The 121896-nt window shown below is 41.8% G+C and overlaps 5 protein-coding genes across 9 annotated transcripts in view; 2 read left to right on the forward strand and 3 right to left on the reverse strand.

The window, feature by feature from the left end:
- RPL30 (ribosomal protein L30) overlaps window positions 1-163 on the reverse strand; it is a 3837-nt gene extending 3674 nt beyond the window's left edge. The window contains exon 1 of the mRNA XM_039706233.1: window positions 36-163. The gene's annotated coding sequence lies outside the window, so the exon portion shown is untranslated. The remainder of the gene's footprint in view (window positions 1-35) is intronic.
- Window positions 164-7543: 7380 nt separating this feature from the next.
- ERICH5 (glutamate rich 5) lies at window positions 7544-17417 on the forward strand. 4 transcript variants are annotated; one of them, XM_039706378.1, is made up of 4 exons: window positions 7544-9648; window positions 11202-11600; window positions 13563-13679; window positions 16951-17417. In XM_039706378.1, exons 1-4 carry the CDS (start codon window positions 9576-9578, stop codon window positions 16971-16973), a joined length of 612 nt encoding a protein of 203 aa, XP_039562312.1. In that variant the 5' UTR covers window positions 7544-9575; the 3' UTR covers window positions 16974-17417. The 4 variants fall into 4 exon arrangements, with proteins under 4 accessions (XP_039562312.1, XP_039562311.1, XP_039562309.1 ...); XM_039706377.1 differs by lacking the exon at window positions 16951-17417 and adding an exon at window positions 15320-15478; XM_039706375.1 differs by lacking the exon at window positions 16951-17417 and adding an exon at window positions 13779-14038 and having other exon boundaries at window positions 7544-11091.
- Window positions 17418-22371: 4954 nt separating this feature from the next.
- Window positions 22372-31261, reverse strand: RIDA (reactive intermediate imine deaminase A homolog). The gene is made up of 6 exons (XM_039706341.1): window positions 31182-31261; window positions 26735-26840; window positions 26135-26189; window positions 25228-25296; window positions 23604-23659; window positions 22372-23175 (listed from the first exon to the last, which is right to left on the reverse strand). Exons 1-6 carry the CDS (start codon window positions 31241-31243, stop codon window positions 23113-23115), a joined length of 411 nt encoding a protein of 136 aa, XP_039562275.1. The 5' UTR covers window positions 31244-31261; the 3' UTR covers window positions 22372-23112.
- Window positions 31262-31499: 238 nt separating this feature from the next.
- POP1 (POP1 homolog, ribonuclease P/MRP subunit) lies at window positions 31500-51435 on the forward strand. Of its 2 annotated transcripts, XM_039706256.1 has the most exons (16): window positions 31500-31686; window positions 34116-34289; window positions 35126-35301; window positions 37675-37923; window positions 38468-38555; window positions 38858-39033; window positions 39516-39763; window positions 39876-39969; window positions 40728-40839; window positions 41780-41899; window positions 44337-44452; window positions 45763-45954; window positions 46830-46984; window positions 47706-48047; window positions 48852-49331; window positions 50682-51435. In XM_039706256.1, exons 1-16 carry the CDS (start codon window positions 31566-31568, stop codon window positions 50689-50691), a joined length of 2853 nt encoding a protein of 950 aa, XP_039562190.1. In that variant the 5' UTR covers window positions 31500-31565; the 3' UTR covers window positions 50692-51435. The 2 variants fall into 2 exon arrangements, with proteins under 2 accessions (XP_039562190.1, XP_039562189.1); XM_039706255.1 differs by lacking the exon at window positions 50682-51435 and having other exon boundaries at window positions 48852-50602.
- Window positions 51436-71709: 20274 nt separating this feature from the next.
- NIPAL2 (NIPA like domain containing 2) lies at window positions 71710-121662 on the reverse strand. Its single transcript, XM_039706259.1, is given in 12 exon segments — window positions 71710-71850; window positions 72162-72256; window positions 73561-73624; window positions 75422-75510; window positions 77857-77992; window positions 82057-82153; window positions 88167-88288; window positions 90250-90309; window positions 99850-100021; window positions 104292-104360; window positions 121569-121643; window positions 121645-121662. Coding segments are annotated over 12 exon segments (1092 nt in total). The 3' UTR covers window positions 71710-71755.
- Between the last annotated feature and the right edge of the window lie 234 nt (window positions 121663-121896).

Here is a 121896-nt window from a genome sequence, read left to right on the forward strand (position 1 = left end):
AGCGGCCCCCGCGCCCCCGGCCCGGCCCCGCTCACCACAGACGCGCCGCCAAGATGGCCGGGCCGCCAGAAAGGAGCGAGCGCCCGGCGAGCACCGCGCGAAGCCCGCGGCAGCTCTCGCGAGAGCCGCGCACGCCCCGCCCCGCCCTGCGGCCGCCAGCGCGCCCGAACCGCGGGGGCGGAGCCTTGTCCGTAGGGGGCGGGGCCACAGCGAGTGGGGGCGGGCCATGGTTGGTGGGGGCGGGCCCGGCTGAGGGCCGGCCCGGGCGCGGCTGCTCCGTGAGGGCGCCGGCCGCCGCCCTTTGCCGTGCTGCCGCCCTTTGCCGTGCCGCCGCCGCCCTCGTTCCGCAGAGCGGCTTTAACGCGTGTTTCGCAGCACAGCCCCCGGAAGGCTTCAGGAGCTGATGCGGGAAGAGCCGCAGCGGCCTGAGCCTCCCATCAGGGAATCACAGAATGGCCTGGATTGCTGGAGCTTGGAGTGCCCTAGTTCCAGCCCCGCTGCCGTGCCATCTTCTGCTAAGCCACGATGCTCAGCGCCCCATCCCACCTGGCCTAGAATCCTCAGAGGGTTGTGGGACATCCATAGCACTTGTATCAGTGTCTTCACCACCCTCACAGTGAAGGGATTCTTCCCAATATCTAATGCAAACCTACTCTCTTTCTGTTTTGAGGCCATCCCTCTTTCTCCTGTCACTAGCATTACATGCTCTTGTAAAAAAAAAGTCCCTCTCCATTTTTCCTGTGGGTTCCCTTCAGGTGCTGGAAGGCCACAATCAGGTCATCCCAAAGCCTTCTCTTTTCCAGACTGAACAATCCCAATTCCCAGCCTTTCCTCGTAGCTCCCTCCCTCTGGGCTCGGTCCAGCAGGTCGATGTCCTTCCTGTGCTGGGGACTCCAGAGCTGAGCACGGTCCTCCAGGTGGGGTGTCACCAGAACAGTGTCCCTGGGGACTGTCGCTTCTGACACAGGGCTGGTGGGGAAAATGATGGGGTGGAGAAGATAAATCTCTTGGGCACCGCAGGGCACCAGCACAGGGCACACGCGGTGGCCTGCCCCTGTCCCTGCTGTCCGCGCTGTGCCTGCTGCCTCCCTACAGCAGCAGCGCCTGCCCTCTGCCCTGGCAGGCCCCAGTTCTGCATGAATGGCCTGTCCCCATGGGATACAGCCCCGGGACGGGCCCGAGCCCACAGACAGGTTTCTTGCATGAAACCAGCCACTGAGCTTGGGAATAGACTTGGGCCCGACACTGCCGACATTTGAGGTTCAGCTCTGGGCGCCCTCAGCGCAGCTCCTGGGTTTGCCGGGGCGATGGCTCTGCACTCCCACCAGCTGTGCAGTGTCTGTGCAGTGTCCCTAGCCCATCCCAAGCAGCTCAGCCCCTGGCTGTGCTGGACGGACAGCACAGGGAAACTTCCTCCTGCCCCTCGTGCACTCTGGAAACCACCAGCTTAAAAACTATCTCGCTGAGCACACACGCACAGCGTGGTTTGGGACCAGGGCCATGACATGAGGCTGCCGTTTTCAGGCCAGGACATTTGTTCTCGATCCCGCAGTGCTGTCCATGCTGGAAGAAGCAGGCCAGGCTGGCGCAGGGAGGAGCAGAGAGCAGGAGCAGCCCAGCTGGCGCCTGCAGGGATGAGCAGTGTGGATGCTTTCTGTGAGTTGCAGAGGTTGCCTGTGACATCCCCCTAGAGGATGCTCAGAGATCCAGCCTGGGGACAGGACAACGGGTTTGCTGCTGGTGTGACTTTTTGCCCTTAAGACCCTGCACCAGAAAGGCATCCCAGCATATACATTTCTTATGAAATTACAAAACTAGCATAGGAGCTTTGCTAGACTCACCCAGGTTAGCACAAGCATGGCAAAGTGCTGGGCTTGTTGGCCTTAGAAAGTGTGATGCATTTATCAATACGGAATATGGATCAAAAAACTAAAAAGCTGAGACAAAACATGTTGCATTCAGTTATTCTAGTATGCTTTTATTATTAGATATTATTTCAAATAAGGTAAATAATTTATAGGAATATACTGTATGTCCTTGTCCTGTTATGGCTACCTCCATGGTAACTTTTTCTGATGTATGATCACAGACCTAACAAAAAAATTTCCAACAGGATATCCTTCTCAGTGACAGGCAGTCTTTGGTCAAAATGCAAATCATGATCCCAATAATTTTTTTCTGGGTAACAGCCTTGAGTTTTGACAGATGAGTTTAAGCATCTAAATTTAGATCTAAAGTAACACTGAAACACCTTTGGTCAAAATGCAAATCATGATCCCAGTCATTTTTTTCTGGGTAACAGCCTTGAGTTTTGACAGATGAGTTTAAGCATCTAAATTCTAAAGTAACACTGAAACAAAGATAATTTGGAAAAAATGTTACCAAACTTAAATGGAGCTGAAATACCACAAGTGAAACTCTGACATTGGTCCATCTCTAAAGGTAAAGTTCTCCAGGAATAATGTGTCCCTTAAGCACATAAATGATAATATAAATATATTACATTTTGATGTGTTTCTATACTCCAATATCTTTTATTGAAAAAATATTTATATCCCTTTACAGAGTATGATTAAATCAATTGTGAAGTGTACTTCAAACTTTTCTTTGGCAACTGAAAAGTAAACTCCATTCCATATCTCCTTTTTTTCCTCTTCCTCTTTTCCCCTTGTCCCAGCCCTCAGGTGCATTGCTGTTATTCCCCATCAAACTGTGACTTTGCTTTTAACTCTTTATACTTTTACTCGGTTGATTATGATCTGGGGAAACATTCATCTTTCATCCTTGTTGAAATTCCTTGCAAATGAGTAATGGATGGCTCAGTGAGCCTTGTGGAGTCCTCGGTGCCATTCCTTTGGACTACTCCAGGTTCTATGTCACCTTGCAAGATGCGGGAGCCATGCATGGCTCCGGGAGAGGGAGCTGTTTCCAAGGATACCCTTGCAGCCTCCACTTACGTTAGGAGACAACATCTTTCCTTAGCCGCTTATAAAACTACTTCTTTCTAGTAATGTGCTTTAAAAAAAAATAAAATCTCTGCATTTCCAAAGGAACTTTCTGATAGACATTTTCAGCCATCCTTCAGGTGCCACAGGTCACATGCTAGGAGATTCAATTCAGAAAAGAAAACTGATCTTCTGATAAGCTAGGCTTATATCTTTATTTTACCAATATGAACATAACTCTTTTTTTAATAGGATGAAAATATGCAAAAAATGCAGTCCTGCTTTGATTTATAGTCTGGTCAAGTCTTTGCACAATTATACAACAATGCTGTGTGAACACCTGCAGCCATTGTTCTCTAGTTTTGCACATCAGAGCTATTAAAAGTGACAGATTGTGTTCTCTGATAATTATTACATTTACAGCAAATGCAAACATGTTCATGTGATTTTCACAGGGTTGTGCCCTGAGCTATGTCCTGTATTGTCAGGCAGACGAATGCAGCTCCTTGTTTCAGCTTACTGGGAATTTAGAATCCCACTAAGGCACAGGTCCACTAGATCTGAATGAAAACCTTTCTTCAGCCACCCTTGAAGCAGCTTTACTATGAGGAGGGAGGGAGGGAGGGAGGGAGGGAGGACCCTGGTGTGGCTGGACAGGGGTCACGGCACCTGGGTTGTCTGTGCCCCCTGTCCCAGCCCGGTCCCTGCGCTCTCCCTGTGCAGGAACGGTTACCAGAAGTTCTCCCAGGAGGAAGGAAGGAAGGAAGGAAGGAAGGAAGGAAGGAAGGAAGGAAGGAAGGAAGGAAGGAGGGTCAGGTGCAGAAAGGTTTTCACATCAGGGAACAGGGAAAACCTTGAGGTTAAATATGAGTTGGACCGGCGTGCCCTGCCTGGTCCAACTTCAGCCCTGGCTCTGTTATGTCCGGTCTTCCTGCACAAAAGATGCAACTCCTCCTTCATGCAGAAAGTGGGAAGACCATGACATTGTTAATTAGTGTTTGTGGGAGCCACCTGCCAAATGGCCCTTGGGCTCCCATTTCTATTTCTGTATCCTATCCAAGGCCTGTTTAAAGAACATGAAGTACAGAGCAGCCTGGTGAGCCCTGCTGCTGATACCCCCTGACCCGGGCTCCCTCTCTCTGGCCTTGTAAACCTTGAGTTCCTTCTCTGCTGCAGCTGCAGTAAGCTGCACGGTAGGTGCACTCTGCACACCCTCTGGTTAGGGAGGGAAGCAGGTACAAAGCTCTGCAGGCAAGAGAATGAACTGAATGTAGCCTTCCCTTTCTTATTTTCTCAGTGCCCAGTGTTTGATGAGCCTGTCCTGGTGGCCTGTCCTCTTTACTTTGTTCTGTGAAAGATCACAGAAGTCAGGTGGGATCTCAGGTATGTTTCCTGACATGTCAGGCTTCCTCAGCTTCAGAGTCCCAGACACTTCTATTTCCTACCTGTGGCAGCAGAGCAGTGGGATGGATGCCTGGGTGTCTTCTGTGCTGTTCAGGAAATCCTCACATGCTGTGTAGGGAACTGACCTCACTCCTACCACAGCAGTGTTGCCTTAAGATTAAGGCGTGACGACCTGGTTCAAAGGAATGCAGCACGATGACCCATTCCAACTTTTGGAGATCTGGTTTGATCGATTTAAGTGGACACCACCTGATTTCTCTTGTCTTTTTTGACTGCTGCGTACCCTCGTCCCACCCTTGGAGGGGTCACGTAGGAGCTTGTGATCCCTACTCCCAGGAATGTCACGCAGGGTCCCTTCTTGATCTTTGTGTTCGCGATCTCGAAACCGTTGGCTCGCAGGGTTTCTGTGATTGTGGACACCAGGTGATCCACCTGGCTTGTTGATGGAGCTGCGATCAGGATGTCGTCCATGTATACGGTTCTATGTGACCCTTTTGTAGCTTGCGATCGACCAATTCTAATAAGGCTGCTACCCAAGGCTCAGATAGGGGCCACTGCTCGACCCATATGGGGTCTGATGATTTCCAAGTCAATTTGATTGGCAGCACAGGGTGTATGGCAGTGGCCCTCATTATAAATTTGTGATCCTGACTCCTAACATAGCAAGGACGTCCCTTCCCAACAGGAGGCGGGCCGGGGCCGGGCGCACTCCGCGGGGGGTTCAAGGCATCCCGCAAGGTGCGCAAGGTGGGCTGCGGGGTCGGGGAGTCCCGCAGGCACTGCGGAGGGGTCGGGGGGGTCCCCCCGGGGCCCGGGTGGTCCCGACCCAGGCTCGCGTCCGCGCGCGGGTTCGGGCAGGGAACGCCCGCCTCCCACGCACTCCCGCCCCCCTCCGGGCTGTTTCCAGGGGCAGTTTGTGTCGCAGCCGCGCTCCCGATTTTTGGGGTTGCTAACAGCATGGTCTTCGCTGCTTCCCATGCCTCCTGCTGTTCTGAAGCCTTTTTTAAAGCTTCCTCTGCTTTAGCCCACGCCTTAAGGCATTTCCCACTGCCTGTAACCTTCAAATCCTCGGCTAAAGCGATCGTACATCTCTCCCACACCTCCAAATTTAATATGTCTATGGGACGATTTATCGTCCCTAGCTCTTGGAGCCTATTAATAGCAAGCTGAAAATGCTTGAAGTCACATCTAATACCCCACTGTAAATGAAAATAACTCACGACTCGGGCCACAGCTTCCATGAGGCTATGGCGGTCCCAGCACGACTCAGGCCACAACTTCTATGAGGCTGTGGCGGTCCCAGAGGCGTCCCTCCTCGCTTTGGTGGGGTCCAGGACCCCACGCAGCTGCTGGCCTTGTCCAGGAGACTCCCGATCCCAGGTTCTGTTTCTTCTCTTTTTTCCCTTTTTTCCTCCCGTTTTTTCCTCTTTTGTCCCGGGTTTTGGCACCACTTGTTGCCTTAAGATTAAGGCGTGACGACCTGGTTCCAAGGAAACGCAGCACGACGACCCAATGCTTTTTGGGCCGTTCGGGCTAAGGACACACAAACATCAATATGATAGACGGTCCAAGAGTCCTTTATTGGTTTTCTCCTCGGTATATATACCCTTGGTCCTCCTTCTACCTTCTGGGGTCTGACTTTTGCCTTATATGGTTAGTAAGGAAACTGGGTGGAGGCCGTGTTAGGAGGGGTTACATTCTTGGCCTCTTGTCCTGCGGCTATCCCTTATCTCTGGGAGTCAGGGGAGAGAGGCCCTATCAGGTTTCCGTGACAGCCCGAAATCTTCCGATCGCCTGTCCCTATTCTCTCTGCCACACAGCAGTCAGGATTTCACATCAGCAGCATGAATGTTAAATATTTCTGAAATTAATTTTTAAGTTGCTAAGCCCTTTGTTGCACATCTGCTTTTGTTGTCACAGAGCAACACGTTTTGCTAATTGTAAAGTTACCAGCATTTCAGTGTCTAGTGTTGCATATTAATCTTATATATAGCCACATAGAAATCTATAGAGCCTACAATGGATTTTTTAATGTTGTTTTTTAAAAGCATCCTGAAAATTAATTCAAACTGAGGAAGCCGAAACTGTTGCAGAAAATATTGGATTTATTGCTACTGCTCTACCTTGGCTGTGGAACATCACAAACCCTGGACAAATGTCTGAATACAATATGATTTGTCTGAATAAATTTCTGGGTGGATTTAAAAAGTTCATTTAGAAGAACACATGATTAGTCTAAATTTGACATGATAATCAAGTTATGTCTTGGGTGCAATAAATACATTATCTGCTTATGCAAGCAAATGTGTGGAAAAGATTTTTCATTCTTACACTCTGGGAAGTTTTTAGGCCACCTCAGCATTCCTGGACATCCGTTGATTTGCCTATATGCAAATATAAAAATATTAGTATTATTTTACCTTTCAGGCTGATGCTAAGGGTGTTGCAGGTGGCTGCTGAACCCAGAGGACTCTGCAAACCAGGGATTCCTTTTTGCTGAGACCGCAGGGGTCTGTCTGTCCCTCTCAGCCCCACGGGTGCATCCTGCAGCTGTTCCTGAGTGCAGGCAGGGCTGGCAGCGGGGCTGCGGCTCCTGTGTGGGTATGAGCACACCCCTGGGATGCCCCAACCACACAGCCAGTGCACATAACCCAGCCCTGCCGCTCCTCTCGCGGCTCCGGTCTGGGGTTCCCTACGGACACCCCACACCCCCAGTCTCAGCTTCGCATTCACGGACCGCCAAACATCGGTGTGGCCTCCAAGTCCGTCTGATCCCGCTGCCAGAGCTGGACCCTTCACCCGGGCTGCGGTCTCCTCTACTTGATGCTATCGTGGCTCAAAGCCTGTTAGAGGGGTTCGCGAGCGCACCCCGGGGTTAAACTCCGGGGCACACGGACCTGCAGCCCCTGCCCGCCGGCTGCCACTCACACCTTGCGGCACCCTGGACAGCGCAGGAATCCGCCCCGGGGCAGGAGCCAGGCCCGAGCGGCGGGGGAGGCTCCGTGGCCGGGGCCGCCCCCCCGGGCCCGCAGGTCGGTGCTGCCGGCGGCCCTGCTCCAGCAGCGCCCGCAGCCGGGCCCAGGAGCCGCCGCCGCTGCCGGGTGAGCGGGCGGGGGAGCCGGGCGGGGGGACCCGCAGAGCTCGTTGGGGTGCGGGGCCGCGCTGCTCTCAGGGCGGTCCTGTCCCGTCCGTCCCGTGGCGGGGAAGGCGCCGCGGGTGCGCGTCCCGCAGAAACCCCGCGGGGCCAGGAGCCCGTCGGGTTTGCCTCGGCTTTTAATCCTGCCCGCGCAGTGGAGGGAGCTGCGCCCGGTCAGTGATGGCTTCGAAACTGGTGCAACTTGTGAATGAATGCCTAAGTCCCTTCCGCTCCGCTGGCTTTTTTTTTTGTTTGTTTAATTTCCAGGTGCGTCCTGCTCTTGGTCTTTTTGTGTAGTACCTTGCCAGTCTAGTGCCCTTTCTTTCCTTCTTTAAAGAATAATGAATTAGCAATATTTGATCCTACTATCCTTCCTTTTTCTTACAAAATCCACCCCGACATAGTGTGCAGCATCGGCAATGTTCCTGTGGCTTTAATTGGCTCAAGTCACAGCAGACTAATTTTGTGAGCAAGCTATATTTGCAGGATGCCCCATAAGAATATCCTTGCTATTCAGTAGAACTAAAACTAAACTTTGTTTCCATATTCATCATATTTAGCTCTTTGCTCCAAGGAAGTTTTGGAAACTCTTCTGTAAGAACTTGAACGCTGCAGTTACAGGAATTGTCCTCTCCAGAAAGATCCATCTCAAAGGCAGATCCAAAAAAGTTGTTTGCATTTCATTTTACTGTATTTCTTTCCTATATTCTTGACTTACGGTCTGTTGTTGTTACTCTGCCTGCAGCATCCATGGGTTTTGCATGGGTTTATATTTTGTGTGCTGTCTTGTGGTGCTGTGGCTTGTGACTGCAGAGGGGAGAGCAGGTGTCTGTGCCACCACAGAGCCAGCACACATCTGCTGAGAGTATCAGGAGAAACCCCTTTATGCTGTACCTGCTGTCTCAGTCACCTGGTCAATGTACCAATTCCTCTGCCTTTCCATCCTCCACTAAATGATACCTGCACAGGAGCATGGAAGGGCTCAAAGAAACAGAAGAAGTAATTTATTCTGAGTATTTATTCTGTATAAAAGCATGTTCATGGCAGGACAGGTCATGAAATGTACTAAATACTTACATTAATGTCATGGTGAGGATGAAATGCAGTTTGTAATTACAGCTGAAAGATCTGCATTAATTTGGCAATCACTAACCAGATATGTTAATAATTTGCTAACTTACTTTAATAAGAAAAGATAATTTGAAAAAACCCAACTTCTCTAAGTAAGTTAATAGAGGGAAATGTATTTCATTTTCTTCCATTGATGTGTAAATCATAAAACTTTGAGGCTTTTCCAAAAGGAAAGAAGGCAAAGAGAAAATACTGTAGCTATGGCCCACATACATTCACTGTGTTTTTCTTTGTTTCTCTAGCTAAAAGAGTCTACAGCAGGGAAAAAAAAAAATTAAATTTAAAAATTAAAAAAAAACTAGAAGGAATCCTAGGAATGCTGACTGCCACACGATGTTCATTTTTCTTGGGGATAAAGGTATTGAACAGATTACTGAGAGGATTTATTTTTTCCATATTAGGGAATTCTTTGCATTTCAGATGAGAGCACAGGAATGCTTCCAAGGTTTCCAGCAGTGCAGATCTTGTGTTGCATGGCAGTATTTTATAATCCAATTTATATAAAACATTTTGATGTAGAGAGGGCTAGCTGGAAGTTATAGGACTGATGCTTATAGGAGCTGCAGGAGATTCTTAGTAACAATACATTTGAATTGTTTCTTCTACTGCTAACATGAATTAAAACTCTATATAAGATGCTAATTTTCATGGCTCATTGTTTCTGTCTGCAGGCTTTAAATGCTCTCTGTCCATCTGGCACTGAGCAAGGTGAAGGCATGGAAAGTGTCTAAAGGGACAAAAAATAAAAATGTGAAAACATTGAATTTCTGGTCTCTGAGCATACATTGCTTTTTAAATCACTGATTAGAGCAGCTTATGTTTAACATTTACTCACTGTTATTCTGCTTTGGTATCTGTTTCACCTTGAGCTTCATTTTAGGAAAAGGAGTGCTTGGAAGACAAGGTGTGATAGAGATCTAGAGAAAGCAACCAAGGAAGTATATCTGGTGTTTTTCATAATGCAAGAACTGCCACTTGATGAAATGACCAGCAGCAGGCTTAAAACCAGCCAAGATGTGTTTTACAGGGGATGTAAGTGGGCTGCAACCCTCATTCCCATTGGGTATAGTGGACACTGAGTGTAAACAGATTGGAAAGGGGCTTGAGCAGGTTGACAGAAGAATTCCACTGACAGACTGACACTCAGCCCATGGGTTGGGACCCTCTGCCCTTTCCCCTGCCCCTGGCAGCTGTCAGAGGCAGGTTCTTGCCCTGGGGGAGGGGTCTGTTGTCAGAGACCCGTAGCTGAGTTTGCCTTCTGTTGTTGGAGTTGCATTATACATTGCCTTTTCATTGTGGATTTGGAGGGGTTGGTTGGAACTTGGGTGGTTTGACAGTTCCTGGGACAAATGAGATTTTATCTGCCTCATAGTCAAAATTGCCTTCTGTCTGTCCCAACAGCCCAGATTCTCAGTTCTTGCTCTTCTTCTAGCTTAGCCATCCTTCCCTGGGTCTGTAGGCACATGCTGATGAGGTGACACTTGCTGGAGAGCTGTTTTGTTTGAATGTCTCAAAATAACTGTAAATTTACTTCAAGGGCAGCAGTATTGAAACAAATGTTTTAAGAGTAGGGTATACTACTTTTTCTCCTGCTCATCTATGTCTATATGAAATGTATAGATGTGTTCATCTGTGAACAGTATCATATGGTTCTGCTTACTGCCTGTGACACTGCAATCATAATTTTCTCAGAAAATACAGTTTTTCCAGTTTTGTAATTATTATATAAACAGATTTCATGCTTGAATTACCAGGGGTTTCATCCTGACATTCTTTAGGAAAAGGTTAAATAGAAGATCCTGTCAAACTGAATTTCATCAAAATGTTAGTAAGTCAGTCTGATAGGTAGGTATAGCTCATTTTGAGTCTTCAGCTTTTATCCTTAAATACCTGTCAAAGTAATTTTGTCAGTACTTTATTAATAAATTTTTTTCTGCCACAACCCATTGCTTTACTAGCCAATATGTTGATGAAAGATGAAAGAAGTGGAAGTTTTAATTTGTTTAGGCTTCCTGTTGTTGAATTTTTTATCAGACAAATCATGGTATGAATTGTGGTTTAGTACTGAAAAAGACAAAGTGGTTTTTGTTTTAAGAAGTGAGCACTGCTCATCCTCTGAGTTCTCAGGGGTTTTATTCAGTCCAACTGAAGGTACCACCAGAACTTCTCACACACAGCCCAGGACAGCAGCTCCCTCACATTCCCCCCATTGATGCTGTGCTTGGTTTGGGGCAGGAAAAGGTGCTTCCTTGCACTGTCCCATCGTTAACAAACCACCTGCACACTGCAGATTCAAAAGGGAAAATGTAATAGAACATTGACTTGCAAAAAAATCTGCTCTCTTCATATAACATGCATCAAATGAAAACTTAATTTTAGTATAAGAGCAGCATCATCTCTACTGGATATGTGTGGATATGTGCAGCAGACCTGTGAGGGAGTATTTTCCCCAGCCAGGAGGGAGCTCTTTGTCAGGTACTGCTTGTGTGGTTCACTGTGGGTTTAGTTGTAATCCAGCTTATGTGCCCATTCACCAATTATATGTAATTCTCTTTTTCCTTTCCTTGCCCTGCTGTAACTAAAAGCATCCTCAGGTGCAAACACCGTGACTGCAGATGACCATGGAACTGTGGCTGAGCACACACAGCGGGACCCAGCAGGGCGTGTGAGCGCTGCCTCTGAGCAGCTGCCGGGAGAGGAGGCTTCAGCCGCCGTCCTGAGCACGGAGGGCAAGGCCGAGTCGGTCAGTGAAAGGGAGGAGCCCGAGGGCACCGAGCCCCTGCCCGCAGGAGAGGAGGAGAGCTCTGAGCTGCCCTCTGTGTGGCGAGAGGAGAGCAGGGAGCCTTCACCGCCAGCGCCACGAGAAGATGCTGGGGCATCTCCAGGACCAGCAGAGGACAGTGGGCTGGTAGAGGGCAGTGACAGCTCTGTACTGGAAGCCGTTGAGAAAGTACATATTACTGAAGAGGAGCATCTCATTGAGGGTAATATTTGTGCTTTCATATATTCAGGAGACCAAAATTTGCCTCCAGGGACTTCTGTGTAGGTCCTTTTGGCTTTACAAAGAGTCTCAAATGAGCTCCTGGAGTCAAAATTTGGTCCAGGGAGTCTGTATGATGTAAGGCATAGAAGAATGTGGCTGGGGAAGCCTTGGATTTACAAATCCAAGCTGAAATAAATTTAATCAGCATTTCCACCTCTGCTATTTCATTTCACGTCCTTTATGTTCTTAGCAGGTAAAATGTCCCACCATACCCGTAATTTAAAACACTGTGTCTCTGGGTAGCTCAGACACATTCCTTAATATTTACACAGCCCAAAGGCTCAATTACTTAGTCACATGTACTGAATATTAAATTATAAATCACTAATTATTAATTATGTGTCAACTGTCCTTGCACACATAAAGCTGGATGTAGAAGAAAAAGCATCTCTTTGATGCACACTTGGCATCTCCAGTGTGTCCTAGAAGCTTGGCTACAAGACAAGCAGAATAGAAGTAGTAGTGGAGAGACACAGGGCTGTCTTTGCACCAATGCTTGGAGATGACTGGGTGGGGAGAGAGGCTGCATGAAGGAGAGGAAGCAGTGGTGTCTGAGGTGACAGGGATTTCCATGTGCTGTGAAGGGACCTTTAGCAGGAGGTGTGCTCCTTCCTGGAAATTGCAGGCTATGCTCCTCCTTGGGTTAGTGCCCAGAGGACGTGGACTGCACTTGCAGAAGATGAAAACTTCACAGGAGGAATCAGATTTCTCCTAAAAGGTACAAAGTAGCTCAGTAAGGAATCAGATGCATTCCTGAGGTAGCTCTTCTTCAGGGAATAAGCAGGTGGAGCATGTGAGGAGTATTTCTCTGCAGGGAGCCATCCTTACTCCACTTTGGCCTTGAAGAAGTGTGAGGTGCAGAAGGACTGATCCGTGTGAAGTCCAGAGCCAGTTACACACACTGCCACCACTCCTGTGGCTTTGTGCTGCTTGTCTCTGAACTGGCTCTATGGATCTCATTCTTTGCTCATCCTTTGTAGCTGAGCATGGTCCTTGGATTGCTTTGTCCTTTCCTGTGTCTCTTCGTGAAAGAATTTTGTCTTCTACATAATCATCTATCCTTTGGAATAAAGTTTTGTTTTATGTAAGCAGTAAATGACAGGTTGCTCACCTGTTAAGCACACATCCTGCCCAGCTGCAAACTCCAATTTCATTATTCACCATTTCTAAGCCTTAGGGCAGTGCCAGAGGCAGAGCAGCACACCCCGGACCTTGTGCTGTCACATCTCATCAGTGACAGCATGTTTACAGTTGTCTGTCTGTCTAAAGATGAGTTGTGGGGCTTCTAGCATCAAGTGATGTGTGCAGGGCGAGTGAATGAAGCTTTTGGGGAAAAAAAATTTGCTCCTATTATTTCCAAGGTAGAAGGAATACCTTAACTTGTGTGCATTCTCTTCCCAGAGGCATCTGATGAAGAAGGGATTTTCTATTTTAATGCTATGGTACATATGATACTTTGCTTTCCCTTTGTGCTTCCATAGCTATGGCAGGAAATTAGTTAGGCTGCAGCTTCCCTGGGAAAGCAAGGTTTCAGCCAGACTTGCCTGTTACCATGTTTTCTATTTCTGTTTTGTTCCAATTGCAAATAAAACTGCACATCTATGAAATAAAATTCAGGAAAAAATAATTTGTGTAGAAATAGCACTCATTATTTCCTTTGGATACAGCATCAAGGGGATTTTGTGAAAGCATTAGGAGAACTTCATGTGCATGAGGCAACCATATAGCTGGATGATGGAGTATTTGTTTTCCTGTTTGTTCTCTCTGGGTTCATTCAGGGGGTACCTTGATAATGGGCATTGGAGAGCTTGCAAAGCAAAATCAGGTTTACAGAAAGGAGCTGGGGCATTTGGTGTTTTTTTTTAGTGGATCCTAATTTGATCTCCATGGTTACCATTCCCAGGTGAGACGGGAGAACAGGTGGAAACTGAGCTGCTCAGTGAGACAGTAAGTGAAGGGCCTGAAACAAAAGAAGAAGAAACAGGAGAAGCTGTGGATAGTGCAGCAGCGACAGAGATAGGTATGTTGACAGAGGAGGGAAGGACCACATGGGTTATTGTTTAAGAGACAGCAAAGACTGTCCTGTCCTTATTGGGCATATCTTATTATTCCCCTGTAGGCATACAGCTGCTTTCTGCATTTTTACACAAGAGAGTCAAAAATACTTTACAGTAAAAGACATTTTTGGAAGCAACCAATTGGAAGTCATGCTTTTTACATGGGTCATCTTTATATAATACACAAGCCTTATCAGTGATAACTTTTCCCTCTTTGGGAAAAATGGTAGACTGTAACATGCAGTCTTGGAAAATAAAAAACCTTTGTTAAAGCCATGACTCTGCTCATTATTATTTGCAGGCTTGTCTTTGTAAGCTAAGCCTTAATGCTGCTTTGTGATTTCCATTCTATGCCAGTCATTTTAGATCCCCTTGTTCTCCTTATCAGCTGAAATCAGCAGTGTGGTGCTGTGATGAAAGCACATTACACAGCATATTCAGTCACATGGTGGGAAGGAAAGTCACAGGCCAAATAAAGTTCCTCTGGAAAACTGTCACACCAGTGAAGATAAAAATTCAAGGGGATAAGATTATCCCTCTAGCAGATAGAGATTATGGGAAAAATTCTGTCACCACAGTCTTGCTACAAAAGTTATTTCTTCTTCCTCCACATTCACTAAGAACCTCACACTTGAGTCTGTCATGTAAGGTGTTCACATGCCCAGAAGGCAGAATTAGAATCACAGAATCATTTAGGTTGGACAAGATCATTGAGTCCACCTGTTAGCTCAGCGCTGCCAGGTCCATCACTAAAGCTTGTCCCTAAGTGCTGCTTCCACAGTTTTTTTAAGACCTCCAGGGATGGTGATTCCACCACCACAGGTTACCCTATGATATTGCTGGAATGTGGAAAAGGATGAGCAGGCAATGCAGCTCCCCCTTTCCCCCAGCAAATGTTACTGCAATAGCTGGAATCACCCTCTCCCCTCCCTCCTAATCACTGGCGTATTTGGTCATGCTCAGAATCTCTCTGGGCTAGCGACTATTTCTGTAATTCACATGAGAACATCTTCAGCAGAAAGGGTGGCAGATACCTCACACCAGTGTCTTTCATGACTTCCAAAGGAGCCCCTTGCACTTGGGGTGAGCAGTCTTTGGTCCTTTCCCAGTGCTATGTGTCACAGCCTTAGGGTAAACCAGCATGTTGCACTGCTGCTTATGCTCCTGCCAGAGGGCTGAGGGAAATGGTTTTCAGCACAAGCACTGCAGCCTGTAAGACAAGTAGGGTGGTGGTCAAGCAGTTTGGTCAAGGCTTGTGTGCCTTTATGACATTGTGATTACCCAAGTAAAATTAGATCAGCAGTGATAAAAAAAAATAAGTGCTCACCTCCCTTTAATTTTCATGTTTGACGGTTGCTCATCTTTACAGATTTTACTTTTTAAGCTAGCCTATGAAGACAAGCAGTTCTTGGCCATTGACAACAGTTCTTTTGCAGGATCTTTAAATTTATGCCAGATAGCTTAGCCTATGAAGTAAAAACAAGTTTAATCAATCAAATTGTTCTTAATGTCTTAAAATAATGTCTTTTTTAAAAGCTCCTATGCTTTTGCAAAGAATCAACACTGTGCTGTGAATTCAGCAAAGCACTTAATTTGATTCTAGGAAACCTCAAAGAACATCTTCCTGCTCCTGAAGAGTAAGAGAATCATGGAAAGGCTTGGGTTTCAATGGACCTTAAAGATCACCTAGCTTCAACGCTCCTGCCATAGGCAGGGATGCCACCCATTAGATCAGGTTGGTCAGGGCGCCATCCAACTAGGCCTTGAACATTACCAGAAATTTCACCCAGTGATGATTACAGCTCTGTTGAAATTCTTCCTGCATTTGCCTGCTTTGACAGTATTTTCCCAATAGTTTTGTAAGGGAGCAGAAAGAGCAGCCTTGCTTCTGTCTGTAATGCATTTCAGATGATGGGAGTGCACTGACCCAGCTCAGAGAACAGCTGCAGGCAAGAGGAGCAAACAATGCTAAGAACAGAATAGTGACCATTTAAACCTGAGATTCTGTTGTGTAAGGGAGCAATTCTTCCATCTTGAAAGGATATTGGAGAAATAAAGCAAGATTCTGGGCAGGAAAGCAAGACTGCTTAAGGGAATGGAAAAATTCTTACTTTGAGAGACATCAAAAACATTCACAGCTTTGTCTCTAGGAGGGCATGACTAAGAGGATACAAGCTGATCCTAGTTAAAAAAAATCGGGCTCTAAAGGTAGCTGATGTCCACCTAAGAACAAGGGAATGCTCAGTAACATGCAAAGAGTGTTGAATTTGAAACCATTAAAGGGAGTTGGCTTTTTTCATGTTATATTAACAATCCTAGTTACAAAGAATCACTGCAGTTGGGTGGCTTTCATTGGTCACCTTCATTCCCATGCAAAATTTCCCACCTTTCCTGTGTTCCTTACCCACCCTCATGGAACACCACAACTCAGTGTGAGGAAGTCCCACGTTCTCATGTTCCCTACCCTTGCTGAGTCTTCTAGCTGGGAAAGGAGTACTTTGAGCTGGGATGGCCAGACACTGTGATTTCAGCCAGTCACCCCCTTGGGCAATGTCTTCTGGCTATCAAGTGAGCCCCAGAGCTTCTCAGCTGCTGATGGCCAACAGTAGCTTCAGGGGCTGGACACAGTTCCTCAGCCATACTCTGTCATGGAATAGGTATTCCCAGTATATACCTCTGGAGCTCAAGCAGGAACTGGTTGTCCTGCTGGGTTTTGAATCCCCAGGGGTGGAGACTCCATCAGCTGTGGGCAGCCTATTCCCACAACTTAACTGTCCTTATAGAAAAAGAAAAAAAAAATCTTGTATTTAAAGTTACACTGTACTTCAATTTGTGCCCTTTGTCTCTTGTCCTTGCTTAGGATTCACTGTCCATGAAATGCCTGCCTCTGTGTCAAATCTGACTGGAAGGATGTAGTGATTTCAAAAGTTGTTAAGAGAAAAGGCAGCAGGGTGAGGAGGAGCTCGAGACTGTAGCAGTGACTCACAGAGGTGATGCTAATGTCTGTGACAGAAACTGTGACTGGGTGTGAATGGGATGGGGGAAGAGGGAGCAGAACCAGTGCTTGCTTTTAGGTCTACACAGAACATTCCTACAGATTTGGGAGAAGAGCAGATATCCCCTTCATCCTGTGATACTTCCAGGGAACTTTCACTTGGAGTTCCTGTCAGGTTTAGTGCATATCAATTTATACCTTCAATTAATTGCTAAATTAATTTTTTCCATGTGTTTCAGAGACAGCTAATAACAAGGAATAGAAGTTATGTCTCAATGAATGTCCTCTTCTTTGGCCTGCTCTTCTGTTCACATGAATATTTTTAAATTTTATTGGGTTGGGAAAATATAAAGGCTTTTATGGATTGAACCACAAGCTACAGACACATAAATAGGAGGCATCAGAAAAAGTTTTATATAATACAGATTTTTTGAAGTCAAGCTGCCAAGACTTCAAGTGTTTGAAATACCCAAACTTTCATCTCCCTGCCACAGAGTGCCTTCTATACACACCAGCATAATTTTTCAACGGCAGTATGATCATTCCTTTTCCAATAAGGAGTTTTTCCCAGGTTCAGATTAACTGGCTTCAAATTGTACAAACCTTCAACCAACAATGTATAGCATGAAGAATAGAGTGTAGCTTTTTTCTTTTTAAATGACTGTATGTAGGCAGTTCCTCTGAGTGCCTGGACTACCAATGTAGGCAGCTGCTGAAGTGTACTGCATGTAGAGGACTGGGAGAGGAAATGTACCAAGCTCTAACGAAGTGCAGAGGGGAGTTTTCCTGAAAATAGAAAATAACAGAGTGCAATGTCCAGGACCCAGCTGTGTGCTGCTCACTCCCCATTTTTAAACTCAAATTTATTGAAGGGATTGTAGTGCAGTACAGGGGGAATTTTTAACTGAGTGGGTTGTTTTAGTTGTATAAATCCTCGAAGATAACTTCACAGTGTTAACATTCACGGCCAATAATAACCTGTCTTTAGCTGTGTAGCTCTCCTCATATGCATTTGTGGCTTCTAAAATGGACTTCTAAGAGAGAAAATACCAACCTGCCTAAGAAACAAATATAAATCTGTTCCCAAAGAAAAGGTTATCTATTGTATTCCCCTGGACTGCTGTCCTCCTGGAGAAATATGCTATCAGGGACTGTCTGGGTTCTTTTCCAAAATCAATTGCAGAGATGAAAATGGCAATACTTTCAAACAAATTTCCTGTGAAACAGGCCCTGGATAGGATTTGTGGTTTGGCTCAGATAAAGAATATAAATTTCTTCTGGTGGTGAATGTTGCAGGATCACAGAATCAATTCAGTTGGAAAACACTTCTAAATTACTTGAGTCAAAATGTTGACTGAAGACCACCTTGTCAACTAGACCATGGCAGTAAGTGCCACGTACAGTCATTTCTCATCCAGGGATGGTGACTCCACCACCTCCCTGGGCAGTCCATTCCAATGTTTGAAAACCCTTTTATGTGAAGAAATTCCTCCTGATGCTCAGCCTGAACCTCTGCTGGCACAGCTTGAGGCTCTGTCCTGTGCAAAGAGACTCCATATAATACATTGCTGGGGATTGTGTTTACAAGATCTCTGGTATAAGGATGAAATGGAGAAAAGATCAGTTACCTAAAAATGGCAAGCACAGTATTGCCCTTTTGTTAGCTTTATTGTATAAAAGGACTTAACAAAAATCCTACCTGTCACCAGCAAATTATACAAATCCCCTCTAAGAGATAATTTCATACTGCATGTACATGTCTGACTCCAGCTGACTCTGGTCTGTATGAAATAATCAAATTGATACCCTTGGCCTATTAACCTTTTGTATAAGCTGATAGCTCTTGGCTGTATCACTAAATCCAAGGTTTTCTGCTGAGCAACATTCTTATGAACTTGTCAGTTTCATTTAATGTCAACTTCCTGTAGGCAACAACACAAACATAAACTTTTAAGACCCAAATGCATACCATTTTTTTTTTAGGGAATTTTGCTAGATGGTTGTCACTTTATTTTTTAGTTTTTCTAGCCTTCTGTAATAGAGAAGCTAAAACGAGCTTCTAGTTCTATTAAAAAATCTATTGACATTAAAGTGAGCATCAAAAATTCAAACAGAAGTAGTCAAAGTTTTTATCCACATACTCAAACCATTCCATGAAAAGAAGCCATGAAAAACAACACCATGCACTTTCAAGAGCTGAGGAGTGGGAGAACAGGTACTGAACAGAAGGAGAACACCCCACAGTGACATGGAACTGGGCTGGGTGTACAGCTATGTTCCAGGATGCCCCAAGAACTTCCATCTTCAGCTGCATCTCATGCCTGATTTCTTCCTGTGAGCTGGGAATTCAGTTCAGCCACCAGCACATGTGCCAGCACAGCCCCACTCCAAAACACAGGAGATTAAATCGGCAGAGACAGGCTGCTACTGGCAAGATCATGAACTGCAGTCTGGCAAGCATTAAACTTTTTTAAAGCATAAACCAACAAGAGCTCTGTGACAGAGATCAGCAGTATTCATAGCAACAGAGGAGACTGCACTTGGAAATAAAATGTGAAGATACAAGGGAGTCAAAATGACCTGCCCACCTCGGAGTCACTCTTTCTACCACTGTTGTAACAAGGAAGAGAGTTAACTATGTATGTTCTTCCTCACTGTTCAGCTTCTTCAGGCCATTAAGCAGTGCAGATGAAAACAAGAGGAATATAAACCAGGCAGTAACTAAGGAGTAACAGTCTTTCTCAATCCTCTTCATCCTTACATAGTCTATAATCACAACAGGCGAATTCTCTTTTTCCTTTCCCAAAGAGGAAATACGCTTGATACTATCTATGTTAAACATGAAAAGTTAAATCACCTAAATTATCAAAATATGCTTGCTAGAAATATGCTGAACACTCCTGCCCTGAGAAATAAGACATCCCCACTAAGCAAATTTAATTGGTCTGTCAAAGAGTTTTCTCCTGTTAAAGGTTGGGAAAAGGAGGATATGCTGCAATATTTGTGTTTATAGGATACGTCTCCAAACCTTATCAACATAATTTTTTTTTTTAAATACAGTCAGGCATTTTTGATGATTGTTTTGCATTTTATCAAAAGCTAAACAATGTTCAGCCCTCAACTTCATCCAAGGTAGAAGTAACCATGCCTCACAGAAGGGAGTGCCGGGCAGTGCACTTGAAAGAACAAACTTAATTTCCAAGCTAACAAGAAAATTCTGGTAGAAATTTTTTTTTTTCAAATTACCAATAACCACAGCCCTAGAAGAGTTAAATTTGCACCCTGTCAGCTCTGTGCAGACACATACACACTCTGTAGGGCGTCAGAAGATCCCTGCCCATCTGGCTGGGGTTGGCTCTTTCACTCAATGAGGAACTGCTTTTAGGTAAACACTGCAGCAAGAGCAAGTGCTGGTAGAAGAAGATTGGGGCAGTTTATGTGGTTTAAGAGAACACAATTTCATTAAAACTAGGTACTGAAATTTATTTTTTGCATTGTTTAATCTGTAGAGAATATAATAATTTAAAGAAGAATTTTGCTAAAAGAAACACCTAGTAGAACATACACATTTCAGTACTTTATACATTGCCTTACTTTCACAGAAAGAGATGTTTTGCTGTGGTTTTTTAGTTACATGTGATAGAAACAGATTTTAAATGCTGAAATCAGGATGCCACAAGATGAATTGCAACTTGGTATTTTGCATGCAGCTCAGTCTAGCAAAGAAAAAAAAACATTTTTAACATACCTCTGTTTAAAACTGGATTTGTTAAATGTCTATGTACTTAGTTGTTTGCAAATTAAGACCTAGGAGATAGGCTTTTCATATTGGAGAATCATGGGTGTTGGCCTTTCTGTTTTAAAGAATAGACTCAAATAATATAACTCTGATTAAATAAAACAAATGTTTTACACTTCTCTGTGGAAGGCTGATTTTTTATTTTGAAAATGACTATGTTAGAGCTGTAAATAAGAGAGTTTATTTCAGTTATTCTAAACTTCCTGTAGCAGAAGGATACACATCAAGAAAATGTCTTGAATGGCTTTGATTTAAATATATAGTCTAAAACCTACATGTTTTACTACTATATATATATTTAGGCTATATATTTAAATATAAGCTAAAAGGGAATTTCTGTTCCTGAGTTTTTGCAGAATGGCACCTACTTACTGATAAAAACACGTAATGGAAGCAGTATGTTCTGCCTTGTTAGCTGCATCCAGCATGGAACTTTTTCCAGGTGCTTCATTTCATCATCTCAGTCTCAGCCCACCCCTTGCTGTGGACAGCAGTGGTGTGTTCACTCTCCCAGCACCGAAGTCTCAAGGAGTGCAATAATGGACTTTCACCGGCCAAGTACCCCTTGCTGTGGTGTATTCACTCTCCCAGCACCGAAAGTCTCAAGGAGTGCAATAATGGACTTTCACCGGCCAAGGCACAGAAATCCCGCAGCTGCCATCTAGTGTTGGGCTCGAGGAGGGCACAAAGGCTGCGGGACAGCTGGGAAGGCAGGGAGCAGCAAGAAGGGATAACCAATGTGGTTATGAAAGGCTGAACACAGCTCAGGTTCAAAACAATTGAAATCAGATGATTTACAGTGAACTTGAACGAAATCTCCTACAAATCGGTGAAATAGATCCCTACCAAATAATTACACCTGAACAAAGCTGTAACAGAGAAATCTAAATAGGAATTAAACTTGATTTAAAAATTTAAATATAACTCAAATTACATTATTTTAAATTATTATTAATTGACAAAATGCCTAAATATAAATTAGGAATTAAACCTGAATTAAAAGTTTAAATATAACTCAAATTACATTATTTTAAATTATTAATTGACAAAATGAAAGAACACCTGCTTTGTGTTTCCTAGAAAATCATTGCCATATTAGTTAGTACCAACTCCTTCCTAACACATCTGACCATGTTTTTTCTTAGGTGGGATTGCTTATGGAGTCAGAGGTATAGAGCATAGGTTGCCTTATTAGTACAGCTAAGAAGACAGAACAAGAACAGGAGCAAAAACTAATCACAGTTTATGTATAGGAAGTTTATTTAGAGATAAATCAGGCATTTTTCAAAGGCTGTTTGGAAGTTTGGTGTTTGAAATAACAAAGGCACTATCTTGCTTCTAATAAAAATAATTATCTCCCAGAGAAAGCAAGGTAATACTATAAAAATCCTTATATCTGCACATATTTGCTGTGACAACCTCATTAGGAATCTTTTTGCTATAATGGTACAACTTACAAGCTCAGTGAAAAGAAGGAATGGCTGTTTCACATCAAAGCTAGGACTGGTAAGTAGGGCTGACTGCTCTCACAGTGTCCATTTCTACTTGGCAGAAGATCAGTACAGAGGGATGGGATAAGTTACTAGCATCACCAGTTGGATTTCTCAATATTGCTTAATCACTGCATCAAACTGATGCTTCTGACCTTAATGGCAGAGGACAAAATTACAAGAACTATGATGATGGTAGCTGAAAGCTTCCTGTCCTGGAAAATTTGATCTTTAGCTATCAGGATGTAGATAAGCCTATTCTTTTGGTTCAAATTTGTTATTGGATAAGCAAGCTGGAGACTTTTTTTGTGATGGAGTATCAAACCACAATCAGGAAAAGAAAAGTTTGTTCCCATAAATAGACAAGCACATTTTTGCAGTTGCAATTGTATTTTATTCTCATTTAACATTTTTTAATTTTTATTGTTTTTTAAAATCAAAACAATCAAAGTTGAATTGCTATGAAAAAGATCACGAGAAAGGTTACATGTAGATATTAATTTTCATCTGATGTATAAAGGTACCACTTCAGAAAATCATAATTTTCTTCTTTCTGAAATTAATATTAACTTTGTTAAGCAGTTGCTTACATATGAAAAAATCTGAGTCCCAACAGTAATCTATTATGTAAAGAAAGAGGTTTAGAAAATTCAGAAGCAAATACAGTAAAATTCCTCAGAAGTGAAGATGTATGCTAAGCAATTCAAGTGCTCTGCTTTCTCATTTCTGTAATTTTCTTCTGATTTTAATTTTTTTACTAAAAACCTACTATTACAAATCAGTATAGTTTTCCATGTCCAGATCAGCCATAGTGTAACTCTAATACATTCACCCAGGTATGTACCCTAATACCTGGACATCCAGTCACTTCCACAAAGGGCAGGGTCTGTCCTGCAACGTGGCTCAGCTGATTTTAGCAGGACTCAGGCACTTTTCAGGGTTGGCCAGCAGAGAACTCACTGTAAGTCCTGAAAGAAGCACCTTTCCTCAGTAAGTTTACTGATTTCAACTGTGTGTAACTGCTGTAAGTCAGCTGTAGCAATCAGATATAAGGGAGAAGTATCAACTAAATCTACAACTGTCATTGTAAGATATCCAGTCTCCACTTATAGTCATGCTGAAGCATCTTGGAGAGGTCCCTTAATAGCAATAGCTTCAATCTCAACTCTGGCCCCCTGTGACAAAACAATGAAGAAACATATTAGGAATTTAATCTATCTATTTTATCAAGCAATTGGATGAACAACACAACTTCATAAAAAACAGTGACATTTGAGAGAGATTATATTTCTGACAGTTGTATTACTGATTTAGCAATGTTCAGTAATATTGTAAATTCAATTTATGCTTACTCAAGTATCATAACCCCTTATTTCTAAAGTTTTATCTCTTCCACCATGAAGAAATATGTATCTCTTATTCAGATCTCTGACAATGTGTGGGAATAACAATGGTATACTTAGAAAAGAAACTAATTAAGAGTCTTTATTAAAATAATTGCAATCAAAGCTCTTTCAGAATCAGAAAAGCTGTCAGAATGCTTCAGTAGTAAGGTATTCCAGAACATTTTGGGTTTTTTTGTAGATAGAAAAGTCACACTTACTCTGGGCAAAGCAGCAACTTGATAGGCTGCTCTGGCTGGGAAGTTTGCCTTGAAAACTGTAATTTAAACAGAAACACTCAGCAATCACTAACCTTGGCTTGATAAAAAGTTCAAAGTAATCTGTATAGAATGAAATCACTGGAACAGTTTCAGGTTCAAGGCTACAAGAGTTCTATGCCAGCTATCATTTTCCCCTTGTTTTTTTTTGCTTTGGTGACTGACTGCTCTCAATCTCAGCAAGCCAGCACTCACCCCCAAGCAGTGATATACAAGCCAGTGATAACTTGCATTCTGCTGACACTGCAGGGCCTTAACACCAACTTGGCTGAAAAAGGATGATGAAATCAGGATGGTGATCATCCAGTTTCAAACACCAGGGAGTGGGAGACGGCTTTTTCACAGAAAGAGCAGGAGAGAGAAACAGGCCCCTGGCAAGAGTCATGAGCAAAGATCCCAGATTCACATAAAGTCACCAGGAGTCCAACCTTACTCCTGTCAAAGGAAAAGAGAGGAAAAATAGACCCTTGATTTATTCCTCCATGCCCATTTAGACCTGACAACCACAGATATTAGAACAGGGGTAAGGCATGGGGAAGGGTAGTGGTAAAGATATAAGAGCTGAATTTATGGAATATTAGAATATTTCAGGTTGGAAGGAACCTTTAAAGATCACATAGTCCAATTCACCACCATGCCATGGCCAGGAACATCTTTCACTATATCAGACTGGTAAAAGTCCCATTCAACCTGACTGAACACTTCCAAGACATTTGCACATTGAAGTCAAAGTTTTACTAGTGACAATTATCACAAAACTGTTAATAATGGAAATGTTTGGGTCCTGAATTGAGATAATAACTCACAATGACAGAACAGCAGCAACTGTTTTCTCAAACTCCAGGCTGGAAGCAACAAGTAACCAAGCCTGCAGCTGGTCTGGTTTTACCCTGCTCAAGCACACACACCCCCCAGTACATTTTGACAACTAGGAGACTGTGTTACTTGCTTAGCAATGAGACTTCATTCAAGACCAGATGTTGCTATCTAATTAAAAACCATAGTTCTATCAATAAGGAGATCATGCAAATTGTCCCAAATTATTCTGCACATATCTTGTTGGAATCACCTATTTCAGTCTATTCACTTTTGTTGACCAAGCATTGTTCTCTTTTTTTCTTCAAGGGAAGCAGCATGGCTCATCCCTGTATAAAGAGCTCTGTCTCATAACAATGGCTCTCAAATTGTTCAAAGGTATAGACTTAAAAGAAATGGAGATATAAAATCTGAAATTCAGCATTTGAAGGCTGCTACAGTAGAATTATAGCCAGGACAGCAGAACAGCAAGCAAGGTAAGAGGCAAAGAAGATCAGCCTGCAGGGATAGCAGGAGCTGATCTTCACAGAACAGTGAGTTAGTTAGTGGAAAGGTAGAATAAAAAGCCACACGAAATTAGGCTCTGCTTGATCTGATACTTGAAAATGAAATTTGAAAACACATTTCTACAGGAATTTCAAAGAATATGGAACTACATCATCTGAGTCATTAGAACACTTTTGACTACCATGACTACCATAATTTGTTCCACAAGCCATAATAGTAAAACACAAGTAAAATATCTACTTACATTGTTTGTAAACATCGTTAATATCATTGTAGTCCTTCATGTCTGCCATCAAAACTGTAGTCTTCACAACTAGAAATTATGTAAGTGCAGTTATTTTAGACCTCTGACTTGCATAAAAAGAAAAACTTCAGTTCATTTCTTACTTTTATTTCATACATCTCTCTCAAGTATTCTAAACATTTTGAAAAGTTTTGCAGTTATTAACCATTAGAGCTGCAACCTAAGGAACCATGTAAAAAAATCTGAGCACCTAGTATGCAATAAAACTTTAAGGAATTAAGCCATTCCTGACTAGATCTGAAAAAGCCAAATTCTCCCAAGAGGCACTGAACTGATAAGCAGATCAATTAAAATAGCTGTTGTAAGCAAGCTGCTGGCAATAACTTACATATAATATCTGCTGCCAGAAAAAAAAAAGTTCATGGAAGGTCTGAAAATCTACTCTGTTCTAGAACTTTTTCCCAGGACTGCCTAACCCAGCATTAATCCTGGTGTGGCTTCACCAGTAGAATCCTCCACCCAAAAAGTATTGAGAGTGTCTAGAATACTGACAGCACAGATACAAACCTGCTTTCACTAGAGCAAAGCCTAGGATGCTTAAAATGTCTGTAGTCACTGCAACATTGTCTGTACCTGAGCTTCCTCAGTTGGAATTCAAATATCAGTACCATTGCCAGAAATTTTTGGTGAAAGACAGTGTTCCATTGATACCATTGCAAAGACTTCCATGTAGATTAATTTCTTTTATTTTTTAACCTAAATTCACAATTTCTTTTGTTTCTTTCAGCTGTTGGTAACAATTGAATGTTCAGCAAACAGCTTTTTTTTTTTAAGATCACTTGATTTTTTAATATTTTAATTCAGGTAAAAACAACCACCTGTTTGCCAGAGTGACAGCTGCACTTACCATTGCCATAGTCACAGTCTGCAGCTTTCAGGATTTCTCCCATGTTTTTGAGAGCCTAAAGAAAAATGAAACAAAAATCTTTTAGCTATCAGCTGGGTTATATTTATGTAACTATGTAACTATAACTTGTGACTTGGCCAAATCCATGTTTTACTGTTCAACCAGAAAAACCTCTGCTGTCAAAAAATGACTGACTTAAATAAAAATTAATAAGAGGGAGCATCTAATAAATGTTAAACCACCCATTCATTAGATGTAAATGCATGATACAGCTCCATCTCATCCTATTATCTCACCCCAGCTCTTTGCTGCTGGGGGAGTAAAACTTTCCCTGACTCAAATCAGGGTTTTTATTGGGGTGTGAACCTTTGCTTCAAACAGATTCTTTCATACTTTCCTATGTGAAACAGATTTCTAGCCCGACTTCCAAGTTTTCCAAGTTGTTGGAAAAATGACAGCATTAGTTAAAATGGAATTACTTCCATTTTCCCCATCTGGAGGATGTGACATGCTCTCTAGTCTCCTCAATTTCTCACAATTCCACCTTTAATTAGACACATGCCAACTCCATGACAAGCTCATTGCTGGAGCACTTCTTACCTGCTTGGCCTCCTCCTTTGCCCCTCCAGAGACAAGCTGCCCAGTGGAAGGCTCCAGCCCTATCTGCCCTGCAATGTACATCGTCCTGTCCACCAGCACGGCCTGGCTGAAAGCACAAGTGCCATTTTAGGTTTCCCCATGAAAACATTCCAAATTTCAAATCCAAAAGCACATTTCATAAATTTCTACAAACTTTATACAGCATCAGGAAGAAGACTGAGGTTATGCTCATGCAAGTCTGTACATGCAGTTATACATCAATCTGCTTATGCTTTTGAAGAGCTGGGATTACACCATCCAAGCTCTGCCCTTGAGGAGATAAACCCTGTTTCTTGCAAAGGCACAAGGCATGAATGCAGCAACACAGCACTAAACTGAGCTACAGGTTCCACACAGCAAATAACACAGAGGGAAGGCAGAGTAAATAAAAACATTTTTGCACCTGCCCAGATAAATTTTCCATCCCAGTTTGAGAAGCAGACAATACCTTTCCACTACATTTCAGCTGCAGAGCAAGGAAGGAAAAAAGAAAAAAAGAAAAGCCAAAAGAGATTTAACATTTTTCTTCTTAAACAGGCACTAAGATAATGAGTTACAGCGTGAGGTGAGATCCTGCACCCTGGTTCTCTGGCAGTATTCCTCCAGAGTAATGAATTTGGCCAGTCAGCAAAATGCCTTGATCACTCCATCCCCAGAACAATCACTCTCTTCTCACCAAATAACCTGAGTGACTTCTTTGCTGGGTTAATTCAGAGGAATGCAAAATTCAAGCTATTTGCAAAACGTTTATATAAAAATGTCAAGTGTGCTTTTGCTGAAATTGATTTGGCAATTATTAGTGTCTCTACTACAATGATGTTAAAAGTTGAAAACAAAGATTTAACTCTAGCAAACTTTATACAAGAGACACAATTTAATTATCTTCAAGCAATAATTAAAAATATTTTGCAAAGAAGTTATAGAAAGATTCTTTTGGAATTGCTTATTGTGTGTCAACACCATTTTTCATATCTCTTCTCATTCCACAAGAAAATGCATTGTTTTGACCATTCAACAACTCTCTCAAGCTACACAAACTAGAGTTAGGCACCTCCCTGAAGTATCTCGAACAGGAGGTTTGCTTCCCTTTGATGTTGATGGAAAAAGAGGAACATATTCAGAGAATATCTTCAGTGCATCTCTCAGCTGAGATTTGCTCAGTTGGGTTGTCTTAATCCATTCACCTCACAGGGGACCAACCTAATCTAGGGACTCAGTCAAATGATCAGTTTGAACAATGCCACCATTGCCATCTCTCCTTTTACACCTGGCATTTCATAAGGGGGAAAAATAGCCAGTAACTTTGTCAGATACAGTAAACTGTCTTACACAGGGATTATTTTTTCTGTCATCAACTAACAAAACTGGAGTAAATCACAAAAGTACTCCATACAAAGAAGAGAAACCAGTGAACAGTTTTTTTAGCTGACACAGTCTTGTGGATAGAAATGTGTGCATGTAGACAAAGCTTGTTTAATTTTCTTTCCTACCATGCCTGCTGTGGAGGGAGGCCCTCAGAGCACAAACTTCTGTTTGTGTATGAAGCACAGAGAACTGCACAACAAGAAAAAATGGGCTCTCCACTAAAAGAGATTGTCTTGTCCTGCTTATCACACAGCAAATGACAGTGAAATGTTTATCTCAGCACAGACCTTCTGAGAGTCCTAAATCATGAATAACTTGGGAAAGAACAAGCTGAAGCCTCCTGACACCTCTGCCAGATCAACATCTGCAGCAGCCTTACTGGGTCTGCTCAGCTTCCTCCTCTTGGTGTGCTCACCAATGGAATCCTGCATTCCCTGAGACCAGGAACAATGTACCAGCCAAGGAGTACACCTGCACTGCACTCAAATGCACGAGTGCAGCCGAGGGGAACTTCAACTCCACAGCCCCCAGTCATTCTTTAACTGCAGATGCACCTCACAGCCAGGGCCAGTCATAGCTACTCATTAATCAGCAGGGATGTGAATGTGTGTCTGAAGTCATTCAGGTTTCAGAGTGCCTGAATGCATAACTGGGCAGACACTGTGACCATAGAACAACGTTGTGTGTCAGAGAGATGGTGTTAGGAACCATGCTCTTTGTTAATTAGATCTTCTTTACACAGATGATTGTGGATTGATGGAAGAACAGTATCCTTTAAAAGGTTAGTAACATTAATGAGATATATAGACCCACACACAGATATGTGTCTTTTTATATATCTACCTACCTATCTCAAGGTACTGGCAAATGGATGCAGTAAAGGAAACAGAAAAATACAGTAAAAATAGGTCACCAAAAAGCATATTGAAGGGCTGCAGCAGAACATGAATGCAGCTCATTCATCCCAATCCTTCATTACATGAAACCCTCATTGCTGTGTAACCAAGCCCAGACCTCACAGCAGAGATGTGGAGTTATTTCTTGTGCAACTTCTGCTCTCTGGACTTTGACAAGTTTACTAAAATCTGATAAACTGAGTTAGTGATAAACTTATTGATGTTAGACCCGTAATACATTTAACAGGCTGCACAATAAGCAGTATTTCACCAAAACCTGCCAATAAGCACAACATTTTGGAGTTGAAGCCATGTTGAAGGCTGGGACGTGGTGTGTGCATTGTTGCCTTCCCGTGTCTTAGATGTTCTGATGCCAAGCAATGCCAGGCCCCTGGCTGCAATCCACCAACAGTTAGTGGTGTGTGCATTGTTGCCTTCCTGTGTCTTAGATGTTCTCCTGATGCCAAGCAATGCCAGGCCCCTGGCTGCAATCCACCAACAGTTATTGTTTACAGAAGTTAACCTTCATGTCATGTCTCTCTGCTTCTACACTTTGTATTTTTCCATCTTTATAAGGCCTATAAGAAACACAGTTTGAAGCTTAGAGAGCTCAGGACACAAAGTAACAGAGACAAAAATGTACCTGGAAGGCACAAAGATGCTATTGTGAACACAAAGCCTGAATATAGAATTAAAAATTCCTAGAAAATATCCTGGCAAAAATCCTTTAGGACTTTAGCTATGAGAATCTACTATACTGACTGAACATTTTTTCATATCCAAATTGCAAAGAGAAACCTTTCTCCAATTAAAACTGGGATTTTTCTTGATTTTAAGTATATGCAAAACTGCTACAGCAACATACTTGTGAAAATGTTGAACATCTTACATATTTTTCCAGCTGTTAAGCTTTCAGACTGAAAAACATTTATAACTATTCAAAATAAGAAAGAATTTTCAATTCCCAGGCATTGAATTCTGCATCTTATCCTGGATTGGGCTCAGCCTTCGTTCTGCATCACCTGCATAGTCAGCATCTCCAGCTTCCCTGCACAACATGCTTGTCTGTAGCCAAGCACCTTTCTCTGGAGAACAATCATTCTTCTTCCTTGTTTGTTTTTTGGGTTTTTTTTTTTCATTCAGTCCTTACCACTAATTCCAGAATTATTTTCCCAAACTAGCTTTTTGAACTATACCCCTCCCCCATCTGGCTGCATTTTCCGTGGCACCACAGCCCCACTGGTGCTTTGGGACTCCAGGTGTCCCTGGGGGTCACTGGGGCAGGGGGTACCAGGACTGGCCCCTGCTCAGGGGTCCTGCTCTCCCCTCAGCCCCAGGTCTGCCTGACAGAACCCCAGGACCTGCCAAAACCTGCCAGCAAAACCTGCTCTTGTGCCTCCCAAGAGACTTCCCGCTCCCAAAACCACAGAATTGTGAGGGTTGGAAGGGTCCCCTGGAGATCATCCAGTCCCACCCCCCTGCCAAGGCAGGGTCACCTGGAGCAGGTTACACAGAACACATCCAGCTGTCTCCAGAGAGGGACACTCTGCAGCCTCCCTGGGCAGCCTGTTCCAGTGCTCTGCCACTCTCAATATAAAGGTTACACAGAACACATCCAGCTGGGTTTGGAATGTCTCCAGAGAGGGACACTCTGCAGCCTCCCTGGGCAGCCTGTTCCAGTGCTCTGCCACTCTCAATATAAAGAAATTCTTCCTCATGTTGAACTAAAACTTGTTCTGTTCCAGTTTATGGCTGCTGCTCCTTGTCCTGCCAATGGGCACCACTGAAAAGAGTCTGGCACCATCCCCTTGGTATAGGTGTTGATGAGATCCCCCCTCAGTCTTCTCCAGACTAAACAGGCCCAGCCCCCCCAGTCTCTCCTCAGATGCTCCAGATCCCCATCACCTTTGTGCCCCTCTGCTGACCCTCTCCATTATCCCCTTGTCTTTCTCGTGCTGAGGAGCCCAGAACTGGACACAGCTCTCAGATGTGACCTCACTAAGGCCAGAGGGGCAGGACCACCTCCCTTGTCCTGCTGGCACTGCTCCACATGCACCCCACAAAGCACTGGCTGCAAGGGCTCTGCCGGCTCATGGCCAACTTGTTACGCGCCAAGACTCTCAGATCTTTCTCATCTAAGGCATTACCTGTAGGGACCCAGTGCAGGGGCCTTAGTAGTGCTGATTATTTTCTTCACGAGCGAGGCCATGGCAGGAGCCGCTGCCGAAGCTGCCGAAGCTGCAGAAACTTGAGGGGCCGCTCCTCCTGCCCTCCCTCCCTAAGCGCACTGCCAGAGCACGCCCCGCCCACCACCGCCCGCGGGGGCCTCTGGGAAATGTAGTCCCTCGGTGCTGTGCTCGGGCAGTGCGCATGCGTGGTGCCGGGGCGTGGGTGCCCACGTGTGGCGGTGGAGGCCGCGCCGCGGGTGAGCGCCGTGCCGGGGCTGGTGCCGGGGCTGCGGCTGCACCTGCACCGCCCGCTGACCTACCGTCCTCTGCCCGCTGCGGAGAGGCTTCGCAACCCCGCCGGAGATGTCTGGGGCGCGGGAGAAGAAGCGAGCCAAGAAGATGAGGAACCAGCCGGCCAGCGTCACGCTGCCCGCCGAGCCGGGGCCCTTCGGCGGCGGCGGGAGCAGAGCGTGCCCGAGCCCAGGTACGGCTGCGGAGCCCCTGCCCGAGGGCATTCCCTGCCTGAGGGCATCCCAACCACCGGGACCTGTTCCTGCGTGACCTGCTCTGTGTGACCCTGCCTCGGCCGGGGGTTGGACGGGGTGGTCTCCAAAGGCTCTTTCCAACCCAAACTATTCCGTACCCTGTGAATATGCCCTGCTCTCTATCATCCCCTCGATTGCATAGCGAATCCCTACAGCTCCTGGTCGTTGGGTGTCATACCCAGTCCAGTTTGTCCCTTGCTTTTCCGCCAGCCCTGGGAGCTGCGGGAGGGGCTGGCGTAGTCCCGTGGTGCTGTTTTCCCTCACGCTCTGGTTTTCCCTCAGCTCTGCATGCCCGAGCACTTTGCCTCCGGGGGCTTGTGGCTCCTGTGGCTGTGCAGGGTGTTGGCAGGAGGCAGCACATGGCAGTGTCCTGGGTACACAGGTAACCTTTGCAGCTGGAGACTGAAGGGTCCTGTCAGCTTCTATGCTAGATGCTCTTTTTGTCTTTGTGGTTTGCTTCAATCGAACCTCAGTTTTCACCTCCACCTTCACATTTAGATATTTTGTTACCTACATTATTTTTGGAAAAGCCCCACTTAAAAAAGGACTTGTTTTCCTGTGAGGCCTTCAGAAGTTTACAAATTGCATCTTTGTGGCTGATAAAATAAGCCTTAAGTGTCACTGTGTATTTAGGTGACTGAAGAGTTCCTAAGCAGACAGAGTGACATAGCAAATTATGCTCAGCTATGTCTGAGGATTTTGGAATGTCATTACAGGAGTACTGCCAGATTAAATACATTTTTCTAACTTTATTTGTAGCAGGGAACTTCCAAGATTACATGGTTATGTTTTTCCTTTCTGTTAAAAGGTGTGGATTTTCATCCATGTATTATTCTTCTGTAGTGTCACCATCACAGTTTTACAGAGCTGTTTTGTAGAAATAGGAAAGCACAATCCTAAATAGGAGTTACAAAATTATTAATCTATACAGCAGCTAAAATAATTTAAGGGTTTTTTAGTTATTAAGTCAGTGACTGTTTTGCCAAACAGTCTTCTGTGTTCTGATTACAATTTTTACTTCCTTCATTAAGAGGGTGTGTATGTGATACGAGTTAATTTTGGCCTACACAGATTTGCTGACTGAGACAGCTTCCACCCCTCTTTCCTAGTTATTTCCTTCTCACCTTCACCTCAGTGTTTGGACAATGCTGCTCTCAGGCAAGCCTAAAACTAGGTCAGGGAATTATTCCACATAAAAGCTAATTTCTGTTTCTACACCAAATTATTTTTTCTGCAGTATTACTGCAGTTTTGCATGATGTGTGGTTGCAGCAGGCTACAACAGTACTGCTGCTGAACATAAAACTTCAGTTTCTTGCTTATTTGAATGGAAAAAGGAGGTTCTTTACCTTTTTAAGTTCTTATAAATTGAGATGCTGCTCTATGTGAATCTGTTTCTGGCTAGTCTTCATGCCAGTGGCAGCATTTTTGGGACAAAGGGACAGGCTTGTTTAAGAAGATCAACCTGAAAACATTTTTTTTTTTAATCTCTCACTCAATTTCTGTGGACACAGAGGTTGATTTTCACTAGAGAAGCTCCCTGAATGCTATGGCCCCTTGTTCTCTCAAGCACTTGTCTTGATGCAGTGAATGGGGTGGTAGGAATGGCTGTCTGGAGCTTTTTTAGTTGGATTGTCCAGCATGAACTGCCTGAGAACCATGTCTCAAGTTGTAGTAGTAGAAATCCTAACTAAGGCTTAACTGAACATAAAGTAATCTAAACTAATATTTAGTTTTTGTTAGCCTGAATATACACTGGCCTTTGAATAAGGACTTCAAGGCCCTCTGAAACTTTAGGTGCTTAGCACTCCTGAAAGGTATGTCTGAACCTTAGAAATCTTTACTGTAGGCTTTAGTTATTTAATTTCAGTATGGGTTTAAGTGCTTGTACCAGACAAGTAACTTACTGCACCAACATACATGTATCATGCTTACCTTAATTATTGCTGTAAAAGGAATATATGTCAGGCAAGAATGCATTTGCTTACAGAAAAAAAAAATCAAGGAGCAAGTGGAAAAAATAACTTTGCTGTTTTGTTACTAAAACTCTGACAAGACAATATTAAAAATCACTATGATGTTGCATGGACTGATTTTGCTCTGACTCTTGGAGGCAGAGTCTGGATTGTGTACCATTATCAGAGCATGCAAAAGTTACTTAATCTACCACAAGTTTGTTTCAGGGCAGCATAAAATTCTTATTTATTTCTTTAAGAAAGAACATAATTCTTCTGATTTCTGGTGACTTTTTCAGTTACATGTAGTAAAAATAATAGGAGTCTGCAATGCAGTTTTATGGGGAAGGGCTAATGGAGTTACTCAGACTATTTTGTGTTTCTCTAACCTCTTTTCATCTCTAAACCTTCCAGGAGATGTTCATTCTGAGCAGCAGCAGAAATTTTCCAATCAGTCATCTGGGCCTTCTTACAGGAAAGACCAATATTTTTCAAAGGGGCAGAGTAGAGGAGAGAGAGGCAGAGGAAGAGGAGGATGGCAAGGAGGACATCAGAGTGTATCTGAGGAGATGCCAAAATACATAACAGGTCTGTATATGTGAAAAAGTCATAATTTATCTGTCCAGGGCAATTTGCTGGTGATTAAGTTTGCTGTCTTTGTTTTTGTGCAAGAGCAAAAATTAGAACTGATGCTATGATCTTCTGTTTTTCCTGATTTTCTCCAAAAACTAGAAGTAGTTGTGAACTGGAATTAATGATCAGCTGTTGTTCAGTGAGTCCTTTCAGACTTCTGAATGGAAAAGTTACACTGCTTGTAGTGAGGGAATGTGCATTTTGGCTTCTGTTTGCCAGCAAAATGAGTACTGATAGTCATCTGCTTTTAATGTAGCCAGTGAAACTGATTTTGCTCATGATGTAAGTTAAATATAGCTTTTTGTCTAACAGAACGTTTATTTAGGAGAGCAAATCAGGTTTGCAAAATAGGGCAGTGCTGTGGTAGTAGACACACTTCCACAAACATGAAATGACACCAAGTTCTGGATTTTTATTTGATTGTTTCAAAACAGTATGCTGTATTATGTTACTGCTTCCACTTTTTTCTCCATGCTAAAGATTTTTTCATCTCCCTGAATACCACCTGAAAAGATTGCTATTCTAATTTAACAAAGAAGTGTTTAATGAAAATAGGAATTGTTGGTGAAACAACTTTGAGATTCAGTCATGTATAAATATTTGCTTGACCACATTGGTAAACTTCAGGATATGTAAAGAACTGAAATTTCTTCAGTGACAGTGTACAGACTTACTTTTATGTCAAGAAGATACTGGACTGCTGTAGTAGGAGTAATTCCATAATTTATGTGCAGTATCCTCTGTTTTTTTTTTTCTGTTTGTCATGCCCTGATGCAGTTCTTTCATTCCAGTGTCTACCTTTGCTCAAGCTCGTGCTGCTGAGATCAGTGCCATGTTGAAAGCAGTTTCACAGAAGTCTTCCAACTCCCTGGTTTTCCAGACCCTCCCTAGGCACATGCGACGGCGAGCAATGAGTCACAATGTTAAACGCCTGCCCAGGCGGCTCCAAGAGATGGCCAGGAAGGAGGTATCACTGTGTTTTACAGCACTTCGTGTGGTGGGCACAGCCAAAGCACAGTGTTCAGCTCTGTAGTTGTTCATGTTCAGACCTGAACTTCTGCCAGACTTTCCTGAGTACCCTAAACTTTGGTTGACATTTGGATTCAATGCAGGAACACCTCAGTTTCAGGTGGTAGCTCAAATAGCTCTCACTAACCACCTGGCTTTGTGATTAGTGGACATAGTGAAAATTTGTTAGAGGAGTGATAAATAGAGTCCAAAGCAGTAGAGGTTGTTCAGATGTTGCACTGATCTCAGGTAGTAAAAGAGTCCTCAGTAAGACCTGTCTGCCTTGCACCCCACCACAGCTTTAGGATGTGACCATGCCAGCCTCAAGCACAGCTGATGCAATGGTTCCAGTGTTACACCTCAAATGTGGGGGATACACTGGGGTTATTGGCAGGCTGCATGCAGCTTAAGACTTACTAACTGACTAGTCCTAGCAGCTCATGGAATTCATTTTGTGGCAGTATCTCAGCATTTAGTCAGAATATGACTATGGGGTTTACTTGCTCCTTACTCACTGTGGTCTTCCTGTGTGTTTAAAAAGGAAAACTAAAAATTAGTTCAGCAGGATGTTACTGGGAAATGATCTTCCCAATGTTTGGCATTGATCACTTTATCATCTCTCAGAATTCTTAAAGTGATCAATTGAGTTTACTTGGTAATTTTTGTATGTATTAAGGTTGACTGATAAATTTATTCTTTGCATTCTTTTTTTCTTTTGCACTGTCTTTTAAGTTGAGACCTTGCCCCCTTCACCCTGAGTTCCTGAAGATGATTGTTCATGGTTCAGAAATCATTTCAAATACTTCCCTGCCACACACCAATTACATGTTTCTTAGGGTGTTTTATTGGCTCTTCACAACCTGTATCTCATTTTACTGTTTTGGTTCACATTCTTTTTGCTTTGTCAGACATGGCAAGAGATGCAGTTTGGGCCTGTTTTCTGGGAACTGAAGGAAGAATGCATGGACTGTTTTGCATAGTTAGTTATGTATTATCCTTGTTTAAATCTAGATTTCTCTAATGTTTATGTTTGGTTCTTTTGTGTCCTGCTTTTTAAACTCCTTCCATATGACAGCCTGTCTTAAGTTCTCTGTAAATGCTCACACTTCCTCTCCCATCCCTATTTCCACTCCACTGGATTTTTGAGATTATTTAATTGGCCCTGGTGCAGCAACAATAATATGATTATAGCAGAATTTCTTCTGCTACATTTTCTGTCTTCAGGTCTTTTGGTGTGGCTTATATGTTTGCACAGGCTCATGTTTTCTTGTAGCTTGTCATAGCTCTGTTACTTGTTTTTGTAAAGGTTCTGCCTATTACTTTTCAGTGTTTGATCCACATCTTCAAAGTTACCTGTTTCAATTCTGCTGCATTTTCTTCATTTGTCCTAGATCCTTTATCATGACCATGTTCATTGATACATTTACCTGGACCATCTCTTATCTCTTCCATAAGCTTAAAGATGTATATTTTTCACCTACAATGCCACATTCCTTTTTCTCTAATTGCCTTTCTGAACCAGTCACCTACATTGATCTAGTGGCTTGTATTTCCTTCTCTGTGATTAATGATGTGTCTGATGGGGAGATAGTTTCTTTTTTTTTTTTTCCTCAGTTCTGTTTTGATTTAATGGGTTGCTTCATTGTTTTTAGTGGTTTTGGCACTGATCTTCTATCATTTTCTTTCCTTTGCTATTCTTATAAACAAGTGTTGTCAAGTGTTTCTTGGTGAGCTTACAAAGAGTATTCTAAGAATCTTTTTGTACGTCTTATAGTCCTATTTCTTTGTACCACTTTTCTTCACAAAAAGAAAAATCAAACAGCAATTGAGTCATGCCTTCTTCTCTAGTCGTGCATCTCATGTAATAGTTCAGACCTTGATTAGGTCTGGTTATCAAGAATTTGTCAGGCTATTACCACACTCCTCTCTTGCCAGCTTCTATGAGTTGTAGAGCTGCTAGGGTCCTTTCTGTCAGTCTGATAATCTGTACTGCTTCTGTATAAGCTCAAGCCTCCAGGCATTTTCCATGTTATGTTGATTTGTTCATGTGAACATATTGATGTGTGGCAAAAACTTCACACAGGAAATAGTAGCACTTATTGTTCACTGTTAAGTTTCTGAATGTGTGAGGATTTTGTTTTATATATGGGTTTCAGTCAAATCTTGATGCACTTCTGTTGCATAGAAAATTTCAAAGTTAGTTACCCTCAAGAGTGATCCAACATAATACAACTTAATGTTAGTGCTTTCTGTATTCTTATATGTCAGCCTTTTTCTTTACAGTTTTTTTTTCCCTTGAGATTTACTTCAGTATCCTCTCTTCTAAAAACAGGCAGAGAAAGCTGTACATCAGAAAAAAGAACAGTCAAAGACTAAATGCCGCAAAGCCAGAAGACGCCACATAAATTTGGTAGCAGAGTTTAATCACAGGCAAAGAAAGAATATTTGGCTGGAAACCCATATTTGGCATGCAAAGAGATTTCATATGGTAAAGAAATGGGGATACTGTTTAGGAAACAGCCCTACAGAGAAGTGCTACAGGGCTTGTTACCGAGCCATGACAAAGCAATGCCTTCTTCAGGTACCACTTCTACATGTTTTGTTTGATATTTTGCCAAGGGGAAGTAATCAACTGCTTAGTTATAATGAATATTTCTATCTGTGAAGTACTGTTGGGTCAGCTTTTAATAAGACTGCTGAATATGAAATGAATAATTTTATAAATGTAATTCTGGGTGGCAAGTTTCAGAGAGAATAAGATGAACCTTTAAAGGAGTGTTATGGTAACTATGACTGAAATACTGCATTTTCAGTTTTCTCAAAAGCTAAGAGGTTAACGGAATCCTTATATCATCTCCCTAAGCAGCTATTCAGGAGAGAGAATTTATTCTATGTCCTTTTTGATATGTTGGTTTGAGAGGCAGGTTGGCCCTCAAATGAGAAATGCCTCACCACTTTCCTACAGCTATTAATTTTAAGTTAAAAAGAAACTCTTTTTGCTTTGGCAAATTTTAGAGAATTAAAAATTTCTACTTAAGTGTAAATTGGGAGGCCTTGTCTGACGCTTTCTTAACAGGCTGACTTTAAAGAGTTATCCTCTCTTTGACACTGTCATATTGTTTCAGGACTTATCATATTATTGTTGCCTGGAGTTGAAGGGTAAAGAGAATGAGCTTCTGAAGCAACTTGCTCGAATATGTAGCATTGACGCAGGTAAAATTTATGTAGTTCAAAATAAAGATTCTCATTAGACCAAAGGATGACCCATCCTTTTCCTTTTTTAGTAATGTAGTAGTTACTCAATAGTAGTAACAGAGTTGATACTGATCTGTGATTTTGAGTGAAAAATGTAATTAAGATGTCATAGTAGGACTAGGCATTTTTATTTCAGTAGCTTATTAATAAGATAATTATGGTACAACTTCAGCCACTCAGCAGCCAGACTGAATTTCAATTTTCCTTTGTTTATTAAACAACATATTATTTTGTTCTTCAATAAATATCTTCTTTTTTAGGATTGACATTTCAAGAAGCTTCTTGTCTGTCTGGAAGATTCGAGGGTTCCCTGAACCTTTACCGAGCAGATCGCTATCCTGAGGATATGCTTGGTCCTGTTACATTTATTTGGAAGCCCAGGGATGGGTCTGAAAACAGACAGTTGTGGATCTGGGTGCATCCAGCTCTGAAGCAGGTATATTTCCTATATTGTTGAACTCTTATTTCTTTATATATTTTGTTCAGCATTATTAATTGTGAAGAGGTCATCTGAAAAGTATGGAAGAACTTGCTTCAGGATTTATGTGCAATATGATGTTGCTTGATTTACATCCTTTCCACTGGCACCCCCAGCAGGCTAAGTTCAGTATCATCATGGATAATTATATTCTGAAACTTAGCTATCAGCTTTAAAAAAAAAAAAAAACAAACCAAAAATGAAAAAAGTAAATTGTGCATAGGCAATTTTTCTTATGTTAATTTTCAAGAGAACAAATTCTTAGCAACTTTCAATATGACTTTCAGCTTTTCTTAGCAAGCCCTTGACTTTGGCAGAATTAAATTTTATTACTTGAAATCCATATAGGAAAATTAAATACTGAGTATAATTTTCCAAAGTATACTTAAAGTTTGCAGTGTACTGCATATCATCCTAATCCAAACTTCATTTTTCTTAAGGACATACTGAGAGAGTTAAAAGCAATTTTTCAGTGTTCAGAGCCTGAAGAAATCTGTATTTCTGAGCCTGTTACAACATCAAATCAAGAGGAAAAACAAGTGGAAGTTATGAGCCTTGGCAGTAAAAGAAAGAAGGAGGATAAAGAAGGAGAAAAGGCTGTGCCAGTGAAAAAAATAATTGGTGACGGCACTCGAGATCCATTCCAGTCCTACTCTTGGATCTCGCGGACTACTGGCGTTGCAATCAGGTTTGCTCACAGCAGAGTCAGAAGCTGTGGCCGTAGCTGCATTTCTGGCTTAACTGGGGAAAATCATGTGTGTTGTGCAATTGTACATTCACCTGAAACTTTCCTGTTTCAGTGACAGAAGCATGGAGATTCTCAGATACCGGCTGATCGGCCCATTATCACACTCGGTCCTTACAGACACCCTGAAGGCAGCCTCTGTCCAAACAGTAAGGAAATTGACTTCGGATATTAGTGCAATTTTGGTAATGTTCTTAGAATGTGCAAGCTTGTTTTTTGCTAGAAAGATCCATACATTATCAAGACTTACTTTTCATAAAGGCTAACCTATGTATTACTGTGGTGGCTTCTCTGTTTTGAGCCTCTTGACTAACGCTGATCTCAGGAAGAACTCCCACCTGGATTTTAAGTGGGAGTAGGAAGAAAATAAAAACAGTGGTGCTGAGCAGGCTGTGTAGTTTCTGCTGAGAGGTCCAGAATAATTTGTATTCCTTTTGACAAACCACACATCCTGTTTCTCAAACAATGAGCTAAAGCACTTAGAACGAGGGGACAAGGCATGTAAGGTACAGAAAACTTACGTGTTTTCAATCAAATATAGAGTTTCTCCAAGATTTAGTTATTTTATCCATTTCTTGGGATATAGCATCACTGTGGTTTTAATGGTTTTTTTTTTGACTCTTGAAGCAAACATGATGAGGTCATGAAATCTCTGGCTTTCTGTAAGAAATAATTAATGACAGAATTAGGAAGTATTGTGGATTGCTTTGTTTGTTTTTGGAACACAGGTTAAATTGTACAGTTTGTTAGAGGGTATTGTAAAGTATAGAACTACACTTCATCAGGAAAAAATTACTTTGGTTTAAAACTTGAAGAGGGAAATGACTAAGGCAAACTGAGACTGAATTCATACTGATAGAAAATAATGAATAACTATTTGAGTTTAATTAGATACATTGTTTTTCAGGAGATGGCAGATTCAGAAACAGAACTGAATAATTGGTGGGTAGAAAACTGCAAGGACTCTGAAAAAGTATCTCTTCATCAGTGTCAAAGTGCTATCTTTGAGCTATTGGAAGGTATTTGGGCATGTGGGTGCAATTGGTGGAAGGGGAGGAAACTTAAAATCTAGTGGTCAAAACTAGCATGCTAATAAAGTTGACTTCAGTTTGGACATGCTTATTTTTTGCATGATCAAGAGAGTGATGCCTTTGAGAATGTGCTTAGGTACTTGGCAAAGGAATGTGCTTAGGTACTTGGCAAAGAATTGAAAAATGTTACATTGTGGATATTTAAGGGAATTTAAATCCTTTGTGTAGGTCAAATTCTTAATACAGAAACTGAATCTTGTTTACTATCTTTGTAAACTTAGATTTGGGGTTGCTGATGGATATCACTCTCTCTCACCATATACTTCAACTTAAGACAATAAGTTGTACAACACACCCACAGATAAAATGGTAGCCTCCAGTCCAAAGTTATGTTCATTTCTGAATTAATAGTTGTGTATTTGGCTGAGTTGTAAAATATCACAACGTTAACAATATCTTCTCAATTTCTAGCACTGAGGCAGGTAAGGCACTTTGGTAGATCTCACACTGTACTCAAGCTGTCTATCCAGTGTGAGGCTGTTAAGCAGAGATGAGGTAAAACTTTCACGAAACACTTCTAAATTTCCTTTCTCTTGAAGACAGGTGTAAAACAAAGGTGGGTTGTTCTTTGAAATTTGTCAAATGCAAAGGATGAATTGAGTCTGTGACAGTGACTTCACTTCTATGCTAAATGTAAATGTAATTGCAAACCAAGTCTTGCACTGCTCTTGTTGACTTTTTTGTTACTGAACATTTAACAAGCATTGGTAAGTTTTCAAAACATGTTAAATAGAGTATTCTGGATTGCTTCACTGGCTTAGCGTGGTGTCACATCACTGCAGGCAAAAAAGCACAAAACACTAGTGCAGAAAAATATCACAACTTAATTGGTCGTTTCATGGCAATGTTGATCTGTGTGTTTTTAAAGGGATGGGTTCACCATCAGATGTGCCACCAGGTACAATACTTGGCCTCACTGTTGGAGATCCTCGAGTCAATTTGCCGAAAAAGAAGACAAAAGCCATGCCAGATTTTGAAAAGTTCCTAGGTAAAATCCCTTGTCTATATTGTATGAAGAGATTTAGTTTCTCTCTATGCTTTTGTTTTCATTTACTGTCATCTTCTGTGGATTGTGTCTTGCTGTTTTCCTCTAGGTTTTGTTTCAAAATATTTCCCATTTCCAGAGCCCCTGGCAGAACAGAAACATCTTGAAAGTTGCATAGGTTTTAGAACAGCAGTTGTGAGGGAGGGACATGCACCAAAGCTGGTCTTGTGCTCAGTGGAAGCCTCTGTCTGACCATACAGATGATCCAGGTTCGAATCCTGGCAAGGCCAACCAGGTGCTAAAAGCTCCATAGGAAGTTTCTGTTTGGTGTTTAGTCTTCCTGTTTCTCTCTCCAAGAAGACACCTACTATTTCTGGTTTATAGGCCCACAGTGTTGAAAGTTGCAGTTCCACTGTGAAAAAGTTACTACCTTTGCAGGATTAGTATTTCAGATGGCCAAGATGCTGGTTATGATAGAAAATGAAAGATGCAAGCATAACTTCTGCAATTTTCATTTCAGTGCTGACTTATGCAATGTTTCAGTGCAAAATTCAAATTTATATGGGTGTGAATGTCCTCTAAAAATGTGCAGAAGTGTGCACAGGACATAGTGGGGTTTGTGTGCAGTGTAGACATTCCCAATTAGGTTGGCTGAACACAGGCTGCCTCACCTAATAGGAGAAACATGATAGCCAGCTAGCAAGCAATAGCAAATAGGACAAATTGAAAGTTCCAGAGACTTCAAAGTACTGAATTTCCTTGGTGGTCTGTTTGCAAGACACTAGAATAATATAGTCTTACATATCACTTAAGTCAGGTTGAACACCTACTTCAGTTACTTTTAGCTCTTTGCAAAATTCTGCTCTTTTCATTTTCTTACATCCTCCTATTCTACTCTCTGTATCTAGAGCAGCCTTTCTGTTAATTAGTTCTGCTCAGCTAACTTTCTCATCATTAGTGTTCCTGTTGGAAATGCTGCAGCATACATGACCTCTACTTTGGTTCCTTCCTCCTGAGAAGTAAGGTGAGATATGTAGCACTTGCTTACAGATACTGAGCTGCTAGAAGAGTTGGCAGCTACAGAAAGTCATTTGATGTCTTTCATTCTGCTTGTGAGGATGTGTTCAAGAAGGCAAGACCAACAGAAGGCATTTAGGTATTTGAAATGTCTCATGGTAGTTTCCCTCCCATTGCTGGGGCTGGTTTTCCCTCAGGAAGGATGGCCGTGGTAAAGAGGTAATGGTGTAAGATAGGGAGTCAAGAGCACCTCTGTGTTTTTTCCTTTGGCTGGGTAGAAATGTCCACCTTAAAAATCTTTCTACTTTCACTTGCAAAATATCTTCCATACCACAAATACTTTTAGTAATGGGTGCATCTTAAAGACTATGGATTTTAAATGCATAAATTATTGCAGTTATGTTTGGCAGTATCTATTGCTAGGTACTGTTAGTACCATAGAATAATCAGAATCTTCTGTTTTTGAGTCTTTGTCTACATTACCTGGAAACATTAACAGAACCTTTTTTAAAGAGACTTAAATAATTTTAAAAAACAAAATGAACCCTAATATCCTGCATATTAAAGGAGCATGTTAAGTTCCTTTGTGGATGATGAAATGAGGAGCAATCCCTCTAAGTTTTTAATCACAGAACTATTAATAGGCTCATTGTATTGTTTCTTGGTAAAAATTGCTTTACTTCAATGGATCAGCATTCACTGCATACTGTACTGTACATTGAAGGCTGTTAATCCTTAGATCACTAAAGGTAGGTACACATTTTTTTTGCTTTCCTTAATTGTAAAACTGAAGAAGAGATAGATTATTTAATACTTCAGCAATCCGTTTTGAAGCAGCAGTTGTTTTTCTTCAGTAATGTACACAACTGTTGGTTTGTGCAGACATAAGCAAGAATAGTCCCTTCTTTGAACACACAGCCTGAAAAGATCCTGAGGAGGAAACTGGTACTAAATAAGTGTTGCATGCTAGGCATAGCCATACAAGTGTTTCCTGTATGTACTTTTCTTGAAGGTAACTCTTGCTTCTCTTACAAGTTTACTTAGGCAGACTTATTTCAGGCTTTATAATGTTGCTCTTTCTGATTTTTACCGGATCTGTTGAGCTTCACACTGTGCCAGAAAGGCCAGATTCCAGAATATCAAAGGTGGTATGTAAAGACCTATTTTACATTGCCAACAGTCATGTCTTTTGTTAAGAAGAAACTCTGGTGAGAAAATATCAGGTTAGTCTTTCTAACACTAACAGTTGATTTCATATTTTGTGTTTGGAAAAACATGTAAGATGTGCCAGAAGCAGTGATGCTTGTTGAGCTTTTAATAGGCTTTTATTGATTGCTCATTATACTTATGATATGGAGGTGGCTTTGGTAATTAAACCACAAAAATTGTTTGAATTTTTTTTAAAGGTTCTTTTCTTTCGTAGATAATGATAAAGTTAGGCAGCTGTACCTGAAGGGTGTACCTGCAGAGTGTGCTCACAGCTTTATCTGGGACCAGAACATCTGTAAGAACGTCACTGAAAACAAAATCTCAGAGCAGGTAACTAAGTAGGTGCATTGCCATTGAGGAAATGGTTCCTAGAGTCCATAGAAGGAGACTCTTGAAATTTGTCTGAATCTAAGAGTAATCAATAGCTTCCTTAATGTCATAGTGTCCAGAGTGTCCAGCTGCTGACATGAAGTGATTTTTTGTAGCCTTTGCATAATGTTCTTGCACAGCCATTGACCATGGGTTCAGTTAAAAGAAAGCTTTATTGGATTGCCTGTGGGACTGTACTTGTAGGTTTATATAACAGAAAAGTTTGGAATTGGATTTTCATACATCACCTTGACTCATGCAGCAGAAAAGAGCGACACAGGAAGGCTCTGGCCTTTAGCTGTAGTCAGGACAGCTCTTCTGAATAAAGAACTGTGAAAGCTGAAATGAAAGAAATCCTGTGTTTCTGAACTGCAGCACATTGTGCCATGGGTGTGCTGGGCAAGAGCTTCTGATTTGTAGAGAACTTCAAGTTTGCTGTTGCAGGTTTGAAATCTCCTATCTTGACATTTTCTTTGACAATGGAGGGCAGCTCATAAAGTGCATGGATAAAAAGGTGATTTAGTCCCAAGAGGTGATGAACTTTTGGCACCCTTGTAATCAGAAAGAGAAAACACTTGTATGGCAAAAACATCTTTTTAAATATTCTTTCTGAAAATAAAGAAATAAAATTTAAGTTTGTGCTCTTTCAAACTGTCTGACATAGTGTGAAAAAGCAGAGTACTTAAAAATACTACACTAGCACGTGACAATTACCAGAACAATCTTTTTATATATGACAGTGGTTTTTATGCTGTAATGAAATTTAATGTTTACCTGATAAAACACAGGGAGTCTGATGGTCTGTTTCTTCATAAATGTGGTACAATGGAATATAACAACTGGTGATTGACAAAACCTTGGTGCCAGCATGCTTTATGTGAAACTGTTTGCTGACCAAATCTTCTTCCCATCTCCTTGGACGCAGTTCAGATTTGCTCCATGTATTGACGGACTGAAAGAACCTGTTCAATTTGGTGCACAAGTCCATAAATACAAAGTTGCAAAACTTGATTTTCCTCCTTCATCTATGTTGTACCTTGTACCTGCTCTTTATGAAGGACTGTGGAAGTAAGAAGGGGAGAAAAAGGGTGCTTAATACTCTTTTCTAAAATAATTTTTCATGCCTTGATGAAATTCTGTTCAAATATATAGTGTATTACTACTATATTTTTCCTAGGTGTAAACTCACCTTTTCTCTGTATCTTGTAAGGGTATTGGAAGAGGGAAGAAGAATGGTTATTAACTTACGGGAAATGTCTCCTCCTTCTCAGGATTTAAACCATATGAGAGCTCAGTTACTGGTACCTGGATCACACCTTGATTTGGGTCCTTGTGAGTCTAAGATTCCCATACTGTTGGTGCAGCAGCCAGGGAAAATGGCTGGAGAAGATCGACCAGGATGGGGGAGTGGCTGGGATATCTATCTCCCAAAGGGCTGGGGCATGGCTTTCTGGATTCCTTTTGTAAGTAACTTTGATGGCAAATTGAAAGTAAATTTGGTGTAATTTAGTTTAAATTAATTGATTTTAGAGAGCGTACTTCACATTGTATAACCAATTCCCAATTACAGCATCAAATTTTCACTTTTAAAAATGGCATATGAACTGGTTCATGACAGAAGCTTGGTCTTGAAACTTTAACAGTAGTTTTCCATGTCTTCTGTTGGAAGACAGCTATGCCCACATATGACTATGCCCACATGGCAGCCTAGAACCAGCAAATCAGTGGGGAGTCAGGAGAGAAAGCTGAAACTATAGCTCTCTGTGTTTCTACAAGCATATGCCTCTAAAGGGAAATCATTTGGTGTCTGCTGCTAATCAATTTCCAGCTTGGCTATCTACACCTCTGTCACCAAGGTTGCTTCTGATTTGGGAGAGAGCTTAACACAAAGTTTGAGTTACGCTTGAATTCTCCTTTGGTGCTGTTTGAAGCATCCTGCTTTGAGTGTTTAGGTGGCAGTTTTTATATCTTTCTGCAGTCACAATGATGCTTTTGAGTGTTCAGGGGATTTAGTTGCAGTGATACCTATTGTATGGTTAAGATACATTGGGCAGTGGTTGTCAAAGTAATACAACATTCCTGGCAATGTCCAAGATTAGAACCAGTGAAATTATTTTCAGTTTTGTTGATAGTTTTTCAGAATTAAAGAGTGAATCACTATTTTGTTGAAATTAGCGTCTAGAACTGTAGAAACCATGCTTAAGTTTATTTTTTAAAGCTTAAGTGTTAGACTTTCAATATTCTAAGGAAGTACCCTTTGGGCATTAATGTTTTGTTTCGGCTATGAGCCCAGAATCGGTTCAAACATTGCTTTTTGGGTGTTTGATTTTTATAACAGATCTATCGAGGTGTGCGAGTCGGGGGCTTGCAAGAGGCATTAAAGCATTCTGAATACCAAAAAACACCTCACACTCCAAACGATTTCCCAGACTGCCAGGCAGGAATGCAGTTTGCCAAAGAACAGGAAACCAGTCTTCTTGAAAAATTCAAACGGTAACATTAATTTATAAATGGATGGTAAGAATGACAAAAATGAATATTGCTTAAAATATTCCCTTAATTATCTGTTGTTGTGTTCATTTTGACTTGGACTTTTTGAGATCTTTCACCAGTATTTTAGGAATCCTAGATATATTTAACTCTGCTAAACAGAGCATATAAATTAAACCCTTCTATTCCCAGAGATATGCTCAGTTATAGACCTGTAACAAGGCTGGCAATAAAATAAACAAAACTATTTTGAGATCCCTAAGCAGCAAATGGGGGAGGAGGTAAGAGAATGCAAAGGAGTGTATCCAAGTACGTACCAAGTGTTAAAGAATAAGGTATATTAAGAGGTACATTTTGGTATCTAATTTTAAATATCAGGCATTCTGAAGTTTGCGTTAGTTTTTATTGCAACAAAGAAAACTCTTAACCATGAGTTTGGAGTAGCTGGAGGTGTCCTCTGCACCAACTGGTGTTGGTTCCCCTTCCAGATAGGAGGGGAAAATAGGAGAAATTCAGAGGAAAAGGTGGTGGTGTGAGTCACAGCAGGTAGATGTTTCTAGTATGGCTGAAAGGATGTGGTTGACAGAAATACAGCAGCCTTTTTTAGACTGTAATTTTAAAATTCTTGTTCAATGAGGTTAGAAAGCTAACTGTGCATTCCCTTTCTGTTTTAAATACTTGATTTTGAAAATATTCTTACCTACTTATTTGATTTATCATTTAGACGCCCACCTGCAAAAAGGGCAAATTATGTCAAGCTGGGCACTCTGTCTCCTTTCATCTGTCCTTGGGGGCAGCTGACCAAGAACTGGGAAGGAAGAATGAAAGCTTCAGGAGGATTTTTATGTCCTTCTTCCCCACACCCTGACTGCTGCACAACTGATGGGCAGACCCTTTGTGACCCCAAAGCAGAAGTGGTCAGAGAAGCGTCCCCTGAGAATGGTGAGGCAGAGGAGACCATGGAAATAACAAGTTCTGAAGGTGCTCTAAAGACAGAGGATGTTATAAGCACCCAAGATTTTGGTGAGAGAGATGAAACTAAGACAAGTGACTTTATTGTTCTCAGGTATGACAAAATTATACACACATTTATTTATTTATTGGTATTATTGAGTTGGGGAAAGGAAGAGCTCAGCCTTGATTATTAAGATGAGAGAATTATTTCATCCAAATACAGTGAGATTAAATAGTTTTGTCACAAATCAGAATCTGCTGTTGAGTGGAAATCCTGCTTTTCTCCAGCAAACTTGATGACTACATAAAGAAAACTCCTTAAATTATCTTAAATTTAACACTCTGGAGTTTACTGTGTTTTTAGAGTTGGCGTATTCTGTATGCTTCCAGGTCGATGGCGCTTTTAGAGGCTCATATTTGGGACTTCAGGACTATTGCTGTGAAAATCATCTTGCATTCTCTTCCCTAATGCATCCCCACAGTTGGTTCTTGCACTCCTTAACAAGGACTCTAGAAACTAGAGAATCCCCTGCATTCCAGTGCAACGCATGAGGGCAGCAACAGTATTGGAAAGTGCCTGAACACAGGCCTTTCATTTTTGTGTGGTTACCAGGGGAAGAAAACACTGAAAGTTCTGGACTGCATTAGTGTCACTGGAGATTTTGAGTGTTTGTGGTTTTAACAAGCTTTGGGGGTTTTAACAAGTAATGTCTCCTTCCTTCTGAAGAAGACTCATGAGTTCCACTCACCAATGTTCTTTTTAGGCTGAGAGTGATACAATTACCAGCTTGGAAGGTTACAGAAATCCCCAGGGTTTTTTTTAGCTGTGCTCTTGAAAATATGTGGGGTGCTGCATTTCTGTTATACTGCTTGTTGATAACTATCTGTCATGTTTGTTTTTGGAAATTTTTAATAGGAGTGAGAAACTACTAATGCAGCTGTCAGCCTGGTGTTACCCCACTGCTGGGAAAGATCGGCGAATCCGCCTTATTTCTCGGCTGGGTCAGAAGGAAATGACTGAAGATGTTTTCTTGCCAATTTTGATGAGCTACCCAAGGGCTCTTGTCTGGGTCAATTTGTCACTGTTGAGAAAGGGGAACCCTGAATTACATGCCATGATTTGCATCCCAACAGAAGATGACTTGCTGCATCTAAGCAAAGACAAACTCTTTTGTGGTCCACAAGAACCCAAGCATCGTGACATATTCAAGGACAAGGTACAGAAGCAAAAAAAGGAGAAGAAGAAGAAGAAAAAGGATAACGTGAAGTCTCTAGAGAGTGACCCTGCAGGCATTCCAGATGAAGAAGCAACTGAGGACCATGAAGACCTCATTCTCGGTCTTTGGTCAGATGCTCTCCCAGATGTTACTTCCCACTGCTCCAGGATTCTCTTGGGGTATGTCACTCGAGGGGATTTTTCATTGGCTGTAGGCTGTGGAGAAGCACTGGGTTTTGTTAGCTTGACTGGGTTAATTTATATGTTACACAACCAGCCAGCAGATAAGAAAGGGCTTGTTTTGTTAAGGACTCCAGCATCTTTACAGTACAGGTTTGCAAGACTTAATATTGAGGTTTAAGCATCATTGCAGTGCAGTAGAATGCCAAAAATACCAAATAATTCTGTTTTGTATTCTGTGGCCTTTCTGATTTGTCTCAAATTTGAGGTTATTCTGAGCCCAAACAGCTCTAAGATTATGAAATAATTAAAAAGTTTTTCAGCCTTATTCAAGAAAGTAACTAATGCCTGAAGAGACTACAGTTACTTTTGATGTCTGCATTGCTAAGGATTTCTAACAGATCATTATCATAATCTTCTTTATCTCTAAAGAAGCACATTCTTCAATTTTTTCTCCTCAAAGCAGTGGATGCTGTAACAATATACAGGAAATCATCATGTTAATTTTAGAAGTCTTTGCTCAGATGGACTGTAAATTTACAGTGCACTTTCACATGTTACTGCATGCAGTTTGATCCAGTGTATATAGCAAGTGGCTTTCCTGGTTCCTCATATCTGAATAGATGAGGCTGCAGTGCAACAGAGCTATGTAGAGAAATAAATGAAATTAAAATAAAATGAAAACTAAACTAAATTCAAATAAAATATAGACCAGCTATGTCATTTTGAATTATAGCAACTGGAGCTTTTAAACTGGAAAGCCTATCAGTCTGTCTCCCTGGTCTGAAAGGTAATAAGCCTTTCAGATGCAAATTGCTACTGAATGCCACAGTGGGTCAGCACATGTTTTCTGTTAATAATAGGGGATATTTTTGTTCCTCATAACATGAATTTAGTTTTGTATGGAATGTGCTAGAATTGAAGGTTTCTTCATGTTACAGTACAGTTCATGAATATTGTTCAAACAATCATAAAACTTGTAAAATATGCTATTGGGTAAAGGGAGAAAGGTGTTTGATTTGCCTGGGGTAGTGGGTAGGTTGTTTGTGTTTGGTATTTTGTTGTTTGTTTGGGTTTTTTTTAATATAGCCTTCAGTATCTAGCTATTCCTGAGTTAAGGAACTTGAAAAGGAATTTACAGTAATATGCTGTAGTTTAGTAGCAGCATGATACAAATATATGTCAGTTGGTAAAATTATCCTGAAATGATCATGTACCAATAAAAATGTAATGTATTCTGGAGTTAATAGTCTATTGGCTAAGTTTGATTCTTAGAGAAATTAAACATGGATCAGTTAATGTCTTTTTCTTTCTAAATGTCAATGTTCAACTTAATTTCCTCTTTCACAGTTTTGTTTGAAAGTCTTGGGCGAATTTATTAATGTTGGTTGGAGTTGTTGAAGGTAAGATCTAATGTGCCTTACTCCCAAAATTATTAAAATATAGGACCATTTAAATATGGCACACACATGGGGAAGGAGGAAGAACATCTGATTGCAAGGGAAATACTGAAAGTTGGGCTGGGTTTTGCTTTTAAAGTCTTCAGAAGCTGGACTGTAGAATGTGCACCAGCAATGGGAATTGTGGTGGCATGTGGGAAAGAAAGATGCAGTTTTCAGCACAGCTTGGATTGCAGCTTCCCTGAGAAATCCTGCTGAATGGCTCCTCACTGCTCACCTTTGATGCACCTGATAAAGCAATCATGGTCCCAGAAAGGTCCTGGGAAGCATCTGCAGGAAAGCCAGCAGATGGCCCCAGAGGAAAGAGCTTGGTTCTGTCAGGGCTGGGATTCACACGCTCCTGGCGTGTGACTGTGAGTGCTGCAGCCTGTAGGTATGTGTGAATAAGGAGCCCCTTAAACTTTACAGCCTGGCTGCTCTGATCAAGTTCTCTCATGGTAATAATCCTGGATTTAATGAACCTTTTGAATTGTAAGCCCTATTGAAATATTTCTAGGATCACAGTTTCCAAAGCTGTTCTTCATGGGAAGAAAGGAGGGAAGGTGATGTTTATATGATTTTTTCCCTCATCACCTCCCTCATCTTCTTAATAGATAGATATTTTCTTGCCTCAGTAGACCTGGTTTGTATGTGAGAAAGAAAGAGAAGCCTGTACCCAAGCAATCATTTTTTTCTTTTCTTCTTGTAGATCTTTTGTTCACTGAGTCTTTCCCAGGTTTTTATTTAAAAAAAAAAACATCTGGAGTCTTTCCTTTTTTTTCTTCCTATTGGTAATTTCTGCCAGGGTTTCATTTTGACACTTCCTGTTACTTTTCTTTGATTTCCATTCTCTATTTTTGATTTATGATCCTTGTCTCTGGTGAGCCAGTGAACAGAAACTGGAACCCAAGTGCATCCTGTTCTGTATATCTTGTAATATTGTTACACAGTTGTTTTCCTGTAAGTCAGTGATTTATGCCTTAAGACTTCACTCCTTGTAAAATACACTGCAAACCAGATAACTTAAAAATGCTCAAAACTCTCAGCCAAAATTTGTCAGAAAAGTACTGTGACTTTATGTAGCTGCAAGGAAATTTTTATCTGTGGTTGCAATTTCCACATTACGTGTGTCTCAAGGGTGATATAGTCATAAAAACCATGTCAACACCGGGTAATCAAACTGTGGGTAATTAAACCTGTGTTATCTGTGCATCAGCTCTAGTATGTCTGTGCTCATCATGTTGAATCAGGTGTAGTTTACAGCACACATCTGCTCTTTCTGCACGTTGGTTAACTACCCCAGAGCATCTGGATCAGCTCCTGTGGGCTGTAATGCACGAGCATTTTTGGGAACCTAGGAAGCTCTGGCCTGGTGAAAGCAGCTCTCACAAGCTCTCTGGTTCCCATGCTATCCCCCAGATAACTTTCTCAAAATGGATGCCAGCACAAACCCCTAGCTCTCGTTCTGTGCTTGGCAAGAGATTTTGGATGCTAAAATGAAGCACAGAAGGCAATTTTGGCATTCTCTGTAGCACAGTGAGGAGGTTGAATGGTAACACACCGCTCCTGTAGCTCTTTCTGTGGCTCCCTCAGAGCAGCTGTGTAAATGCTGCATTTGACTCACCTGGTGAAGGGGCTTTTCCCAGGCTGAATCCTTGACTTCCATGGCAGTTGCCTGCTCTGCTGACAGGTGCAGTGACTAATGGACCTACCAAGCTGAGGGGCTCCAAGATACACATTCTTTACCATCTCAAATCCAGAGAATGAGGTTGCAGAGGAGGGTGGTGATTACTCTGTGGGATGAAGTGAGGTGGGACCGGGGCCAGATTGTTGTGTGTTTGTTAAAGATGTTCAGTGCAATCTGTTTAGCAGCCTGCAGGTAATGGAAGAAGTTACCTGGCTTTTAAAGGCAGCTGGGGTTGCTGAAACAAATCTGGGAAAATAATTGACAGGGTGTCAGACTGCTCGATGGAGATGGAAGCCTTGGGGGATCATGGCATATGCAACGAGCTGTCAAATTCAGCATGACAGTTTTCTTTCAGTGCTCTAAATCTGGAAGAGCCAGATATGTCAAACCTGATCCATTCTCGTGTCCATGTGAGGTAGGTGTGTAGGAACAGAGCTCCTCAGGGGAGTAAACCACCAAAGGCAGATTTCTGAAGCACTAAGGCTGAGAAAAACAGAAAAGCAACAGCATTGTTCTGTTTCTCAAGAATACACCATGCAGAAAACTGCAACCCGAAATCCCATGCTTCTAAATGATATTCCCTGAGGTCAGCAATGTAAACAGCACCCACAATTTACCTCTTGCAAATTCAACTCAGCTGTACTACAGTTCTTTGCAAAACACTGGTCTCATTGAATCCCTGCAAGAGCAAGTAAAATTGTATGGAGCAATGAGAACTTAGAAAGGACAGGGGATATGGGCTGAACCATTTTGTGCCAGCTTTGAAAGTCAGAGCCAGCTTGACACTGGTCAAAATAATGAGTTCAAGGTAGTTTGAAAAGTAGGTGGAGTGACAAAAGACAAAACACAGTTTTTATTTATTGCATTGGGTCTCTTCTTAAAGAAATGCAGTTTTTTCTACAGTGGCAATATGCCTGCACAGGATGATTTTTTAAGGCATTTTTAGACACTCCAAGATGAGCGTAACATCTACCAGCATCAGCTTGCTTGATACATTCTAGTTGTCTTTTCATCATGGGCTTACAGCAGTGCTGCTATTCTGACTAGCTAAGTTCAATTCCTAAGAAATAAAATCAAAAAGACATTCAGGACACAGCAAGAGTAAAGCAGAGAATGAAAAAGCAGTCTGAAGGAAGAGAGTAACTCCAATTTCATGAACCAAATATGTGAGGATTTTCTGCAACTTTCCAGAAAGGATGGTGCAATTCAGTATTTCATTTCATCTCAAGATCAAATAAATAGCCAGGATAAGAAAGCTGTTTCAACTCAGTCCTTCTCTCAGCATCCTGTTCTTAGCCAGAAACTGTGTTTTTAAAGGCCAAAATGGTTGTGATGGATGGGAGAACTCAAGCACCTGAAAACCCATGTGTCCATCAAAGCTGTCTCACATCACTTCTGGGTTTGCTCTCCTTTTTCATATTAGGTAATACTAAAGGCTTGTGCTTTTTTTTTTTGTTTGTTTTGTTTTTGTTTTTTTCAACAAAAGGTTGAAATGAAAACAAACTTGGACAGGCAAAACCTGAGTTATCTAGAGCTTTATGTGTCAGAAATTAATTTAAATGCCACCTCAGGATTGAGCCCCTTCCTTCTACCCAGTGGAGACACCCCAGTTGTTTTGACTGTGGCTCTAGTGATGAATCCTGTGTGTCTGCAGTTGTAATTATTTATAAATACCGTACATATACTTCTAAAAATCTTTCCTGGGTTATATCAGGTGTCATCCAAGAAAGCTTTGACCCAGAGGCAAAGCCAATGGCTCAGAATGAGTAGGGTTGGGTGGGAAAGAAGGATCATCCACATCAAAGTCTGTTACTGTTCCTCAGCACTGAAAAAAATCCAGAGTGCATGCACAGAAAAACAAACAGTAAATCTGCAAGTAAAAATATACTTTTCAGATGAGCAGCTGCTTAATGCAGGGATTTTTGGGTTTTTTGGGTTTAAGATGCATGTGGAAGTAGTTTTGGTACAGACCAGCAGGGATTAAAGGGTTAAAAATAGATAATTTATTTTCCTGTAGAACAGCGTGCCTTACAGGAATCAATTGCATCCAGGTTTTCTGAATATTTTTGCAATGCAATAATTCTTTTAAATTAGTTGGCAAATACATGAAGGGGGTTCCAAATGAAGGCACAAAAATTTATGAAATTGGTTGAGAACTGTAACCAGTTGTTTTTGTTTTTTTCAAAGAGAAGCAGATGAAAATGAACATTAGTACATAGTAGTCTGAGGAGTGTCTTAAAAAAACAATTAATTGTAGTTTCCCTTAGTCTTTTTAGGGCTTCCACTGAGCTACTGTATTTTGAGGCATTAATTAGTTGTATTCGTTAATTATTAAAAAAAATAGGTGTAGTTTTTGTTGGTGTTTTTAAGAACTTATTTTTTGCCAATAGGCAGCACCCAATAGCCCAACTTCTAAAATGGCAACCCCAAATTACAGATTTCTGTATGCCCTGAAGTCTCCCCACGCCTTGTGCTGGGGCAGGGGAGGTTTGTGGGATGTTGCAGGTGTCCAGCAGCACCCAGTGGGACACACACTGGAGCCTGAGAAAACAACCTCAGTGGAAGCTGCTCTTGGAGCAGTGTGACAGCATCCTGTGTCAAAATCCTTCCCATGCAAAGCTCTGGAGTCTTTCCGTCTTGGAGAAGGAAGGGTAAGTCTAATAAGTAGCTCAGAGATCCTGATCCTGCCATTCTGTGTTAATTTGGGGGGGAATGAAAAAAAGCCTCTAAACTTTCCTTTTTTAGGTTAGTGGACACGTAGATTAGTTTTGCTCCTTTTTGGATTATCCAACAAAGCAGAAATATCCAGAAAAGAGCAATTCCTTCTTTGCCTGAAGGCCAGTTTGTGGAGTCCTAGGCAGCCACCCCCTTTCTGTGGCACAGCACGCTGGTGTGAGGCCAGAGCTCACAGATGTTACAAGGTGTGGTGGTGCAAGGGCTTGCACATGGGCAAATACACAACACACAAGGCAAGAGGCTTCCTAATGAACAGACTTTCAAATCTCTGCTGCCCTTGGAGCAAATAATTCTTTTGATTGCCTGAGCAGCAGAAGAGGCTTCACACATCTTTAAAATCATAGGAACATGGAGTGGTTGGGTTGGAAGGCAAACCTTAAGGATTGCCTAGTTCCAGCCCCCCTTCCATGGGCATGGACACCTCCCACTAGACCAGGCTGCCCAAAGCCCCATCCAACCTGGCTCCTGCTGTACTCTGTGTTTTGTCATTGGTGGGAATGGTTCATGGTTTGACAACTTTCCTGTGCAAGTGTAAAGACCACAGCAGAGGGAATGGCTATATCTATCCACAGAATTCACAGAATCACAAGATTGGAAAAGACCTTAAAGATCAAGTCCAACCCAGCCCTAACACCTCAACTAAACCACGACACCAAGTGCCACATCCAGTCTTTTTTTAAACACATCCAGGGATGGTGATTCCACCACCTCCCTGGGCAGACCATTCCAGAACTTTGTCAGTCTTTCTGTGAAAAACTTTCTATGCTTTATCTGTGTTTTAAATTCTGCTTTGATCCTATTCTGAGTAAATCTTGACCTTTATTTTGAAACACTATTTTTGAATTCAGATTTTCTTCTGTAAAAGACCATCAAAAGCTGAAAGATTACTGTCCCACGGTACAAGAGGGGGGATGCTGTTAATTTTGCCAAGCACCTATCACAAATATGCAGGAAATATGACATAAATTCATTTTCCTTCAAATGTTTTCTGCAGTCAAGATCCCAGGCTATTAGATTAACTCCAGGGACTATAAAGACAATAACTTGAACTCCAAGTCCCAGGACAGTAGCCAGGTTTCATGTGGTCTTCAGGGATGGGAACAAAAAACCCCACCAAAAATAATAACTTCCTTTCACCATTGAAAACAGTGAACTCCACATGTCAGCTGCATTTCAGAGTCTATTAAACAGTAAGAGAGGTCAACTCTTCTATCTGGAAGGTCATAAAATTGATGACCATTAAAACTTGATTCTTATCCAAATCCATTTGTAAAATAAATTTGCATATTTTCAAGGACATAAATTACTCTATAGGGACCTAGACTTGGAGGAAAACATACGTTTCCTCCTTTTCAGTCCTCAAAACGCTAAGACCACTGAGTACTGAAAAATGTGAGAAGCTTCAGCCAATCTCCTGACTGAAGCTTGAGTCTCCTTCTCAAACAGGAGCTAAACAGGGTTTCTGGCCTTACAGGCAGGATATACCTTTATTCCATAACATCAAATTGTAAGAAAACCTGAAAAGATTGTCCTTTGAACTTTGACTTCTGTTATTAAAATTTCCTTTGGTGTCTGTCTTTCACAGACTGCTGTAGGCATACTTCTATTAACTGAGCCTTCTGCTGTATGTACCTATATTTTTTGTCATGATAAAATTTTTTCAAGTGGAAAACACTATGGAAAAGAATGAAAAGCAGATACTTTTTCTAAGCTTTTAGACATCCAGGTATTTTTTCCCAAATATGAAGCAATATATCTTACAGAAGACTCCATAGAGTATGGGTTTTCCAATAAATTAAGATAGTCATTAAAATAAAAAATACAAATATTTTAATAAGTTTTCTGTTTCCACTTTCAATTCCTGAAAAACACTTGGATAAATTGGCAGAGCATTTCTTTTCCCCAAGTCTCTTTTGTGCTCCAGCATGCACTGGGAATTAATTCCTTTCCTCTAAAGAATAAAACCATCAGTCTCTATGTCCTGCCACTTCAAATTCAAGCTGAATGCTGAAGAGAAAAAAAATAGTGATTGGCAGAGCTTGGAGAGGGAGCCAGGAGTGCCAGCTCATCCAGCAGAAAATTTCATGTGAAACTATTCCTAGTCCAAGGAAACCAGACCAAAACTCTCACTTTAACATCCATCACTGATGGAAACAAAAGCTGTCATGTATCTGAGTATGTTCCAACTCAATGAAGGGACAAGGAAAAAAAAGAGGAACCCCCAGCTGTGACAGCACATATGAACAACATCTCTTCATGAGGGAAATAAAGCACCAAATTAAAATTTATGGCTTCCCAGTAGCATTACATACCCTGGGAACAGTGAATGTTTTGTTCCTTCCCAAAATGACAAGTGTTAAGATCATAAAATCAAACTCAACTGGAGTAGCAAATTGATTCTAGACTATCTAGTTCTTGCAGGCTATGTCATGCCGAGTGGAGTTGATGGTTGGTTGCCTAGGGTAGCAAAATATTAGGAATAACACTATTTAGTGGCTGTTCCTTACGAGCGTGCCTCCAAGAGGGGAGGAGGTGTGTTCATGTGTTACTGTGCTTAGCACAGCAGAAACCCTAGAACTGAGTCAGTCCTGAGTGTTGCCTTTCTAGCCAACTTTCCAACAGCAATGAACTAATAGCATTTCCAAAGGTTAACATTTCTGTAACTTTGCCAAATGGTAGGGTCATGCCCTGTTTTTCTGCTTAATACAACTTACTTCCCTCATTTTTTTTCTCATGACCTTTTCCCCACTATTTGCCACCATCCATTTTGGCCCTTTCCCATATTGCTACAGACCTCTAACATACTTCAATGTTTGTGTTTTGCTCTCTCTGCAAGGAAGGGCTGCAGAGCTGCTGTAGCAGTAACTACTCTGCCTAAGCTGTAGCTGCTAACCATGCAACAAACAAGGCAGGTCTGAAACTTCTTCTTAACAATGTTTTTCACAAGTATGGTGTTTTAATCTTTTCCCCTTGGATGTTACATGTTATTTCTGATACAGCTGATGTGATATCTATGAGTCCCTAAAGAGATTTTGGCTTCTGTGCCTCTGTGCCATCTCTTGTCACAATAAAGCTGTTCAGTAGTACAAAATGCACTGAGGACAGATCAGGTATTTACTAAGTAGAGATGCCACTCTTAACCAAAAAAAGGAAGAGACAGAAGTAAGAGATGATCCCTGTGCAAAGATGTCACTCTTCTGTGAAGGACTCTGAAGAGATTGCCAATATTTACTGTATCCTTGTGCAGTTTTTTGGGCTCTATTATTCCCCAGGTCTCAAAGAAACCGATCTTCGGAACTAAATCCGCTGTGACCATGTTCTCTAGTTAGATGTCCAACTTGTTTGCATCTTTGGAGCAAGGTGCATTTTTTGTAGCCCAACAGCCTCTGCAGGTGGCACAGAAGAAGAACTCACAAAGTGAGCAGGGGATTGCCCACAAGCTTTATCCAGACTCTCATCTGCAGCTACTAAACCACTAAACATGCAGGGCTGAGGCTTACAGAGGAAACCTCTACTAACAAATTTGTCATGGTAAGAGCTCACTCTGGGCAAGGAGTTTGTCCTCTCCAGACCCTTGGCTTCTTCAGACTGTTTATTTCATGAGATGATGGTCCTGCACGTGGTGTTTGCTACACAGAAATGTACCAGGTGCAGGATTAATGAGTGACTGAGACAGTCTCATATGCTCCCAATCTCATATGCTCCTTAGGTGACATCCAAATTCCTGTAACTATCCAATTAACAACAAAAGTTTTCTCCAGGAGCTGGCCCTGTGTTGCATTCCATGGATGTACTTCCACAGCAGGTGTATGCCAGTACTGCCTGAAACTGCCTTCTGCTGGAAGTCCTGCTTGGACTGTAGGGGGAGGTAGGGAAAGGTCTGAGTAGTTTTTTTGATGACAGGGTTTTTTCCTCCACTTCTTGCTCATGCAGTAATGGCTGAACTTTGCTTCCTTTCTTCTTGTGAATGAAATGTTTCAAAATACACAAAACCACTGAGTTGCAGGCAACTGAAGCGCTGGGAAATCTGGAATCAGGAGGTGGCAGCTTCTTCAGGTTAGGGACTGAAAGTGAGGTTTCAGCCAAAGCCTTTTCACCATGTTGGCCTCTGTTCTCACCCTAGGTTTAAATCATTGCCTAAATCAGTTGCATGAAGCCAACATGAAGTGAAGCAAGAGGAGAAGGATGTGTTGGCAAAGAAAAGGGTATTTGGATATCCCAACGGTAGGGTGGTCCACAGAAAATGCAGGAGAGGCAAAGGAATTGTACAGCATGATCATGCATTGACGCTAATGGGTGGAGGGATCAAAAGGGAGAAACAAACTGGGAGGCTAAAGGTGCTGGGTATGGGTGTGAGAAGGGACTGTGACACAGCTGGCAGAGGATGTGCCTCTGAGACTAGGGGGATGTGTCAGAGGAAGCAGGTCCCTGCCCAGCTCCTCCCAGGCCACCCCAGCTGACCCCAGTCCCACCTGGAGATGCTGACAGCCTGGCCCCCTACTCCCCACTGCGCATCAGCTCCTCACCAAAGACAACAATCTTTCACTTGCTTTTCAAACTCAGACTTGGGACTTGTATTTTAGCTTGAAGATAAACATTTTGAAAGCTGTCTTCTTTCTCACAGTGCCGGCACAAGTTGTTTTTATTATCTTAGGAAAGCTTTTCTTGCCCAGGCCAATTTGTTCACTGTTTGTCTTGTGGAGCTGGCCTATAAACTAGCTTTTAGGGATTTATTGTATGACATTATCAAGAAAGCAATCTTTGAAAAAAACTGAAATCACTTACAACAACACTTTTTTCTTCTTTGCAAATGGCTTCACAGAAGCCAAATTATCCAAGCTGACCACCCAAACCTACTGGACAATGCTTACTCCAGATGAAAATGTTTAAGTTTAGTAATGTTTTAATCCTAAAATGTTTTAAGTGATGATTTAGGCAAGCAAAGAAAGTTCTTCCTGTAGGGGAGAAACAAGACTGGGGTTTTTTTCATAATTGCAAATTTTGGAGTCAGCAAAGCATAGTAATGCAGGGACATATAAGTCCTGCTCTTTGATAGATTTGTGTTGTTTTACACACACACACACAGAAACACACACAAGTATGTTTTCTTATTTAAAGAAAGAAAGCAATAGGAAGAGAGAAGAGCAGTGATTATTCAACCCCCACATTTTATGACTGTTTTTTTCTGTACAGACTGAACCATGTGATGTTGATTGTTGACTTTTTAAGAGATTACCTTTGAAAATTTTGACATTCACAATAAATGTGCTACTCATTTAGAGGAATTCAGTTATCTTAAACTGTAGCAAATATTTAATTTTCTTTTTTTTCTCTGACATAATTCTGCATAATCCTTTTTTGACCTAATGCCAGTGTTTTTCAGATGACTGTAATTTTATTGCTTTCCTACAGACAAAGGAAAAAGGCATGTCTTTCTCAAGTGATCCTCAAAAAGAACAGAAAAGCAGGACTGTTGTAAGTAGAGGAGACTTCAATATTTACATTTTATTACTATTTGAAAGGCAATTTGATGGAGGAGAGAGTTCTGCTTTTAGTCAGAGCATCCTTATATGTTTAATTTCTGAAGCACCTCTTCTGCACTAAGAAAATGTTGCCAGACTCTTAAAAGACTACTCTTTAATCCAGAAAATTAAAGAAACCCATTGGAAATCTGGCTCTTCAGGGATCTCTATATTTACTGTCCTTATCATCTAGAACTCCCCCACCTTTATTCCTTGGGATGGTCTTATATTTGTGACTGCTGATGCAACTGCCCTTAAAATCTCCACTCCCTCTCAGTTCCTGCATGTTTTGGTCATCACTGACATCAGTCAGAAAGTATAAGGTATTGACTGCATCAGCTCTGATTTTATACTCTGTGCCATGGGAATACCCAGGAGATCTTTGATCTTTGTCTGTCCACGAATGTTATAGCAGACCAGCATGGGTTGTATTTGCACTGAGTCTAAACATTTCCTTCCCTGGGACAGCAATTATTGTGCTATTTCCTATTCTGCTGTAAGTTAAAGCTGTAAATAACAATGGAGAGGTCTACCCTGCTGCCAAGCAATCCTTGACCAGCCTGGCAGCTTTAGGGAACAATGCAATTCTGCTTTCGGGTGTTCTTGTGTCCCTGCCCTGGGAGAGCATTTCTCCACCTCTGCCCTGGGGACCACTCCTTTCTGCAGGACTTCAGAGAATGGTTTCTGAGATAATTCTAAAACAAAGCAGCTCCCCACCATCTCCCCCATCCCAAAACTGCCCACAGTTATCCACACATGCTGCCACTGCCTTCAAAGGGCAGTCTAATCTTCAGTTTGTTATTCATCAAAGTGGCTGCATTAGGACTGCTCAAACAATCTGCAGCTTAATCCTCAAAAAAGCTAATGGAACTTTAGATTAAGGAGCATGGAGAAACACTTCTTTGGAGGAGTCTGTTCACTATTTCATTTATTTGTGAAGACACAAAATACCTGCCTAATGTGTTGTCTGTACTCTTTATAGTCAATGACAGATTGCGGTATCAGGCTTCCCTCTTCCACCAGGTGCTTAATACTCATGAATGAAGCACACTAGATGCAACAGTACTACTAATAAAACCAGCAAGTTAATATTAATTTATTGCACTCTTTTTGTCTAGTGGACACCACCTCAGATGTTGCTGAAGCCCTTACTGCCACTGTTGCAGTAGGCCAGGTTGGCCTTTCCAATACAAATATCACTCCTGGAGTATCTCAGCTACCACATAGCCTCTGGTCAAATGCAAGTCTTCTTCTTTCCTCACAGTTCCACTGTAAAGAGAAGAGGTGGTTGTTGCTGTGGACAGAAGTTCACATTACAGCTTTGTGGCTGCAGAAAGCCAAGACTGAATCTAACAGCTCCATCAGCCTGTGGAAATTGCTGTGCTGCTCCCAGTCAGTCTAGTCTGAGCACACTGTGGTGGAGTTTGAATGAGGGGTATGGTGAAAGAGAAGCGGGAGAGAAAGATATTAAAGTGAGGGAAAGGAAAGAAGAAAGAGAGGGTGGGAGGGAGGGTTGTCCAGGGTCCTGGGGGTGCCATTTTATAGACAATATTTTCCCACCCTGAACCTAAATTTGTTGCATTTAATGCAAATTAGTTCTTGTGAGCAGTCTGTTCTTTCTGACCTTTCTGGAAATGAGCCAGAGAGCTTTGGGAGGCAGAGGTGGTGTTGATCCACTTCTACTGGATCAGCCTTTGGTTGACAGTCCTTCCTGCCCACTTCTCAGTCTCATTCTCATGCTTGCACTCCACTGTGCTGTGCTTACTTCCAAGAACCAGAACACGAGCATTTGTCCCAGGAGAGTGCTGCCCTTCCTCTGTATGCCACCCTTGTCCAGACACATCCCGTTTTTTCTCAGAGGCATGGTTATTACCAGCAATCCTTGGTTGCTCCATAACTATCTGGCTATCAGTGTTTGAGACATACAGATTGGCCCCTTATCTTCTGGCTTTCACAGCTGCCTTTTATCTAAGTGAATTATTTGCACTGCAGACACACCCAGATGCCTCTGAGCACTCAAAAATGCTGCGTTTGAGACTGACCCAGAAGGACTCAGGACAACACTGTAAGCAGTGTCCCAGTGTTTTCCTATCTGAGAGGAAATTTTTCGTATGAGGACTTTACCTCAGAGTGCCACCTATGGTTGTTTATGGTCAGTAAATTTAACAGTATGGTTTAAGTTCAGTGAAGAAGATAGTGAAAACAGTTTATTTCTTAGCAAAACAACAGCACTGGATTTAATTTCTTTTTACACAGAAGGAAAGAAGCATCTTGTCCTGATGGCAATATGAAGTGCTGCCGCAGCACCCTCTGGGCTGTTGCAGCAGAGTCAAGGCTGAGCAGAAGTCCTCTTGTCCCAAAAGTCTGTCTCTTCCAGTTCCTGAAGACACTGCTGACAGTCTCCAGTTCAGACTGGGAAAGGATTTCAACTTGTACTTCACATTAATGTTTTGACCACTAAGAGGTACCTGGAGCAGTGTGTACCCTGACCTCACTTAGGCCATAGAAAGCCATTTGTTCTGTAAAGTGCTGCATCCTTTGAAGCCTTGCCCACCTCTTGGGCCCAGGGCTGCAGGGCACCTCTCCATGTAGCTGGTGGATGGATGATGCATCCCTCATCTGCTCTGAGCAGTGATCAAGGTGAGCAGAGGTTTCCCTTCATGGACAGGGATGGCCATGAGAGGATGTTCAGCATGTAATGGTGCTGGCAGAGCTCTGCAGCAGGATGGCAAGCAGTGTGGGGGAAATGCCACTTTTTAATCAGCACATTCTTTGCAAAATTACAGTTTGTCTGTGCTATAAGTGTTTAGGAAATGTGTCTGGGAAGTACATGTCAGGGATGCTTCTGGAGTTAAAGTGAGTACTTGTTTGACATAAGTGGGAAACATGAAAGACTCAGCTCAGTCAAACATGTGCAGCATCAGACCTTGGATCAGGGAGGAAGGGCTGATGTTCAGATTGTTCCTTGGCAAAATCACCCCAAGACTTTTCTCCTTTCCCTGCCCTTTCATGGGTGCCCTTTTGGGCTCCCAACTGAAGACTTTGCTGACTGCAGCTGAAGATTAAGGGAGCACAATAGACAGGAAAGTAAGAGTCCATTTATCCCTGGCAAAGCCTGCCTTTTTCTAGTTTCGATGGAAAAGAAGACGAAAGTCCACGGAGCACTTGAGTGAACAACAAATGGCACAAGAACAAATGCAGTGAAAGGGAATGCCAAGGTTGTCATCCCCCATCAGCACTTTGGATGGGTTTCCTGCTCGGAGGAGCACGGGGGAGGCTGCGGGACCTCGTGCAGGAAGCAGGTGGTTTGCTTTACCCGGAGCCATGCGTAATGGCCAGCGAGCTGCGCCGCACGACGGCCAAGCTACAGCAGATGGGCTGCAGTTTGCTCCACTCAAGGATATTTTTCATGTTATGTGTGGAAAAGAGCAGTAACCCTTGTTTGTTATATGAGGCCTTGTAGGATTTTATTTGGAAGAAAGCCATTTTTGAGATTAAAAAAAAAAGCCATTAAAAATGTGAGTCACTGTAATCACTTTTAAAGTGCTCTGACAGGGCCTTTTACTTGCAAAGACTTCACTATTAAAAGAAATTTTTTTTTTAAATGAAAAACTCTGCCACAAATTATCTCAGGCTAATTGAGGTGCCATTAGGATCTGTTCATTTGAAATTACAAAGAAAAAACCACCTCAAATACCTCAGAGCACTGGATCCAAGCTACTCACTATGTAAAGCTGCCAGCAAAATAGCTGCATCTGTTCTGTGGCTTAACATAGCACCTTGGGATTTAAAAGCACAATATTCCCTCCACTGCAAAGGTATTTCAAATACCAATATTCCCTGCACTGCAAAGGTATTGCAAATCCTATATCCCCAAAAGGGCTGGAGGACACTCATTCCTTGTTCAGAGAGAGGCAGGACCTGAAGAACAGGATCCACCCAGGAGCTGGACCCTGTGGGGTGCCTTGGGAATCTCAGCATGGGGAGATCCACAGCCTGAGCAAATAAATGACTCCAAAGATGCCAGGGCTGGTATGCACATCCCACTAGTCTTTGGGGTTTGGATGTCCCAGCCAGCATTGCCAGATGCTTGTGTCCTCTTGGAGGGAAGATGCCCAAAGTGCTGCTTTCAGAACACAGGTTCACTGTGAGGCTGTGAGCAGTGAGGAACAGAGAGCAGAAACCTTTTTGTCATATATTATCATCTGTCAAATATCAGCATCTTTTCTCTCTGATGCACCATCCTTGAGAAGAGACCACCTGACCTGGGCAGGGTCTCCCCACACCCAGGCACTCCTCCCAGTGTGGTATTTACTTACCACAACTCAAACAGTCACTGAATTAGTCACCCTCCTCCCAAATCAGGGCTGAGCTCTCAAATCTCTCAGGTGCTGAAGAAAGGGCAGCTCTATGATGTTGCTTGTTACCATTGCCAGGTACCACCATACCTGTGTCAGACCCTGGGCCAGAGGCTGTCACAGTCTCCTGCTGTGCTGGACTTCCTGGGGACCTCGGGGCAGGGGCACCTACTCTTTGGACCACCACCAAACTCAGCAATGAGTCAGAAATCAAATCACTGAAAGGCACTGAGGCTGCTCCATCTCTGAGAGTGCAAAACAGCCAACAATAAATTACAGTGTCAAAACAGAGCATAGACACCTCCCTGGAGAGGTGGCAGGGCTGCAGCTGTGGGAAGAGGGGAAGCCAGGCATCCAACCACGGCACGCTGGGTCTCATCCTGTTCTGTGCAACTTCTTCAGTGCTGCTACAATCTGATTTTCACTTTGTGTTTGGCTAAATGCAGACACTGGAAAAATGGAGAGAAAGCAGAAAATAACCACAGAAAACAATTTGAAGGCTGACAGAAATATCTGATGGTGACAGACTTCGAAGGTTTGTCTCTAGCTTAGTGAAAAATCCATCATACTGTGTTTTGCTAGAGGGACTTACCAAGTGCTTTAAACCACTGGCAAAAGGCAAATAGTTGCAAGCTAAACAAGTTAAAAGAGACATAAGGCAGAGTTTAAAGCAAACAATGACTCATTGCTAGTAAAAATTACTAATGGCATTGGTGATTCCTCTACTTTGACTAGTAGGAGAGGATGGGCTGTTTTCTTCTGTAGATGGGTCAAAGGGTTCACACAAGTGCTTGGAGGAGGTTGCCTGACTTGAACTGTAAAGGAGGCCAGGTCAGATGACATAAAGCTGCCTGCTTATATCAACAACCCTCATTATTCACAGCGCTGAACCAAGTTCTGCAACGCATCCACGCATCCAGAATCCAGTCAGTATTGTTGGGACATGTTGTTATTCACTGTTAAATATTGTCAGCAAAAATAAACACATGGAGAACTGCGTTGCTTAGTCATAGTAAATTATATTCCTCAGCTCTTTTGCATTGTAAAGCACAGAACAGCAGTTCTTCAGAAATCAGTAGAAGGTCCAGCAGTGTGTTGTTGTATTCTATTGCTGTACAATGTGTTACCAGCCACGACCTCCAGTGACAGGTAAGAGCTGCTTAATTGGCAGCCTCTGTGCCATGCAAGCATTCTCTCCTAACTCTGGGCTGAGGGTACTGGAGAGCATTAGACAGCATAAAGCTCTGCACCTGGTACACATGCAATTGAAACTCAAGAAAAACTTTATTTTTTTTTTTCAAATGGAGAGAAAACTCCTGATCTTGTGCTCATGTTGCTCTGGATTTATGCCCACAAGCTATCAAATGGAAGACAAATGACAGAGCTGTTATTTCAAGCAGTTTAATGATTCTGGCAAAAGACCTGGCAGCAGACACCAAATGCAATGCCTATTCCAAGAGTGGAAATCTTCAACTGGAGAGCTGGCAAGTGCATGTTTGTGCTGGAGGCTTAAATCAATCATTTCTATTTTTCCCAAAGTGATTTAGCAAAGTACAGAAATTGGCTCCTTCATCAATGGCCACTGGCCACTTTTCTTGTTTAAGGTATTAGTGCCATGGACTAGAGTGATATATTGACTTCATGTAAAGAAGTCAGTGTTAGCACCACCTGTTTAATCATTCCTTTACAGTAGCTGTAGTTTGAAAACTGTCAACAAGTGCCTTGTTGACACTGTCAAAAAGGAGCCCAGGAGACCACTGTACATTTCTGGTCCCTTGGAGTAATTTCTCTGTGTTCATGCAAAACTTTCCTGCCACCATAATACGTTTCTGAGTCTGCTGCCCAACAGTGTCCCTCTGGTTGCTACCTTGAGAACTGACAGATTCCCCTGGGACTGATGCCTGAGTTTGTTAGCAAGCAAAATATTGATGGAGATTTGTACTATGAAATGCACTTTGAAAGTCTTGGACAAGCTTTAGAGGCCTAACTGCAAAACTGGGATTTAGATTAAATAAAAAACCTACTCAGCAGCCACCTAATCCTTTACGTAGGCCTGGAGATTCTTGAGATTCTGTGGATACCAAAACTGTCCATGCTTACTCTCATGGTAATAAGAAATTAACAGGAATGTAATCCAGGACTGCAGGTTTAAGGTTTACACAACTTCCTTGTTGAGCACTCTCTATAAACACTTCCCAGGTCATGGGAATATTCTGTCAGTACAGTATCTTTGTATCAGAGCAATCCTATGTTGTATAGATATCACACAGTCTGATTTCCCTAAAGGGAACACCCAACGAGAGCTCTGCATGAAAGACAGTCATGCCCAAGAGGCACTGATATGATGCTCAAGGCATCCCATTTAGCATGTCTCAAAAATATGTTTATGTGCAGCCTCAGGGGCCAGATTGGCTACATGTGCTCTGAATAGATTTAGCACATGGCAAGAGGACAAGGATCCTTCCTACATGGTCAGGAGTGGTTAATATGTAGTGATGTATTTGCCAGTGCTGCCTCCTTTTATGCTATAACTAAATGGCTACATCGGCCAGGTGCTTGGGAGGTGCCTCTACAAATTTTGAAACATCTCCCATCTGCCAAGGGAATGGTGTATTTCCTTCCTGCTTCTCTAGGCAGAGAATAGTCATCCTTCACTCCCAAACTGGTGGGAAATAAATAAAAAAGCAAAACCCAAACTAAAACCACAACAAAATTAGATGAAATCACTATTTATTCACTGATGTCCCTGACTGTATCCCAGAACCCAAAAACATTGCAAACTCAGGATTTCTCAAACTCCTGAGAATGGAGACCACTAAACATTTCTCTGTATTTTGCTCCTGAAATGGCCTTGGTTTGTAAATCTTCCAGCTTGGCTCTCCAATAATAATTATGGTACTTAGCCTCTATCTCCTTTCAGCTAGTTGCTAAAACAGTCCAGTTGATTTCTGCAGAAGGAATGAACAAACAAACTCGAACAAGAAAAATGTCAAGCCTCAGAGGACAGTAAAAAAAGGGCACACTGACAGACAGCTCAGTCTAATCATCTGCACCTCAGTGTTATAAAAGTGAGTATTTTTCTCTGCAAGCAACCATCAATCCTGCATAAAGAGGGCTGGAAAGAGATATTGCATGGGTGAGAACAGTTTGAGTGTAGAAGACTTTTCAGTCCATTCTTCTAGCACTGCTTATACACCTCATTGCAAACAGTCACTGAAAATAAAAAAATTAGCCCTTAGAATAATTTATAGTCAGACATGTGTCCAGGCTTTTAGCTGACTTTGGGACACTGCTGGTTGCCACAAGCTGGCTATCCTAGCCCCACCTGGGGCCATTCATCACTCTGTATACACAAGCCAGTGAGTCTGGCACTTAAAAGAGTTTCAGGAAGCCCTCAGCTGCTTTTGAGGCATGGTGATACAAGAAGAGTGATCTTAGCAGAATGCTTGCTATACAGAGAATCTCAGAAGGAGAGAAATAATATGATGGTTTGCCCAAAGCAAGAGAGGTCTCACTCCCTCTCCCCCTTTTCACATCTGTCCCATCACATGTTCCAGTCAGTCTGGTTGGGTCAGTTCAGAGAGCCACCCCAGCAAGGAGAAGGATGCAGATGCTTTCTACAGGATGAGTGAGCTGAACTGGCCCCAGGAAGCCACAGGACCTCACAGCTGGGAAAAAGGGGATGAGCCTTTTGGCAGTGCTGACCCATTCAAGCAGCTTGCCAGGTGCACGAACCACAGGTTCCAAGCACAGAAACTCAAACCCTTATAAAATTCGGCCTCTTTCCTTTGGTTTTAGATGGCCAGTGCCCTTCCATGCAAAATGTGAGTCTGCCAAAAGCTGGGCTGGAGTGAGTAGCAGGCAATCAGCCTGCCAGGTGAACACCAGCTCCGTCCCAGGGGCAAACAGACTAATCCAGTCCAAACTCAGTTTATTGTTTGCCAGCTGAAACTGTTGGTAAATGAATCCTGATATTTTACAGCAAAAATTAAACAGTCTTGCTCTGCTCCAGAGCTCCCATTTCCAGGCCCCTGGCCAGTTAATACTTCATCTCTTGCTGCAGTGTGACCAGCAGTGGAACAAGCACTAAATGAGTCCTGCTGGTCCTGGTCTGTCAAAAATGCCAAGCTGGAGCCTGAGGGACCACGTGAGACACTGCCTGCCTACGACACCTTCTCCTGGTTTGATTTCTGCACATCCCATGGAGGATCTGTTCAGGAAAATTCAGTCTGCACACACAAGTTTTGCAGCTTATCTGGCCCATATTTTTGATGTCAGGAAAAGCACTGCAAGAAAATAACTCTTTATTAAGGAGAAGGGCTCCAGAGATGTTTTTTTTATTCCAGTGCAGAGGCTTTTCTTTTAGCAGGCGTTTGTCTGTGGTGTTTGCAACCTAAGTATGACAAGCAGAATCTGAAAATAACATTGGTTAGAAACTGATTCTTGAAACAAGTCATGTCTGTTTCTTGGCAGAGCGGTAATGAATTCTCTCAACTGAGTTTTTCCAATCCTGTAACGCATTAATTAGTTGGACTATATTAACATCTCAAAGATCATGTCAAATCACAACTTTTAATTGCACATAATTTCTACCAGTGTTTTGGTTCACAAATTTTTTTGAAATACACTAGAGATAAAATAAAACACTTTAACCCTTATAATTTTTTAATAAAACATAGGAAGAAAAAGAATTGTTCAAGAAGAAATCCACCAATTTAAGATAAATAATTTTTGCCACAGATTTTTACATTTGATTAATTGCTTTAAAGAGAAAATCCTACACCTGGTAACCTTTATTACCTCTTGCAGCCCTCCTGAGCCATGAAAAGAGATTTCAGAAAGATGCCCAAGGCCAATCCTTTAAAAAAGCAACAATACCAAATCCTTTCACCCATTCATTTCCGAGGTCACAGAATGAAAACCTGTAGGCCTCTTATTTCCATCTTTAGCACATACTCTCACTTGAGACTTAGCAAGCAGCTTCAATTTGACTTGCAAAATAATGCAAAAGAAAGACATGCATGTCCTTACTCCCTGGAGAAAGCCTGTAAAAGTCACGTGTTTTTTTGGGTTTTTTTTTTTTTTTTTAATCTTTAGAAACTTGAACTCAAGGTGCTAGGTGGGAAAGGAAAGCCAAGCCAAGAAGGTGGTACAAATAAGGTGCAGACAGAATCTTGTTCTGTGTCAGCTGGAAAAGCTCCATATATTGCAAACCAGCTTCACAAGTCCCCAAATGCCATTGTTCCTGGGACATTGCTGCACACAAAATACTGCAGTTCTATGTGTGCTTTGCAGCATTTGGGATGAAACTGTCTTATGGATCCTCAGCTGTACCTATCTAAAAAATAAATAAACTAAATTATTTGAGAAAAAAAAAGTAGACCTGAAACAAAGTACGCACAGTCCCTACTCATAACTGCAGATTAATTTAATCCTAAAACAAGACATGAACATTTTTCAAGAGCACTTTCATTTGTCTGTGCAGAGGATGTGACCAGCACCCCTGTGCTGCCTGAAGTGGATCAATGGTACCACGCAGGGATGAGTGCATCCATGCTGAATGCCTAGAAAAAGCTTTTCTGATGGGACACTGGGATGGAGAGACACCAAGACATCTGAACACAAAGCCTGTACTGTCATTGTTCCCATCACTGCTGGCTCTTCAAATCAGTGTGGAGACACAACCATTAAATTAAGAGCAAACTGTACAATTACTGGGACTCTTTGTGGTCCTGTTTTTTTACAGCCTTTCCTCATGCAGAATTACCAGTGGTAACAGGAGTTGCCCTACTTTTTTAAAGGTATTTTTCCAAGACATACCAAGAGTGGGACCCTGGCTATCCCACTTCCTCTGAAGAACCGTGCATTTTCTTCACTAAAACCTTCTTTTGCTGAAAACAAAAGCTAAAATTCAGACCAGACTATGCTAACAGATCATAGAGCCCAGCCCAGTGCAGCCCAGTGCCCAGGATTCCTCTGGGAGGATGTAAAATGTCAAGTACAGTACCCTAATCCTGCCTTGGCTGGGCACCTCAAATGTTGTGTGCCCATGTGCCTGTGTTTATGGCAAACACTATTCTCCCACTGCTCACACAAGTACTGATTTCCTTGAAAGATAAGATAATTAATCTGATGGTAGGAGATAATCAGAATTGCTACGCCCAATACAAAATTATTTTTGTATTTTAGTAGACACAATTCTATTTGTGGCTACTTCATATATACTTACAGTTTTGACTCCTGAACAGGAAGGAAAGGGTTTAAAAGGGATTATATATATAGCAGAATACTTTGAAATCACTTACAAAAATTAAAATTTCTCACATTTGTCTTTAAACATTTACACAGATCTGAGGTGTTCCAAAGGGGAATTTTTATAATCCTGTTCTGTGCTCATTGCATTTAAAAGCAATTAAAACTCTAAAAATGTCCTCAAGAGGCATTAATACTAGGAGAATATTCCATTTCATTAATGGTTATTTGGTTTTTATTAAGGCTTCCTTTATCTTTAGGATACATTTGGTACAATCATGGGATAAATTAATTTGCATTAAATAATCCTATGACTCATCAACATACAGGAGTTCAATGTATACTTAAATATGTTCAATAAAAAGGTGCTACTGATCCTTGTTCCAGTGGTGTTCCTCCTGTTAACTGACATGTAAAGTGCTTTCTTCTTTCAGCTTTGCCTTTTCACCAAGTCATCTTCCTTGTTCAGTGTGCCATAGCATGAACAGCGAGAATCTGGTTGTACTTTTCCTGTCAGTTTTTGTCCTAAGGAAATGTGATGAGAGAGGGAAAAAACAACAACTTTGTGAAGAATTTTAATAAAACAAATTCCCCACCAATCCATCATTTAAACATTCTTTGTTCCAGTAATCTTTGTTTTCACTTGACTGGTTGTAACAATAGCTTGGAAAAACCCTGAAAAATTATTTGAAAAATCTGTTGGGAACAGGAATAGAAATTAAGTGAACAGTATATTTATTAAATATGACTAGAGCATACTTGTGACTCAATTCTCCTAGGTCATCCCATTATCTGATACCTCATTTAAACAGAGAGAGAAAAAAAGCCCTACTTACCAGGAATATGTCCACAGTCAATAAAAGGAATTTGTAAATGGTCCTCTTTTTTATTTCTTGCAATTATAATCACACCAAGGAAAGATAGGAGACACCTGCAAAATAACAGTGGCACATTATCATTAGAAACAGTTCACTGTATCTGAGATGAGAATTTCTTTCCATGTTTCTTTTTCAAGGACTTCCAAACCCAAGTTGCTGAGTTTATAAAGAAACACTTCTTCCTGGCAGCTCTGTAATTTATTTTGGGCTTCTTTCAGTCTAGTTTTTGCCTCCTGGAGCTTTATTATCAGTTCCAAAGGCTCCACAGCCAAAATTACACTTCCAGCAATATATACCTAATCAGATGCCTGTGGGTGTGAGACCTCAGCATTTGAATCCCTGAGCAAATCTTCACAGAGCATCCAAGCTAGCATTCAAGCATGTGAAATTTCATTAACAACTCAGTCTAGCTGCGGACAATCGACATCTCTGTTGTTTTTCTCCTCTGATTGTGTGTCTCAGGGGCAGGCTGTAAGCCAGGAGCAGTGAAAAACTGCTATGGCTGGACACATCTATCCGCTGTGTCTTGGACACACAACCCCTAACTCCTAGCAGCCAAGTACATGGTTGCTCATCTCTGTTTTTTGTGCCTTTTCCAGCAGTCAGACAAGGTAGTGGCTGTGTGCACCTACTCCAGCCCAGCTGCAGAAGATGAAGATGTCTGTAGCTATCAGCCCCGTTTATTTGACAGCACTGTGTGCAAGACACCTCCAGCAGTTCTAGGAGATCTTTTAAACATTTTGTGCCCATTAGTATAACTGGCACCCCTCCCAAAAGTTGTTGTGGTGCTGATAGCCAGCAGAGGGTTTCTGCTCTCACAACACCTAGGTCATTCTTCAAAACGTTATTTAGCATGCTCTGAATTTTTCTGCAGGCACATTTTTCTTGACACAGGTAGATGAGGGAGAGTTACTGCAGCACTGCCTTCTAGGCAAGCAGCTCATATAATTGCCCATGCCTAGGGGCAGAAATAAAACAGCCAGACACACCAGTGGAATATGGGAGGAGATGTCTCACAGCTGAAAAAGCACCCCCTATAATTTGATATTTGGTGGAGAGCAGCGGCTTCTCCTTCCTGCTGTAGGAGCACATGATGCTAGTTTTTCATTCCATCATGAGATTAGTAGTTCACAAGTGTCTCACATTTTTACATATTTGGATTCAAAACCAGGCCTCCAAACTCCCAAAGCACAGACATCAATCTTTCCTTTAATGTTTTTTTTATCCTACTATAATGGCTATTCCATAATACTTTAATAACAAGGCTGGTTTCTTCTTACTGAGAAAAGAAGAGATTCCACAAGGCAATGCTGTTTCAGTACAAACCTTAGTGCAGATTTTAGGCTGATACACTTACCCGAACAGAAACATGAACACGCTCAGTAAAGCTGCACTTTGGAATTCCTGATAAAATATGACCCCTGGAATGTGACAGAAACAAGAATTGCAGATCTTGACTGGCTTCCAAGTGATATGAATTACAGCTGGGAGGGTCAGGAGAAGTGTCATGCTTAAACGGAGCAAAAAAATCCCAAATAAGGTATTAATAGACATTGTGATGTGTTCGCTTTATGTCCTATATCCCATAATCTAGGCTTTCTCAAGACGCTGCATAGGACTGGAGAAGATTTAGTCAATCAGGCTGGAACACGTGCTGGGTTAGTAATTGCACAGATGCACGTATCTTTTGCATTGTCAGCAACAATTTCTGTGCAGGTCAAACTCGAGGTCTTGCTCACGAGCAGCGACATACCAATACAGCTAAGAGGTTCTTCATGGACTTCGTTAAGCTACTCCAGCAGACCATGTGGACATTTTAACTCCAATTGGGAACAGATTTTCAATAACTAACTGTGTCCCTGATGTTTACACCAAGTGCAGGGCTCCAGCAGCCAAGTTTGCCAAATCTTTCTGGCCGAAGGAATCACTAGCTCTTTCTGGTCGCCCCTCTTCCAGGAATTAGCACCTCTGTAGTGGAGGTGACAGAACCAGATGTGTATCTGGATCTCAGCTGCCCCTATTAACAGCCAAGTATATTAGCTTTAAACCACTGATGAGCACAGCTCTGCTTAGAAATGCCAGTGGGACCCAGTGCAGCTGAAGTGTGAGTGTGTCTTCAAAGGCTGTAACTAGGGATGGGGGAATCGTGACACCAGGTACCTTCTACGAGCACCCCAGCAAGATTCAGCAGAGGTTGCTTTTCAAAGCCCTACACTGGTTTAACTAACCTGGTGCAAATGCATGTGTATCCACTCTCAAAGCTATTAAGCCATTCCTGAATAGGTACTTGATCTTATAAGGAGGCACCAGGCCAAATTCCCCATATGGTCACAGGAACACAACCCCCTTTTGGCACAAGTTTCTTCTCGGTCACAAAGTGTAGGTCTCTTCTAACACAGGTGTTGAGGCAATCTGTGAGTGAAGCTAACTCCCCTTCTCATTAATGGCAGCTCTGCATGAGAAACTCCTGCACAGCAATGACAGGAAAGCCCCCAGCGTGTGTTAAAATGAGTCATAAATGTTCTAACAACATGATCATTTTGGCTCATTGCTGATACAGCATCTTAGTTGTCCTCCCAGCTCATGTTCTTACACTGCACACCATTTCCAAGATTTGCAGTCCCTCTTTAACAATGCTGAGTTCAAAGTTCTCACCCAGAATAAAATGTTAAACGCTTAAAAAGTTTTTGTAGTCATTTTATTTCCTTCACTTAACCCAGAATTCCACCTTCTGAAATGGAATATACGCTAACTACTATGAAGCACAGCTGGTTGTCATTTGAGTAGTTTGCCAGGCTGTTAAAATTATTCTACCAGTTCGTACAGGGAGGGACTGGTGTGCACATGGTAAATGCATTTACTGGATGTCAGTAGGAGGCTAGGATAAATGCAGGTACTTCTAGTAAGCCAGCAAGGTACAGTGAATCATGCATCATCTATTTTGGAAAGGTTAGAATTTGATTATTTTTATAGAATTATAGAATGATTTGGGTTGGGATGAACCTTAAAGATGATCCAGCTCTAGCACCCTACCATTTATTTTTTTCAGAAGTTGTGAATTTACTTATTTTTTAGAATTTAAACACCTATTACTTAGGAAAAAAATATTTCTGTGAAGACAAATGTGACTGGCTTGGGTTTCTATTCACAGAGTTCCTGTTCTTAAAAACCTGATGTTTAAAAAATCTTTCTGTAGAGGAAGAAGGTGAGAAACAAACCTGAAATGATGGCACTGGTGGTGAAGAACACAAAATTAATGGGGACAACTGCTGTTGCTTCATACAGATGCATTGCTTGATTCAAGAACCTGAAAGATAAACATTTTTGTATCTCATTCCCACAGGAGGTTCCTTGCGCTTTAAGTCAGGTTAGGCCACTTCTTGTCAGTTTAACAATAAGTGTGACCATTTCTTACCACAAGAGCAAGTAGCCCTGGACAGCATACACATACTGAATTTCTGGCTTTGACTCTGCAGAGTACAAATGAATAGGTGAAAGCAAGAAGGTTGGCATGGATTCTTCTGGCCATAGGCTTTCAATGGACATATTTTTGAAACATTGCTGGAAAAGTTTTGTCTGCGACAGATAAGGGAGGAATGCTAGGGTATTATTGCTTATGATCTGCATTGGTTGTTGGAAGCAGGGCTGCCTGCAAGCAGCCAGGGACAAGTTGCTCTAATTCAAACAGGTTGTGTAAGGGTACATTGGCATCATGGACATGAACATGTGAGTTCTTGTAGGAACTGCTTCACTTTGCTGAAGTCCACATTGCTGATACTGTTCAATCCAGCTTGGCTGAAACACCTATTTGTATGTTTATGCAATCACACCCAGAAACACTCTGTCCTGCAGGGAAAGTCCAGGAAGGTGGCTTTAAGGTCCTTGGGTTGGAAACTCTCTGCCCTGCTCTTCAGAAAGGCAACATGACCTCTCACCAGAACCATGAGCAAGAGGGTGCAGGACCACAGGAGCATGCACTGCACACAGACCTGCAGGACTGAGACACTGGCCATGGAACATGGAGCAGCTTGCACAATCTGCAAAAAGGCAGAGCAATTACCCCACTTGTACAGAGACCACAGCTATCACCAGTCACCCATAGAGTGATGAATCATGAGCTGATTTCGTGGATGCACCTGCAGATATTCTGTTATGTGAATGGTCATTTCAGAGAGAAAAATCAGGAGTCTGCAGACTATATTCAAGCCTGTAAAAAGAACCACACTTGAGCATTTCACTAGTGCAATATATGTGCACAGTAAAAATCCAAGCTTGGATCTGTTTTAGCCATTAAAATAATTGCGTGGTTATTTTAGCAACTGTTGAACAGTCTCCATGGTGCTTTAAAAATAAAGAAATCCTACATATCCACAGGATAGTCAGGATTTTGAAGTCATTGAAAACACCTCATTATTTTCTCCCATTTGCAACAAACTTGGTCACAGGGACTAAAACAATGATAGCAAAGCTTGGTGTTGGATCCAGGCAATTGTTGCAGCACAGGCTGTTCTCGGCTAATGAATGACAGTCATATAAAATAAGAGAGAAAACAAATAAAATTAAAAATTTAGTCTGACAGCACTGTCCCTGTTAGTAAATGCATCCAAGAGAGTAGAGAGAAAGGGACACAGCCCAGGGAATTAAATGGGTACATTTCACTTCTGCTTTAATTTTGGCCAGCAAAAGAAAGAAAGAAAAAAATGACAAGATGGAGAGGTTAATTCAGCAGCTTCTTATTTACCAAGCTCTTATTTCCTATTGTAAATGCCCGGAGCTGTTCTCCCAGCGAAGACAAGCTGGATGTAAATCACTTTATAATCTGTTACAGGGGAGTTCCTGAGTCAGCCATGGAGAGTCAGTGCATAATAATGCATGGACTTTCTGATTCCACATGGGAATGGTATGTTCTGCCATGAAAAAGCTGGGTTGGCTTTTCCACCGGAAAATAATCATGCGAGTAACTACTCAGGCTCACACTGGAGCAGTCTAGATGAGATTACTGAAGGCTGCTATCAGCACCAGCAGCAGAGGGACAGGCAGAAAGGGAACAGCCTCTGTTCAGCTGCAAGACATATTTTACTGTGCTGCCACCCCCAGCAATCTGCAAAGGCAGCATGAACCAATAACTCCACAGACCAGAGGCCTGCAGGGGAAACTTGAAAGGTACAGTCATGCAGGACAGCAAAATGCAACAAGCAGATTTAACAGAGGCAGGGAGAAAGCTGGGGTAAATTCCCTTCTCCTGCCTGACTAGGGCCATAGAGCTGGGGAACAACATGAAAAATGAGGATAATCATAGTAATTTGATTATTCAGCAATAAAGATTTCTAAAAGTAACCCCCAAATGACTACATAAGCATAAATTTCACTTAGTGTGTTAAGACCTGTGCCAAAACTAGACAAGTAAATTTGGGCAGACCTTGTTGAAGGTGATAATGAGAAGAGGTGGTGTCCATAACAATCAATTATAAACTAAGAAATAAAGTTTAAACAAACAATACAACCAGCTGGAGGCAATTTATGCATCTGTCAAGGCTCTGCCAGAATTTGTTGACTTAATTTGCAACTTGTATCTGGAATCATTATCAGTACCAAATAAAACTGTCAGATAAAACATGTATGAAGGTTAGTAGGTAAGTAGAATCTCACTTACTTGATTTGGAAAGCACAAGAAGTTGCCATTAAAACACTCATGATATAGAAAACGGAGTAAGTGAGCTGCATTTTCCCCTTCACAGAAAGTGCTATCATGCTGGACACAGCCTTTACAGCAATGACAGTCAGTGATGCTGAAAGGGAAGGGAAGAGATTAGCAGGGCAGGACTCAGATCAGCAGGGAATTCAGTGCATCAGTGAGGGAGGACAAGGATCCAGGTCAGAGCCACAGGACTGATCACTTAAAATAAGACTGAGGAAGGACTTGGGCACCTAAACCATGTGTATGATTTGATAAATGCTTGCTGAGCTACTGTGTAAGCTCAGTGGCCTTAGGTACAAGTACGCTTTGTGTTTGGCCTTTAAGTCTTTTTAGCACACTGGACTCCAAGTTGAAGGTGGTAAAACAGCCTCCACATCTTCCACACATACTTTATTTAGATCCACATACTTTATTTAGCAAATTTGGAGCCCATGTTACAGTATTCAGGAGACATGTGAGAGGTCTGGCTATCTGCTCAAAGCAGTTAGGATAGCAGCCTCTTTATAGCAGCCTGCAGTGTCACTGGCAGCCTCAAATAACTCATCATCTTCAGGATTTCTCTTGTGAAACAGGAGCTGGACAAAGCTGACTTCTGGGACCACATCCCAACGCACCTAACTCTCCCCATGCATTATATATATGAAAAGCAGACAAACAACACAGGGGTCTGCAGTTCATTTCAAGAGCCAGGCTCTTGAGACCATTTACTGGATTTATCCCACAGAAAAAGTATTTCAGTAGTGTATTGTCAATCCATTTAATCACTATCCTTGTATCACCACAAACAAATTTCAGACATCAGGCAATGGTTTTTATACGTGTCACCAGTTTAGAGAGGTTTTGCAAGAGAATTCTTTCAGAAAAGAGAGGGGCAGAGAGTTTAGCTAAGAGTTACTTTTGATTTCCTTTTGGAGCTCTTGGTTTGTGGAAGCTAACCCAAGAAGTCTGTGATTACTGCAAATGAATGTAACAAATTCATAAATCTCTAAAAAATTCAAGAGTCAGGCTGCAGAGATGACCTTTGAAGAAAGGTAATTAACTGTCAGGAGCGCCATCCCCCAGCTGAGATCCAGTTCCACCCTCGTGCGGAGCTGAGGAGTGTTGGATTTCAGTGGTCTGATTCATCCTCCTGTAACATTCAGATTGGCAAGGAGACCTGTGCTGTGCAGAAGGTTCAGGCCAAAGGTTGGGAGAAAAGGAGGGGGAAGAAGAATGAATGCAGGTTTGTGGGTTTGATTGCAAGCATTTTTCTTATAGAAAGTCCAAAAGTTCAGGGGGAGTTTAAGAGTTGCATACATCCTGTGATGATCCTGTTCATCACCACAAAATTCACTGTTTTCATGACAACCTTTCCCCCCAGCACTTCACTTCTTTCTCTGAAATGGAAACAGGTGAAGTGCTTTAACAAACACAGCTGTAAAACTGAGCAGAGGTCAAACACTGGCCTGCAGTGGTGCAAATGCTATGATAGAAAGTCAAAAATACACTCAAGCCCCAACAAGACATCAACATAAAACTGAGATTTGCACTCTAACGTGGGGAAGTTACTATTTTAAAAGAACACTTGCAGGTAAAAATTAGTATTTTGAATTGTCATGCTAAGGGTAAAGATTGCTAATTTTTTTTTTTTTTTCTGATGAAAGGGCAGTTTCCAGGCCTTAAAATTTTAACAAGGCAGAAATGAAAGCACCAGGGTGTTTGGTTGGTTGGTTGGTTGGTTTATATTCTTTGAGAAGTGAAATTACCTTTTCATTAAAGTAACTCCAAAACAAGTTTCAAACCCAGGAGTTGTTTTCTCTGTCAGAATGACCTCCCATCAAAGTAGTGTGACAAATTATGTCACTTTCCAGCTGTCAGGACAGAAACCTCTGAAATCCCACTATAATCTGAAATGTTTCCTCCAAACTTATGGTAACTGAGTATATACACGAGGTAAGATAATTCTCACCAAATGAATCTGCAAAGTTGTACTAAGCAAAACTTCATCAGATTTTGTGATCACCTCTGTATTTTCTTGATGGTGAAAGTAGCTTGCATATGCAGTGAAACACAAGGCAGCCCTCTCTGAAAATAAACCTTTCCACCTTTAATTTACATCTGTATGAACACTCCAGCAGGACTCTACCACCTTCCATGAGCACTCTTCTATGAGCACCCTTCAGCAGGCGGGGCCTTGCAAGGGCAGTGCCTGTGTCACACAGCTGGGAGCAAAGTCAGGGACAATTTTTCAGCTTCTCCATCACTTCACTCAGCAAAAAGGTCAGAGACCAACCAGAGTGCTCCACGTGTGGATTTGTGGGGACTGCCAGGCTCCAGGACAGCTGCAGGAACCAGAGTCAGATGCAGTTCTGAGTTTCATGCTCTAGGGAAATGTCAGTATTTCAGAAGGTCCCGTGAACCAGGATTTGCTTGTTTGTGTCTTTTCTAACAGAGCAGAAACAATGACACATTTTTCCTCAGGTTGCATAAGCTCACACCAACCTCAGCAGCCCCCAGCTGAAGATGTATTTTTGGCTGATTGCAGCCAGAGCAGCAGACTGCAGTCACTGCCTGCCCCGCTGCAGGTTTGCAGCGCCGCTGCCGTCCTGCACTCCACGGGTCCCTGTGCCACCAGGGCTGGCAGGACACGGGGCAGAGGCATCTGGGCCAGCCACACCACCTGCCCAGCATCCCAGGGCTGCCCACACCACCTTCCCAGCATCCCAGAGCTGCCCACACCACCTGCCCAGCCATCCCAGGGCTCCCTCGGGGCAGTGTCACGGTGCGCCTGCCCACAACTGCAGCAGTGATGTGGAGGAACACATCTGGAAATCTTCAGGCTTCCAGTTATGCAGGAGGAGGACCTGGACCCGGCCCAGGACTGGCTGGACCTTCACTCAGGAGTGCACAGTGCTCCACACTTCTCATGGCTGTGCTGGAAGCTGCAGAGCAGCTCAGGAGAGCTTTGCCAAAGCTCCAAGGCCCTGTGCTAGGATCTGGGGGATAGCCACACTCACAATTCCCTCCTCCAAACCAAGAGCAGTTAGACCTAAGGCTCTGGGGGCTCTTCCATCTTTGCCTCATGCAGGGAGCATGGAAATCCTGCAATGCTTCTGCAGACCTACAGATCCTAATACTCCTAGGGCTGGGAAACCTACATAGGAAGACTGTCCCCAAAAAGTTGCTCTGTTTCCCAGCTGTACCACTCAGGAGGTTTATTATTCACCCTGAAGGAAGGGGGTTAATAAAAATCTGTGAGGGTTTTTACATTCAGTTAAATCCAGTTTTGTACCTGGCAAATTTTAGTAAAATTCTATTTTATCAAAAACCCTCATGGTCATCTCCATTAGAAATGTAGACTGATACATGCAGCCACTGAAATTGCAGAAAAAAATAACCTTTGACTTCAATGGCACCTTTCACTTCAACCAAAGACTTGTGTCCCATGAGGGATTCACAGAGAAATGACAAGACAAGGACAGGAGAATTTGTCACATGGGGTGTGAAAATTCTTGATATAACCCTACAAGAATAGGAGCTTTAGAGATGAACTCCTGACATTTCTCAAAATGGATTCAAGTTTAACTTTATTGAAAGATGCTGATAAAATTATCTCCCCTACTTTCCCTGGTTATTGATTGTGGTGACAATGACAGCAAACAAACTGCAGTGGCCCACTGAGTTCTTGTTCTTCTTCAGGAAAGGTGGTAAAATATGAAATGTTGCATATGCAAATAGTCATAGATAATTTAAAGTTGTTGTACAGTCTCAGCACATCACTGCATTTGTTTAGAGTTATTGCAAGGTCTTCAGCTTCTCTGTTTTAGAGAACTGATTTTCACTGCCTGCTCTCCAAAACAACGTTTTGAATAGTCCACTTTCCCAGGATCAAAACCTAAAGTGTTATTTAAACAAGTTTCAGAATACCATTGCACATAGCATATTAATTTGAGGATATCTGTAATAAGAAGTGGTCACAACAAGAAGAAACTATGTTTAATAATCAGCTTTACTTTTCAAAAAGAGACCCCAGTAAAAATCATGTGAAATGTTTCAATGATTCTTCTGCAGCACACTGCTTTGAAATGTCTCTAATCTAAACTGTCTGGAGAGATGGAGTGACAAGGAATTATCAAGTAACAGACAGGAACATTAAAGTGAATAATGTGTTCTTACCCAGTAGAGCTACCATCATTAACAAAACCATGATGTGTTTCACAGCCTTTCTTTTGTAAAAATAGAGGAGAATGCAGAATATTAGAATTTCTAAAATCTGAAAATAAAAGAAAAGAAAGTTAGAGCTGTGAAACTATGTAATAAATGCTTCATGTAAAGTCTCACACTCATTTTTGCTGCTCTATATGTTCAAAGCAAAGAATGGCTTTATAAAATGACTTCTGCTAAAAAATAACCATTGACAGTTGACTGAGCTATCAAACAACTGTTGTAATTTATCTTTCCTGTTATAGCAAAAGTTAAACTTTGAGCATTTTTTGTACCTTCAGTTTTTGTTTTTTACTTCTATCTATATTTTGTCACTTTGACAAAATACTGTAATATTGAGAATACTTTTTTTAATGTGAGAGCAAAGTTACCAATATTTATCAGTAAATAATAATATTTACAGAAACTCTGTCTATAATTCCTATGGAGTAAAGTACTTAGCTAAAGAAATAGCAATCTCTCCTTCTAGCTATAGTATTCCACTCACTCTTTGTGATGCACAAGCTTATTTTTGTTACCCTCTTTGCCTTTCCTACTAAAAACTCCCCTCAAGACTTTGTCAAAATTTTCTGCCATACATCATAAGGAGGAAAGCATTTATTTCATGTGGTAGTTCTCAAATCACAGGTACCTGACAGGACCTTACCTTGAAAAGTTGAATGACACATTAGCAGACCACACTATTGGACATGTTGGGATGCTGAAGCAGCTCCACCTACACCATGCGTGGTCCAGTTTTGCTCCTTCAGTAAGGACATGTGAGAGCTAAATGACGGTTCAATTTGTTGACTTCCTGTTCTTATGGCTCTGCAGATTCCCTCAGTGCCTCCTGCACGGGTAGCAAGGGTATTTTGCCACCTACACAAAGGGGTTGCCCAAATATCCCTCTATGCCTAAAGACAAGAGCCAGTGCAAGGGCCATGAAGCTTCTGTGAAGCCCAGAAAACTTGTGAAAGCAGGAGAGATGCACCTCTGCACTAAGGGGTGCTCAGAAGCCTGGTAGCCTTAGAGACAGCATGAAGATGGACAAGTTCATTTGTGCATGTCAGAAAGTAATCAAATGGGGGAAATAAGACAGAAAATTAGATTGTCATCACTACTGAATCTCATTATTGTTATTTTTTGCCAACAAAGCAAATCATAGAAACACTTGTTAATCTCCTTGATTTTGTCACCAGCGTACTATTTTATGTTTTATAATGCCACTTCACTCTTAAACCAACAGCCACCATAAGGCAGCAGTAGACTCAAAAGTACCTGAGTGTTGTGCTGCTGAAATTTCCAAAGAGGCAACTGAAGAGTTACCAGTGATGGTTATATAACGTGAGTAGCCCATTTCTCATTTTGGAGAGTGATTGCAGCAGGAAAGCTGTCAGCTCTGCCCAGTTACTAAAATTCCCTTCCACACTTATACTCTCCCCAATTCAGCACTGTTTAAAAATATTAACAGAAGATGATTATACTTTAATTCAATTTTTAGTTATTTTCATGTGGATCCTTTGCTCTCAAAGACAACCAAGAGACATTTGCATTTCAAAACATGAAGAACACAAATCTGGATTTTATATCACCTTTCTTTAAAAAATGTCAAATATTTATCACAAGATTAGAAATACCAAAACAACAAAGTTGAGGGGGAGAGGGTGTTTGCTTGGTGTTTGTTTGTTTGTTTTTCAAATGTGTTGAATAGAATAAAGCATTTGGCTGTGAGTTAATTAAAAACAAAACCAAAACCAAAACCCATTCCTGGATTACCAGGCTAATCCTAATTGAATAATCTTTGCAATCTCTTGTGAAGTGCTGGTCTCATCTTCCTCCAGATTGATGTCCCTCCCCACCAGGCTTGCATCCAGAGATGAAAACTTGGCGACCAGCTGGAAGAAAAGAGGCTTTTGCCTCAGTCTCACAGTAAGTAACTTGGCCAGTCTCTCCAGCTTTATTCAACTGTGCAACACTGGGTAAGTCTAAATCAGGAACCAAGGCACAAGAAATGTCAAGATCTACAGACAGGTGAGTTCATCTTGGCCTCCCTGTTGAAAATTATGACAGGGTTTTGAAGGGACTTGAGAAGAGAAATAAAGGTGGCAGCTTTGCTTTTTGTGCTGCTGCCAAACACGTCTTAGGGCCAGAGGGGAATATCACATTATCAGGCTGCAGCTACAACAGCCACCAGGCTGTTCTGACAGGGAACAATTGGTAATAGAACAGAAGAAACCTGTGCTAAGTAAATTTTCCCCACTCAGAAAGGTACCCATGTTAAGAAAGGAGCGCCAGAGATGTCCTAGGTATCCTCTTCCATGACACAGCAGTCCATGGGATGGTGTGACTGGGACTGGGCCATGGCACCAGGTAACAGCACTGTGACCTCTGCTTCCCTCACCAGTGCCAACCTGAGCACCAGCCACTCTTCCAGGCCTTTGGTGTGGTTACCAGAGGTCATAGAGAAACCCATGAGACAGCCCTACTGCAGGAAGCTACACCTACACTGATTCATTTTATATCCTCCAGGCAATCACAGCAGGGGAAGAACCATCACCTGCCTGTCACTGAGATTTCAAACTATGCAATAACGATCATGCAAAAACAAGTCAAGGGACAGTCACTGGCTCAGGCTGTTCTATCACAGCAGCTCTGTCATTCCACTCCCTCTTCTACCTCAGTCCAACCTGAGTGGCAGGTAGTGCCAAGCAGCACCAGCTTTGACTGAACCAGGTCATCACAGCTGGCTCTGTCCATCAGCCTTCTGTTGGCCCTCATCATTTCGTCATCTCTTCTCTTGCTAAAGCTACAGTAAAGCTCCACTGTCCTCTCCCCCTGCTTAAAAGCACACCAACCCACCAAGAAGACACATCTGAAAGGAAACAGCCAAGCAAAATGATAGAAAGGACACTGGAGATCCTGATGGCAGCTCTGGAAGGGGTGCACAGGTCTGTGTGTGTCATCACCCCCACCTCCTGGGGAAACACCAGAGCAGCCATGGTGCAGGACCAGAGATGGCAGTCCTGTGGCCAAACCTAGGGAGATAAATGATGTTTGCTTTCCAGGGCTGCTGTTAAAGTTTACTCAGCTCTGTCAAGTCTCACATACTAAGACGGAAATCCAAACAATTGGTTCTCAGTGCTGCCCAGCAGCCTGTGGTTCTCTGCCCCTTGGTGACCCACCTACAGGTCATCTTTAATCAGAGGACAAGGGACAGTCTGTGACAATTAAGTGACACTGCAAGCAGAGTCCATGGCTCCTAACAGGGCCTCACACAGCTGGGGTGCCCCAGCTGCTGCCTAAAATTTTCTTCTAAGAACCACCCAGAACAGTCCTTGGTCTTAGTCATCACTGATAGCTGTGGTAATGTTAAACATGAAGTCCAGGAATGGGAAGGGCATAGATTATATCAGCTTCACATACTCTGTTTAGAGGAAATGAAGGAACTTTACCTGCTTACAATCATCTTTGCTATTACAACAAATCTCTACTGAGGTCTCCTCAAGCCCACATATCAGCAATATTTTTTAATAATCAAGTTTTCCATGATTCTAAGCTCTACCAGAAGGCACCAAAACAAAATACCACATTGGCTGCCTCAAATGCTTTTCTGGCATATACAGGATGGTCTTCTAGACACTTCAAAAGAAAAGCAGAAGTGTTTTGAACCTGATTTTGCAGAGATTAAATATTAACAACCCAATTCTTACTATGCTTCTGTTTAGGGAAACCTAAGAGCTTCATCTATGATTTATGTCTTCTGTAGAGATTCCAAGTGCACATAAGGAAAAGAGAAAAAAACAAGCTAGGGTAGTCATTCTTGCTCAGACATAATTCTACTACTGCAGAGTCTCAAAAGGTGACTCAAAGTTGTCTTGTGGGAATTAGAGGCTCCTTCTCCAGAATATACCAGTGGAGTGCCACATGGGAATGGTTTACCACCCGCAGAGAACATTTTGTACCATTGGACCTTTGTACCATTGGACCACACGTTGGGCCACTTTTAGAAAGATCATTGGACTGTGTTATACTTCTGTACTGTCTCCTCATTATATATTTATTCTGGAAATTCTGCAGCTTCTGCTGCGCTTTTTTATATCTCAACAGCCAACCTGTGTAGGCATTTTATAACCAATTTTGAAGAGCTTGTTGCCTGCCCAAAGAGAATGTTTACAGCAGGGTTTGTTTGATCTTCCAGGAGCATACCAGGGTAATCTGGCTGATATCTCAGTCTCTTGTGGAGCCTTTTGCTCGTCCCCTTTCTTTGGTCAGAGGAAGCTCAACACAGATGAGCCCACGGAACAGGAGTAACACATAAAGTTTGATATATTTTTGAGTCAAGATTTGCTATGTATTTGCTCCATCCTTCCCTACCTATGCTATACATGCAGAATGAGATGCTGGCTGAGATAGGGAAAAGAAATAGGAGAAACAAAGTTCAGAGGTTACCTTCTACCTCCTCACAATGACTCCTAAGAAGAATACAGCACACTCTTCCTATACATTCAATTGTATTCTTGAAAACTTTTTCTGAAATTAAGTCAAAAAAGTCCTCAGGTGGAGAAAAGCCCTTTTCCAGGAACCTGTTGTTTTCAAGAAAATGTGAATGGTATATCACACAGAAATTTCTCGTGTCACTGAGTGCAGATAGGAAGTTTTCTCTCTCCACCATTTCTACACAAATGGGTGAATCTACAATTTAAAATCAGTGTCTAAAATGTCAGGCTACTTTATCATCTGTAAGTGGAACTGCATGGTAGAGGGTGATATTCGGTAGAAAAGAAAGAGCATTGATATCCCTATTTTGAACTCCCTCCTCTTACTTTGCTGATTGCATGGACTTCTTGAAGCTCTTGTAGATGCTGAAGCTATCCTTACTGGGTACCCCAAAACTCTTGGGTATTGCCTTCAAAAGCCTCTCTACTGCCTAATTAAAAGTACATGTTGTTGAGTTATACAACAAATACAATTTTTTCCCCTGAGCATATTTCAGGATCTTTTAAGGGGCACAAAAAATTGGAAGAGAGTGCAAATACAATTTTTTCCCCTGAGCTGAATCAGCATATTTCAGGATCTTTTAAGGGGCACAAAAAATTGAAAGAGAGTTTCAAATGCACGGCAAATTGAAAGAGAGGATCACCATGTTTTATGGTAGCATGTAAGTTGTGTTTAATCAGGAGTTAGTGGATAGTTAGATGCATGTAAAATCTGGAAGTTGGCTAAAAGATTAAGGTCCTTAAACTGCCTACTCAGTGGCTTTCTAACTGAGATTCCTACTAAGAAAAGCTTGGGCACTAAGAATCTAACTTGAGTGAGTCCCTATTTTGGGAAATAGTAACTGCTTCTGAAGCTCCTATATTGCATCTTTTACATTCAGCTGGAGGAAAACATTTTCAGCTTTCTAGAGGAAAAGAGGGACAGAAATCCATCCTACTCACTCTGATCTTGTTCCTGATGTTAATGAAATACATTAAAGAAGATGTATGGTGTTTGAAGTTTGTATAATGATACTTTAATCAAAATGGTATTTTTGTACTTGAATTCTATCTCAGGTTCAGATTAATCTAAGTGGCAGTGAAGTAGGCCACCCCTTCACATCTCAGCTCCATACAAAGCTCCTTTCAGCCAGGCTTAACAACATGAGAATAAAACAGAGTGATATGAAAGACAAAAAGCACTAGGAACATAGATAGCCTGATTTTTAAAAGCACAATTCCATCACATTCCAGAAAAGCCCTGAAACTTAGATGTACAGGCAGACAAGGTGGCATGAACACATATATAGGAAATTTAAACAGTACCAATATTTAAGTTTTCCCTCAAGTTCCCCAAATACCAAAATCTTTCCACTCTTCTTAATCCTGCACAATTATGACTTTCCCCTGACATGTAGTTAAAAATAATCTTTTGTTGCCTCATATTTTCAGTTTGGATTCAGTAGGATGATGAGGGACTTTCTGTCCTTTGAAAACCACACAATTTATCTTCAGGAGCAGTTTTTCTACCACTAATTCATAATGCTATAAAAAGCTCAGTAAGCCCAGTTTTTCTGATTAAGGGAATAGTATGAACCAGATACTCACTGAATATACCAAAAAAGGCCAGCTCACTAAGTAATTCTGCACTTGTCTTGCTGTGAGTTCTTGAGGTACATTTGGAGTGAATGTAACCAACAAGGATATTCCTGTTATTGTCAGTGCTCCTCCTTTAAAGAAAAGGACAGGTTACTTTGGCAATACAGTATTTGGTAATCATGGTTATACTTGACATCCATCTATTTCTAGAAGAAAATTTAAGTCCGTTTAAACAGATCTATACTTAGGCAATTGGATTGTCTTGCATTTGTGGTCTTATCTAGTCTGATTTTTATTAAAGACTCAAAGAATTTTGGAAATGTGAAAAAAAGTTGTCAGTAAAGCCATGCAAATTAGGGTTCCAACTCAACAATGCATTTTCAAATACTGTCAACTCTAAACCCAAGTGTATGACAAAGGAGAATTAATCCTTTGTATTTCTCCCAGGCACAAAGATCATCACACAAACTTAGCCTAAACTGAAAGGACAAGTTTCCTACTAGTGCAGTCAGTTAGATCATTAACCAGTGCAAATAAACATGACTGTCCCAAAGGCAGTGTGGCCACAGAGATCTGCCCCAGCCATCAGCCTGCCCTGGAAGCATCAGATGCAGCACACATGTGCCAGTCAGTGCTCAAGTGAAGCTGTCATAGGGCCAACATTCTGGCTGCTCCCTGTTGTATTTGCAGATCTATGAACTGTTTCATAAAAGGATGATTTGCAATAGACTGTTCAGCCACTAGGCTGCCAGGGCCCCTTTTCGAGGTCGAACTTGCATTATTATGCTTTTAATAAAAATCTGCAAGTTCTGCATTGTGGACATCTGCCTGTGACAAACACAGATGTTCATTGAAGTATCAAGATAGAAGTGAGATGATCCTAAGATCATAAACTGTATTGGATTAAGGAAGATATTAGCTAATCAATTTTTCTTCAAGTAATCTTTAAAATTCTTGGTAAACCTATAAATCGGTGTGGAATGCAAGGCTCAGGAATACAAAACAAAGCACATCCGGAGGGCTTTGTTGGCACTGCTATCTCAAACAGCTCCCTTGGAAAAGCAGAACTGTGTTATATTTATGTTCTTGCAAAACCATCACCATATTTCCCATCATACAGCTCATTCTTATGGAATGTAGCAACATTGTTAAATCCATCTTGCAAAGTCAAACTCACAGAAATAAAATAAATCAGCTGAACGCTAGTTAAAGCAACACACAGTGTTTAAGGCCATAAGGGAAACATGATCAGTGAAGGAAGGGGGGGTTTTGAATTTAGCAGCTGAGCTGGCAAACTTGGATTCCAAACCTAAATAAATCGTATATAGTATTCCTGGAACGATGCTGAACAGATCTCTCCAACACATTCATGAGAACAGCTGTCCTCACTACAGTTTGGACAATCAAGCCTAGATGTTAGGAGCCCACAGAAATATCAGGTGCCCTGCATCAGGTGCACTGTCCCAGCTGAGATGGCTTGGTGTAAAGCCCAAACCCTGAAATCTGCTTTTCTCTATTTCTGTATTCAAGGTGGGCAGTTTTGATATGCAAAAAAATCTTGGACACAGATAAAAAGTTGACAGGCTTTTACAGTGAAGACCACATTTCCCAACTGAACACTTGACAATATGATTATTTGTTTTTTGAAGTGATAAAACTACAACCAAAGGGAAGTTATCACTTTAAATTGAGCTTGACTTTTTGTGCAGTAGCTATGCAGTAAGAAAAAAAATTCTTATATCCGTATAAGTAACTCAGTAACTTCCCTGATTTTATTAATTCTGTGTTGTACTCATAAAGATAATACTAAAGACAACCTCAGAGGCAAAAATAGAAAATGAAAATAAATATGAGCAATAAGGGCACATAAGGAATGAGTTATGGTGTAAGACCTGAGGATTTGGGAATACAGTCTTTTCCTCATGCATTGAAGATTTTGTCTCTTTTTATCACTTTTTCCCAATTTTGAAAGTATCTGCCTTGAAACACTTGCTTGGGAAAGTGGGAGTGTGAAGGTGGAGGGCTGCGTGAGAGTTACAGCTTGCTAAGCATATGGCAGCACACATGTCTAAATTAGCAAATGCTTACTTACCCAATATATCAGCAGTCCTCATGGTCTTCTTTAGGAAAAAGACAGAAATAAATGCACTACCTAGAATAGATATATAAAGACCTTTATATATACACATATATTTGTTAGAATATCAAGTGCTACAGCAAAAACGTGCCCTGGGACAAGTTTAAATATACCTTATGGGTGGTGTTGTTGCACCATACCAAAGATATAAACAGCCAGCAGTCCATTTGTGCAAGCCACCAAAACTCAGTTTCTGTAAGATTTCAGATGTATCCAGCAGTGGTTAAGTGGTTGAAAAGATGCAATGCCCCTCTTATCTCCCATGCAGGGACACTGCTTAAACTGCTCTGATTCAGTCATGTGTGGAAATGTCAGGAAAACTGGGCACTGATCAACCTTGCTGTTTCACTGCCCATTTGGCTACCAAGTTACTGTATGGACTTGCCCAAGGCAAATTACATCACAGAACAATAAAATTCTGCTTCTTTATTCTTCAATTTATTAGAGGCTTATAAGCAAAGTAAAAGCAGTACAGCTGAGAAGAAGAAAGTCACTGCAAGAACATAGTATTTAGTATGATCTAAGTGGTCATGAAGTCTGCAGAAAAATAGGAAGAAAACCCACACATGTACGGGAGCACTGTCTGTGGTCTTTCATAGTGACTTACTCTGAGGGAGGAGAAAGCTGGAAGTGAGTCCTAGAAATGATTTCCTGTTTTCTGGGAAGAACTTTTCTCTTGTTCAGCTCTTGCATCTGACCTCTGCCAGCTCAGGATGGGCAGCAGTGGGGAGATGAGCAGCAGCAGTGGGGAGATGAGCAGCAGCAGTGGTTAGGGCAGGTTTTGTGGTTAGCAGCTCAGTGTGGATGTGCTAGAGAGGAAAGAGGGCTTTGAACCTAGGATGGATGAGACTGGAAGACATGGCTCTATTCCAGCACACAACATCTACCTCTAAAAAGAAGAAAAAGAGGCTGGATAAAAGAGGTGAGTAAAGTCCTCTGTGAGAGGTGCATCAGCAGTGTTAGATTCATTCAGGAACCTCAAAGAAAGACTGCTCAGGTGGAGCAGTGAAGGAACACATAGAAATAGTCATGGGATGCTGCTACAAGAGCTCTCTACTTCTTTACAACATGGTTTATTCTTGAAATAATGGTTCAACATTTTTACAACTATCTTTGCCTCTTTATCTCTATTGTTCTCATGGAAAACTTAATTCTTGGTTAGCTTGTAGGTGTACTCTAGAAAAATCTAGAGAAGTTCATACCAAGAGGTAAACAGAGAACTGGAATTCAGCATCTGGCCTCTGCTTTCCAGGCAGTAGAAAATCAGATTGAGCAGAAGTCATAAAATTAAACTGTAGCAAGAGTTATGGGGATCTGTGCAAACATGTAAGCGCAATAAAATGATCTTCAACTGAAAATGCCACATTGAAATTAGGTTGCCTGATTTGGTTTTCTTTATTCAATTTTTCAGTGATGGCATTGCTGGAGTGAAGACACTGATGGTATCCAGGCAACACTGGTAATAGCAGAGCTATGTAGGTTTAGAAAAAAAGGGACAAAAACCGGCAAAGAAGCAGCAGCATCCAAGATAGAGCAGGAATTAATTACTGCTTTGTCTCCCTGCTCTCACAGCTTTTACAAATCCCACCTCAAACCACTCACCTAGATAGTCTCTGTCACAGCAAAGAGCTGCTGCTTAAAGGACTGATACCGAAGTGATTTTTTTTGCTTTTCTTTTTGCTTGTTTGTTTGTTTCTTTGTTTGTTTGTTTTGAGTACTCCATGCCTGGAATCTCTGCCTTCAGCAGAGGTCTAGTAAATGCAGTTCCACTGTTGGCATCCAATTTGGGGTAAGATGAGTTATGCCCAAATGTCAGCTTAGGGGGATCACAACCTCTGAGGCTGGCAGTAGGCACAAGGAGGTGCTGGAATGCAGCCAGACAATGAGACTTGTCCCTCTGCTTTAATAATGCATTCAAATGCAGCAAGCCCTGTCTCCAGAGATAGCTGCTATTGCACCAGAGATCATGAGCTTAACAGAATCTATGTATAATTAATACTCTATGATGTAGAGAATATGTAGAGGAATCTAAAAATAGGAGAGATTTTAAGAACACATAGACCATCTGGGAGTAGAGAAAAAGCTGCAGTAGGAAGGGAGGTACAACACCAAGATGAATGAGACCCAGGAGATACTCTGAACACAAAACACAACTGTCTCTGGGGTAAGCTGCCAGTGCTGCAGTTCCATTCAAGTGAAGAAGAAAAGGAAATGGGGTAAATAAAAGAGAATAAACACAGAACAGTTGCACAGACCTGATGAAATGCTAGAAGACATACATGACTGATCAGAAGCCTCGCAAACTCTGGCTGTTACCTCCAGAATTAAACTTTAAGCAAGTTTTGGTAGCATGGCCAAGAGAACATGATATTTTAATTTTACTTTTGTTAGTTTTCTGGGGTCTAAGCTCCCAGGTTTGATCTTGAGGTAGTCTTCCATGTTCTTCAATTTTCAAGGTGGTTTGAATCAGATTAAAGCAAAACATCCAAGAGCTGATTGCCTTGTTGCAGATGAGTCAGGGAGGAGGAGTATGAAAGGAGCCCTGGGAATGCAGGGAATGCAGGAGCCCTGGGAATGCAGGAGTCCTGGGAGTGGTATTTGCCAGTTTTGCCTTCTGCTGGCTTTGCAGCCTTTTCTGGCTGGTGAGACAAATGTCAGATATCAAAGTGTCCCCCAGGAGCCCAGTGAGACATCCACAGCACTCCCAGCGCTCTGCTCCTCCTCCTTAGCTCCTTTGTGCTCCCACTTACACCCCTGGGTGCCCTCAGTGGCTCAGGACATGAACTCCTCCCAAAGAGGCAGTTTAAGGCACTTTGCCAAAGGGCCAGCACACGCTCTCTGCTCTCCCCTCTGCTGGGTGACCTCCAGACTGATGCTGCTTTGAGCAGGAGGTTGGGTTAGGCACTTCCTGAGGTTCCTTCTAACCTGAGCTCTCCTAGGACTCGTGGACTCTTTGCAGGAGAGTGAGTGAGCATCCAGAGGATGATAACTAGGCCCACCAGATATATGAATATAAACCCTTAGTGTATCCCATATTCAGTTCTTAAATGCAGACCTGCTGAAACTCCCCAGACTCTCCTCTACTTCCCTACCCTCCCTCTGATCACAGGTGAGGTGTCTTGCATCTTCCCACCTCTCCTCCTCTCTACCAGTGATGTTATACCCCCATACTTTCCTCCTAGCTCACTTCCCTTTGATTTCACCCCATCACCACAGTGTAAATTTAATTCCCTACCACTCAGCCCAAATTTTTCCTTTTCCCATGCCAGAGTTCTTTTGCTCTTCCTCCACAGCAAGTGTGCTTCCTCCTCCTCCACCATTATACTGATGTGAGAAGTAAACTATTGAACATTATGTTTCAGTCTGTGAGTGAACAGACTGCAGAACTTGGGTAATTCCTGTGCTAAATAGTATGAATACATCTTTGCAATGTTTTTTTGTTTGCTTTCTTTTTTTAAAAATACATAGTTATAAAGATTGAGATCTGTGTCAAGATGAGGAATAGTTTTCTTCTTGCTGGTTTGGGGTTTTGATGGTTTTTTTTGTTTTGTTTTGGATTTTTGGGGTTTTTTTTGTTTTGTTTTGTTTTGGGGTTTTTTGGTGGATTTTTTGTTTTGTTTTGTTTTGTTTTTTTCTTTTGATTTTGATTGGCTAGCAATAGAATAAAACAATACAGAAACACAGACAAAAAATCATGTCAAAGCTGGCAGTAGCTCAGGAGCAATGAATACATCTTTGATCTTTGCAATGGTTTTTTGTTTGCTCTCTTTTTTTTAAAAAGACATAGTTATAAAGATTGAGATCTGTGTCAAAGTGAGGAATAGTTTGCTTCTTGTTGGTTTGTTTGGGTTTTTTGGTTTTTTTTGTTTTGTTTTTTTGTTTGTTTGTTTTTTCTTTTGGTTTTTGATTGGCTAGCAATAGAATAAAACAATACAGAAACACAGACAAAAAATCATGTCAAAGCTGGCAGTAGCTCAGGAGCAAAACAAGCAATTTATCATTGTTCTGAAGCCTTGCTGGTTTTGAACCACTGTCTCTGGGAATGCAACACATGGACAACACTAGGCCTGGATTATCAGCCTTCAAGTCATCAAGGCGAAGCCTGGTCATCTGAGAAGACTTGTGTACTTTTTGGGTGAATCAGAATAATTTTTTAGCTTTTTCACTAATTATTAAGGTAAAACTTCCAAAAGTAGGCAGAGATGTTACTTCCATTCCCAGTGACAATGGTAGACTGCTAGATGAAGAGAAGGGCTGAAAATCTGTGAGATGATCTGTTAAGCATTGAACATCACAGAACCAGCACATCCTAGGGTAATCCTTGGGTTTGTTTCATGCCTTGATTGCATGCTTATATTAATACCCATAGTTTGAGAAATAAATAGGTACTGTAAAATATTTGTATCTATACTACAGAGCCTTTCTTAATGCTCCTGAAACTCAAATGGAAAATATGATTTGACACTACATCAAAATCATGATAAATAAAAACTGTTGGGTGGAAAAAGGGAAAAAGGGTTTGTTCAGGAGCAGATAATTGTTATCTAAGAATCTTCATCTTTTCATACATCAGCATAAACCAGGCTGGTTTATATTCATTATTGAATGAATATATTAATTATATATTGAATGATTGTATATTCACATATATTGAATGAATGTGTATTCATTGCAGCATGTGAACTTCAATGTAAATTGAAAAAAATGACAAAAAAACTTGAGGTTTTTTTGTGGTATGCAATTAAGCGACTTGAGGAAGGGCTGTAATGGTGCTACACATAGCTCAGGCAGCTGCTCGTTCTCTTAGGAGAGTGATCATTTACAATTATCTCCATATGTAGGCTTTCTCCAGCACAAATAGAAATAAAGAGTTGTGTGATGTGTGGGTTCTGCCACTAGCAGACAATGAATTGTGAGAATCCAGCTCACAAAATAACTCCTCTGCTTCCTAGACATGAAAGCTGCAGTTAGGATAGGGTTTTGTTTGTTTCTTTAAGAAAGGGATAATACACAACAGGAGAAAAAGATAGAAAATACATAATGATTCATTGCTTGTGTTCTGTGTATTTTGTCCAATCCAGCTATAAAAAACTCAAGTGAGTGTGCATGATTTATTTTTCCTATCCAAAACTATTTCACTACAATTCACTATTAAGTTGTTTTCCTAATACTCAAGCAATTTATGAGTGTGATCTTTTTACTTCTTGTTTTTACTGTCTAATCTTACACTAAATAGTTTTTGTAACAACTGCTCATAACTTAAATTTTATTATATTATTTCTTTTCCTCTTTTCAATTTCTAGATGAGTTTTATGCACTATTTAAATTATTAGTGCTCTCCTTATAAATGCCAAGACTGCTTGCATTACTGTCTTCTCCAACAGTTTAAAAAAAATCCACAAAATTTCATATTTGCTTGAAATATTAATTCTCTTAAGCTTAACAGATTCAGTCAGGTAAAGGCATTTAAACTCACCCATGCAGAAGAACACTTCACCAGTGGTCTGGATGAAATACCAAGGGGAGAGAACTAGGTATGATTCAAAGACTATTGCACCTCCTCAGTTTGTGCAACAATATTTCACTGTGAGACCAGGCATTTACTCCGTTTTATACAACTTAGGGTGTGCTTCCATCTAATCAAGAAGATGATTGATTTTGCCCTACACTAGCTGAGCAGTGCTCAAGTTATGAGGATGCAGTTGGTGGCAGTCACATTCCAAGATGTGGCCTCAGAGTATGCTTTGTATGAACAAACCCTCAGCCCATCTTCCAAGCTGAAGTGATTCAGGACCCTCCCAGTACTGAAAACGTGAAGATGCTTCAATCCACCCCCAAACACAAGCTATTGTAATCTGCCACAGAGTCAGGAAAGTCTGGAGAGATGATGAGTTACACAGTGCATTTAATTGCTGCAGCTCAAATGACACCTGGGAACAAATTCATTACATCTAATTGACTTCTAAAACCTATTCTTGGTTTATATGATGGAGAGTAATGTTCCACTGAATACAAAGAAAGACATTACAGATACCTCTTGACAGCTGTCTTGCACACTGAACCTGTAACATTTCTAACATGATCAAAGATTAGTACTGGAAAAGTGGTGAACAAAACATGAAATATTTTCCCCATCTGAGAAACTGCTCAAAGGAGAGACCATTAAGGTGAGCTTAATTCTGGAACCTGGATTATAGGACATACGCACTGCAGACAGAAGGAAAAACCCTGAATATCCTTTTTTTACTTTTCCTAGACAAGTACAAATCAAGTATTTTAAAAAATAGCTTAGTGAATGTTTCTTAGATATCATTAGTAACAGAGTCCTCAGAATTCCAAGTTCTTGGGCCACAAAGACGTTACATTACAGTGAGTGGGAGAAATCCATTTCTACAAGAGTATCTGAGAATCTTCCTAAAGTACCTCAGGAAAATAACTTTCCTAAGACTGAAGCCCCCACTGCTGCTTACAAGGAGCATATAAAAATGCAAAGGGATCTTCACAATGTCAGGCTAGGTGAGGCAAGTGTAAAACAATTCCCCATAGTATGATGAACACTGCAGAAGAAATGGTCTCCAATGCCACTGACCTTTCCTCACCTTTTCCATCCCCAAGTCATTCCTGCAGGCAAAAGCAAGATGATGAGCTAAAAACCACTGCAACCTAAAATGACCCAAAACATGAGTTTTACTTTTTAAGTATAGAAAGTTTCTTAATGATCACATCAAACATGTATCACTCCTCCACTTTTAAATTAAAAATTTACTAATTTCTCCTCTTGAAGAAAAAAAACTGTTGTCTTCTCAAACTATTTAAAACCCTGAACAGATGTGGAGCTTGCATCATTGCAAACACACACAGAAATACTTCCACTGTATAAGAAGAAAAATATATTGTTTTTCTAGCTTAATTCTAAAAAAAAATTAAAAAAAAAATCTCTTGGTGCCATGCCAATTCATGATCTTTGGTGCTATATTCTTTTTAAAACAAGACACTGGAACAATCCAGCTCAATAGAAAGAGGCACAAAGTTTTCACTATTTAATTGATACCGGGTTAAGTGCAAAATCCAGTTGGATGTAGTTAGATGTGGTAGCAGAGATAATAGATGCTGGCTCCATCTATTTTAAGAAGCTTCCTGTCTCAGAAGTCTGGAGATATATGATGGGTACAGCCCAACTCCATTCTGGGCAGAGACTCCAGTCTGGCTTATCCTCCTCCAAACCCTGGTTTCCAAGCAAAGGAAACTCTTCTTGTAAACTCAGAGTCATGGAGACCTGCAGAGACTCCCCCTGATGCCTGGGCACAGTGCAGAGCACATTTCTCCTCAGCACACCACATGTACTTCATTTCCAATGTCAGAGAGAGTCAGCCCCTGCCATATGGGACATGGTGACACCGAATTTGGGAACAAAGTGCTTCTCAGAGGTTGGACTTAGGGTTCAGGTATGCATTTGGAGTTTGTTATCAAGTACTTAATTTGTTCATTAAAAAGAATTTAGGAAAGACATTCAACAATACCTTAAAAAACCCTGTAAGCTATACTCTGCAAAGGCTACCCTCCACCACTCTAAAAGTGGTCACCACTTAATGAGAAAACTGTTTCTTGATCTTTTATATTGGAAAACCTGCTGCCTAAACTACCTTTGGTGCAGCTGTTAGTAGATGATGCACACGTGACTTGGGCAGTTTGTCATTGCCCTAAATGATGAACTCTTTTGAAATTGAAAGGATGTTCTCTCTCTGGCTTTAATTTCAGAAGATATGAAAGTATCTTGTAATAGGAAGTGTTACTGGGAAGTTATTGCTGTAATTGGCTGTCTGCACAATTTTTACTTGCTCTTCCTTAAGGGAATGTTTGCTAGACTAAATAAAATTTCAGATATTTCTATTGTTTGGGCTATGAAATGGATACTGTCAGCTGATTTATGGGAATGGAATATAAGATATTAAAGTGCTTTCTGGGATGTTCCAGAATAAGCATTCTGGGACAGTTTAAAAAAAATGTGGATGAGAATTTTGGTAAGACATAACAGTTAGAAAAATGGTTTCTTGGCATTTGTTGTAAATAAGGGAAGTGGAGAATGAAGGAATCACCAGATACAACATTTTTTCACATTTTGCAAAAACAAAGAAGGAATCTTATTGGAAAAAAATCAACCTTAAATGTGTTCTCATATTTTTCAGTTTAATAACTATTGGGATATTTCTTCCTACTCACTGTTTTTTGCTTTTTATTTCTAATTTTCTATATTTGCATTGTATTCAGTTAGGACAACAAATTATATTAGCCAATGTTCTTGGATGTTCAGCGATGTCTGACAATGCCTGCAATTGGTACAGATACTGCCACCAAAATCATACTGGGATATGTCATATTAATTTACATTTTCATCTCAGGAAATATGTCAGTCATTTCTTTGAGAACTCTTTCCTACTATGATGAACTAACATGGCTTTAAATCTGAAATTCTGCAATAGTTTAAAGGTTACAATAAATTGTCTGCAGTTTCCTTCTCCCTCTCCCTCTCCTAAATTGCACCTACATATTGTTAGCTGCTTCCTTCCACTATAGCTAGGCAGTGCACTGGGAAGGTATTTCATCTTTTCTACCTTCCCATTGAGAATCACTCACTGCAATGTCACTTCTAAGCATGCAACTGGTAGCTGGAGACCATGAAATGTTATCCCTTGCCAATAGCAAGTAAATGAGGCCCAGAATATTCAGAACTGTTGGGATGTCTCAGTCCTGGATGTTTCAGCTGTGGATGTGAAGTGACCAGGTTAAGGGATGAAGCTGCACCCTCTGTTCCTGTTTTTACAGCTTCTGTGCAATATTGCCCTGTCTACCCTGCTTTACATAGCACAACATAAAGACATATTTCCAAATGTGTGTTGCTTTGTAAAAAAAAACCTGACATCTCATACCTGAGCACCTTAATAACAAAAACCCCCACATGAAGTAAAGAGTAAAATCATGTCATTTCAGCTAAAGTCCAATTACTCTGAACATAAAGGAACAAATGAACATGTTTAATAATGCCCATAAATATACTAAACATTTTGGAAATTTCTAGGCCCTTTTTGTCACACACTACGGGGTGTCAAGCAAGTTTGCCCACATCAACATGAATCATGGTGATGGGCAGGGAACAGGCAGAAGAAACCACTTGGCATGATGGTAACACAGAAAATATGTTGTAGGTACTTGGGACCAGAGCACAACTCTTGCATTCAGCAGGATGCCAGTCCCCCTCTTTAGGGGCTTGCAGAGTTGGCAACACTTACAGCATTGAGCAGGAGCTAGCAGAGCACAGAGTAACACAAAAGACAAAATCAAGGAAAAAGAAATATATTAGACGAGTCTTTGATTTAAGTAGACAGTTTTTGTCAAACTGTCAGCTCATGTAATTATATGAATAATTTCTTTTCAAACCACGACATTAACATTTTCCTCTTGTGTTCCTGCTGCAGTTTCTGTGGTATTATTCCTCTAGCCAGAAGCAAGCATCTGATTAAAGCACATACCTGAGCAAGAAATGGCAAATTGTCTCACCTATAACAGAAACACATCCCAGTGGAGCGACCAGAGCAATGGGGGCGAGTCCATAGGCTGTGAAGTTGCCCAGCTCTGCAAGGCCCAGCAGGGCAATCCCACTCCACCACAGCTTGCTCCTGTAGCAGGGCTTCGGCTCTGCTCGACAAACCCGTCGCAGATGAGCGCATTTCTAGAAAATTAATTATTAGGAACAGGCATGAATAGAAAGACTTCCATTGTGTTCTTATGTCTGACAAAAGTGGAATAATTAAGGGGGCTGTCAACTTCAAATTCCAGGTGCATTGAGGTTTTCTTTTTAAGCGTGACTTTGAGCTTGTTGTTGCAGAGCTTTGTGTTAACTCGGAGCTGCTTCAGATGTGCTTTCTTAGCTGTGGTGGAAAGGGCTGAAAAATGAGGCCTCTGAATAAAGCTGAAAAATGCTAAGTGAACACTAGCTGGTGCTTCCCAGCTATCACTGCACACAGCTGCTCCTGTCTCAAAGCAAAGCTCAGCAGTTGTGCTCTGAATCTGGAAACACTCAAAGGCAGGAGACGGGGCAGAATCAGAACTGTGGCAACAAACTGGGACAGAGGGAACAGACAACAGGGTGTTCCTGTCTGTGAAACCTATCCTCACCACAAATATACCTTCAAAATGAAAAAGACAGCACTTACTCACATCTTCTGTAGGGAGGACTCTAAATTATTAGATAAAATTTATGATTTGGCTACAGTCTCCTGTTTGACCTCAGAAGGAGATCATAAGTAAAGCATTGTTTTCTAAAGAAATAACAGTTGGCACAGGTGTCATATACACTCAAGTAATACTTCATCAACACTTCCTGTTGCATGAAGAAGGTATCATTGGCACAAGTTGTAATTGTTTTTTCTCTGGCTGTACAGCAAGAACATGTATGTAGCAAGACAATGTCTTTGATCACACTGATCTTCTGAAATAGAGTCCATACAGCCTCCATCAAGAAAGTGCCATAACTGGGAATGATGCAATGTTTACCAAATTAATTCTGCAGATTATATTTTCCTTTCTCAAATTACTCTCCAGCCTTTCTGCACATGGGTCAAAAAAGGTGGAACTCAAATGATGCAGTTATTACAGTACAAATAGTAGTAAAAGAAATCTTTTTCTCCATCACTTGATATTTGATTTTAGAAGTCTCCCTGCAGAGTCTGGGGAGGTTGTAAAGGATTTTCCTCATTCTCCCCTCCCTCTCTGTAGGCTACTTCACAGAACATGGGACAAACAGCATATGTCTGTAACAGCCCATAATCTTAGTCAATGCTCTTGTTGAGAAGATGTAGCACATTATTGCAGCTTCGTGCTGTGGAACATGTTCAGGAGGATGAAAGTCTAGGAGGAAGTTTAGCCCTCCAAGAAGAAAAAAGAGTAAAAGAAAATCAAACTTGAGCCACCCATCCAAAATGGATTTTCCATTTTTATAAACAAAGAAACAAAAAAAAGGGCCCAATAAAGATACAAATTTAAATGAATAGTAATAATATTCAAATTATTATTCAAGAATCCAAGTTTCTCCCAAAAATTAAATAGGACAAATTTTTAACTGAATCCTGAGATGTATTTTTACCCCAGATTCTTGTAGGATTAACTTTTGAAGGCACAGTGAGTTTGAAAAGATGTGCAGCAAACACAGGAAGGTGAGCTCAGCAACTCCCCTACAGCCTTCTTTCTCCAGATGTCTGTCTTCTTTGCACAGTGATGTGTGCAAATGGTATTTAGGTGGAGGTTGTTTATAACTCAGCTGAAATACATTGCAAATGATAAGCTGTTCTTTAGTAGACAACCTGCTAGAGGGAAGAGAAGCAGGATAATGGACCACATGGTCAGAAGGGGACAGAACAAAGAAAAAATTTGGCCTGTCCAGTTAGTAGGATGTGAAAACAAATGTTGAGATCTAGGGAAAGTCATTATTCATATTTAGAAGATATTGTTACTAAATGGAGAAAGACCTAAATTAAAGGATAAAAAAAAATCAGTTTAAATTTTCTCTCAAATGGCAGTGAGAGCCATTGGGTTTCCCTAATCAGCATTTAAAAAGCTGATAGTCCAAATCCAGTAAGGGCTGCTATGGTTACAAGTCAATGGAAGTCTGCTTGTATGCCTTGGTACATCCCCTTGCAAAGCATCTACTTTGGCAACCAGTACCCTCAGCAGACAAAGATATGAAATCTGAACAATCTCATTATTATGGCCAGACTGAAATTTCCGCTTCACCTTCACTTTTCTTCATTTTTACCTCTCTATTTCAACTTCAGAGGTTTTCCCAGAGCCTGTCCTAGCACTGTCACCACCCATTGGAACTCATGTTGGAAAGGCAGCAGTCATCTCAACTTGGCTACCTCCTCTGGCTAAACAGGTTTCTTTCTATGGGATTCTCCAGCTAATGATGTTTAAATAGAAGGGAATCACTGAAGAAACTTCTAACTTTAATAAATTGGGTTGCTATGAACAGAAACTTTCATATTCCATGACTTTCTATTTCATCCTTTACAGAAAAAGCAAGAAGTAGCTTTATATGTGACCTGTACAACTTCTAAAATACTAGCTAGCAAAAATACTTCTTCTGGACAATTTACACAACAATGTCTTCTGTGCTTTAAAAACTTTTGTTAGAAGACCTCAAAATACAATGAAGCCTACAAGATACAGATTATAATGAAAACATTAACTTTCTACTATGTATTCTAATTACTAAAATGGAAAGGATTTTATAATTGACATCCTACAATGCTTTACCACAGTTCTGAGGACAACACCTTCCTTTATTTTTATTATTTAAATAGTGTTTACTCAGGTTATTTTATCTTAATTACAGAAGAAGAACTAAATTGGCCAAAGTTGATTTGGGGTCCAATATTGTAAAAACCTTTATGTCTGTATGCATTTGTGGAGCAGGTCCTCAGGGAGCTGACTCAGAAAGATGTCCTCCTTGATCTGCTGCTTGTCAGCTCTCCTGAGTGACGCGGTGACTGGCGCCGTCTTGGCCACAGAGACCACAAAATGCTCAAGCTTAAAATCTTTGTTGACAGGAGGAAAAGTGCAGCAAAACCTCAACTCTGGACATGAGGAGAGTAGACTTCAGGCTGCTCAGGGACCTATTTAGAAAAGTCCTCTGGGAAATGTTTCAGTAGTACTGGGGTCTGTCAGTGCTGGTCACTTTTTAAACATCACCTTCTAAGGGCACAGGAGCAGCAATTCAGAAGCCAAGCAGAAGGCTGGCTTGGTGAACAGGGATCTTCTTTTGGGTCTAAGGCAAAAAAGGAAGGTGTGTGCCCAGTGGAAGCAAGGTCAAGTGACCTGGAAGAACACAGAGATGCAGCTTGCCTCTACAGGGAGAAAATTCATGTGGCCAAAGCTCAACTTGAAGAGTGACACAAATGTGGAGGACAATAAAAATATACCTTTCAGATATATAATATCAAAAGGCAGCATAGAGATAATATCAGGCTGTTACAGGATGAGGATGGGCACCTCACAAACAGGGACATGGACAAGGCAGAGGTGTTTAATGCATTCTTCTCCTCTGTCTTCAACACAGATGATGGACCAAGGGGGGTCTCAGTGCTCGGAGCTGGAGGACCATGGCTGTGAGAATGATCAAATCCCAGCTGACCCTGAACTTGTGCAGGATCTACTCCTCCAGCTGGATCCCTACAAATCCATAGGGCATGATGGAATTCATCCAAGAATCCTCAAAGAACTAGATGATGTCATCGCAAAATCTCTCTTGATGATTTTTGAACTGGGAATCTAGAGAGGTCTCAGCTGACTGGAAGCTGGTGAACATTGGCCCAACTTACAAGAAGGGCAAGCAGGAGAACCTTGAAAAATTCCTGTCAGTCAGACAGGAATCAGAATTGAGACCTGTCAGTCTGAATCCAGTGCCAGGACAATCATGGAAAAGATTCTGGGAGGTATTGAAAAACACCTCGACGTCAACGCAGTCATTGGTCACAGCCAGCACAGCTTCATCAGGAGAAAGTTCTGCTTATCAAACCTGATTTCCTTCTGTAACAGGGTAACCCACATAGCTGATCTAGGAAAGCCAGTTAATGTAATCTTTTTAGACTTCAGCAAAGCTTTTGACACTGTCTCTTCTAGTGTCCTCCCTTACTCCCAGGTTCAGTGGGACCATGAGTGACTCATAGCTGGTATTTCTTTCTGGCAGATTAAAAGGAGTAGGAGGAGTTATGAATATTTCTTCTATTCCTGTATGACAATCACAGCACAGAACAGCCTGAGAGCTCCCAACAACTCCCAAATCCCAGCAACTATACCAAGGCACTGCTAGATTACAGTTAATGAAAGAGTGAAGGTTTATTAAATGCAACAAAAGTTGCATTTTGAACTTCATCAGAACCAAACAGCAATGTAAGTACTTGCTCAATATAAACAACACTGAATAAAGAGAAACAATATCATACCTGTATATTCAAAGAGACACTGATGAGAAAATTTGAAGCAGCAGCAAGTAAAACTCCATACAGCTGAGTCTGCAAATCACAAAGCAAAGAAATACAAAAATACTTATTAGTTTAAGAAGAGCAACATAATGCTGGTTTTCTGATAGCATGTTATGACTCAATCGAAACCAAATTATTGTACTTCTCAGGCACTGATTTCATGCTGCAGTGAGTAAAGTGATAAGAAATACTTCTGCATAGTTGACTAGGGCTTAAGTAATAAACAAGTGGGAATGGAAAGGCATGATAGTTTTGCTGTCCTTCAGTAGAACACCTTCTTAAATCTCATGAAAGACAAAACCAGGCAGTTGAAAACCAAAGACAGGGGGTCCGTCCCCCCCCCGAAGAGGACCTAGTTTTACATTATCCAGAAGGCAAACCATCAGCAATCAACCATTCCTATTGGAACACAATTATCTTATGTGTTAACATATCCACTATTTGACAGGGCAGCCGGGAACATAGGTCTCCTGAAAGTTTCTTTAATGTATTGTGCTATTTCATTAAATAACTTTCTAATCAGACTGTCTAAATTTCAGTAAGATTTGCAAGCTTTCTATGAAGCCAAGAAATTAAAAACACTCAAGCAGGATTCATTATTTTGGAAAGAAATCATTTAAAGATGCCATTTCAGCAAGGTCAAACAACATGTACTTGATAGTGCTCCCTGTCCACTGTCAAAATATTCTAACACATTGAAAGCCATCCTAAGTGTATTAAAAACCCATTCAAGGTCACTTCTGTAGTGCTGTGAGGAGCCCCATTAGCTTGTAGAGAAGACAAACATACCATCAGTTTTTATAAACAAGGTCATGGTAATATAACCCAGCATAACAACTCTTTCCAGGCTGTAAAGCAGCATCCAACTCTATGCTTACAGCCTCATGTTTCATCATACTTACCCAAGAAGGTCCCTGGGCAGCTCTGAACAGGCAGTGCCTACCAGCCACAGAGACTGCTACCCCCTAACATTTATAAAGAGCATCATGTTGTCTCAAAAGCACTTGGAGGGAGGATTGCTGTTGTGGCTAGATAGTTCCCAGACTAAGCAAAGGCATCCCCAAAAGTGTGAAGAAACAACAGCCTTATTACAAACCAAATGTAATATTTAAGCCAAGAAGCAGAATCCAACTGTTTCTAGCCCCTCTGTTTCTGTAGTGGCTTGGAGTCAGCGGGAGAAGCAGACAACAGAACTGCTGTGAGAGAAATGCTTGGCTGCCTGCCAGGTGTCACCAAGACATGACTGATGGGCCCAAAGGGATTCAGAGACAAGAGAGCAGGAAGTGAGAGGGCTCCCTCTGCTAACTATTGCAGCATCAGTGCCACAGCTTGTGTAAGAGAAGCATCCAGTGAGAAGCATTACTCAAGGTTTTAGCCCATAGCGTCTGGTGCTTGGCCACTGGAGGTCCTTCCTCTCTTGCATCCTCTCCCTGGGATCCTGCAGTGGGATCCAGCAGCATGTTCTGGGCTCTCACACACACACACACACACACAGTGTTCTGCATGCTCTGGGAGCACACCCCACTGGAGCCAGTGTGTGATGTGACACCCCAGCACAGATGCCCCTGCAGAGATCAGCACTCACTGTTACAGGGACACAGCAGCCTCTCCCACTCTGGGGAAGTGCTGTCACAAGGACACCACCCAGGCCTTGCAGAAGCAGAGGGAATGTGTTTTCTTTCCTTTTGCCTTGATGCTGTAGCATCAAATCCTTGAGCACTGATCTTGCCCAGAGTTTGACCACTTCATCCTGCCCACACAGCAGCTTCAAAAAACACCAACTAAATCAAAACTGTTTTCTTGCTCCTGAAGACTTGTACTTCTGAAATGACAACATGCTCCCTTGTGAGGAGGTGGAGAAGTGGCTTTGTCAGCCTTGTCATGAAGTGTTTAAGAAAAAGGAGACAGAAGGGAATAGAAAACAGAAACTGCCCCCTCATTTACCCCATCATTTTATTGCACTTACATTAGTAATTGTAACAAATCCCCACCACTCCCAGCAGAGAACTCAGTTTCTCTGTGGCTCTTGTTCCAGAGGCTGATCCTGTCATTATGGTTGCATCTCTGGATGCAACTCCTTGCAGGTCCTTCCTCCCAGTTTTCAATTGGGGATCACAAACCTTGCATGGGACTCAGTAGGCAACCAGCACACCAGGGAGGAAACACCACTGATCTTAAGCCAGACCACAGGAGGGTCTCCATCCAGCTCTTGAATTCAGCTGGTGAGCAGAGGATGAGGTCATGTGTTCCACTGGTCATCTAAAATAATGTGCTAAATCAGATCCATGTGTGGGTACTGCTGATGACCTGAGTGTGTGCCTCAGAGGCTGTGAATTAAATCTCCAGCAGTGGGTTTTCCAGTGCCCTGCATCATGGGTGTCCTCCCCAGAACAGCAACTGCTTTTGCACCACAGTGGTTGCTTCTCCAGGTACCTGTGACCTTGGCTCAGATATCACTGGGGGAAACATAAGATTTCTATCACAAGGACCAGCCTGAGTCTGAACAGAAACAATCTTACAAAGGTCAATTCTCTTCTTGGAGAAGCACAGAATGGTTTGGGTTGGAAGGGAGCTTAAATTCCAACCTCTCTGCCATGGGCAAGGACACCTTCTACCATGCTGGTCAAAGCCCCATCCAACCTTGAACATTTCCAGGAATGGGGCATCCACAATTTCTCTTTTCAAACTGTTCCAGTGCCTCATCATCCTCATCGTGAAAAGCTTCTTCCTCATATCTAGTCTAAATCTACCATCTTTCAGCTTAAAATCCTCATGCTGTGACACCCTTCTGTGCCTAACTTAAGCAGCCTCCTGGTCTGCACCCAAGAAAAAGCAGTGCACGTGTATGATCAAGGCAGCAGCAGCTCAGCTCACCTTATGGATATGGCCACGTTTCACCTGAGTGCTGCTGTTGGCACATATACTGCACTGCCTGCTCCAGGCTGACAGCTTTAATGAGCCTGCTTAGCATGGAGACAGCAGCATCCTTCCAAAGCCAGGCCTGGACAGACCCCTTAAGATTGAGAGCAGAGAACAATGCCCTAAGGAGGTCAAATATCACATGGATCCATTCAGGGAGATGAGATGAAAGCACAGCAACACCATGCAGCTACAGCATGGCAAAACTGTCTCATGTGGGTTCATACACACACATGCTTATATTAAATTAAAAAATGGAGGGAAATGCAGTAAAGAGGAAAACTACATTGCAAACGTCTCAAATCAGAGTGAATCAAATCAGCAGGCAATTTCTAATGAACCAGGGTTACCACATACAGCAGCGCTCAGAGGAGAAAAAGAATATCTCAGGCTAGAAAAACCATTCATGAAAGACAACCTGCAACTGAAGACAGATTACAAAATTGCTGTACTGCCCTGAAAGCCATCAGAGCCCTTCTGTTCCCATCTTATCATGTGAAAGGTTTCATTATTTGTGCAGTGTTTGCCATTTAATATCCTTCAGAGGCTAAAGCACTGATGGAACAGCCAGTTTAATAAGTAATAAACATGATATTCTCTGAGTTTCCAGTTGTGATATCCAGTTGTGATATCATCCACAGCACTGCAGAGCTTCCCACACATAAGTCTCAAGACAAACCTCAGTTGGGGAATTCAGTTGCAGACACAACTTCAGAGCCATGGTACTACTTCAGTCAACTAAGGACTTCTACAGGAAAGAGCTTTAAATATTCAAAACTGCTGGCATAAAATGCAAGTTTCTTCATCACCGAAACATCTGTCTGAGCATACAGGCCACTTTGTCAGACCCCAGATTTCAAACTGTTGACACATTCTTCCAGCACTTCCAAATGCATGAGGCTTGTCACAGAAACATCTTGCCCTTAAGTTTCCCAGAAAAAAAAAAATACAGAAATTTAATTTACTTCACTTTAATGTGTTTTGGAACAAGCCCTGAAAGTCACCTACCCACTTTGAAGTCCTTCCTAGATAACCCCTGAGCACACAGACCATGGACTGAGATTGTGGATCTGCCAGCATTTCACTTGGTTGCAAAACAGGCTTGAGGATTGCTTTCCTCTGGCCTGCTGCTCCCTCACTGCCTCGCTTAATTGCCTGAAATAATCCATCCAAAACATACCCCATTACCATTATGTTCTTTATCAGCCACCTGCCAGTGTTTAACACTAAAGGAGGGTCAAATTCACAATTCACAGCAAGGGATTTAAACTGGTGACCCTGTGCAGTTTGTCAGGGGTGACACTGACCTGTACAGGGGGTGCTGGGGTAAACGAGCTCAAGAAATGGCAAATTTGCCTCAAGCAAGGCACTCTCAGCACTTGCCTGGCATCCCCATCCCAGCCACATGAGGGTCCTGCACAAGCTGAGGCGTGGGGGAGGGAGGTTTGAATCATCTGTCAGAGAAATACATTTGTCACTGGAGTGGCAGCACTTGCTGTTCAAAATAAGTGAGCAGCAGTGTGGCCCTGGTGGGTATGGTCCTGTTCCCAGCACTCAGGTAGGACCTGATGATTGTGTACCAGAGAACATTTTCACATCATTTTGACAGTATTTTTAAATGACATTTTACATGCAAAGTCTCTATTTATTGTCAAAGTAAAATAAGGGTTTTATGGCAAATGAAAGCCAGGCTGAAATCTGTATCTTTGGCAATAATTCCACTAAGTTTATCACTTGCAGACTAAAATCTGCATTGGAGACTCAGTTATATGGTGAAATGCAATTTATCCATATTACATGTGTGTTTTCCTAAAGCACATTAAACTGCAGTTGCCAGGTCTGTGAAATGAAAACTTAGAAAAAGGAACATATTTTGCATTGACTAAAAGGTATACACCATTATTTATGGAAACTTGCTATGCATATAAATTGAACTGATGAGCAGAAAAAAACCCAAACACTTTAAATATCTGTTGTCAGCTCACTCATCAAAGCTAGTTAAACTGTTGCTCCTATTTTTTCTTGATTTCTCTATGTATTTGTGATCTAAAGGTGTTCCCAACAGATTTAATGGCGTGTACTGTTTCAAAAGCTGTGCACCGTTTCCAATCACTGGGATTTTGTCAGACCTCAATGAATCTTATTTAAAAAAGAGAGAAAGGGGTGGAACATGTTCTAAACTTCCAATTATGAGTTAACTCTGAAGCAAGAATTCAGAGTCCTTAACAAAAACCATATTTTTCAAAGAGCTACCATGTGGAATTGGGAGAGGCTTATCATTTAGCTATTATTATTCACAGAGCTCTGGCTGTACTCAGTACTTCACAGATGTATAAATAAAATAAAGTCCTTGTTCCAATGGTTTTCATAGTGCAATTCATATACTCAGATATCAATTAAGGTCCATATGAAGTACTGAAGCACAGCTGAAATAAGAGTAAAAGGGCAATTACCAGTGTGGGAACATAAAATGAAAATACATTTGATTTTTTCATTGTGACATAAAAGAAAAGAGGCATTGTTCCATATATGAGAAGGAGAGAGTTAAAACATTTGGCATCATCATTGTTAGGAATAGAGAGAGGAGACTTGGTAACTACATTACCTCACAAATTTAAAATTTATTTTTTTCAGAAAAGTAACAAATTGCAAAGGCTAGAATGAGAGTCTGGTAAGTTATGAAAAGGTATTCAGCAACTGCAGAAATAGGACTCTTTTATTTATCTCTGTGTTTTAATCACCTTCCTGAGATCCTAATGATATTAATCACTCTGATTATTTTAATTCATATACATAGCAAGTAACAAACCAAGCTGGAGAATATGAATTATGAAATAAAGCAACCAAAGCAAGTTTTTATGTGCTTACTAAGGTTATATACAAACATATCCACCCACTGTATTGTTAACAAGCCTAGAATCATAGAGTTATTTAAGTTGAAAAAGACCTGTAAGATAATTCAGTCCAACCATTAACCCAGTACTGCCAAGTCCACCACTTCAACCCCAAGCACCACATCTACATCAGGAATGGTGACTCAACCTCCTTCCTGGGCAGACTGTACCAAGGCTTGAGAACCTTTCCTGGGAAGAAATTTTTCCTACTGTACTGTTCAAACCTTCCCTGACACAGCCTGAGGCCATTTCTTCTGGTTCTATCACTTGTTACTAGGGAGACAAGAATCACCCATCTCACTACAACCTAATAGCATTTTTTTCTTTCATTTTTGAAGAGTTAAAGCCAGAACTTCCAACTTCTAAATTTCAATTTCTTATTCTCAGGAATGAAGTCTTAAAACTAGAAATAAATAGGAGAATGGAGAAGGAGCAGAATAGATTTTTACACTGTTTCCATGAGCAGCCTGAGATAATTTGGGACATTTTAGTTCCTGGGATATTTTGCTGCACAATCAAAGACCATTTCATATTTTTAATAATGTCTGCTAGATTGCAAATAAAAACCTCTCCCATGACTGTATAAAAACATCAATCATAGCTGAAAACATCTTAATAAAAGATTTTCTCAAGTACCATCACATACCATCTCCATGGCAACTACAGAAATTAAATACCAGGAAAAGCAAGAATAGGATTATAAACTTTTGCCAGTTTCCAGGTTCCACAGGAGAAACAGGGAGGCAAGCTAGCACTGCCTGATCAGCTTCTCCCCCAAAATGGCCAGTTGGCTTGGGGAAATGCTTCTATTGCTGCCCAGGAGCAGACTCTCTGGGATATTCTTGTTAGACCCAGGCTAATTCCTGGTGTACAAGGTAAGGTCCAAGCCACACCACTCCAAGCCTAGGAATATTAATCCCCAGAAGCTACAGTCTGGCTCACATGGAGGGGCTGTGCTGTTCCTATCACAGGCTTAATGTGGCTCCCTGGACCCCTAAACTGAGAGCCAAGGAGGTGACACAAGGCTAATGGCAAGCTGGAGGCAAGCTCAAAAGGGAGCTATGTGAACAACTGGGTAAACAGAGCTGTTCAGGGTCACAACAGGCAGGGCAAGGCACAAGGAGTACTCTCAGAGAGATGTCTCACTCTGCATGCACACACAGCCTCTGCATGGACACACAAATGGGCCTCCAAGCCAAGCACAGAGCTCGTTCCCTCTTGCTGTTGCAGTACAACTCTTGCTAAAGAACAAATGAGCTATTTCTGACTCCACCTCAATCAGAAACTGAAAACCCTGAGAGAAATGTAACCAGCTTAATACATTATTTAGCAAATCCTCAAAAGAATTTTTATATAAGAATCTCCCTTCACCAGTTGAGAGGAATGGCATGCCTCTTCCAGCATGCACCTCTCCAGCATCATTCTCAAACAAAGGCAGACTTGTCTCCCATCCTAACTCAAATAATCTTCTGTTGGCTGCAACTAACCCTTCCTTTGATCTTCACAGAAAATGCTTCTCCATGTCACAACTGAGTGAACATGCTCAGCTGTTGAAACACAAAGTCACCCATGTCAGACAGGGGTAAACACAGGCAGGAAATCACAATGCTTCCAGGCCAGTGGCACTTCAGAAATATTCTAACAGGAGTAAAAACAATGCAGGGAAAAAAGGAAATACCTGACTGCAATTAGAATGAAGTTGGATCCATCTGTTAAAAGAATTACTTGATTTCATGTCAGGGGAAGCAGCTGCCCAAAGGCCCTTCCAGTCTGCTGTTCCTGCAGAGGAGGGGTGCTCTGCACAGTTCTCTTGATTTCCTTCCTGCACCTCTCGCACTTGGCTCTCCTAGTTTGATTTCCAGAGTGTTAATCATTTACAGATAGTTCCTAATGCAAAAAAAAATGAGTGGACTCCAGAAGGCAGAACCTTCTGCTTAGCAGCATTATTCATTTAAATATAAACAACTGCTAGATTATCAGTGGTGACCTAAAACAAGAGGTTCTGCACTCCCTGAAATATTCACACGTATGTAGATGAGTGCATACACATAAACACACAGCTGGATGCTTTTAATTTGCAGATACTTGTGTTAAAAACTGTAAGATGCAAATCTTGGAATAAAAAATAAACTCTAAAGAAATGGCCTCACATGCAAATTTCTTGCAAGAGCCTGAGATATAGGTGGGCTCATGTTTGCTCCACTGTCTCCCTGTGACACATTGTAGTTATACATTTTGACATTTTACTACAAACTCTAGTTTAGTGGTTTAAAATATAAAAAGTATTATTAGCATTTTGGAATTCATGGTGAATACTGACACAAAGAGTAGGTGTGTAGTTTACAAAAATCCAAAGCATCTACATCATAGTTGCCTTCTGCAAGAGAAAACTAAGATCAGTGTAGCTGAATGATCCCTTCTATGTACCTTTAACACCTTTGTATATGCTCTGTTGTACTTACAGAGATAACAAGGTAGTGATGCTTTTTCCCCTAGTTTTGAGTATTTTTGGTCTTATGTGGATTCTCCAATATAGAACTTGCTGCCTCTTTTTTCTGCTATTTTAGCATTAGTATAAGATATAATGGTTATAAAGCTTCTTCTTGACAGGGATTACTATGGAAATGGGGTGAGGAAGATAGATTTCTTTTCAGGAATTGAAGAGATGAAGGAGAACAGAGTATTGTTTTCATGAGCCAGATGCTATTATCTCTCACATGCATGCTTTTAAACCATGCACTGCTTTTCAGTTTGTCCTGGCAGCCTCTGATGTGTGGTTATCACACAGCCAGCAGCTCAGCCTCACGCAGCTGGAGTCGCTCTTCCAGCAAGATGGGGGAGAAAATTGGAAGGGTAAAAGTGCAAAAACTTGTGGGTTGAGATAGAGACAGTTTAATAGATAAAGCAAATGCTGCATGAGAAGCAAAGCAATATCAGGAATTCATTCACTGCTTCCCATCAGTGTATAAGTGTTCAGCATTTCTACAAAAGCAGGGTTCCATCATGGGTAATGGTGACCTAGGAGGACCAATGCCAAATGTCCCCCTTTTCTCTTCTTCCCCCTGCTTTATATGCTGAGCACAACCCATATGGTATGGAATATTCCTTTGGTCTGCTTGGGTCAGCTGTCCTGGCTGTGTCCCCTTCCTGCTTCTTGTGCATCCCCAGCCCACACACTGATGGGGCAGTATGAGAAACAAAGCAGACCTCAGTGCAGTGCAAGCACTGCTCAGCAGTAACTAAACATCCTGATTGCTAGCAATACTTTTTCATCATAAATCCAAAACATAAACCACACAAATTACTATGAAGAATATTAACTCTGGTGAAAAAAAGTACAGTAGTCAAGAGAGGGAGCTAGAGACTTGATCAGGTGAGAGCTGCTATTATTTGCTTGACAGAAGCTTCTGCAGATATGACAAGCTTTGCTCTTGGTCATCTTGACATGATGACTGAGTCATTGCTGCACGATAAATAACACTGAATGAAAATGTTCATGCTGTTTTAGTCTCTGCTGAGAGCAAAAGACTGTTACTGAAAGAGAAAGCAACAAAGGAAAGAAAACAATATGATAAGAAGTCAATAAATTAAGGAACCTTGTGACAATTACAAAGCAGAAAAAAAAATCCCCAAACCCACAACAATACCCCCAATAAAAATGGAAAAGAAACATTAAGAAATAGTAGGTTAGAGTCATAAAGCAAAGTAAATGGAATCACGATTATTTATTCCCAAGCTGGATCCAAAAAAATTAAACTAGGTTTTAATTGAGAGTTAACTGTGTGGGTACAAGTCTGTTATGCACACAAACACTATATTTTGGTTGTTTTTCACAGGAACATATTTACAGTGGAGATATCCTTGGCTGTTGAAGAAAAGGGCTTCGAGTACAATCCGTATCAGCTGGCAAAATTAATTTGTTTCCATGAGGATTTCAACCAAGTAATCAAACATGTTAGCTGGGACTCTGGTGGAGATCTCAGCTCCCATGAGGCTGATTTGGTTCTGGGGAGCTAAATGTCAGCAAGAGGTAGACTTGCCCACAAAGGGATGTGCATTTCTATGTTACTACCTCACCTCACCACCATGAAGTCCTGCCCAAGAGCCAATATTTGCTTTGCTCTGAGTCATTGTTTTCATGCATGGAGGGACTTCCTCCAAACCTTGCACTTCACCATAAACCTCTGCATTACAGGGTTGTTTCTGCAAACCACAGCAGGATACAAAGGGAAATATAGCCAGAGAGTGGCTGTGTGTCTCATCCAAGAGTTTAACAATTCTGTGACTTCTTGCTATCATAGTTCCATAACCTCTCTTAATTTCCCCGTTGTGGGCAAAACAGTTCATATCACCAAACGAGGCCAAAGCTTCTAGGCTAGATGATGTAAATCAGCCATGAACATCATTGAGAAGGGTGGAGTTACACCAGTACAACCTCAGTCTAAGCAGCCCACATCTGTTCAGTTTGATGCTGACTATTTACTTTTGAGCACACTGCAAATATCCCTTCCTCAGGAGCTCTGCTCCAGGGCTGGTGTTGATTCACACACCAAGTGGCTGTTCTTTGAAGCTGCTGGCTGCGTGTTTCAAAGGTCATATTAGTCAAAGCATGGAAAGCATATCTCCCCACTGCTCACATTAGTGAATGCCATTCTTCTGGGACAATCCATGGTGACATTATAAACATGAACATAACAGTTTATACATGTCACCAAAACTCCAAATGAAGTAATCACAATCTTCAGTTACCAGGTTAGTCAAAGGTCCCCACCTCCCTTATGACTGAAGTGCACAGTCTGTTGGTTGTTTGTCTTTTTAAAGCTTTTTTTTTTAAGTGTGGTCAGATTCCTTCTTGAATAATTTGGGGTTTTGTGGTTCCTTCAAAGAGGACTTAATCAGATATGGCAGACTATTGGAGACAAGCAAGGATAAGATTCAGATATACCTTTATCAATGCCCAAAGCAGACTTCAAGACCATAGTAAAAGAAGGATCTTACTTAAGCTCTGAAGAGCAATGCAGTCTTTGGATCACAAAATCGTAAAGTATTACAGCTGAGATTTTACATGAAAGTCAACTTTTATTTTAAGAATTACATCAATGAGTATTTTCCTGTCAATTTACCCAGACAAATTGCTTCATCAAGGAGTCAAATGAGTGCTAGGGCAAATGAAGCAGCAGAAGCAGAGATTCAAGGTGGGAGCAGCACTACTCCTTTGTGAGACAGCAATGTCCTAGATCCAAACAGCAACCTCATGAAATCTCAGGAACAGACAGGTGTTGTATGAGCAGCCAGACTCTCACCCTTCATCACTTTGCAACTCACAGACATGCTGTGAGACTCAAAAATCAACACAGTGGCCACAGCCAGCTTAATTTAAAGGCATTACTTGTAGACTAGTCTGGAAGCTGGGACAGGAAGGGCAAAGCACTACACTGAGCCAGGCACATCCAAAGCAGTGCAGGGAGCCAGATTCATGCCATGCCTGGTCTTTCCCACTCAATGCTGCCTAAGGGAAGAGGAGGACTTGCCCTGCTCTGCTGGCTTCATTGTTTTAAGCCCTCTAGTCAGTGGCTAAGCTGGATAGCAGACACAGCCTGCACTATGCACCCCATTTTTCTTCAACATACCATTTTGAAGCAGTCTGAAGCAAAACTAAATTCTGTTCCAGGTAGGATATGTGTAATTAGTGACTCAAGTTTCTTTGCATCTGTCTTCTGCACCCCACTTCCTGACAAATGACAAGTATTGTAATGTTCCTTACTGCCTAGAAATTTCCTAATTAACATTATCACGCCTCTTAAAACAGATTAGTATAATTACAAAGCTCCTGTTTAACTTGCAGTCACCTCAATCATCAGTAAAAAAAAGAAAAAAACTAATGCAAATGTTCTTTGATGTCCTCAGAAAAAAATTAAAACTCATTTTACCATAACATCTGCTGGGAAGGGAAGCATGGAAAACAGTCTGAGATTTGTGAACAATAGCCCAGTGAGAATCAGGCAACAGACACTTGGACAAGCTATAGCTGGTTCTTAACACGGCCCCAGCTCTGCAAGAGCATTCATTTTCAATGTCCTGCGTGTGGTGCCCAGGAAGAGCTACCAAGACTTTTGCAAAATGAATTGTGAGCTATCAGCCTAAATAAAAGGGTTTTTCTCACCAGCTTCTGTTGTTGCTCAGACAAGAAAACACTCCTGCAAGAAGCTCTGCCAGCAATGCTGAAGAGAAGAAAATGCCCAGAATAGATGGACTATGAGCTCTCCCATCATCAGCATTTGCTTGGAGCCTGTGTGCCCCAAGCTCAGGATGTGGAGCTGGGCTGGTTTGCTGTTCTCTGCTGCCAGCACCATGCTGCGCTTAGCAGGAAACTGCCACGGGCACATGGCTCCTTCTAGGCTGTGTAGGGGGAACCCAAGCAGGATAATAGAGCCTGCCAATAACACACACTAGGAAATTCTGCTCTGGGACCCCAAAAAGTGCCTGGTGGAAACTAGACAAGCAGGTCACTCTTCAAGCAGGCCCATAAAACTGTATTCTGTCTCCAGTCTTTGGGTAGCATTGTTCCAGACCTGCTGCCCCATGTCCAGCCTCCTCTGTGTTCATAGGTATGAACAGCTTCGTGGTTTGCTCCCACTCTGCTTGCAGTGGTTGATGGAAAAACCCCTATACTTCCCTATGGAATTTGAGAGCTGGGATGATACAGAGATGCTTACAGTATTGTGCAAAAGGACAGGCAAGGGGTAATGCTTTCCTGTACTTATTTCCCTTACCTTTGAGTCATGAGTAAGTTCCCAAGCAGCAGCTGATCTCTCTTTAAGCTGGAGGCTGCAGTCTATAAGCTGTGTGCTCATTTCATATTAGAGATGTGTTCTTTACATCTGCAGGGACAGTTGATGTTCAGCACAGCAGAACAGATGTGTGAGGTTAAAAAAAAAGATATGGGCAATATTTTCTAAGCAGTGTTCAGTATTGTCTTCTTGTGTCAGCTTTTCGGTCACACTAAAGCTAATCTGAACAAACCCTCAAGAAATCAGACCTACAGCTCTGGCAGAGCCTGAGAGCTTGTCTGCAAGCTAGCCCAGTTGAGAGTCCTGCATTTATGAGCCAAAGCCACAAATTGTTTTCTAGCAGAAAATAGTTAAATGGGCACTAAACTATGGAAAGTTGCTGGATTCTTGATAGCAGAACAACACTGGAAAATCCTGCAATGCTTCTTGCTTCTAGCTGAAGTGGGCAGAAACTGAAATATAGGAGATTTCTTCTGAACATAGGAAGAACTTTTTTACTGTGAGGCTGACAGAGCACAGAAACAGGCTGCCCAGAGAGGCTGTAGAGTCTCCTCCCTTGGAATGATTCAAAAATCTTTTGGACACAATTCTGAGTAATGTGCTCTAGGGGGCCCTGCTTGAGCAGGGAGGTTGAAATAGATGATCTCCAACCTTACCTGTGATTCCTTCCAACCTCACCCATGGTGATCATGCGCTTCATTATAACATTTAAGTTTTGAATTCCCATATAAGAGATTCAAAAAGGTTGTGTTTGAAAGTCTGAACAAAGGCTTCTTCCTAAGTTTTGATTTATTAGGGCTGAAAATCATATACATTTCCCTAATACCTAAGAAATGGTATTCATTTTCTCCCAAACACATTTCCCAATAAGATAAAGGAAACTGAACTCTGAAATCTGACAGGTAAGGGACAACAGGATAAAAGAGAGTCAGTGTTTTGATACCCTTGTTTGTTTTCAGTGAAGAGTTTTTGAATAAAGAGATGAAGGGATGGTGTTGAACAGGAAAAACTTCACTGCAGCCTTCACAGATGAGTACACCAGCAGAAATCTGGGTGAGGACATTTGTCTCTACTTTTCCCATGCTCAGGGACTGGTTTACTGATTAACCTGAAAAAGCCAATATCTGCAGTGCATCAGGGAGCAGACTGGTGACTGAGATATCCTACAGAGACAGAAAATAGCATTAAAAACCCCAGGAAAGTTTGCCTTCAACAGCCTTTCTCTTCCTTCCTGCAGAGCAAAGATGTCCTGATTGAAACTCACCTGTGCTGTAGCCATGCTGTCCTGTGACTCCACCACACTTCCACTGGACACCTTAACTTGCTCTAGAGCTTTTCCTAATTGAAAGTCATGGTTGGAAATGCCATTGCTTAAGTGTTTAAAATGTCCTGGTGAATGTTTGTAGGGATGAGCCATGACAACATTTTTCTCTGGTAATGGTGCCAGCTGAAGGAACCCTCACTGTTTCTGGGGTGCTTCCTCAGCCAAGGCAAATGGAGAGAAAATCTTTCTCTCCATGGAGACAGCTCCCTGCCTTTCTGCCTTGGGTCCCTCACAGCACAGGTGAAGCAGCCCTCATGGCATCAGAAGTACCAGCAGGCACTGGAAAAAATGGGACCAAATGATGCTCCCATCTTGCTGAGGCTCAGTGGCACTAGACATCAAGCCCCAAGTAAAGAGAGGAGAGCTGAAGCACTGAAGATGCTTCTCTTGAACTGGATGAGCTAGAAACCTCAATTGTGGCATTCCACACAAAATCTAGATTTCATAGAAGGCAGGGTAGAAAAACTTCTACAAGAATCTGCTTAACCTGTGGGATTTCTCATCACACGTGGTGGCAGCCAGCACTGCTCACTGATGAGACCCCTCAAGGCATCAGGCACACACTCACCAGCTGACAGGCTCCGATACACTGTGAGGGGACAAGAGGCCACGGAGCCATCTGAAGGAACTGTCAGCATTGTCAACCCCTAAATACACAGCAGAAATTATTTATTCTTGCAACCCACAATATAAGACAGTCTTTCAAGGTGTCTGTCTGGGCAGCCAGTAATAACTGAGAGTCTGTGAAGTGACAGGCAAAGAGGGAAAAAGAAGCAGAAGTGAAATAAATTTCTTTCTCTGGCTCAGCTTCTACACTTGTATAACTACACACTGTGTCTGCACACCACAGACATGTGAAATGCTGAGTTACAGAAGAGTTGTTATGGGACTCTGAGTAACATGGTCTACTGGAAGCTGCTCCTGCCCATGGCAGGGGGTTGGAACCAGCCAGCCTGTAAGGTTCCATCGGACCCAAACTATTCTATGATTCTATTACATCTGAGCTCTCAGTGACTGTTCTCATCCAGATGCTTTCTCCTACTCTGATAATACAAAGTCAAACCAAGATCAGTACTGTAGATAATAATCTCAACTAATCTTGCAAATTGTTTTTGTCCATAAACAACAATATTGTAAATAAGTAGAAAACCTATGAGAAGTCTTGAGGGAAATAAAAATTTATTACACTGAGGCAATTACATACACTTTCTATTAAGCAGACAAAGCCCACATGTTGTGGCTTCCTACACTCATTACTCCAGCAGCCACAAAAATATTACAATATTAGTTTGCAGGAAGTACTTCAGGTATTTCTAAGTACAAATTTCATCAGATTTTACTGCACCATTAAACACATGTCCCATAACACACCTTGCCTACACAGGGAGGGCTGAGGGAGCATGGCCTGGGTGTTGCAGCTCCTCAGGCAGTACCAACCAAGCTACATCAGCTGTGATGGTGCCAAGGAGAAATCCTACCTCCACTGTTCTTCCCCATGGCCATGTGTGCCCCCTCCCACCCTTATGCCAACAGCTAGCATACAATCAGCCTGATCAGGAACCTCTCAGGAGAATAATCCCAATTAAATCAAAACACAAAGAAATGTAATTCCAACAGAAAGAGGCATTATACTACACAGCCACATGGACACAGCCACTTTAAGTTTTTCCAGGGAGCTGAGTGTTTGCAGACATCACTGAAGGCCTAGTCCAGTGCCATGGATTTCCCTAAAAAATGTATCACATCTGCTGCTCCTGGGTGGATGTGTCTGATGCCCATGTGGCACTAGGCAACTGCAACTGGCAGCTGTGCCAAGCCCCTCATGTCCAGGAGCTCTTGAAAGGGGATCTCACTCTTTCACCTCCTCATGGGGTTGAAAAATACTCCCCAAAAGTAATTCACCTCAGCTGTCTTGGGTTGCTCCCAGGCAGCTCAGAGCCAGTGCAGTCATGGTCCCTTGTAAAGGGAGAAAACAAGACCTCCTTTTCAAACAAGAGGCGGAAATTACCTCAAGAAAAGGGGAAGGGAAAGAGCCCCTGTGTGAAGATCTGAAAATGGGATGATCCATTGAATCATAACCAGGATAGCCATGAATGGGAGGAGGGAATTGTTTCTGAGGCTTCCAAAAATGTAAAATGTGAAAAAGGGGGTGGACAGAAGAATTTAACTGCTGGAAAAATTAAGGTTGGCATCAACACATAACCTATAGTTACCCATTACATCTCCAAAGCTGCAACTAAAGTAAATAAAAGAACAGAATATCAGTCTCATCCACAGACACCCAAGCAACTCTAAAATATTATTGAGGTCTACCCAGAAAACTACCACATTTAAAAAACAGCAATACTCATGCAACAACCCCAAGGAGTACAGGAGCAGGACTGGGAGGTTTTCCAAGCAAACAAAAACCCCCCACTTTGACATGAAGGTGGGTATCCCCATGCCAAGGGAATTCCCTGTTGCTGCCATCTTCTTGGCAGCTGAGCAAGCCTTGGGACCCCAATTCACAAATCCACAGTATTCTTATCTCCCAGTAAGAGAGATAAGAATAGCTCTGGTCCTGGGAAGCACTGCCACCAGCCATCAGCCAAGAGTCCTGCTGCTCCAGGGACCTGTGCACAGGAATTCTCAGTTTTCCTTTGCTCTGAGAACATGGGGCTGAAAAATGCACTCTGCCAAATGGATATCCACCCAGCAGAAAATGCAGAATCCCAAGGGGAAAGTTTTTGGGACCTTCTTCAGGCTATCACCTGCTACTGGGCTGCTCCTAGAAAAGGAGAGCAGCTAGTTGCAAGCCATTTTATGCGCAATTTATATCAATACTTTACATCATGACAAAGTGGTTTGCGTCTTATTCAGAGAAAAATCAAGAATGTTGGGTATCCTTCCCTGCCTGCTAGCTTGGGGAAAAAAAAAAGCAGAGAAAAGGTAAAGGGTTTAATCAACCTCCAATTAATTTTTATTGTTAGCAGATGCTTCAAATTGCTAGCTCTTAGGGGCTGCTTCATTCTTTCTTTTGTAGTTGCCTAAATCCATTGTCAGCACTGACAGTGACAGAAACACAGATGACAAAAACCAGTGCTGCTCTAGCACAGAACAGAAGAGCTCTGCCCAGTTCCTGCTCAGAAAGGACTGCTCAGAGAGGGAGCCAGGGCAGTGCAGGCTGAGCAAGGGGGTGAAGAGGGAGCAGAGCCAGCAGCAAACAGGTGCTGGAATGGGGGGGCTCTTCAGAGGACACAGGGCAGAGGCTGAATTCAGCCCCCCTCTCCCCAAGCCCTCTCGTCGCTGGTGCTGCACGCTGGGCACTTACCTTGTGTGCGCTGTACCAGGGGCCAGACAGGGGCTCACTCCCAGCTCCTGGGCCCCCAGAGGATGCATTCCAAGATGCCTGGAATGATGTCCATGTCCCTGCCCTCAGGTCCCCGCCACTGGCCATGCCATGCAATGTCATACCAGTGGGGAGGGGTGGCTGTGAGGAGAGGACGTGGCACTCTCTCCTGATGTGAGGAAGGCTCCTCTCATGGGTCACCCTGCATGCAGGTGTGTGCAGCCAGGGCTGCAGCTGCTGGTGTGCACCAGGACACCCTTAGCTGGAGAGTAGTTGGAGCATAGGAGAGGAAGGGGAGCTTGCCAGAAGG

The sequence above is a fragment of the Passer montanus genome, unplaced genomic scaffold, assembly GCF_014805655.1.
Source record: "Passer montanus isolate IOZ18808 unplaced genomic scaffold, ASM1480565v1 scaffold19, whole genome shotgun sequence".
Classification (NCBI taxonomy): Eukaryota; Metazoa; Chordata; class Aves; order Passeriformes; family Passeridae; genus Passer; species Passer montanus.

What these genes read in the sequence shown, in the direction of transcription:
- ERICH5 (XM_039706374.1), top strand. Translation starts at nt 9,576, where the DNA reads ATGCAAGAACTGCCACTTGATGAAATGACCAGCAGCAGGCTTAAAACC. An exon ending in AGAGGAGCATCTCATTGAGG is followed by an intron (nt 11,601 to 13,562) that starts GTAATATTTGTG and finishes TACCATTCCCAG; the next exon opens with GTGAGACGGGAGAACAGGTG. An exon ending in TGCAGCAGCGACAGAGATAG is followed by an intron (nt 13,680 to 13,778) that starts GTATGTTGACAG and finishes ATTCCCCTGTAG; the next exon opens with GCATACAGCTGCTTTCTGCA.
- RIDA (XM_039706341.1), bottom strand. Translation starts at nt 31,243, where the DNA reads ATGGCCTCGCTCGTGAAGAAAATAATCAGCACTACTAAGGCCCCTGCA. An exon ending in AGACTGTGACTATGGCAATG is followed by an intron (nt 25,297 to 26,134) that starts GTAAGTGCAGCT and finishes CATAATTTCTAG; the next exon opens with TTGTGAAGACTACAGTTTTG. An exon ending in AAGTTGCTGCTTTGCCCAGA is followed by an intron (nt 23,176 to 23,603) that starts GTAAGTGTGACT and finishes GTTTTGTCACAG; the next exon opens with GGGGCCAGAGTTGAGATTGA.
- POP1 (XM_039706255.1), top strand. Translation starts at nt 31,566, where the DNA reads ATGTCTGGGGCGCGGGAGAAGAAGCGAGCCAAGAAGATGAGGAACCAG. An exon ending in TATCTTTGAGCTATTGGAAG is followed by an intron (nt 40,840 to 41,779) that starts GTATTTGGGCAT and finishes GTGTTTTTAAAG; the next exon opens with GGATGGGTTCACCATCAGAT. An exon ending in CTTCTTGAAAAATTCAAACG is followed by an intron (nt 46,985 to 47,705) that starts GTAACATTAATT and finishes TTTATCATTTAG; the next exon opens with ACGCCCACCTGCAAAAAGGG.